General features: G+C 44.3%; 7 protein-coding genes and 1 non-coding gene across 10 annotated transcripts in view; 5 read left to right on the top strand and 3 right to left on the bottom strand.

The window, feature by feature from the left end:
* The first annotated feature begins 13744 nt into the window (after window positions 1-13744).
* On the top strand, window positions 13745-31390 carry LOC142587659 (uncharacterized). Its single transcript, XM_075698822.1, has 6 exons — window positions 13745-14153; window positions 22281-22348; window positions 24542-24664; window positions 25666-25710; window positions 27167-27217; window positions 31109-31390. The coding sequence occupies exons 1-6, from the start codon at window positions 14060-14062 to the stop codon at window positions 31148-31150; spliced, it is 423 nt and encodes a 140-aa protein (XP_075554937.1). The 5' UTR covers window positions 13745-14059; the 3' UTR covers window positions 31151-31390.
* Window positions 31391-43588: 12198 nt separating this feature from the next.
* Window positions 43589-54847, top strand: LOC142588741 (uncharacterized). Its single transcript, XM_075700559.1, has 6 exons — window positions 43589-43670; window positions 51772-51839; window positions 53403-53516; window positions 53619-53663; window positions 54414-54464; window positions 54704-54847. The coding sequence occupies exons 1-6, from the start codon at window positions 43589-43591 to the stop codon at window positions 54737-54739; spliced, it is 396 nt and encodes a 131-aa protein (XP_075556674.1). The 3' UTR covers window positions 54740-54847.
* Window positions 54848-60784: 5937 nt separating this feature from the next.
* Window positions 60785-65235, top strand: LOC142587658 (uncharacterized). Of its 2 annotated transcripts, XM_075698820.1 has the most exons (3): window positions 60785-60870; window positions 61207-61293; window positions 64509-65235. In XM_075698820.1, exons 1-3 carry the CDS (start codon window positions 60798-60800, stop codon window positions 64757-64759), a joined length of 411 nt encoding a protein of 136 aa, XP_075554935.1. In that variant the 5' UTR covers window positions 60785-60797; the 3' UTR covers window positions 64760-65235. The 2 variants fall into 2 exon arrangements, with proteins under 2 accessions (XP_075554935.1, XP_075554936.1); XM_075698821.1 differs by lacking the exon at window positions 61207-61293.
* Window positions 65236-66667: 1432 nt separating this feature from the next.
* On the bottom strand, window positions 66668-124065 carry LOC142587657 (uncharacterized). The gene is made up of 5 exons (XM_075698819.1): window positions 123634-124065; window positions 75668-75814; window positions 74536-74637; window positions 72386-72487; window positions 66668-66978 (listed from the first exon to the last, which is right to left on the bottom strand). Exons 1-5 carry the CDS (start codon window positions 123689-123691, stop codon window positions 66944-66946), a joined length of 444 nt encoding a protein of 147 aa, XP_075554934.1. The 5' UTR covers window positions 123692-124065; the 3' UTR covers window positions 66668-66943.
* On the top strand, window positions 88152-92161 carry LOC142588252 (uncharacterized). Its single transcript, XM_075699817.1, has 12 exons — window positions 88152-88642; window positions 88809-88956; window positions 89161-89358; window positions 89698-89823; window positions 89877-90310; window positions 90403-90567; window positions 90770-90953; window positions 91060-91302; window positions 91366-91537; window positions 91614-91759; window positions 91816-91993; window positions 92074-92161. Exons 1-12 carry the CDS (start codon window positions 88310-88312, stop codon window positions 92081-92083), a joined length of 2337 nt encoding a protein of 778 aa, XP_075555932.1. The 5' UTR covers window positions 88152-88309; the 3' UTR covers window positions 92084-92161.
* LOC142587656 (P2X purinoceptor 7-like) lies at window positions 92149-93724 on the bottom strand. The gene is made up of 3 exons (XM_075698818.1): window positions 93545-93724; window positions 92539-92757; window positions 92149-92305 (listed from the first exon to the last, which is right to left on the bottom strand). The coding sequence occupies exons 1-3, from the start codon at window positions 93574-93576 to the stop codon at window positions 92149-92151; spliced, it is 408 nt and encodes a 135-aa protein (XP_075554933.1). The 5' UTR covers window positions 93577-93724.
* Window positions 124066-131545: 7480 nt separating the features above from the next.
* On the top strand, window positions 131546-131728 carry LOC142589102 (U2 spliceosomal RNA). Its single transcript, XR_012829824.1, has one exon. It is a non-coding gene; the product is annotated as a U2 spliceosomal RNA (small nuclear RNA).
* A 10675-nt stretch (window positions 131729-142403) lies between these two features.
* Window positions 142404-144179, bottom strand: part of LOC142587654 (uncharacterized) — an 11977-nt gene continuing 10201 nt past the window's right edge. For both annotated transcript variants that reach the window (XM_075698817.1, XM_075698816.1), the window contains exon 3: window positions 142404-143163. In XM_075698817.1, the coding sequence (XP_075554932.1) occupies window positions 142430-143163 (734 nt within the window). In that variant the 3' untranslated portion in view covers window positions 142404-142429. The remainder of the gene's footprint in view (window positions 143164-144179) is intronic.

The following is a 144179-nucleotide window of genomic DNA, read 5'->3' as shown; positions in this document are numbered from 1 at the left end:
GGGAGCAATACAGCAGCATTTCCTCGTTTCGCTCCGTTTGTAAGGTGTATGAGGATTAAGGCGACTTGACGCGGTTTTAGTCCGCTTCAAAATCTTGTTCTCTTGTGAAAACGCCGCACATGGACTTTCAAAATGCTCCCCCCGCCGAAACAGGTAGGTCACGTGGCGCTTCCCATGAGGTTGTGCACCGCACCAGCAACCAGCCGCGTTCGTCGGATGAATGCCTCCTTTACTACATGCAGTGGCGGTTCCCTTAGTTTAGCATAAATTCCGTGAGGCGACGCTCGTTGCCTTTTCAACTTGCGGCGGCCACCGCGGCCGAATGCTTCAGCCGGCGTGCTCGTAGCGCCGATATGCGCTGGCGTCTGTTCGCGAGCGTTCTCGCGGGCTTCCGAGACGGGGACAGATGCCGAGGTCATAGAGTTTCTCACTATAACACCTAGAGGGTAATCTGGCGCCACCGTCTATGGGAGTTTCTTAAGGGGGCACCGTGCCGTCATGGGAATGACGGTATATGTGTCTGCGAGGCTCGTGTTGGCTGGTGTTGTAAAAGGCTTCGTCTAAAACGTGGCTATGGCTACGCAAATAACGCGCTCTCAAAGTAAAATCTTCATAAAATGCTTCCATTCACACATATTACATCTTTACTCACCCACAATGCATGGCCAAGCGAAGAAAAGCAATAACAGACGACCAACTGTTTCAAAGTGAGCGCGAACCTTGTCGTCTGTCCTCCAACTTTAGCGGCCCGCTGATACTTTTTACGTAACATGTAGTCGTACACGCAATAACAAGTTCTCATAGTTAAACAAAACATGTTTTTCCGTAATAATAAAGCTAAAACAGCTTTTCACGTGCTGTTTTAGTAGAAAATGAATCATTGTGACAGACGGAACGGTACTTGCCAAGCGCGTCTTCAAGGTTTGCTGTCTCTCCGAGAACGATGCCAATCCGAAGTCACAATATACCGGCATTCCCATGCATACCACAGCGCAGCAGCGCCAGATTTCCCTCTAGGTAATATAGTGAGAAACTCTATGGCCGAGGTATTGTCAGAGGCTGCAGCACGTGATCTAAGTTGCAGGCGTTCGCCATGAGAGGCGCTCGCTGTCTTTTCCCGGATACGAGTAAAGGGAGAGGGCACGGAGCCGAGTTTAACGGATAACGTGGCAGGCATCCAGTAAAGGAGGCAGTGGGCGGATTCAGCACTGCTCATGGCTCACGGTTTGTGTGCATCTGTGAAGTGGTGTTTCGAGACAGCTTTTCGTCGATTTCTTCCCCGTGTTTCCTTCCAGAAAGTGTTATGGGTCTGCTTGAAGCATACTGTATCTCAGCTTCATGTACTTTAGCTGTAACCACTTTGCTGACAAACATGAATGCAAGACCAACGTTTTCAAGTGCGGAAAAATGCTTAGGTGTACCTCGAAGCTGCTCATTCACTCGTCATGTTGACACATGTTTCTTATTGTGTTTTCATGTTGCGTGGCCGTCACTTGTATTCTTCAGTGCGTGAAATGTGACTTTTATGTCCTTGTGAGTACGTGCTGACGACGTCTGTTTGAAAGAACATTGGCAGCAGCAGCCACTGTTCGAGCGACGATGTGCGTGCTAGTCGCGCAGGAATAGCACACTCCAAGTTCCCTGCAGGGCTGTGTTGCCAGCGAGAAAGACCGGAGTGCTAGTAACTGTTTGTATGTGTCTGTCTACGGATATCCTCACCCAAGAAAAACGGTTTAGGATATAAATATGCGTACTGCAAATAAAGTTTCTTACTGAGCGATGTGAATCCAATTGTCATCACGCACTTCTGTTTTGATCACTTCGTTGTTTCCGATATTGCTTTAACATTATGCTCTATTCCAGACACTGATTTAGGAGCGTGCCTGATGGCTCCTAGTGTGATGATTGCTTGACGAATCAGCGATGTAGCTCCTGTTCACAATCGAAAGACATTGCTTGAGGGCTGAGCAAGTAGCGCGGTCTAAATAATGTATGACTACGCACTTTTAGGCGTTGCGTCGGCTGCTGCGAGCCATGCGCACACTTAAAAAAATTCTTGCTGCGCTACCGCTATTTCGCACAGAGCTAATTTTGCCATGAAGCACACGCACTTACCTTTTTTCTTGAGCACTGTAACACACAACTTTTTGGCCGCTAACGACGGCAGTGCGCGATGTTCCCCACCTGCAGCAAAAAAGTTAAATTATGGGGTTCTACGTGCAAAAACCACGATCTGATTATGAGGCACACCGTAGTAGGAGACTGCGGTAATTTGGACCGTCTGTGGTTCTTTAAGTTGCACCTAAATCTAAGTACCGCACGGGCGCTTTTGCATTTCGCCCCTATCGAGATGCAGCCGCTGTGGCCGTGATTCGATCTCGCGACCTCGTGCTTAGCAGCATAACACCATATCCACTAAGCAACCACGGCTGCTGAAAGCTAATTTTAGTAATTACTAGCCATCAACGACAGCGAGTGCGTAACCACCACAACAATTCGCGCTGATGCGATAACCATGGGTGCCCCCCCCCCCCCATGATCGGCAACGCTGTTTCTTAATGTGCGCAAACATTACTGACTTTGAACTCGCCAAATCCCCTATGATAACACATCATGCGAAAACGGCTAAACCGAATAACGGTCGGAAACACTGCTCCTTTACCCATACGGAATGCCTGTACGTGCGGTTGCAAACGCTATTCTAAAACCATCTACTATTGTCTCTAGTAGAGAATACATGTATAGCACAGCTTGTCAACCGTTGTGTGCATATCTGTCGCTGCGTTGGAACCACAACGATGCTTCATGGCGCCTCTTGACAAAGCTGTTTCACCGCTAGTTAATGTAAAGTGTAATGCTTCCGGCGTTCAGACAGAAGCACCAAACTGACAACGTAGTCACGTGACGCTCGCCTTCTAAGCAAGATTTTCGGCACGCATACCCCAGTGCATGTGAAGAAGAGCTAAGACTCACAACCGCTGCCAGATCTGGCCTCACAGCCATGACGTCCCAAACTTTCTCGTCCAAATGACTTGACAAATATGCCACCTGAGAAAATATTTCTTTGGTATTTCGCGTGCAGAGTAGCTAAATTAAGTCAAGCGTCACAGTGTTAATACCGCACTCTGGGGTTTAAAAGTATTGCTGTGATAAAGGTACGGCGAAGTTCGCTAGCGATTCTTTCTGAATCGGGCGTCCACTTCAGGCCGTCTTGGCTCTACGGTTGTGAACTTCTTTGTGTGTTTGGGTGACTGCGGTACTTCACAGTTACATGATACTGTCATTATGCGACATACACACATGATCTAGCATTTAATGCTACAATTCTATGTCATGTGGACCCACTTGCAGTATCTGTGTTTCCCAAGTACCCACAACAAAAAGAAAGTCAGGCTGACCTGAAAGCTAACGAACCTTTTGTCACGCTCGTGAACGTTTAGTCTAAGCGTGTAATGTCTGGTTCCTTTGAAAATCGGCATAGAAATCGTTGGCCTTTTACGAGTGCATGCATTTTATCGGTCATAAAAATTTTCTTTTCTTATAAAGAGCATTTACATCGTGTTTCTTATCTCGCCAAGGTGCACATTCAAAATACGTTAGGACAATAATTTTCACAGTGCGAATGTCAGAAGTGCCTCGTATAAATGAGAGTGTACACGCAATGGTCCGTTACGTTACGTGATATGTTGTACTTCAGACCTCCCCTCCCAAGATGAGGTTCGTAAATGCAAACGAATCTGTCCAGTAAACAAAATCTGTACATGACTGTTCCTATTCCGGCAAAACAGCTCGCATTCTAGAGAATAGCGTAGAGCTGTTTATGGCAAACTCGAAAGCCAAATAACGAAAGTTTCATGCAAAATGCGCTCCTACAAAGTGGGTAAAAAGCAAGCCCACTCAATATAAAAAAAAGCCAATTATAGGAACATTCTCTGACGCACAAGCCACGTCAACGAAAGACCACACTCGGCTATCGACCAGGATCGTCAACTGTTTTTCTTGTTACTACGTAGTAAAGCATCCGAAGGGTACCGTTTCACAAGATTTTGTGAAACCAACTATATCCTACAAGCTCGTACTGCTATATTTTTTTTTAAGTAGAACACCCGAGCTACTAAGACACCTTGGAATATATGTACGCGAACATGTCATTTAATAAAAATTGTTGCAGCTATCGCGGTCAGTTTCACTTTCACATCAGTAAAAGAAACTACAAATACAAGAAAGTGCTCGACATTTTACCATTTCATCATATGCTTCTTCAAATTTAAAAACTTTGTTTAAGAAAAATGTTGATAGATATGCTTTGTAAAATGCGTGTACTTGCACAGTAGAAAAATTAATTCAATTGTCGCAAATATCCAATTTACTGGCACAGAAAAGTTGCGTCGCTATGGTTTTGAGTGTTAGGAGCTGGTTTTGGTTGTCTACTTTCTTCACCATAAAACATTTGTAGAACAAACCTGTCGGAGAACCTATGGGATAGGGAATAAGAAAAAAAATACACACACACATCGACATTTCCTCCGTTCGGAACTAGTTCGTCTCAATGCACTTTGTCGCGAAGATAGCGAATTTTAATTCCTTTGTGAAACAAAATAGTTTGCAAGAACGAGAAGTAAGGGGGGTAGCCGAGGGGCCTGATTTTTGTTAATCATATCATGATGAAGCCAACAAAGACACCAAGGAAAACATAATGGAAATTACATGTACGTATTAATTCAATTAAAGGAATGATACATTAATGGTAATGAAAGTGGATGAAAAAAGAAGTTGGCGCAGGTGGGGAACGATCCCACGTCTTCGAATTAGGCGTGCGATGCTCTAACATTTGCTCCACCACATTTTTATGTTTCAACCGATCAACACAATAACGTTTAAGCACCTCCCTGCCTGACGGGACTGCAACGTTGCTGTAGGGGTGAATTTCCAATTTAAATCTAAAAAAAATTTCCTTTTAGTTTTTTTAAACTGATATTCAGGCAACTGGTTAGGAGGGAATTGCGTTAAATGCCTAACTTAACCATGGGGTAACCCATAGTTGTAGATAGCAATATATCTTCGAACGGCTGCTGTTCGATCACTGCCAATCATCAGCCTTCACCAATAAAGTAAATAGTTCAGAGTTTCCAGACCAGCGCTGGGCCGTCCAGCAAGCCGAAAATGCCGCTCGAGTCCAAGGACCCCGAGCCGCCACCTGAGGCCACCACAACAAAAACTGCAGGACCATTCCTTAATGAAGTTTCTCCTTCCTCTTACGAACAGCTTTTTTGTTTCGTTTTTTCTCGCAACATTTCTGATGCAAAAAAAAAAGATTATTAAAATAATATCATTCGTAGAAAGAAACTGTACATGCAGTCTTCTTAATACACCAAGCAAAAATGCTGTCTCAGGTAATTTTCAGCACAGTTGAAACTGCGAAACAATTCACGCTACACTATCGAAAGCGCTTGTGTGCACCACGTTTCAGCATGGGAGTCCATTTCAATGCTTAGTCCCACGTCTCGAAGAACGCCAAAGGCTGTTGTCTCCAGCCGCTCTGCTCCGCCTACAGCGTGTGATAGTAATTTTCTCAGCAACGTTTGCCCTTAAACAGCAATGGAGGCGACTGCTGCAGGCTTTTCCTTTCCCTCCGGCTATCTTTCTCACGGCTGCTGTCTGTTATAAGGAACGAGTATCAATTCACAGAAAAGAAAAATAACATGTAGATGGCGGCTAGCGAAGAAGACAAGGTAGATTGAAAGCAAAGCCAACAGGAAATACCGCACAATCAGGTATCTCTGAGTACGTCATCTTTCCTGTAAGCTTGGCGCGATGTGAGCACTAAAAACGACAAAGTGTTGTCGGCGCATCCTGATGCAAGAAAGGGCACGAATACTTTCTCGTTCTGACGAATGCATCAAATCCGCTGTATTATTGAAGGGGAAAACGAATAAGGAAACCCAGCGCATTCGCCCAACCTCTCCTTCAGCCCACAGGAGAAGTGGATACAGAAACATGAAGTAGATCTACGGGAAACATTTAGTTAACGCGTTGACCTCACACGGCAATATAGCCTTTAATTCGCTAGTCCTGTAGTAATATCACTGGCTAGGTAACTAAACGTTGTAAAACTGGATCAAGATAGTGTCATATAGTATCTTATTTTCTACCACAGCTTTCTAGGCGCCATGTCTGCATTCGAAGCTTGCCAACTTAGACACGCACTTGCAACTTCAATGCAGGCAACTAAAGAGCTCTGGGAATTTCTGAGGGATAACAAGCTACACGAACGGCTCTAGCAGGGCCACTTTCTAATATACATAGCACTCACCACTTCTGTTATAACTACCCGCCGTGGTTGCTAAATGGCTATGGTGTTAGGCTGCTGAGCACGAGGTCGCGGGATTGAATCCCGGCCACGGCGGCCGCATTTCGAAGGGGGCTAAATGCGAAAGCGCGCGTGTACTTAGGTTTAGGTTCACGTTAAAGAACCCGAGGTGGTCGAAATTTTCGGCGTCCTCGACTACGGCGTGCCTCATAATCAGGAAGTGGTTTTGGCACGGAAAATACCATAATTAATTTTTTGAAAGTTTCTCTTATCATCATCACCTATCCCGGTACATTCTTTCCCCTTCCCCCTTCCCCAGTTCAGTGTAGCAGACTATAGCGCACTGTTGCTCAAGTCGACCTCTCTTTCTTTCTTGTCGATAGGTTCTATCTATCTATAGACACGCTTTTAGAAACAAGTTCACTTCAGGTACTAACTACATCTAAGAAGTAGAACAGGGTTAAAAAGGCGCCTTTTGAAGATGGGACACAGCAAAAATGTACAGAGGACTGAATGCACTGTCCTCTGTACATATTTCTGTGCCCCGTCCTCAAGACGCGCCGTTATAACCATGTTCCATTAAGCCAGCAACCAACAAGCCCGTCTAACTCTCTTAACAGCTAATACGCGCTTGTCACAAAGTTAACTGAGATTCAAGTAATGACACTTAGTAACGTTGCCTGTAGTTGCATTTACTACCCGAAGGAAGTGATGCATACGACTAGCACACGTAGTCAGTTTAAGAACCATGTATAATAATGGCACCGGTAAAGGGACAGCCCAAGTAAGTTTGTGGGGCTCGTGTTACACTTCAGTTGCCAAGAAACAATCATGTCGCGTCTGGGAATTTCTTTATAAACACGTCAGCCAAGTGAGTAGAACAACATTAGACAAAGCAGCGACCTCAATTACCAACAGTTTAGTGATATTGATAACACATTTAATAATCGCAAGTAAGGTGACGTGTTTAAATAAGCCGCGTGTAATATACGCTGCACTGTGTGGAAAGTAACAAACGAAAAAGCGGAACCACGCACAACAGAGCACGACGATAGGTTACTACACGCGAATGTTTTTGAAAAGAAGCGGATGTGAATATACAAGGTGTCCCAGCTAACTTTAGACAGAGCTTTAAAATATGCCGATGCACTCGCAGACGGCGCGACCAAATGCATGTTGCTCACTATTGTATACAGTAAGCCACACTATTTTTTTTTTGTATTGTGCCTAATTGCATACTTAGTGAAGGTGCATTAACCAACTTCTGAAGCAACGAAGTTAGGCATGAAATTCCAATTAGAAAGTTCTAAAGCGCCTTGCAAAATGTTCGATTAAACAGTTTCCAACGTTTGATCTATTAGGCATTAGTGTTTTCCCACTTACTCCAGATGCCGGCGCAATACAAAAAAAAAAATAACACGCGACATGTCCGTCCGCTTTCGCGCCCTGATTTCAGCGCTGCCAAACGCTCCGCGTACAAACGAACTTAGCATTCTGCCGGACGTGCTTCCCCTGCGCCTGCTTATTGCTACCATGAACCGCTGACAGGGAAGCTCATCAGGTGCTGTAAATCGCACAGCCAACGCCTGCGTCACATCGCATGTGGCCTTTTAGGTGTCAGCACACACTGATAGATGCTCTGTTCGTTTGTAAGAGAAATGTTTGGGAGAGCTCTCGTCGTGACGCGCATGCGCGCAAGCCACGTGGTATATATATATATATATATATATATATATATATATATATATATATATATATATATATTATATCTTATGCATCTGAAGTAAACGGAAAAACATTAATACCTAATAAATAGAAAGATAAAAACTGTTCAATGGAAGATTTTGCAAAGTGCTCTACAACTTACTTATTGGATTGTTTCTGCCTAAGTTCGTTACTTCAAAAGTTGGTTAAATAATCTTGACTAATCATGCAATTCACCAGAACACAAAAATAGTCTGACTTAAATCATGCAATAGTCAGAAACATACATGTAGATGCGGGGTGTTAGAGTACATCGGCATATTTTTAAACTCGGGATAATATTAGCTGGGACGCCCTCTAGAACAGTCGCCAGACTTCTGAGGAATGAAAAGTAAGTTTTCAACTATGTCTTGCGCTGTGTTTTCCTAGTTTATTTTTTCGTTGAGCAGCTTGACTATATGTTAACTGAGGCACGTGGTATAAGTGTGCGCGAAAAATCGCCCCAAGTGCCTTGTGCACCGCAAATCAGAAATGCAATCAGAAATGCAAACTCAAGGTCACTCACAAAATATAATGATTGCTTAGGGTTGATTCGGAATCAGGGTCACTAAAATTCGAGTTACCCAGGCTCAAGCTTGGACTCAGATTCACCAAAACTCCACTCAGCCGGGCTCACTCGGATTCAGACTCACAAGATATTTACTCGCTCCTGGCCCTTACTCGGACTCAGACTCGCCAAATTTCTACGAAGCCGCGCTCACTTTTACTCAGGCTTAGAAAAGAGAAAGCCTAGCGCATCTATACTCAGACTAACCAAGGTCAGACTCCGGAAATTCCCCTTAGACTAGGAGACTCACGCTATATTTTCACAAAATTATGGAAAGATTTATACTGACATAATCATGGACGGGGACTCTAATTCATCTGATGGAATCGCCCACTTACTCAATATACTCGTGGTCGCACGTTCGTGAATAATATGAATGACCAGCCCACTAAAAGACCCGCGGATTCAGAGCAATACGAGACCTGAATTCAAACTCAAACTCTCGTTCATCTTTACGCAATCACTTCCACACTGCCCTGCTCACACTCACACGTGTTGGTTCGCTCTGCGAATCACATCGACTAACATCATTCGGTGCGCATTGATATTGAAACCAGGGTCATTATCACCATCACAATAATCAATCAATGAAACAAACACTCCAAGGTATTAATTAAAATGCCCAGGAACAACGTCGGGGGTCTTGGTGCTGGCGTACTCGGACAAACTATGGACAGGAAGAATGACGCAAACTGACACACACACATACACACGAGCACAGCAATAAAAAAAGAATAATAATTTCGCGAATGCAGATTTTTACAGAGCACAAAATGTGTCCACGAGAAGAATACAAAGCAATACTGGAGAAACAGAAAAAAACGATTACAGAATGTCAGAGGATGCGACAAAGATGAGGGTTTTTGTTCACTTATTGAAATTCATCTGCAGCTCCTTTCAGGAATATAATTAACTTAGGCATGAAGATATCCAGACACTCTGAATGGGCGTCATATATGGCCTGCACTCTAGATAGAGGTTCATAAAAATCTGAAGGCTGAAATGCGCACTCTTTTGTTATAACTTTCTGTGGATGTAAAAGCGTCCATTAGAAAGCAAGCGTGAGCAGGGAATTTTTCTATGTACTCATTTGTGAAGAAAAAAAAACTTCCGATTCGATGCGTATACAGCTCAAGGTAGGTAACGCGAGTGTCTGTGTTAGCTCTATGAAAATGGGAGGCTTTGACAAAGTTGGTGTTTGAATACAGATGTGCACTTTTTTTCACATTTTCGAAAGTTAACAACTTGTCCTACAAGTGCCGCCCCAAGCCACGAAGGCGTGCTCAAGAAGTGAAAGACATAGGCTCTCATGTATAGTTACAAATGGCCCAGGTTGTTTAATATCTCTCGTCACTCCACATACTGAGCGAGCGTTCTAAGTGCATGCTGCCGCGTCTGTTGAGCGTGGGGCGAGAAACTCAGAGAGCTATCGAAGTAGAGTCCAAGGTCATTCATTCCCTGAGCTCTTGGCAGGAGGACATCATTAGCGATATAGGGAAATAAAGTTCTATTATTCTTCCGCGTGAAGCTTGCAACTTTTGGCTTTTATGTGGCGTTTATGTCCAGCTTGTTTCTAGCGCACCATGGCGCAAAATTTGCAGTGTCCTTCTGAAGATCGGCGCGATCATTAATACGTTTTGATGCTTTGTAATGTTTCGCGTCATCAGCATGTAACAAAAGTAAAGAGTTTTGAATGACTGGCGACCCTTGAGGAACTGCACTTGTAACCGCATAAAGTTCTGACGATTAACCATTTAAGCTGATGCAGCAGTACCGGTCGCGTAGGTAGCTTCTTATTAGCGCTGTGACAGTAGTGCGGATCAACTTATGAAGGACTATTTTGTGGCATACGACATCAAACGCCTTACTACTACTACTACTACTACTACTACTACTACCACTACAAATAATAATAATGATAATAATAATAATAATAATAATAATAATAATAATAATAATAATAATAATAATAATAATAATAATAATAATAATAATGACCATCATGATTACCAACAGGGATCTTAAAATACCTCTGACCTGCGCTCACTAAATCTTTCTAATTTCTTTCCATTAGCTAGCCATCCGTCATTCTTGACTGTGCTTCCCTACTCTTAGGTGTCATTCTGTAAACTTAGTTTAAATGATGAATCTGTGTCCCCTATTGTTTGGCTGAACGAGTAACCGCACCTCGGAGTTACCTTTTGTCACTTTCACAGTGAGTCACCAATTGCGCATTTACCGCAGGCTGCATTCTAAACAACATTTTCTCTTGTTTATTACATTTTCAAAAGTGGCGCACAAGGCTAACAAAATTTAATGTTTGGGGCTTGATAAGCACGCGTTATACTTTGGCTCGAAGGCCAAATTCCTCGGCATTTTAGGTTGTGCTAGCACATTGTTTTGTTTTACTTGTGGCGACACACTCCGCGCATACTTCTGCGCACCCTCCGTCTTCTTATCATCTGGCCCGGCATAACACAGCTGCACGCTGGGTCGATAAAACATAGCGCCACCGCCACGTCACCCGAGGTATGCGTCACCGATGGTGGCTATAAAAACAGGCTGCCTGGCTGAGAAAGACCGCCTTCTACCTTCCGCTACTGTGACGAACGTAGCGTTGGTATGCCCGTCCGTTGCCATCGTTAGTCGAATAAAGAAGCGTTACGTTTTTATGTTGGGATGCGTCCTTCGGCAGACACGACATCCCACATACTCATTGGAAAGTGCTCAACAAAGCAGATACCTCAATCGTCACTCGCCATCAAGTTGGCCGCCATTCATGACGCTAGGTTTATCAGAACTCATTGCATTTTACTTCAGGGTTGATCAAAATAAAGCTAGAGTAAAAAATAATCGTGGAGGCAGTCGAGTATAGTTTTTCTGGGAGTGTACCGATCGCGCCTTTGGAAGTTTTGTTTGATATTTTTTTTAGTGAACCGTGCGTAGGCGCTCACCTCCAGAGAACTACGGGGTGATAGTTATTTCTATTCGGCTTAAAAAATATTACGATATTATCAACCTTCGCCTTGTAAATTTAAGCGTACCTGGGAGTCCTCAGACCTTCAATACTCCAAATGACCGCATTTTTTACGGGACCTAGTTTCCATCGATGAAACGCCCTGTAGACTAGGCCACTCTTGGCTATCGATCAAGATAGTTCTCGGAAGAGAGTTTCTGAAAAACCTTGGCCGACTCAGCTCTCTTACGCAACGCGTTGAAAGAGCCATGTCTCTCAAGTTCCGACGGCACTGTTAATGACGCACGACCTCCATTCGACACAGTTCGTCGTTAGCCATGTTTACTGTTCTATAAAAAAGTTCCGCTATTGAAACGCAATACTATCTTTTGTTTCCAAATTAATATATTTGTAGCTTATCGTAAACGTGTGAGAGATTTAACGGCAGGAGTGAAGAAGACGTGACAGGACGGACGTCACGTCTTCTTCACTCATGCCGATAAACCGCTCGTAGTTTTACGATATGTTCCACCAAGTCACCCTGCAGATAACTATCATGTTGAGAGCGAGAGAGAGTCTTTTTATTAGAAAAACAGAGAATTTTGCCGGAGCGTATGCGACCGCTGGATTGCTACTCTGTATAGGGATGGGGAATGGGATTCAAAGATTCCAGAGGAGAGTGGCAGAAAAAGAAAATAAAAATAAATATGAAATGCGCAAGTGGACCTGACACCAATATTTACAGGCGACATGGCAGGTAAATTTAGGCTTGTATTTGTAGCTATATTCACTAGTCGCACCATGTTATGCTTTTCATTGCTCGGCGTAAGCGAACCTAAAGTAAGTTATCAAACTCCTAGAAGCAGTAAGCGTCATTCGGACTGTCGTTTCTTCTTTGCTACTTACAAAAAGACGATTGAGAAACCTGCTGCCGCTTACCGAGCAGCCTGTTTTGACATAAGCAACCCATGCCAGTGTTGCGATAACCTTTGGGCTTTGATCGTTTAACAACCATGACAGTCTTTGCGTATTTATGGGATTTTGTAACTATATCTGCTGGTGAACGTCACAAGCAAGTGTCTGTTTACCACTGCCTGAATATTTTGTAAAGAAGATGTCTGTCACCGTTAGCATCACCAGTCATGCTACAAGTTCTTGGTGCAAACATGAGATGATGATCACACGGAGACAAACCATTGTATAGTATGGACAAAGCTTCATGCCGCTCCAACAGTTACCCCAGGCTAAAGGCTCCAAGCTCTTCTTTCACGTTTCGCCCAATAAGCACCAATGCATACTTGCAAGTGCGTGCTTGTCACTACATGTGATTCAGTGGTTTCACGCGACGGTCAGAATTGTATTTCTGACGCATGGTCATTTCTTGGGATCCTTGCAACATAAGGAGGCCTGCATGTTGTTATGATGTCTTTAAATATTTTTTTTCATCGTCTACCATGCTGTAAAGACTGCGAATTGATTCCTCGCCCGCCAGATCGTGTCTCGCATCACAATTTCCTTTCCAGAGTACATCGGCCAGAGACATCGTGACCAACCAACCTCCTCACGTGCTTTCAATAAAGGAATGGAAGGAGAAAGTCGCAAGCGAGTTGAACGCCTTTCATGATGCTGAAAAAAGGAAATGGAAATTTCACCGCACGCGCGTAGCCCTCAGAGGCTTTCTAAATGCTAGCTCTCCAAATGGCACACACGCAAAAGCTGCCGCTATCTGTTTGTCCAGCCCATTACAATATCTCTCGATTTAAATTGGGAAGATTGCCACCAAAAAGAACATGTTGCCGCATTCATTCTGAAACCATGGCAGAACCATTACATGTAGCTTCCTTCGAGAGCCTAAACTTTATACAATTGGTTGCAAGGGTTGTTGCACGAAGTTACTCCTCCTGCCGTTTACCTGCTCTGACGCTTCTATGCCAAGCCGCACGCTTTTCACGCGCAGTTCAGCGACGACTCAATCGCAGCGGCCTGCTTGTTTCTGCGATATTTATTTTTATTCTGCACTCATCGGTACCCGCTGTCCAACGCTGCTCGTGCGTCTCAGGGATCTGCGTCGTCAGCAGCTCGAAAGCCGGCGTCCTTGAGTGGCCCTTGAGGAACCCCGGCGATTCTCTCTAGCGGACGGAGAGAGGGTTGCCGGAGCGCTCGGAGAGAGCGTTCGTTTTTTCGCGTCTCTTTTGCCCAGCATTAAACCTCAGCCGCGCTGATCCTATCCTTCCAGGGTTACCGTACGCCGCATTATCCTGTGCTTAGAGTCGATGTGTGGGGGAGAGTGGCTTTGAACATTCATGTTCCCTTTCCCGGCTTCTTGTGCATTCTAGACGTCACCGCCGCTCCAGCCAGGTCACAAGTGAGACGGCGACAAACGAAAGCAGAGCCGCTTCGAATTTCACGCCGCTAGCCGGCTGGTAGACTTGCTCGCCTCAGTGCTGTGCTGTAGGGGCCTAGCATATTCGTTCCAGTAAACATGTCGCGGTGGTGCGCTCTGCTTGTGGTTCTCCTCGGATTCTTTACCATCGTACTATACACTGAAGCCCAAGAGATTCTGTGCCCTGAACACAGTAAGTACACGACTTGGAGATGTCTTTCGCCGATGACGCGTCTCACCCTTGATCTTTCCGAACGCATTTCTGTGCGGCCCTTATATAAAACCCGTTTTCACGATAGATGAAGGTCTCAATGAATTTACTGCACATATTTAAAACATTTTCTCAAATGCTGTCCAACAGCCTTTTGTTGAGACTGCGTTCTTTAAACGCCAAAGCGTGGAAATATTTAATGGCGTAACTTTACTTCCGTTCGAGTATGATGGCTTCACCGCCTGACTCCTTATTGACACGACGTTGTGACGCTTGCTGTACATCAAGGCACCCAAGGATGGCTTATTAGTAGGAACTTCTATGTACACTATGCGCGGATATGCGTGGATTTTCTTAGTGCTGCACTTTCGCTAAACACACAAAATATGATTGTAATCAAAGCGAGCGAGCATTCTTGCCCATACTTTAGTAGTATGGCACAATGGCACCCGCAAGTTTCCTGCATTGTCCATATCATTCTTTCTTTTCTTGTCTGTTTGTTTTCGGTTTCATCGTCCCAACAATGTTGCCTTTTGGGTTAAAGTGTCGAGGTAGGACAAACATCATCATCATCGGGTGTCAGTTATTTAACCTTTAGCGCCCCTTTCGGCTAATGACATAAGGCGGGGGGGGGGGGGTTCAAATGAGATTCCTTCAAATCATGGGCTGCAATACTTTGGCTGACATTTCTGCGGCAAAGGGAAGCGTTGTATAGACATATAACACAACTACACGTTTTATAAGACACTGTAGAACGTCATTTGGATGATGTTTAGTAATAGTTTCCCAAATGAACTGTCACTAGCTAGATGCGCTTCGCATGGTTACGTTCCTTGACAATTTGAGATGGGAGTTTGTTCCATTCGACAATCGCTAATGCTCTAAATCATTGGTTTAAGCTGTCATGTGATCTGTACAAACGCTGTAAACTATAAGGATTAAAGAAAGAGGTGGTATGTGCGGGTGAAACAGTTGAGCAGTTTTCCATATTTATGACTGGTGTCGTAGGCAACTTATGAAAGAGGCAAAATCTGCCAAACCTACGGCAGGGAAGTAATGTGTTGAATCCCAGACACATTTATCTAGTGTAACATACTGCTTAGGACTGCAGGAAATGTGATAATATGCACTTCACGATTTCAGACTGCTCTGGGCGTTTAAGTTAGGCCTAGGATAGCGGAAATCGCAGAAATGCATTCAAGCGTTGTTTGTTTAAAGGTTTCATAGGCTAGAACTTAGGAGGATAGGGGGCACAATTAACGCGACATTTTTCTTGCAAATCAAAGCCAATGATCCATCTTGGGTCTTTGTGAGTTGTACATATACAATACCTTAACACGTGAGTAAATAGTGCGTATAAGCAGCTTTTCAACAACCTATATCAAACCTTTATGTAGGATCTTACAGTCCTGATGTTTACCTGTATTACAAAATATGTTTTACGTTTTTGAGTTCTATAAATAACAGCCCAAAGGCGTAGTAATGTAAGTAGTAGTACTTTCTATGTTTTAAATTCTGCTTTATATGTTCTTGTTCAGTTCTTGTTTAGTTTAGAGGAGCGTATGCTGTGACTGTTTGTCGAATATGCACCAAATTAAAGTCACAAGATATGCACCAATACACATAGGAGGACATCACAGGGAACGTTGAAGCACATAGGCTTGCTGCGGACGCACACAAATTGGAAGTTATTGCGGTGGCGACCTTAACAAAGACAGATGAAAAAACTACGTCTAAGATTCTACGCTAATATGTCCGGCAAATCCCTAGCTTTGACCCAAACTCTTGTGACATCTGTCTCTACACTGTTGCCCCCGAACTTGTTCTATCCCTTGCAAACCAACAAGGGCCGTGCCACTGGCTCTTCAATACACTGGCCCTAGGGCTGTTCGTGATGAGGGTGTTACTTGCGATACATAATCGAATGTTCCCGATACGCCGAAGCGTTACATTGCATAAGAATTACATCGAACCTGCTTCGTATATTGAATTTAAGTGTCCTAACATGTGTACCTAAGTGAAGAAAGAGAGCAGGCTGGGCCATCTTTTACAAGGAGAGCTAGGCTGTAGTGATGAAATTTTAATTCGTGCAATTCTTGTTTTTTTTTACATTGCAGTGATGTCATTCGGGCACTCTTGCCCCAATTTCTTTCTCTACAAATTTAACAGAGAGGTTTTATATAACTATATTGCTAACTCTATGCTATGAAGGCAATCTGATTGTTCTTGACTTGAAGAGAGCAGAATGTAGAGACTGCCCTTGGTACTGCATGCATTGGGCACTGTCGAAGGCTCGCTGAGGCCCACGGGGAGGACAGAAGCGAAATCACATGCTAGCATTTCAAGAGACTAAGAAATCATTAGCCCGAAATAACGATAGGTATTTACGTACTTCGCATGTTGCAGTGCCACCTTCATGTTTTGTTTGCTGTGGCAGCAATGGGGAGATCATTCCTGCCTTGAGGTGATGCAGCAAATATTATTTTACTCGTAATCATGTGTAATATAATTTTGGGTGCATATCTACAGGAACAGCGTGCACTTGCATATTCCAAGGTAAATAAAAGCGTTTGTTATAGTTTTCCAGAAATTTTCACGGCCATAGCTGAGATATAAATGTATGGGAAAGAAGAACATTAAACACTCTATAGTGCCACGTTGCACGGGCTTTCTTTTGGTAAGTTCAGTGAATGCTGTGTTCACGTAGACGTCTCCTGGTCTATTAGCTTTCGTGCCATCCATATTGTGAATGACATGCACAAGCATAATTGGAAAGAACCAGGCTTTTGAATCATATGCACCACTTTCGATGCTTTCTACGCCAAAGCTAACTTATTAATTTTTTTCTTGCCTAGTGTTTCTGTTTTAGTAAAAGAACTACCATTGCGCTTGCACAGTTGTTTTTGGGTATTGAGTTTTTTTTTCTATTCCGCGTCATTCATGGTTCTACGGGAAGCACAGCGTATAACTCTCATTCTGCACTACAATTTGGAATAAAATATTGCAGCCGAAACTTTCAATTTTGCATATCCGCAATAACCGCCAGATAGGGCACACCTACTACATAAAGCAAAAGAATAGGCGGAGTTACGCTGGTTTGAATACTGATAAGGTTCTTCCTTACAATTGGGAGACTCTGTGAGGAGGTCAAGCGCTTCCTTTCAGCTGCCTGACAGGGCAGTTGTGAAAAAGTTGCACTAAATCTTCCTAATGCGCGGCACCTAATACATATTTATGTCCGAGGAATATATGAGACACCAGTGCGCAATAGCCGATCTTCAAACTGATTTAATTATCAAGTTCCGCAATTATCTGATGTATGACCGCTTGCCATATCTGTTCACCTGCGACAGATAAGTAGGTTGGATATCTTCGCGAACTCAGCACGAAATTCATACAGATGTGGCACTCGGGACAAAATGCGCTTTTATTTAACTGGATTATGGGAAACGGCGCGTATAAGGAAACAGCTCAATCGTTATATTTTCGCGCTAGATATTTAAATACACTAAATATTATTATTTATTGACACAGTTGCACGGCTGTTGACAATGTGAAATTTGCAGCTACTGAGGAGGTGATCTGATATCGATTTCTGAAACCCGCCAAAAGTCTCTGCCCTAGACGATGCAGCAAGAGCAAGTTCGCCACTTTTCCGCCTGAGAAACTGGTACTGGGCGTTGGAGAAGTGAGGGAAACCACATGCACAAGAAACGTCAGCTGTTGACGTCTTCTGACGTCTCCGAGTCCGCGCCACGCAAAGAAAACTCTTTTTTTTTAATTTTGAGTTGTTCATTGCGGCACGTGGCAGACGGGGACGTGGCTTCCATCAACACGTTGCGGATTCGCCAAAACTTACCTTGTCAAAATGATTGCTCGGCTCCGCTTGCTTTGAGCACTGCTTGGTGACGGTCGTCATGTTAAGGCGTTCTGTTTCTTATTTTATTTTTTCCTCCTTTTCTGGAGGATGACGTTCATAGTCCTTTCATTTATGTACATATTTCCTTCCTTCGCACGTGCCAGCTGCTTTTATTGGCACGATAATCCAGTATTTGTGACCGTTGAAGGCATGGAGTTTCGTGACATATGCTCGAGAGAAGTCTGGCGCTGCAATTCGTGAGCCAGCGCGGGAACGATGGCAAGAACATGAATTTGTCTGGTCTTCATGCTTGTGGATTCGGACATTCTTGTGGACTGGTTTATAACGCTTTGTATGCCTTCATTGTAAATTTCACAGTAATGTATAATTTTCTAAGTGCACAAGATGCTGCGAACACTCACAATCGCTACTACTTGCAACGGTTCGGCTTGTCGAGATGGTCAAATCATTTATCGCGTCTCAAGGCACTGGCTTGTCCGCGATGAACGCATAACTGCGCTATATGTCGCTTGCCGATGCAGGCGTCCTTGGCGTAATGGTTTCAATATGGGGCTTCTCTGCTAGAGGCCCCGTATTTGAATCTTGCAGTCAGACAACTTTAATACTTCATATTATATTATTTATTACGTGTACATTGTTGAAACTGACCAGTTGACAAAGCCCCAAAGCGTACTGTAATCGTGCTAAATAAGTACTATGTTTACCGTGCCTAAAATTCACCAGAAAACTTGAACACTTATCCTGTTTACAAAGGTCCGCCATTCCCAATAATCCGATATGTGAAAAATAGACCTTTTTGATCTTAAGAACTCTACTTGTTGTCAACAATTCCAATACCGTCAAAAAAATCACTCGCTCACGATAGGAATGTTTTGTAGTCTTCTCAAAAACACTCGGCAAACGCCTTTTCACTAACTCACCACCACACGTCGGCTTTGCAAATTCAGGATTGCATAGTTTCCTTTTATGCTCCAGAGCTTTCTTCCAGGCGTAGGTTTTGCTGAACGTTCACTGACGTCATTAATACCTTACTCATTCGAAGGTGGTCAAGGCCAAAACTATCGTGCGTCTAAAGTACCGGGAAAAAAAGCTCGCGGCGATGAATTTCTCATGTACCCGTCACGTTAGCACTTAGACCACGAAGCACGTCGCAGAACCTCAAACAAACGTACGTGAAAGAAATATTATTGTATATACTATGTTATCACCTTAGAGCCATTCATTCTGATGCCATTAGTGTATCGACATTGCTGGCTCTTAATTTTGTAGTCGTAATGCATACCAACAGTACACTTTACGTAGGAATATACGTAAAAAAATACGATCCAGTTTCAGGCTATAAAAAGTTGGTATGAAGCTCAATCACCGAGTTGCCAGTTTTGTTTGGACTGTACAGATGGCTCGTTCCCAACTTCTCATGCGTGTTCAGGCCGGAACTGTGGAACTCATTTCAGCAGGATGTGGATGAGTCAAGCCATGTCGATTGCTAAGCTGGCAATTTCCATTCAAAGCAAACCAGCCTCAATAGCCCGGGCCAGCTCATGAACAAACAATGTTCATTGTCTCATCGTGCCTCGCCAACGTCACCTGCTTGTTTATCATGGCAAAACAGTTCACAAAATTCGAAGGTGTTGGTAATTTTTACGTATCTTTCGTGAAATTTTTCCGGCATTTCTAAAAGTCCAAAAAATGTTAGCGTATTACGCTAACATTTTTGATCATCCGCTACTCTATCTTCCTTAACACAATCTCTCTTCATTTATGTAGATATAAAAACGTACCTTTAGCTACATAGTTTTTCTTGGCAATCACTGATACGTACTTGATGAAGTATGTTGCATTTAAAGCAAAAGTGAAACTGAAGCGTCTGGTAGAAACGTATTTCTGATTAAGGCTGTCAAATTGTGTGACAGACATTTTTGAAAATTCAGATATTGGGATTACCGAAACTACCAGGTTTACAACTTGGTTGCTGTGCAAAGAAAGGCGATATGGACTGCATCTATTATTACATCTGATACCATCAAAATCAATATATGATATAGCCCTGTGAAATATAACTAATTTTTAATAGGACTCTCGGCCTCTTGTTAACTTTGCAACAAATTAAGGTACGCCATAAATTATTACAATACGCATGTCTGCTTTAGGTGTTCTAGAGATTCAGTTCACAGAACTGTGATATCTGCTTTTGGTGCAGAGGTCCACATTTGACGACTCCGTTCTTAAATTTTTTTTCGAGTTTATTCGTTTTTGGTGTTCATCAAGTACTTCAACCAGTAAATCGACATTCCGCTTCCTACACTCACTATAACTTCTCTGTCTCTATAAACAGCAATAAATTCCCATAAATTTCATAACTCAGAAAAGAATTTCTGGATTTTGCATGTAATACAATAGGCGGCATTGGAGTTGGCCCCGAGCCAAAGCTTCTTGTGTGAAAGAGGAACGTTGGGCAGACCATGGTATAAGTACAAATGGTAATCCTTGGTCAATCACCGCAGCGGATGGCCAGCAATGGAAAACCAATACAGTATAGTTCAGCGATATACATTGTGGCGGAATAATATTGGGCAATTTCCCGACATAGGACATAGGCAGGTGACCCAAGAAAGGGTAAGTAGAGATCGCTAGGAGTCTTTGAACCGGCAGTAGACATAAAATATGCTGCTCTCACTGCTGCTGCTGCTGATGATGAAAGTATGAAGACTTCGTACCAGTCTCACGTCTGTTGAAATGACAAATCAAATTTCTCTACATGTTTACAGGCGCCCTCGTGGTGTTCCTGAATATTTATTTGGAATACTGCCAGTCTCTGGTTGAGACCTGAGCAAGTGGGCAATACCTTTGTCACGTTTTGACAGCTTTAGTATGATTGCTCACAGCAGCTCTGCACAGACAATAATTACCAAAGCAATTATACACTAAAAAATGTGAAAAACAAGAAATTAGTAAAAACAAGTTTCAAAAGGCACATAGAGACTCAAGTGGAAAACACGATCACAATTTAATGTCTACTGTTTAGAGCCGACAGACTGACCACATCACTTGTGTTTAAAACACGTCATCTAGTTGGGAAAAAAAATTGGAATTGAGTTAGCTTTAGTAATGGATGCGTCCAGGCGGTTCCTTTCTGGTGTCACTAGCGGGAAAAAGGAGTGTTTAAGGTGTCACTGTGATATGAATACTCAGTACACTGTGCACGCGTGCTGGTTCTTTAATGCACGTTTGTGCGTGCTTAAGTATGTGCTTACGTGTATAAAACGGGGAAAATCATGTGACAGGTTGAAAAATAATAATTCATATTATAACTGTGTTGTAAGTTCTCCAACGCACGGGAGTGAATTCCTGCAGCCGTGTAATCAAATAATTTATTTTAAATATCTAGCCTTTCAGCACTTCAGATGTCGCTGTGCCGCGGATATCGTCGAATTGGTCGCGTAATTGGATAGTTCATCAGCGAAAACGAAAGAAAGTCGACCTGAACAATTTCAAAATGTCCCACCTGATCGTAGTGTATGTTTCGATTAATTGGTTGAACATCAGGAACGGTAGAGCAGCGTGAAAGACATGGACGAAAGGCACACATAGACACATTGGAGCAGCACCTCTTCTAGTCTTACTTCTGTCTTTTATAACGTGACTGATTGCGCTAGTTGGCATTCAGCATGTGCTGTCTTCGTATTCCGTGCTGCTTTCCGATTCCTAACGCTGCTAGTTTTCTTGGCCTCCTTTCAATGGCGAAGACACCAGAAGCCGTCGTCAGAAAGAAGGCCGTACGGGAAAGGAGGTAGTTTTGCACGTGGTCTGGTGTATTACAGAGGGTAACTTCTCTAGACAGGCATTGAAAAACTTGCACATGCATGACCCCTTTAAAGATATTTTGGACACAATCGTACCATGCCAACTATGACAAGACATATTTCACAGTTCTGACTCCGTTGTCATGATTTATAATAGTTGCCCTTTGTTCATAACCTAGTTAATTATATATATATATATATATATATATATATATATATATATATATATATATATATATATATATATATATATATATATATATATATATATACACATACAGTAGAGACTTATGTTACGTTAGTCGAGGCACAAATATTTCTTTTTCTGAGATAAACAAGGATGATAATGATAAAAAAAAACTTCTTTGTTCAAAGCTTCAGCTATCATATCCCGAACTTTCAACGTCCCGTCTCCGTTATTTACAGAGCACCTGGAAGGCGAGGTACAAAAATGCAAGCAACTACTTCCCAACCTCTCAGGAAAAAAAGAAAAGGTAAGGCTTAGAGTTAGTCACTCTCGTTCGTCGGCGCAAAATCTTCAATGAAAGGATTTACCTGGAGCATCTGAGGAAAACGAGCACTACACCTTGGCACACAACGTCGTTCCGCGTACACGTCTGCGGATGCGTGACGGCAAATTGGATTTCGTACAAATAATCCTAGAGCCTACGCGACCACATCAGTAGCGTTGATGATAGCCATCAACGAGAGCATGGAGTCCGAAGTGCGTCACTTCTCATGTACATACCACTGGCTGCTGCCAGTGGTATGTACAGTTTGCCTGGCACGGCCATGGTTACAACCTTACAGAGCTAACAATAAAATGAAGAGCGAGCTATATGGCAATGGCGCACTTATCACACACTGTGCCATTTATAAACACTGGTCCTGTAAACAATCAGAGCTCTTAAGCTAACAGAATATTGTGCAGTGAAAGCTTCGCGAGTACGGTGCACTCATTTGCCCGTGAAATATTGCGGTATTTTATTAACTGCAACCTAAGGTTCTCGATATTTTAAAGCGTTGCGGGAACAAGAAAGACGAGTGCATACCACATGCAAACAAGCTCCATGGCATATTCCAAGGATATGAACATTCTCTTCGAACGTTCCTGGCTATATACGGTAAATAAAACCAATTTATCACGGAGGAACAAAACTCACGGTATAAATTATGTGTTGTCTACGTTGTTCCATCAGCTCAAACGTGTGGTTATTTGTTCTAAACTAAAGCTGAACTAAGTCAGTTTCGACAAAAGGCAGAAATTTCTGAAAACCTTTAAATGAAAATAAAAACACGATAACCTATAAAGTTATCGCCAGCGTTTTCTTTTTACTTCTAATTTTCAGCAGTGACTTTTCTCATTGATACTTATTTTGAACAACAAGGACCAACTTATTCTTTCATGGAATGCATTTAGTGCGGCTATTATTATTCATACTTTGTTAATCCGGCCTAGTTAAACCGCGCTGTATACTTATTTTTTGTACTGCTTTCTTTACATGTCAGATTAACGCTTGATCTACTGGCCCCCTTACCTAATGCCTCTCCTGCGGCCTCTATGTTATTTTAAGTAAATAAAGAAATCATTACATAACTAATTAAATACGTAAATAAATGCAAGTTTCCCAGTGTTTACAATACAATACAATACATTAAATTCGCTTTCTTTAAACATAGTGAATTCCGTGGTCTCCCTTATAACAGAGTGCTTATTAGGGGAACAGACAATGATGGAACATCATTATACGCAAAATACATATAACAGTAAGCTTGTTACACTGCTTAGAAATCAAGGCAGTACTTTGGAAATGTCAAGCGCTTTGCATGTACTGCCACGATAACACATTGATATTGTTTGTATTTGCAGAACAATTAGGCAAACAAATAAAACGCATGGTAAATGTATGGCGTATGAGAATGCCCCGATAACCAGTTGCCATTGTTTACAAAAAAAAGAGGGGAAATAGTCAGGCAGTAAAAAAGCATGCTGAAGTGTCCGCTGCTGGGTACTGGGAGGTGGGTCCAGTCACGCTACATGTATGTAGCTTTTTTTCCAACTTTCCCAACCACATTTCGTGTGCAATTTTCTTTGTTACTTCTTGTTTGGTAAGTAAATCAATCTCACTTTCAATCCTAAATTCATAGAGTTTCCAATACTTCAGTAACACAATAACGTTATTTACAAAATATCACGTTGAGCTCAATAATGAAATCTTACATTTGCAAAGTTATAATTTGGCTATGGGGGACACCGTACTAAGAGAGTATACATTCATTTTTACGTTGAACTTCTTAACATGCTTCTGATCGTTAGTACCCTAGTTTGGTTCCTGCATTACGCCAGCGGGACCACGCAGCTCAGAATCAAACGTTGCACTTCGTGCCCTACACCAGGCGGTCATGAGCCCTTCATTCGCCAAGGTGGGAAGAATCAGTTCCCGATTTTATTCACTAGGCAGAGCTTGGTCGCCATTTCCTTGTTTTTTTCTTCTTTTTTTGTGTGTGTATCCGAAAAGAAAGTACTGTCGGGCACATTTGCAGCCAATCACCCAACTACAATGTGTAAGTCTACGCTTATTCTTTTTGTAGGAGCAATGCATTCAATACATACAAACTCTCAAGTGCATCTTCGCCGCTTTACGGTTCAACAGTAAACGGTATACTTAACCACGCATTTTCTACAGGTGGCGGCGCTGGGCATTCGCTACGGCCTCCGCTGTGCACGCGAGGTCGACCCCGACATCTCGCTGCCTGACATCCGAGAGCGTCGATGCAAAAAGGATGACCCTCAGGACTTTCCGAGAAAGGTTGGCGCCGTCAATTACTGCTCTCCACTCCGTCCTTGCAATCCGTCATTGTGGATATTTGTTTCCGGCACTTGCAGTAGTGCGTTTCTTTTGATAGCGTTTGTCCTCGGGTGTGGGCTTCCTGTTGTAAGCGGCACTTCTGCTTGGAGGCATCCAGGCGTATCAATACTGAGTGCAGTTTCACTGGTCGTCTATCAGTGAAACGGACATGTGTATCAAAGCCCTCATGCTGGCGCATGCCAGATGAGAGTTTGTAAGCAGGCCGACGAAGGCGAGATCACGAGACCAAAATTACTTGCCATGTCATGGCAGTGACAGGTGGCTGCAATGGCATGGAATAATCCGCCTACTGACGAGTTGTCATTTAACATGCGCAAGCATTTGGGTTTCATGTCGATATGCCAGATCCTTTTTAGCTTACAGTAAGCGCTCGTTTAATCTTTGTTGATTGGCGCTTTTCCTAGCAATGAATATAACTTCTAGGTTTACTAATGTCGGAACAATGCTGACATTCAGGTGGCATGATCACCGGAATTTTTCGCAAGGCCTGATCCTCCTGCAGCACACCGTATACTTCTTGCCCCCCCCCCCACCCTCCGAGTACCATACTTGTGGAACGTGCCTACGAAGTGCCAGTAATGGATAAATATTGAAAGTAGTTAAGAAGATATTAGCGAAATATAGCGACGCCAATGACGGTATGGGAAGCGTCCACTCCTGGGTGGGATCGCGGCACTCCTGTGGAAAACCAAATTAACAGTTTGCCGCCACATAGATATTAAATGACATATGTCACGGTCTGACGACAACACTGCTCGTAGTCATTCCATTAGTAGCTTTCTTTCTGCTTGCATTTGATCTAGATAAGTGTTTTAGGCCAGTTACGTTATTGAAGCGCTAACAATAATAGGACAGACGTTAAACACTTGCTCCACAATGAAATTCTTCCTTTCGATGTGGACTATTAGCTCATTGACGTTGCTTCGTAATTTCTTTTCCAGTTCTACCAGTGCTGGAACAGGCTGCTCGACACCGACGAGCTATTGGTAAGCATACCGCGCTCTTCCTAAATACAAATTAGCTCTAACGGTGTGTTGAAGCAGACACATTGAGGCTGCATTCCGTTCATATCAATATTCTAGGTAAGAAACCCTGTGACAATACGTGTGAAGCGGTATGTGCACGAACTTTAGTAACTTATACAACATTATTAACAAAAGAAAGACTTACCAGAACATAGAGACTTGATGTTATGTATGACAAGGAATGTCGCTGAAGACAAGATTTTGGCAATGCCACTTGTCTTCGTCATGAATCACGAAGACAAACGTAAGCTTCAGCGGTATTCTCTCCTCTGCGTCTGTTAATTACTTGATTAATAGTTACCCCAAACCAGTTTTCTACAGTGCCAGGGTATGGTCCCTCTTTGTTTGTGATAAAGTTATATGGCTGGCCGCTTTGCGTTGTCACGCTTTCTCTCGCTGAACATTCAGGTATTCCGGTATACCTGTTTTCTATGGTCGATTCGTAAAGCTGTTCGGTTATGCCTTCAGCTTCGAATGGTGCGGATGGTTTAAGTAATAACAAGTTTCCTGTTTAGTTATACCAACGCTTGCATTCATGTATTGTTGTAGGAAAACAATGAGAGCGCTGTTCTTTATTTCTTAAGAAAATAAGTGACATTCCAAACGTTCTTCATAACGGTGAACTTTCAATCCAAGCAGCCTGTTGAACAATGCTATGGATCGTACCTCCTCTGTAACATTTAAACGTGAGCGGCTTGGAACTCAAGGGCACGAGGGAGAAAGGCAAACACGGCGCTGATTTTCAAAAATGTTTATTGGCGACGAAGACATCCAGTATATGAATATGTGAACAAACAACATAAAAAAATCTTTAAAGTATCTTACCGAATACATGGAAAAAAATTCTCTTTGTAAAGGCCATGTGCTTGCTACCTACTAGGCGCCACAATAGCGTTCAACTTGACTAAAAAGAAGAATCTCGAATAAAAATAGCGCAAGTAAACGCAACGTTTCTGTCTTCTCATGTCCTCGCCTCGGTCACTGCGTTCACTTGAAGCCAAGATATAATACATTGCAAATGTTTCCAACTTTCTTAGCCTAGTTCTTGTTCCTAAGTGAAGTGGCGCAACCAACTCCTTATGATCGGCGATAAATGAGACGGTGAAAATACTGTAAATATTACTTTTTAGGAAAGTAAAGTAAAACTAACTAATTAATTGTGGAAAAAATTGAAGTGTTCCAGAAATGAAGGATAAAATATTTAATATTGCAGCAAAAAGTATGTGAGTAATTGCACTAGAAAATCAAAGAAGCTTTATCGTCCATTAACGGAGCGTAACAGAACTTCTACAGTAAAAGCTTTGCTTTCTTAAAGCCTCAAGATACATTTAGAAAAAAAAAACGCTCAGCGATACCTACCTAACATTATACGTGACTATTACATCTGAAACCTAATGCTTCTTCTGCTTTCTTTCAGACAAGAATTGGCTTTAGCGGCGAAGAACTTGACAGTTTCAGAGCTGCTGCGGTAAGTGAACAATCTCGACTGTACTCTCAAGCCCTGCATTTAAATAAAAGATAGGCACATTTAAATTAGTTCTAATCATACGCTAGAGCAAACAAAGTGGACATCTGGATTGATCCGCATATCTACAATAAAGGTTAGAGGTCATGATGTTTTATATATTTCAAATGTTCGCGGTGCTTGTGCAAACAGGCACTGGCGGAGTCTATGCCGAATGAGGAAGGTATTTGAGGAGACGTCTTGGAATCACCATTAAGCTTGATGTTGTCGGTCAATAGTAGGCGCCCTACTTTACCTACATCAACTCCTCTATCGTCTATCTAGCACATTATTCCAGGCTGTGAGCTTTCAGTGCAACGCGGGAAGTGAAGTCATACGTGCCCGTATTTTACTTACACGAAAGTCGGTGCGACCTAGAGATCGCCACTTTCTTCAATCTCTCTAAATACTTTGTTTTCGACTTTAAAAAAAGGGTTCTAATCAATATAACCAGGGAAAAAGACAAATAATAGCTGCCAATGGTCAGATGCCATTCACATGGTTGAGTTTCTCCAGCAGGTGGAGGTCGTGGTGAGTGAGAACGTTGGAAAATCGATTACAGGAATCGCGAAGTGGCTCCGAGTGGCTTAGTTAATATTCAGGCTTTCTATGCACAATTTCATCAGGCGGCACGCTTATGTTACGGATTTTTCTTGCTCTCAAAGTGCCTGCGCGACTCAAGGATGTCTCGTTGTGTACTACTGCCGTCCCCTCACCCTTAATGTACTTTCTTGTTTATGAATACCTAAGCGCTTACGCTGCTATGTATGGCAGCTGTCAAGGAGAGGGAGACTGAGAAGCATCGACAAAATTACAAAAACTCGAGAAGGGCGGCCCTCCAGGAACCACTGCCCAACACCAACATGCAGTATCTGTGGTGGGCAAGCAGCTATAACTGAAGCTCAATTGAGTCGTCAATTGAGGCTAAACGTGGCGTTATTGATTGGCTTATCAAAAAGCAGGAGAAGAACATTGCAAAATGTTTTGAACGAACATATCGAATCTTACCTGAAATATTGTTGCTACTGCTGAAATCGTCATTAGGTGCTGAAATACCTCGCAAGTTCAGTATATGTTGAGAGCGTGTCTCCTATGCCACATCATTTTATAAACCGTACACTAAACATATTTCTTTTTATAATTTGGCCCTGGGCTAGTATCAGTCTTCCAGCTATTCCGGCAATTCAATACATAAGGTGGACATAAGGTGGACAAAACGTGGGATTCAGATCGTATTATTCAGGTACGTAATTAACGATACCAAACAAACTGCTAATAAGCCAATGTACGAATTCAGAAACGAAGCCAGAAGACAACACTATAATATCTTCTGAGCCAAGCTTACGAGAGCGAAAGTTCTGGAAAATATTTTTCCGAAATCTTCTAAAAATAGCATCGTTGATGCACTGCCGAAGTGCGCGAGTAAGAATTTGGAGAAGCAATCATTTTCAAAGGCAATATATTGCGACCGAATTTTGGTGATGGATCTCAAGAAACTCCTGCTTGTCTGAAGATTTCTATCAATTTTCTATGAACAGATGACATCCTGACCTTAATTTTACAGCTGTGAACTGCGCTTGAAGTCCACAAAAAACACAAAAGGTTACTCAGTGTGTGATTGTTATCCAGCTACCTGAGCATTGCACATAACTGCGCTTGTACTTCGTCCGCCTGTTCGCGTTATCGACATAACATTCCAAATTTCGGGTAGCCAAGGTTTCGACAAAACTTCGTCTGGTCAGACATTGAAATGAAAAAAGGTATGCAGTCACTGACCAAGTCAAACGGAAAGAAAGACGTCCTCATCCTTCTTGACTCATCCTTCATCTAATCGACAAGCAGGACCATGAACCGAGCAGCAGGAAGCATGCATATCATCTACAATCAGTCGTTACGTCACAAAATTAGCCTTTGATATGCCACTACTCGTCTTGTCAGCCTCACTGTGAACAAGGAACCCGTATGGGTTCCAAAACGTCTTTCTTTCCGTTTGACTTGGTCAGTGACTGCATACCCTCTTTCGCTCCAAATTTCGGTGTATGTGACAGAGGATTTTGTAATAAATCTTGCTTGGCATAAGAATTACACAGTACACATGCAATTCGGGAGTAAAGAACTTGAAGCGGGAATTTCTATAGTGCTAAACGCAAAATTAAGTACCAAGTGAAGAAGCATTCAAGCACATCTGTTCTCATGCGCATAAACTTATATACACTCTCCTCGTAAACCCATAAGTCGTTATTATAAGGAGCCTACAAAGGACCGTACACAAAATACAATTATACAAAATGGGCACAAACTTAGGGAAGTGTACGTTACCAGAATGTAGGAAAAGGAGACAACATTTACTGCATCATACTATAATTAATTTTTCACGTCTGTGTCCAATAAGTACAGAACAATATCCATATATTTGGCTTGAAGAATAAAATTGTCGTTAATTATAATGAGGGTACATTTTGGTACATTTGCTTTCCTTTTCTTCGGTGGTAAAAATCAGGTGTTATTTCTAAGCTGGAAAGTGGGGTGAAATTAGAAATTTTGTTATCGGGCAGTAAATTTTCATAGAGACAAGTTGTTTTTGTTCCTTGGCAGTCCAGTGTACGCGATTCTTGTAGCGTTTATCAACAATTAGCACAAGCAATTACCGTCCTTTGGACAGACTGCTTTATTTAACCGAGCGAAATCACTCACAAGGCGTGTAATGACAGGAGGGAGATGCTCGCAAATGACCTCATCAACTAACCTTTGCCTACCGCACTTTTAACAGAAGAATGTGCAAATAAGCGAACACAGAGATGTGCTTCGAAGGAGGTGTGATGTGTTTCCTCATGTTACAAGCCCGTGTTGAGATTACATTATTGTGTGCATAGGGAGCATTTCTGTGTCGATCTCATGCATTCCATGCTTCTTTTTTTCGTGCCTGTTGTCGTCCTTGTTACTGGTTTTCGGTATATGGGCCTCGCAACAAAATGATTGTAGTACCAAAGACGAAGCAGCAATACTTCTTTTAAGGCAACCAAGTCGGGTAACCTTCTTAACGTTAGCCCTACCGTTCGTAGTACAGAGCAGTGCAAGCGATGCGTTAATTTGCTTCCAAGTGCATAATTGTAGCCGTTTACGTGTATGCCAGGTGAGGTGAATGCGATGCATTGCAATATTGTCGTATCCACATCAAACGTCACTGCTACGCAATAACCAAGCTTTAGTTCGCTCAAGGCCAGCGAGCCCTATATATATAACTTTATATTCGTTTCTTTTACTTGAGTGTTGAGAAAAAATACTGCAAAAGCCATATTTTATATTATTAACGATAATATGATATATCTTGACCACTTGCTCCCGAAAGCTGTACTAAGTTCTGCAGTTTTGAAACACTCCAATTTGTTTACTTTTCTTTGTGAAAGGGCAAAGTTCGGGGAGAAATCTGGGTTATGGTGATTTTAATAGGTTTTTGAGGGGAGCAAGCATAGGTTGCTATCGGGTTATACCCCAAAACGAAGGAGCCATGAAATATACTACGAAACCACCAATATGCACTTTATTCCTCTGTCAAGAGGAGCAGCCATGCTAATAACAACCAAATGACCCTGTGCTGCATCGCAGACGCACATTATATAAGGGAAGTTCGGTAGAAAATACGCAGAGAGCACCGCCCTTAATGACGTGTACTGATGCGAACGTCATATTCCTGCTGTCAGTAGCAAGAGGCCGTTAAATTATTGTCGCATGCGACACATATGTGTCTGCGCATTAGGACTACTCGTTTGTGGGCACGCCAACCCAAAGTTGTGACCCCATCAAGGTACTTTTATATGCTCATGCACGTGTTTCACCTGTGCATTTTTATTGCAGAAGTGCGTCAATAACGTCATCGAGAGGACCTTGACTGAATAAATATCATTATTTCTGGCTCACCATCAAGGAAGATCACTTACGTCATCGAAGTTACGGAGCTGGAACCTTATGCAAGAGGTTTTCAACACGCCAAGAAAGTTGTACCGCAAAACAGGAGTACGCTGGAGCGCACCAAGGGACATGTTTTCGTGGTTTGGCCTATTAAAGGCTGAATGTGTTTTTAATGCTATAAAGCGGCGAAAAAAAAAGAAGAAACACCTGTCACAGTTTGCAGGTTTATGCACGTCTCACGATTTCATTAATGATCTGCAACACATTATGCACTGATTTAAACTTGACGTTTTTGCTTGCTTGGTTATGTATCAGAAACACACCGAGAAAGCTTAACCACAACCAGTAATACGCTTATTCAAGCTTTTTCTTGTGCTATCTTTAACGAAAGAAACCAATTACTTAAATAAAAAGCATAATTCCCAAGAAATAAGGTTTACATCGCAACTCAACCTACACCGGTATTCTAGCACAGCCGGCACCCTCTCTGAACAGAGTTCCATAGTCACGTCATCGGGATGACAGGCGGGACCCCGCTGCATCTCTGCCTTTGGTGGGAGTTCAAAAAACGTTTCGTTCCATTCAGCTTCATGCCAATCAATCTCTCCAAATTATGGCTGTTCGCATTGTTGCGTGTAAGTGTATCGATGTCACTTACACGCAACTGTAGGATTGAGAGTGACCTGCCGGCATCTAGCAGCCGTTATTCTTTATTAATATTGCTCAAAGTGCATAGGTATCTTCCGCCATACAGGTTTAAAGAACACTTCTGGCCATTGCGCCCCGTGGTTTGTCCCTGATTAGGCAATCGACATGTTGCAAATAAAGAATAACTTTTTTGAGCATGTAATCCACGTGGATCTCTAAGCAAAAGAAGACAGGGAAACAAACAAACTTACAACTCGCATCTTCGAATATATGCGAAGCGAAATATTTGCGAAGCGGGCAATCATAAGATGCGATTTTACCAATGTTCTTCTTGCGCCATTGACGTAAGAGAAACTGGCCCCCACGCGCATAGGCGTTTCCGTCTCATGCTACACGTTGTGACACATGCGGCGATCATCTCAAAGAGCAAGTTGGCGTTGGCGCGATAGAAATACACGTGCCTTGCTTGGCATGAACGGTTCGAGCATTAGGCGACCGTGCTGGGGACCGAGGTTCGACGCCATCTTCGAGCACACGATTCCATTTCTTGTTCTTCAGCATGAGCTATTAAGCAGAACAGAACTGGAATCCAGCAGCCAGGGTAAGGAATGTCCGGGAGGGCACGCCAATAAAGCTCCGCTTTAAAACATGCTGGTACATTGTCACGTGGTAGTGACGGTGAAGAAAGCAAAATGTTGAATGGCGAAACTAGCGTTTTGTGCGCACAAAACTTGTGCCCACAAGAGAAAGTTACGCTCAACGGACAGCAATGCAGCGAACGCGATCGGCGGTCGTCGAAATCTGATCAGTGGGTCAAGCGCGTCGGCTTTTATACATTAGTCGTCGAACGTTCCAGAGCAATCGCTGGGACCCGCGTGTCTTCCACAAGGTTCTTTTACTATTCGCGTCGCGCAGACATGCAATCAGTTTACACAAGGTTCGGTGACAGACAGCGGATGGAATCATAGATAACATTCCAGAAACTTAAAATATACGCCTTTTATCGGTATGGTCTCAATTTTGATATATGAGCTTTCTGAAACGGTTCCAGACTATGGGGTCGTAATGAAAACTTGGGCGGAATATTGTTTTGTATTTAAGCAGTTTAATTTCTCTAGAATCGACACGAAAAGCGCGTTGAAAGTAGAAAAAAGGTATGGGGTTTTACGGCCCAATACCACTTTCTGATTATGAGTCACGCCGTAGTGGAGGGCTCCAGAAATTTCGACCACCTGGGGTTCTTTAACGTGCACCTAAATCTAAGCACACAGGTGTTTTCGCATTTCGCCTCTATCGAAATGCAGCCGCCGAACGTTGAAAGTAGCCAGGAATTTTAGTAATTCAATGCATATAATTTGAATATGCTTGCTCAAAGAAAATGATGCTGAAGAAATGTCCAAGGCACTTATATTTTGGTACCTTTAGTACCATATCGTCATTAAAATGGTACAAAAAGTGGAGTTAGGCCGTTAGTGAAGTATATAGAGCCGATTTTTTAATTTAATACTCACTTTCTAAGTGTGAAACCATGACCGAGTCTTTGATTCCATCTGTAAGAACAGCATAATCTTCAGGAAAGTAAATTTCATGGTGTATAACGTAATAATTCACACAGAGACGTATATTTGCCGTTATATTCTGTAGTAAGTCATGAGGTTGAACATAAAGAGATGATAGTCGAGAACAATGCCATACGATGAACCAGACGAAATATGAAAAGATGAGTTATAAGCTCTAAAGTTCACATATTCCGAGTGGTCAGAAAGAAAGCTATCGAAGTATATGATTATTTAACGTGAGGCTCAGCTTCAGTTGTTAAGGGTGAACCATAGTGTGGAATGCTTTAGACAAATGTATGGAAAATTGCGTTTTCGTCTATACCAAGATTGGTTGCTTCAGCAATGCCGTGAGCGAATTCAACGAGCTGAGGTACTGAGACAAGGACGAAAATCACGCTAACAATTCCCTAAACGTTAGATTCCAGGTAGACCATTATAAGGCGTAGTAGTTTGCACCTGTGAGAGGTCACAGAGATGATTTGGTAGTTAAATTGCTACTGCGTTTTACCGGAGTTGTAGAAAGGTAAAATTCTGGCACATCAACTCGAAAAAGAAATATACTGACTTTATAATGACTTCACCTGCATAACTGTGAGATGATAACTTCTTCAAAAGGAGCACAGAACAAGGTGAGCATTGCAAATGCCATCACGACCACTGGACTTCTTATTATCGACAAGCGACACAGAAATATCACTAATTGCAAATACTACAGAATGAAGGACTTCAAGACGTTCTCAATTATCAGAGAGAAATTTATAAAAAATAGGCGCTCGATGTGGATGCAACTATATCATAATAAGTAGTAGATGCTTCAATAATTACAACAGTGTTATTATCAGTATCACATGGGAAGATGTATTGCGTGAACTTTTTTATAACATTAGGAGAACTGGCAAGGCGCACTCATGAATAACCAATTTCTGTTTTCTGCTGTGGCGGTCTTCAAGGTAAGAGAGAATAAAGGGCAATATTTGGAATGCATAATGACATAGGGGATGGATTAATAAATTCAACAGAATTATAGAAACCAGCCTGACGGACAGTGTAATAAAGTTTAACCGAATATATAAATGAAAGGTAGTATGAGCCTATGCTCCAACATTCATTCACGATAATGAAGAAGTTTATTAGTTTGATTAGGATGATAGCCGTCTGTTGAAAAGGGCGGGTGGGTTCACCCTGGGAATAAAACAGAAACAGCGTCAGACAAGACAAGCGAGTATAGATGGCTGGACAGATAGCTGATTCCTGTGCTCTTTACTCGCTCATGCAGTGTCGCCATGTTTCTGTTTCGTTCCTAGGATGATCAATTTGGAATGAGAAAGGATTTTAAATAATGGGAACGGAGAGGGCAATATTTATACACTTTATAGCATTAATTAAAGGCTTGCACTTATTAAAATGAAGAGGTTGGCAAACCTCTCCTCCAATGCTTAGGTATGCAGGTGAAGAAAGCCGCAAATTCTTTATGCTGAGGTTATGGGCGACCTGAATGCAAAATTGGGGGAAAAGATGCTCCTTAACAGACAATTTGCAGCCAGGGCAACGACTTTGGGAAAAGCAAAAAAAAAAGAAGGTGCGCTGGTGGAGTTACCATAAGGATTCCATTGCAAATAACCTATAAGTTATTCCTGAAGCGCACTATCAGGAAGTGGATCTTCAAAAGCTCTAAATAGAAAATAAGAAATCAAAATCATGTTGTACTTCGCGCCTACACCATCATTGTGTCGAATGTAGAATGGTTATGTTGGGTAAAGGGCAGTGATCACACGTCAGTAAAGTCAATCATTTTTATCACATTGAAGAGAGAAAGAGCGAGATTAACGAAGACGAGCAGTCCAATTTATGAAGCAGCCAGTAGAAAAGCAGATGAGTTCAAGGTAGTTCTATTTAGCTTTAAAGAATGGCAGAAAGAAGCACAACGCGCTGACCGTACCGTATGATTACAGGAATTGGAAATACATTGTTTAGAATAGCTACCGGCTGAAGTCGACCCTTAGGTCTGCCTTCATGCAGTGTTTGCCGTGGGGCCAATGAGTACCTGAAGACTGCGTAGTGCTTCACAGTGCCACTTTTGTATGTTTTATTGGCGAATAACAAATGATATTTTCGTTGTTCACAGTTTGCCCCATAGGTCGCGTGAAACTACAACGCTCCTGACCTTCTCGTTCTCTAAACTTTTTTTGATGTTCCCATATACGCATGTGTAATGTGCTTGCTCATCCAAGAATTCTAGGTTAGAAAAGGCTACTTAAGCTAGGTATCTATGCTAAAATACACCGAACATTAAAAAACATGTGAGTGCTTTTTGCAGGCCTCATCTTTTTTTATTTGTATGTAACTATAACCATCCCATATCTTCTTTTTGCATTCTACCGGTGCTAACTCATGGGTCGAAGCATGGAGCTTAACGAAAGAAGCTGGATAACATGTTAAGAACCGTGCAAAGAGCGATGCGATGAAATGTGTTAGACGTAACGTTGTCAGACAGGGGTATAGTGGCGTGGATCTGAGAGATAACGTTGATAGTCGATGTTCTAGTTGACATGAGGACAAAAAAGAGAGCTCGCGTGAGCGCATTTAGCCCACATAATCGTTTTCACCTGTACATAATCATCATCAACCGACGTCGTCTTTTTGCGGGTGATATCTCAGGCGTCGCCCAATAAAAAGCTTTGGTGCGATTCCGTCGTTTTTATGTGTTAATTTGAACATGTGCTTATCACTTTGCCCCACCTTAATTTAGGCGGTTCTAACTAGAGTAGGACGCGTGCTAGGCTACAGGAGGTGTGTCCCACTACTGACACCTAATGCAAACTACAATATTATTGCCCACAATATATCCTTTCTCTTTACCACTGTGTACCCGTTAGCGTTAGGCCCATTCGCTTGCGTGGAAATAAACACATAAAGAGACGCTTCTCTTTGCCGAAGGGAAACTGGCCCATCAACGTAAATACTTAGCACGTGCTGGTGGGTGAGTTGGTTATACACGATTACAAACAAGGCGCCAAATAAAACAACGGACGAAGGAAGGAGACATGGGGCAACCACGTGCGCCTACGTGGTTGTCCTGGGTCGCCTTCCTCCGTCCGTTGTTTTATTTGGCGCCTTCGTTGTATTAACGTAAATACGCCTGAGCTGCTCTTAGTGAAGTTGCAACATAACTTACGGTTCAATTTCGCATTTGAGATATAATCACCATGCGTTTTGAACACGCTGAAGCAATGGCGGTTGAATTATTCATTTGAAGAACGCAGCGTACTTGCGATGCTTTCCGTTTGCCTGTTTGGACGCAGAAAATCTGCAAGCAAGAATCAATATAGGCAGGAAAAAGAGTGTCAGTTGATTCCTCGAACTGTAGAATGTGGCAGGCTTCCAGCAATAACTGTATAACGGAAGCACATACTTGGTGCATTTGGCACGCGGGCAGATTAGTGACAGCACCCCCCTAAACTGCTAAGGATTCCTTTACTCACAAAAGACATTATATGCCAAAACTGACGTGATAGCTTCCACACAGGGCAAATGAGTTATTTTATGGCATTTATCACACTGTTACTGTGACCATCTTGAGGTGTTGCACATGCACATCAATCCCACAGCTGCCTTTCTTTTCTTCTAATGCTGAGATGGATAGCTGGCATTCAGTTTTAAGTAGGAAATTTTTAGTACGAGCTTATTTTTTAACGCTTGAATATGCACAGTTTTCTCGGCGCACAGCCCGCACGAAGCGCACAGAGCGGTATAATCCGAAACACCCCGCCGTAACCTCGATGTTGTAAGCGTCGAGCACCCACCGTGGTTGCTGAGTAGCTATGGTGTTAGGCTGCTGAGCACGAGGTCGCGGGATCGTATCCCGGCCACGGCGGCCACATTTCGATGGGGACCAAATGCGAAAACGCCCATGTACTTAGATTTAGGTGCACGTTAATGAACCCCAGGTGGTCGAAATTTCCGGAGCCCTCCACTACGGCGTGACTCATAATCAGAAAGTGGTTTGGGCACGTAAAACCCCATAATTAAATTTTTTTACCATGGATTGTTTAGCATACAATTTAATAACGTCTAGAGCATGACAAGAAGGGGCAAGTCGAATGCCGTTTGCCCTACTTTTATTTGTCTCGTGTGTGATTTTTTTCCGATAAATTGTCGTTCCCTGATGTGAGGATTTGCTTTGCCGCGAACGCAATCGTTAGATCTGTGGCATTCGAGAATGATAGTACTCATTTCGCAAAAGGAATATTATTTCCTTTTACCTCCGCACGTACGCGTACGCAGATTGTAAAAGTGCGGTGAAGTACGAAACGAGAGGCATCAAAACACGGTAAGTGGCGTGTGCGCGTGAATGCAGCGCGTACAATCTTGCAATCGACGAACGACTCTTGTCGCATTTATGTGTTTTGTGTTTTTATAATTCTCCGCGGTGATACCTAAGTGGCTATGACATTGCGCTGCGTAGAATAATGTCGCAGGCCCTTTTTCGACCTCAGCAGCCGCATTCCAAATGAAACGGAATGCAAAGGGGCTCGTGTACTAATGAAAATTAAATAAAATACGCCGTCTTACGTGCCAAAACCAGGATATCATTATGAGACACGCCGTAGTGGGGGACTATAGAAATTTGGACCACCTGGGTTTCTTTAATGTGCACTTCTATCTAAGTACACGGGTGTTTTCGCATTTCGCGGCCATCGAAATGCAGCTGCCGTGGCAGGGATTCGATCACGGCCATTGTTAAAGGAACGCTATATCTTCCCGCTCAATTGGTTTAGAGTGATACATCTTTCTTGGAAAACTTAATTTTGTTTATTTTTGTGGTATTCCCTTCACTATTAAAACAGACAATGAAGATGGAAATTTAATTTTACAAATTTCACGTCGAAACTCGAGAGCTGGTAGGTGAATCTGACGTAATATAGATTACAACGTATTTGATTAAATTTGGGTCGTCTTGGAGCATCAAACGGTCTTGGAACTTCCTAAGTACAGCCTTTCGCTCTTTGTAGTCCATATTGACCGATAAGAAGTTTACTAGGACCTATCAGGTGTCGTGAAAATCAGTGACGTCACAGAATTATGGTGTGGAGACCTTATTGTATACTCGCCACTTGTCTTTTGTGACGGTGACTTTTCTGGCTTACCTTCCCCTCTATCACGGTAAGCGGGGCGTTTTGAGGGTTCTGAAGGCCTAGCCTGACTACAGCTGAAATACACAGCTGAAATATTATTTCACATCTGTGCCCCTTGAAATGTAGCCAAGGTGGTCTAAAACGTATCGGAGAGAGCATACAAATTTACTGAATTATTCAGTGGATGAGTGGGGATTGCCGCCTTTCTATTTTCGCTAGTGTTTCGCGTGCTGTACATACCTTTAGTCTCAATTCATATTGTCACTGCTTCCAGTTTTCATGCTGCACCTCCATGGGGTGCCTTCTAGGAGAACAGTCAGTGCATCGAAAGCAAATGGGGTAGGCACCATTTCATATGACCTACAAATGACCGAATTGAAAGAGAAAGTATCAACGGTTGCATAAATCGAATGACACAAGTTGACGACGATGGGAGCAGCGACCACAAGCTTGTTAGCCATAAATATTTGCGCTCAGACGTGGCAGCCAGCATACATCGAAGCTTTCAATTTGATTAGCTTGTAACCAGGCGCATTTGAAACCAGGCGGTTTCAAGGACAAGGCTCATGTACACAGACACCGTACATAAATTTGCGGCACTGGTAAGTGTGAGGTGACGGCACTTTTCAGGATGGTTCACAGCTGATCGACCATTGCTCTCTAGAAAGCTGACGCCAATATCGACAAATGTACTGCGACGCAAACTCAACTGCATGAGTGCTTTTGGCACGCAGGAGGTTTTGGAATTCGTACGCACGAATGCCCTATAACTGACTGTCTGTCGGTTGTAACGGTGGCACGGAAACATCATTACCCCTTAGCTTCCCAGTAAGAAGCACTTGACTTTAAATTCTGAAATTATTCTGGCTCACACAAAAAGAAAAAATAAGCCAGCAGATCCCGCGGCGTGTGGCAATCGATCTTATGCGAAACAGCGTGCGGGAAGCATACCAAGTTAATGCAACGGCAATAAGAACACAAAGACATAGGCCGCTGTTTCATGACCTACATGACACATATATCATGATATTCATGGCATGATCGATCATTTATGTTAGTCATACACTCTTTTCATACTATGCAAATTTTAGTACATACGAAGTTAACGAAACGACCATGATAGCATCAAGCCATAGGCGGCTACCTAGCTACCTAGGTAGATAGATAGATAGATAGATAGATAGATAGATAGATAGATAGATAGATAGATAGATAGATAGATAGATAGATAGATAGATAGATAGATAGATAGATAGATAGATAGATAGATAGATAGATAGATAGATAGATAGATAGATAGATACTGTTAAAGTGGCAAATATTCGCAAAGAAATGCTTCGTATTAAAAAGTTGTTACACGCGGCTGAAACTCGCGACGTGAGCCGGAGCTTGAGGTACAGCAGCTCAAGAGCGCTGTATTAAACATTCAGCACAAACCACATGAAGGGAAAATGCGCTTGCGTGTAATTCCAAGGCTAATAGAAGAGTACCAGTAAAATTACCTTTGCATTTAGATATTCACCAATGATTTGTAGATTGTCGTAAGGGGTACGCCTACGCGAACAAAAAACAATGAGCAGTTGAATTGAATTGAATTGAGATTATTTCCATTTTGAATGGGTGAAAGTCCGAACAAAATAGTGAAAGGGAATTCACTTGACAGAGGTTAGGACCGCCTTTACAAGGCATACAACAGGATAAGTCAGTGATGCTCCTAACATTTTATACAAATGTGAGCACAACAACCGTTAAAAACAAAACAGCATACATTCCAATATCAAGATTTCGGGCACGGACAACTCTTTGACATATGCTCTGTAGAAAAAAGAGAAAAATAGAGAAAATACGGAGAATTCCAGGGTTGTATGCATGAAATAAAATGCCCATAATGAAATGCCTATTAGTTTCAGACAAGCACATCCACGTACAACAGATGATATCATGAATACGTCATGAAGATCGAGAGCAGTGTGTTTTTGCTGCCAGTTGTGATATCGATAGCTCGTTCATGAAAAAAATTTAGGAGTAAAGGTATGCTGTGTTGAAGAATTTGTTCTCGATATTTTGTTCAACAAAACGGGACTTTTCAATACCCTTTGATGCGTGTGTTGCATGTAGGTGTCCTAGTATTCAAGGGCAATAACGACCTTATGATGTCTTTCCTAGTATTCAAGCTATGTTTACAACGTATGGCTAAGTTATGTGAATGTAGATTACGAACAGGTACTACAATAAACCGCCTGAAAAATTGTTTTGTATGTGCATTGAAGGGCACTCCAGCTATATGTCTAAGGGATTTTTTTGAAGTATACACAATTCTTGTAGATTGGATGACGTAGTCTTGCGCCATGCAAGAAAGCATAAAAAAACGTAATCTAGCCAAAATGCTGACAGTCTTCGAAAGTTTGGTAATAATGTGTTTAATATGCGTGTCCCAGGTCGTATGCTTGTGGAAGGATACACCGAGTGTTTTGAAAGAGTTACAACCTCTAAAGGTTTTTGGTCAAGCATAAGATTTTCTGTGAGAACTACAGGCGGCTCTTTAAGAGTAAAAAGGATTGCTTTACTTTTCCTTGTATCGATTTTTAATGAATCTATTTTACTCCATGTCGGCAGGCCATGCAGGAAATCATTGATGTTTAACTGAAGTTTTTTTAATGTTGGACCCGCAAAATAGAAGAGTCATGTCATTGTCAGTCATGCATGTCAGTCATGCGTAGATTATGTAAGTTGGTGTTTGGCTAATGCTAGTGACATCATTAAGATATAAATTGAACAAGAGCGGTCCAAGAATGATTTCTTATGGAACACCAGCACTGATCTATTTCAGAGGGGACAGCTTGTCATTGATAGAAACGCACTGTTTCCGGTATTTAAAATATGATGTTGAAAGTTTTAAAGGTGCTCCTCTTATTCCGCAATGTTTAAGGTTTACTAGCAATGTGCCATGATTCAAACTGCCGAATGCTTTTGAAAGATCTACATATATTCCAATAACGAACAGTTTTTCCTCAGACGCTTGTACAATATTTTCTGTTTGTGTCAACAGAGCATGCTCGGTCGATCGACCTTAGCAAAAACCAAACTTAAATTCACTCATAAAATTTAATTTATCTACGAAAGAAGAAATCCTAGAATGTAACAGTTTCTCCAGACCTTTAGAGAACAGCGGTAGAAGAGTAATTCGTCGGTAATTGGCGAGGTTGTCTTTATCTCCTATTTTACTATTAAAATAACTCCTGAAATTTGATTTTCTTGTGAAAAAGTTCCGGTTGAGAGGGCTAGATTGTAGATATGAATGATTACCGGTGCAAATAAATCGGCCATGTATTTTACAGGTTTTATTTGTAAATTATCTATGTCCAGAGCTGCGTTGTTTCCAAGTGAACAAAGTGTTGCGAAAGTTTCAGATTCGCTGGTAGGGATTAGAAAAAGGCTATTAGCGTTTTTTTTCGTTGCATCAGAATTATGGGAGCTTTTCCCAAGGTTTAGGAAAATGTGATTAAAATCTTGTGCCAGTTTAGTACCCAGAAAGATTGATCATTTACTTTTATTTCAGTGATATTTTGATTTGCATTGGAACAATTAAAATGTCATAAATTTTTTTCCACATAGCTTGAGGCTTATAACTGTTTTCTAGAGCAAAAATATTGTGCAGGTATGCGCATTTCGCATTACGCCGGAACGTATTGGTTGTATTTCTTTGTTTTTAAAACAGTTCCCAGTCTTCAGGGCAGCGTGTGATTAAAATTTTGTTGAAAAGCTTATTCTTCTTTTTGACTAGTTTGAGGCAGTAATTAGTTATCCGAGTTCTACGCGATCATGCTGACTTCCTAATAAGGATAAGCGTAAATGATTCGACGCACGCTTTCTTCAACACGCCCAGGAAATTATCATAGGCTTCATCGCATGTTGATGGGGTAACGTACAGCGCGGTTAGGTTCCTGTGTGACATTTTTTTTTTCGATGACATTGCACTCGATCTATCCAGACACGTCATGCGCATATGATCGACGACTACCTAGGAAACATTTGTGAGCTTATTTCTTAAATTGTCGAGTGAATATTGATTAATGTTCTGTAGTTTTTGATCTACGCAGGAAAGTTTGTTAGCTCGGTAGGGGGTATTAACAAACAAAAATATTGGCAAGTGATCACTAACATGTGGGGCAAGAGCGCCTCCCACAGTATCGCTAGGGTCCAGGTTTGTTACGAATAAATCAATCAAAGTACTACTATTAGCGGTAATATGCGTAGGACTATCAGTAATACCATAGAATGCATTCGAATCTAACATTGAGCAAAGCTATTGGGATAGGGACACATTCAGCGTATAAATATTGTATTCACCACCTAAAATAAGGGCTAGCTTACCTTCAAATACGTAATTAAGGAACGTTTTAAGATTATTAATGAATTTCGACAGGCTTCCGCTAGGAGGACGGTGCATTGTATCAATGGCATAATTTTTTAAATTTGACGACAAGACTTTCGGTATCATAGGATACAAAAAAAAATTGATCAAATATATTACATTCGAAGCTTTCTTTACGTCTATTAACAATTGACATGAATCAGCATGATTTTTATTAAAGAGGAAACATTACGTAGTGTAAACAGTAAACAGATGTCAAGCGTACGCTGTCACCATACTCCTCACCATTATTTATGGTAATATAAGAAAACACGTTGAGCAGCTGTAAAATTTACTCGTAAGGCTTATATAATAGAACTGTTCTCATCAATTTTATTTTTATTTTTTTACCTTCTGCGAAGCATGAGAGAACATAGTCATGCAGGAGAACATGCCGAGAGCGTAGTCTCAACGGCCCACGTGACAACACACCCCCTGTGTGGACTCGCATAGAGCGAGGGATGCATCGAATTGCGGTCCACACGCCCCCCTCTTCAACGAACGGCGCAGATGCGAAGACTCCGCTTCCATCGCTGTCTCAACGTACCGACAGTGGGCGGAGAGCAACGGTGGGGACACGAAGGACGCCGGTGCCAGACGTCTTTTTGCACTGCACCGTGAAGTTTCCGTTCTTGGAACGTATTGCACCCGCCTTTTAATCGCAACAGCAATGAAGTTTCCATCCGTGCAGATAATTCTGAGCTACTTGGCACTAGCGGCTACCGCCCAGATACAACTGTGCCCTCATCAGGGTAAGTTTGGCCTCTGCTTGGAATTTGTTCACTTTGTATGACAAGACTTCAACGTTGTTTTATTAGCCGGCGTACAGCAAACTATTCAGTGGGAACGCCTTTCTGTTTCATTTCATGTCTTACTTTGTGCATTCGAAGCAATAATAAAGCCACTGGTCTTGAATTTTCTTGTTTCCGTTGCAGCACGCCATGCCTCATGTTACTTTAGTACTGCTTTATATTTTACGTTTTATTTTACTTTGTATTTTCATTTCTTTCGCTCAGTGCGCGTAATAGGACAGAGTAGTTTTTTATCTCGTATTGCCTCATCATCAATTCCCTTTAGTCGCAGAGCGCGCCTTTAATGTTTCTGTCTGTTACTAAAGGGTCCTCCAGAGTTGTATGTCTAACGATCCTAATTGTAACAAATAAGCCACAACTGATGGCTGTGGCCATTGTGGCACTAGGCGCACTTCAAGTATTCTGTATGAATTAGGCATGTTTTGAGAACGCTGTATCAAGGAAAGACATGTCGGTGAAAGCTTGCTATAGCACATTTTTATCTCTGATGCTTCCAATTGCCTCTGTCGTGCGTAAACCGCCGTCCTTATACAGGCGTATGCGACTTGAACGATATAAGTGGAAGGTCATTTGGCTATTTAGCGAAATACCTGTGGGAACCGTGTTCGTTTTGGCTCGTGAGTTGATTGCTTTTGCTCTCAAACGCAACAAAGCTTGTCATTTTCAAACCCTTTACATTGTACAATATACTTACTAGTCACCACCACATGAAGCCTTGAGATAATGAAGCCAGGAAAAACAAAACAGAAATTATTTGTTGCTTAAATGAACGAGTAGAAATGGTAAGATAAAAAGAAAGGGATATTGGGCGGCTAGCACCGACGGGAATGGCTCCCGCCGCCGGCAAGTTGTATTTTTGTTCACTTTAATTTAACTTTACCTAAGTGTTTCTACACTTCAAATTTTCAAATGAAACAGCATATAACTTCTCCTTTGCTTTCCTTGGTTTCATAATGTGTTGGCTTCACATGGTTTCAAGTAACTGATATTGGAGCACTCGGCTCCTTTTCTCCTCATTAATTAAAAACACACTATCGACGGCTTTGACACCAAAGTATTATACGATTCATCTTGCCTATACAACAAGTCTCCTGTTAGTTAGCTTCGTATTAGTTTGGGAAGTGTTGTAAAGGGACACTGTATGGAAACGCTTATTTCGTAGATTTTTCTTTTTATTTTGTTCAACATTCATTTTCCCTTTGCCTTCCCTATATAAAGAGTGCTTGTTAAGTATGCAAGTCTAGAGGCTCGCCGCCCCCCCGCTTCTTTCGTTTTGGCAGTTTGGTAATATTTTCTTAAACATGAAGCTGGTAATGTCGCGCTTACAGACGGATTTTCTGTTAGTTTGGAGAATTTCGCACGCTGTGAAAGAAAATCATTGTCGAAATAACTTTTTGTGCAATTATATTGCGTGAATACAACCACCTTCTTGCTATCGTCGTTATAGCTATGCCTCAAGTATTATATTGTTGTTTTTATTTCTGGCAGCGTAACCCTACTGAATACCAGAGTTTGTAGCTTTTATGCGGCGCTACTTGAGGTGCAGTGCGTGCTACAGCGATCAAGGATTACAACTCACCAAATCCCACAACCTTTAACAGCTGTCACAACATCGATAAAGACGCTGCAAATGGAAATTCTTACGGCTAATCGTCCAATTTGAAGAGAAAGAAGAACGCCTGCTGAAGAAAGATTACTAAAAACATGGTGCAATGGCACAGAATAAACAGTACAACAAATACGAAAAACAACAGCACATCTGCCACTGTAGGTCAGCTGCTATTACCGCTGCAGGGGCATCTGCGTCAGCAGGCGTTTGTTGTGTTGCGACACCACGTACCCGAGCACATGAGGGTTGGACTCTCCTGCGTTTAGCCGTGCGTGGCTTAGCCGTGTCCGGAGAAAAGGGGATCCTGGGGGTTGAGCCAATGCCGGGTGTTTGGACCTTTACGGCTCCTCGGCGGCGGCAACACAACCCTTTGGCCTCGGCTGCACGTAGACGGCACCCCCGGACTGACCCACCCGGGGGAAATCGGTAGATGCCGTTTCCTGTCTCTCTTTCCCTCGACCCTTCGTCTTTCTCTCACTTTCCAGCTTTCCTGTCTTCTTCTCACTTCTGAATTTCTAATCCTTCTGGCAGCTAGGGTTAACCTTGTATGAAATAGCCAAACTTGGTTATATCATAATTGGTGATAGTGGTTGTGTATACCACTACCGCCAAATATGATGGCAGGCCTCGTTTATTTAGAAGGCCTGTCACGTCCCCTTGTTGGGCTCCACGGTGGGTGGGTGACACCACTGCCGAAATTACTCCAATTTTATGGCTTCTTCTTTCCCCAGGCTTCCTGATCGCCCTCCCACAAGTAGAGGGCGCACCGAAGAATGTTTCAACTTCATTAATAAGCCCACTGAAATTTTTCCACGTTTCCACGTGATTCACAGCGAAATCCCCGACAAGACCGTAAGAACTTTATCACCTTTCGTTGTCGCGAAATGCCTAACTGAGACCCTAGGTGCAGGATACAAAGTCACGAAAATGGCCCGTGGTGACATTCTCCTTGAAGTCCGTGATAAAGCGCAGCATGAAAATCTGCAAAAACTGATGTCGCTTGGCGATACCCAAATCTCTGTAAGTCCTCATCGTTCATTGAATAGTACACGAGGGGTAGTATCAGATCAGGACCTACTGGAACTGACTGAGACAGTGCTCCTAGAAGGTTGGAAAGAGCAACATGTTACGAATGTAGAGCGAATTAAGATCCGACGTGACGACAAGAAAATTACGACAAAACACCTCATACTTACTTTTTGTACGAGCACACTCCCGAACATGTCGAAACCGGCTACATGAAAATAAATGTAAGGCCGTACATCCCAAACGCCCGACGCTGTTTTAAGTGCCAAAGATTCCGTCACGGCTCTCAGAGCTGCAGGAGCCGTACCACCTGTGCAAAGTGCGCATCACATGAGCACCCTGCAGATAACTGCAATGATCCACCCCACTGTGCAAATTGTGACGGTGAACACCCGGCATACTCTCGCTCTTGTCCCTTATGAAAGAAAGAAAAAGAAATTATCGCGCTCAAAGTAAAAGAAAATATTTCCTTCAAAGAAGCTAGAAAACGCCTCTCATTTGTGGGGCCTTCTTTCTCCGACGTGGCACGGCAGCGGGCAGTGCCACAACCGTTCTCGGCGGCCATTAGGACCACGCAAAGTGGACCGACGGTAGCGCCACTCGCCCCCACTGCGGGATCAGCTAGTGCTGTGCCGCAACCCAGCAAGAGCCAGCAGTCCACCGGACCTGCAGGCTCCACGACTTCTAGGGCCTCTGTTCGCACAGAGAAGCCCGAAACACCCGCTAACGTACACCGCGAGCGGGCATCCAGCGCCTCTATGGAGGCGATGGATACATCAAGTGTATCGGCGTGTCAGACGCCGAAGGATCGGCGAAGCTCTCAGGAGCTGCCCAAAAAAGGCAAATCCCGCAGCACAGGGCCTGGCAAGGTTCCTGTGCGATAACATAGTTTTCCTCTCTTGAACACACATCACCATACACTTTCACTATGGATGCAGAAATATTATATTGGAATGTCAGAGGTCTTCTTCACAATCTAGATGATGTCAAGGAACTCCTACATAAACATAATCCAAAGGTGCTGTGTGTTCAAGAGACTCATCTGAAAAGCACACAAACAAACTTTCTTCGTAACTACGCCATCTTCAGAAAACACCGTGGCGAGGCTAACGCGTCGTGCAGTGGCGTAGCAATCGTCGTAGACAAGTCTATAGCTTGTCATCATGTAGCCCTACAGATACCCCTCGAAGCAGTATCAGTTCGAAGAGTTCTTTTTAATAAGTTGGTTACTGTTTGCTCCATTTACATACCCCCAACCTATGAGCTTCACAAAACTGATTTCTACAATCTCATAAATCACCTTCCGGAACCCTACATACTCGTGGGTGATTTTAATGCCCACAAAACCCTGTGGGGTGATTCCTGTTGTGACGCGAGAGGTCGGCTGATAGAACATTTTCTTTAGACATCCAGTGCATGCCTATTTAATAAGAAGGAGCCGACTTATTACAGTGTGCATCACAACACATACTCATCTATATATTTAGCAATTGGTACTGCTTGTCTTCTGTCTGACCTGAAATATAATCTCATCAAGAATCCTTTTGGAAGGGATAACTTCCCAGTCACTTTAAACTTAACAACCCAATATGATTCTCCACCGCATGTCCCTCGATGGAAATTAGCCTCAGCCGATTGGAAAAGTTTTCAAGAATGTACTTATTTACCGCCGCACTTTTTAGAATATTATAATATAGATGATGCCGTATCATATTTTACTCATTTTATTATCGACGCAGCGACAAAGTTCATACCACAAACAAATGGTCTTTCATCCAAAAGACGTGTCCCGTGGTGGGACGAAGATCGCAAAGAAGCGCGAAAGCGGCAAAATAGGGCATGGGGCAGGCTTCTTCGATCACCAAATGCGGAGAATCTCAATGAATTCAAGCGTACAAAGTCGCAAGAGAGGCGCACACGACGACAGGCAAAAAGAGAAAGCTGGGTTAGATTTCTATCAGATATCACTTCTCACACACAAGAGAAAAAGTGTGGGATTGTGTAAGAAGGCTAAAGGGACACCAAATTCATCCATTACCCCTGGTAAATGATAAAGGATGTAGCCTGGAAAAGCAGACCGATGCTCTCGGAGAGCATTTCGGACGAGTATCCAGCGCCACCCATTATTCGAAGTTATTCCTAAAACACAAGCAAATAGCAGAAAGTAAGGCACTTCATCGTAAATGTTCACAGAACGAGACATATAACTGCCCTTTCAGTATTGCAAAGCCCTAATCACATGCAAGAGCTCTGCACCAGGACCTGATAGAATTATGTGCGACATGATTAAGAACGCACGCACTGATACACAACTGAGTTTACTTGCACTTTTCAACGCTATTTGGGCTGCTGGATATCTTCCACTTGCATGGAGAGAAGCAATTGTGATTCCCATTCTGAAGCAAGTAAAGATCCTTCGGCGGCGTCAACTTACCGCCCGATAGCCCTCACAAGTTGCATTTCTAAGCTGTTTGAGAAAATGATTGATCGGCGACTCATACATTTCCTGGAATTAAACCAAACGCTTCATCCCTTTCAGTGTGGCTTCAGAGAAGGGCGGTCTGCACCCGATCACCTTGTGCGCATTGAGGGAAACATTCGCGATGCCTTTCTGCACAAACAATATTTCCTATCCGTATTCAACGACATGGAGAAGGCGTACGACACAACGTGGCGCTACGGAATCTTGAGAGACTTGTCGGGAATGGGCATCCGTGGCAATATGCTCACCCTAATAGAAAGCTATTTGTCCAACCGTACATTCCGCGTGAAAGTCCGGAATATACTTTCACGTCCATTTATACAGGAAACTGGTGTACCCCAAGGAGGTGTGCTCAGCTGCACCCTCTTTATAGCTAAGATGAACACACTCTGCGCTTCATTACCACCAGCTATATTTTATTCCGTCTACGTAGATGACATACAAATAGGTTTTAAATCCTGTAACCTTGCAGTATGCGAAAGACAAGTACAGCAGGGATTGAACCAGATATCTAAGTGGGCAGACAAAAATGGGTTAAAATGAACCCCCACAAAAGTTTTTGTGTTCTTTTTACAAGAAAGAGCAGCCTGGTTCCAGACCCGAGCGTGGAACTATATGGACAGCAAATACCTGTCAAGAAAGAACACACATTTCTAGGCGTAATACTTGAGTGTAAGCTTACTTTCATCTCGCACATAAAATACCTGAAAACCAAATGTCTAAAAACAATGAACTTCCTGAAAATGCTATCTTACACAACAAGTGGTAGCGGCAGAAAATGTCTAATGAACATTTACAGGAGCCTCGTTCAATCACGGCTAGACTACGGTGCCATAGTATACAACTCTGCCGCCCCGAGCGCAACTAAAAATGCTGGATCCCGTCCACCACCTCGGTATCGGTCTGGCGACAGGCGCATTCCGAACTAGCCCGATCGAAAGCTTATACGTAGAATCCAATGAGTGGTCACTCCGTATGCAGAGATCATATATCAGCTTCACATATTTTCTTAAAATGCACGGTAATCTTGATCATCCGTGTTCTAAAACCATTAGTGATCTGACGTACATGGCCCTTTACCACAATCGACCCTCAGTGAGAAGGTCTTTTTCACTGCGCGTAAGGGAGCTTATCGTTGAAATGGATGTCCCACTCTTCGAACACCGCTGCATGCCTCCAGCGAAGTATCTACCTCCGTGGGAGTGGCAGGTGATTGAATGTGATATATCTTTTGTGAAGCTTACAAAACATGCACCAGAACTCGAACTTCGGATGCATTTCCATGAACTACAATCGAAGTATTCTTGTCCTGAATTTTACACCGAAGCATCAAAATCGCATGTCGGTGTGTCTTACGCGGTTGTTGGCTCCTCTTTTTCTGAATCAGGTGTATTGAACCCCCATACCAGTACATTTACCGCAGAAGCCTATGCAGTACTGTCTGCGGTCAAACACATAAAGAAATCAGGACTAGAAAAAGCAATTATATTTACGGACTCGTTAAGTGTCGTAAAAGCGCTCATGTCCTTAAGAAAACACAAAAATCGTGTTCTTATTCAGCTTTACTCGTATTTGTGCAATATTTGTTCAGCTCGTAGACATGTAACAATATGCTGGGTTCCTGGCCATAGATGCATCGAAGGTAATGTGCTGGCCGACCAAATGGCGACATCAATTACTTCTCAAGCTATAAATTATACCACAATCATACCTACCACAGATCTCAAGCCTTTTTTGCGAACTAAACTCCGAAGACACTGGCAACGCTCGTAGGACAGCGAAACTAATAATAAGCTCCATCTGATTAAACCAAAGTTAGGTTTCTGGCCCTCCGTTACTAAATAACGAACAGTAGACGTCCTATTCTGCCGACTTAGAATAGGACACACATATGGCACTCACAATTTTTTATTGACTGGCAATGACTCTCCAACCTGTGGTTGATGTGGTGAGCGGCTCACCGTCCTCCATGTCCTTGTGGAGTGTCGGGAAGCCGAAAAAGAAAGAAGGGAGCATTTTCCTCTAGCGTACCGCTGTTGTCTTCCTCTCCATCCTGCTGTGTTTATTGGTAAAAAACCCCTTTTTACCACCCAAGCTGTCCTAGGTTTCTTAAAAGAGGTGGTCTTGCCCGTTAATAGCCCAAAGGTTTCGTAGCGCATCCTGTCTACAGAGGATGCTGCTGTGATAGTTATTTTATATAGCACATGCCTCCAGGCCCTCGTGTCTCAAGGGCTCTAAAGAGGCCATGGTGCTCTAGTGAATTTTAGAAACTTGTGCATTTTTTTATTCGTACCATTATTTTGCAATGCATATAAATGCTCATAGTACTCATCATTTGTCATAGCCATAATTTTATTACACGTACATTTTACGCACTTTACAGGGACTATATTCTAGGCCCCTTTACAGCCACGTCACATCAACTTCATAGAACCCATCACTCCACTAAGAAATCAATAACACTTGCATGGCGCTCTTTGGCCATACTTGGCCCTTGCGCCAAGAAAAACCACACATTCATTCATTCATTCATTCATTCAGCTGCTATTACGTTCTGCTAATAACAATGTGGTCGAAAGAATCAGTACTCCGCGAATGGAAAAAAAAATCCTCGTTGACTTAGATTTAGGTGCAGATTATAAACATTTTCGGGTGGTCGAAAATAATACGGAACCATCCACTGCTGCAACTTTCACAGCCCCAGTGTTGCATTGGACACTAAACCTCAGGGAGCAATCGAAGGACAACATTTCAAGTTGCGCCAATATATCATGATTTAGTAGAACGTCTCCCTTGTTTCTAATTGGCGCAAAGTAATTTACTGTCTGGGACATTCATCTTGCAATTATTTGTATTGCTAGTTTATTATTTATTATGATCCGTTTATATCACAGCAACGTCTTTCCATTTTTCTTTTTTTGCAGCAAGCCTCTCAGAGGAACTTCGGAACTGTCACGGCAGAGAACTCAGCGGCAACGACGCGTTCAACACGGTAAATATATTATAATAAATACCACTCGCTCAAAAAACCATCCGTAGTGTTATTTTCTTTTTCTTCATTATTGTGCCAACAAGTTGTATGCATCTACATTGGTTTCGGATATAAAACGTATTCAGGTTTCCTAAAACCTCTGCTTCTTCCGAGGAATACTCATAGCGGAACGCGTCGCACCTCAGCGTTCTTTTGCAAGGAAAGGCAGTCATTTTTACACCCACCGCACCTGAAAAGTGGCTATGTTCTTGTGCTTCGAGCGCGAGTTCCCGGGTTCGATTGCCAGCCACGGCAGCCACGTTTGGACGGGCGTGTAATAAAAAAGAACACTCGTCCACCGCACATTAGGTATACGCTCAAGTAACCAATCTTGCGAAATAATCAGGAGCCAAATCATGATTCTTGTCGTAGCATTCGGGACGCTTAAACCTCCACGAATAATCAGAAAATTCTACCTCCGTCGCGCGACTCGTATGGTGCGAGCCAGCTGGATAGATCCCATTAGTATAGGAATTTCTGTCACAAGCATTTTTTCACTAATATAATAGACAAAGTCACCCGGGCACCATATATCCAATTGCTCATCAAATTGTATCAGCGGGGAATCAAATGTAGCTGGGCAATTCGAAAGTAGCCGCGATAATTTTCCGCGGGAAGTTCAGGTCGCGTCATGAAGACCTCATTTATTAATTAGGCCATCATTTTACGTAGAAACTGATGTTTCAAAAACTACAACTCTTACCATAATTTCAGATACACTGACCGGCAGCGCAAGCTCACTTTGAATATTGCGCTATTTGGCCATATATACTTCGCTCTTGCGTCATAAAATATGAAACATTCATTCACTTTGAATAGGAGTAAACATCGTTCCTACTGCTAACTGCGCTTGATATGAGGATTCTCCAGAATGTTCTGACTTCATTGAATGCGAAGTTATATTTTTGACCTGTGTGTATGTGCATGCGCGGGAAGATAAATAAAATATGGTGCTAGTGGGAAGAAAGAGGCATGTAGAAATACGTTTGGAAGCATGGCCATTCTTATTTTCTTTTCACGCAGCGCCACGATTAACAGGATCACTTTTACAAGATTCGGGCTCTATCCAGCTCACCGAGGTGGCTCTGCACATGCGCTCATATTTCCCTGCTTTTACTGTAGCGGTACCCGTTTTTCTCTCGCGTTTTTTTTATTTCGTATGCAATTTTAACTGTCTGTTCTACAATTCTATTCTGAACAGTAGCCTTCAACCAGTGACTCAGCAGTGACCATCATGGCCACCTCGAATGCGGCGGTGACATAGTCTCCTAGCCAGCTTGATATAATAACCTACACAATGTATATTTTTTCTAGCATTCTCGTGTATATGTTCTCGAACTTCTTCCTTTCTTTCTTCCCCAACCTTTCTTTAACTGCTTTGTACTGCTACATCTTCATGTGCCCCATGGAGTTCTTTCTACTAGGTGTACCTATTTGCAAGTGCGATGCAAGATCACTTGCCAAATAGCCCAGAGGCTATTGACGGTTGTTTTTCTAATATTGTACGATGTTTACTTTATGCAGCTGTCGGAGTTCAGCAAGAGATACGAGGAGTATTGCGCTCACAAGATGGCGCCGGATACTTCGGCCGCTGAGCTGTTCGCACGACGATGTGCGGACAAGAACTTTAACAGCTTGGTGAGCGCAAGGGCTGCCTGTTCCATATTACTTATTAGGCGAATTTCATCACAAAACATTTATTCAGTGTAACTGTTTCTAAGCTTATGCTTTCTCTTGCAGTTTTACCGGTGCTGGGCGGACATGCTGAGTGCAGACTATTCATTGGTAAGCGTCTCGCGTCAGCCTCGTTCATGTAAGCCATATGAGTACCGTGTACTACTTGGAATCATTTTCTTGCACTTCTTTAATAATAGTTCAGACGGATAATTCCACTGTAACAAATATATACTGTCATTACACTATCCTGTGCCTTCACATCACCAAGTGTCACTAAACGAAAGACGCTAAAATGTATTTCAGTGTTACTTGTTTACAAACCGCACGCTCTTTTGACTTCGAAACGGAAGACCAGATGAGACGTACATCAACGTGGTTAGAAGCATATTCCATAGCACGTATTTTTCGAAGCGGCTTTACAATTGCCTCGGTGCAAGTAAATTGGATGTCGCGAGGTGCTCGCCCCAGGAAACGAGCCACTTTCCCTGCAGCGGATTTTGTCACCCATTTATTAAATCTGGACCTTAACGCCACAGTGCTTTAACGGCTTATTTTACATCAAAGTCAGGTAACGTTTCCTTCGTGAGGGCACAAGACACCCTTCCCCCTCCGGCACGTATTCCTCTCGATCCCTCTTTCTACATTTAATGCTGCGCGGCAAATTTCCCGCTCTGCGTGAAACGCGAAGCTGCCCTTTTCTCACGTTATCAGCGTTTATTTAGGCGCTCCAAAGAAGACTCTTGGACTAAACGAGAACTCATCTAATAACCTGCTGCTTAAAGTTAGGACTAAAGCGACTATGCAGGGGGTAGAATCCCACAAGAACGCAAGTAATTGACACTTTTCTTCATTTCACAGAATTCGGCGGGAATCGACAGCAATGACTTAGCTGCTTTCAAGAAGTCATTAGTAAGTTTAAGCATTTTCTCCTATCTTGATATACGCGTAAGTGTTCCCATGGAGCATGAAACTCATATTCCTCTCCAGGAACATACTGAACCTTGTGTGCTAAGCATCCAGCGTTTCGGAGAAGTGTTGTAGACTTCGTGCACTAACGTTTTATAGAAAACTAGACACGTCAGAGTAAAAACAGAACTAATGGGCAGTTCATTATTGCAATACATTTTGATATTTATATGGTTTTTCAGGATTGCCAATTTCACGTCTTGGGTATAGAAGTCTAGTCAGTACATCTCACCCACACCGAAAGAAGGGAAAAGGCCAGTCACCATTTATAAGTAGTCAATTTTTTTGCCCTTGTCGGTGGAACTTTCAATAAAGGTCCTGTTGTACGTGTTTGTCAAGTTTTCACAGACCAAGGTGTCTGTCAAGGCGCCACAAAATAAGAAACTTGCTCTTTGGCAGCATCAAAAGGCTGTGCTCAAATGGCGCGTCCAGAGGAAGTTTTGACATTAAACCTCATCGGAAGAGTGTCTTTGCCGATTGAAGCACTCGGAATTTACGCTCAAATATTGTGGAGAAACAGGAATACGATAGAAAAACACAAGTTTTAATGTCACGCTCTAATTGTATCGTTAGGATGGCATGTGTAACGTGCCGCCCTGTCCGTATATATATATAAACAAAATATTTTGAAAATAAAGTCATTCAAGAACTTGCCACTGGGAGGACGACAACGCCAGGCGGTTTTAAACGAGAAGAGGTGCATAGAAAACAAAAATATGGAGTGAAGAGGAGAAAATATACTAAGAAGACATAAGACAACATTGTACAAACAGCCTGAGGTTTTTTAAATTCTGTTAATGATTAGACGCTGCCCATTGTAAATCGAGCAGGGTGGCCTTAGCTAATCCGAAGCATCGATGTACTTACATAGTGCATTATTGCAAAGCTTCCGGTAACGCTTCACGACACAATTCCCCAGACGTTATCTGGATAGGCATGTGCCTGTAGGGGTAGAGCCAATGGAAAGTAACTTTTTCAGCTAAAAGAGACAAACAATTGACGTAACTTTGTTAAAGTACATAACAAGCGTAGAGAGCAGGCTAATCAGATCGCACTATAATCGTTCAGTTGTGTAAACCTAATTGTATAGAGCTCATAGTACATTTCTGTCAACAATGCTTTATAGTTTTATAGATTTTGTACACTGGTAACCGACAGAGATAACACGTGAGGATGCCGGTCGAGTGTTTAAATCCTTGAGCTAGCGTTACAATGACAAACGTAGAATTTTACAGTTAGCAGTCTCAGAAGAAGAAACCAGAAATAGAAGAAAGAGATGTGTGCAAGCCATTCCCTCTAGAAAACGTAATTGCATGCAGAAAACAATAAGAGGAGAGAAATCACATAACCTTAAACGCAAAACAGAGCGATAACCCTATAGAGAACGCGATGTCTTGTGGTAACAAGGAACTTACGGCAATTTTTTTCGCGAGCGCGACGATTGACGTGTCACATCTTGAACGACGTGGATCATTCGTTTGTGTCGTATGGTGCTATAGACACTCAGACAAGGCCTTTTTTCCGCTCTCACCACTTTGCATGCGCACTCACTCAAAGACAAAGCATTCACTGAGAAGTGTTAGCCAGCGCGGTAGCTCACCGTGGTGTATCTTGGCTCCGCTTCGAATAGTGGCGAGAAAAACAAATATCGCCGCTACATTTATCTCGCGCGTTGGCTTCTCCGGTTGCAGAAATGCCAATGAGTCATGCACCATTGATCACAGGCCTAACAAAAAAGAAACAGCCGCCCCTACATCCTTCGTGCCTGGCGTGCTTCATTGTACTCGAATTACCTCTTAGCCGCTTCAAGTTGCGTTCTCGGTAAGAACGTGTGCTCGTAGTGCCGCATGCAGCCTTTGCAAACTACGTCCTAGGCACTAGTATTTCCGTACAGTATTGCGGAAGTTAGAGCCACGAATGTCGACTATACAGCCAAGCTCATGCCTGTATACCTAATACACGAGCGTCTGCACGCTTCTTTATATTGCGTTGGCCGCACCTAGGGTCTCTCTTGGAGCCTTGACTCCGTCTCGTATGCACTATATTTTTTTAATTGAACGAACGATGATAACGATGTAAAGCATTCAGCGACAAAGGCAGTCGTCATGGGCTGATGTCCAAATATGGCGCGGCGGCCCAGAGAGCGTTGGCTGCGTTGAACGGAACTGTCTGAAAGAGAGTCCGAGAAAATGGCGAAATAGCCTCCGGTCGGAAAAACAGGCAAGCGCTTCCCTACGGCTCTCAGACGGAGACTGCTCAGAATTCAGAGAACGTTTCGTCAAATAGCAGTTTTATGCCATAGCTTCTGGCAAAGTGTCCGCGCAAGTTGCGTCTGCATTCGGTAGAGTGCTGCCAACTAGCGTTCGAAACTACCGTCCGTGGCCTCTGCTCCTCCGTCGCAGGCTGGCGTGTTGAAGCTGCGTCGCATTAGGTGTAGGCGACGACGGGTAGGCACCCCCCTGGGCGTTTTCGGCTGCGTCACGATCATAAAGCACGCTAGTCGTCCTGGTACCTTGAAGGCACAGCAGTCATTCATTCGCAGCTTCGACTGCCGTGAACATGTGCACTTTGCCAAGGAGCAAGTGAAAGTTGCCCGATTTCCTGGAGACATATTCTTTTAGTCAGCCAAAGGTGCTTCTGCTATCCAGAAGAGGATCGGAAGTCACCGAAGGTAAGTGCGCAGTGTTTTCTTGTTTCCTTATGTTATCAATTTACTGCGATTTCTTTTATTTTATCGATGCCTAAATATAGCGCCTGAAGTGTTCCTTATACCAACACTGATAACATTGCTGCCCCACAAAAATATGTGTACTTGTATTTTTCACGAGCATTGTTTGTGATTCATCATGCGGGTCCATACAAGTGAAATTATTTATTTCAACTAAGCGCTAGAAGAAAAGTTTTGGGTTTTAGGAAAAGAGCACAGGCTTCCAGAGCTTGGGTAGAATAATACCTCGTCACTGACACTAGCCAGTACATAAGTCCTTCTGTCAGAAACATCAGAAACCCAAGTTTTAAGAAACAGCACTCATACGAATCTTAGTGAGGCCCGTATTTTCCCAAGCACTTGAAGTTTTCAAGCTATGCCAGATATATAGTTGGCCCTGTGAGAAAATCTTTCGCTCTTGGTCATTGTTGCTGTCTGACTCATGTTTGTTATAAAACGCAGTCAGATCACCGCTGCTTTTCATAAGGGAGCATTCTAATGCTGTTCCTAAGGCAATCTGAGGAGGACAATGAGCGGTTTCGGAATTTCAGTGCTGGTCCGTATATATATATATATATATATATATATATATATATATATATACCCGTGTTGATATCTCTACTTAGCAATCATGGAATTTCCCTTGATATTAAGTTGTGCTCCGGGAATAAGCAGTTCGCGATGTAAGTTTGATTGTAAAATATACTGGAGAAATTTCTTTTCTGGAACTAATTGTGAATTGGCACTTTTTGCAACACATCCATCAAGATGTTGAGCTATAGAGGGTAGGTAAAAAATACGTACCCCATTTTCTAAAAATAGGGGAAATGCGATAAATATGTATTGTAACATAACTGCTTATCAAGCCTGAAGAACGCAGCTTGATAAAGAGGCTCGGTTAACACTTGCCCGGCGGAGAGACGTTCAAATCCACGTTACTAATGGGCGTCTGCTAGCGCACATGCCACGCCCTTTATATGACAGGGCGTGGTAGTTGAGTTGTTCGGCAGTTCGCCTTCAATTTTCTGAGAATGCCGCAGTGGACTGCGTACAGAATCAAATACCGAGCGTTTTTTGCCCCTCGAGAACTTGTGAACTCATAGTGTCGATGGGCTTCAACACACGGTTAAAATATCAGTTAATAGCATGTTAATACTACTTGTGTGTGTGTGTGTGTGTGTTAGCGTGTGTGTGGGCATGTGTGTGTGCGTGTGTGGGCGTATGTGCGTGCGTGCGCGCGCGCGCGTGTGTGTGTGTGTGTGTGTGTGTGTACGTGTGTGTGTGTGTGTGTGTGCGTACGTCTGTGCGTGCGTGCGTGTGTGTGCGTGTGTGTGTGTGTGCGCGTGTGCGTGTGTGTGTGAAACAACTGACGGGGGCCTGCCAGTTGCACTTCACTCCAGCATGCTCTACCTCCAAGAGTTTCGGCGTGGTGCCCCGCGCATTTACCGTTAGAGACGCTGAATTTTTTACAACACAATGTTCCCTTTTAAGGGCTGCTTTAGTGAACAATAAGTTGAACACTGTTAACGCCGACCACCCAGGACCGTCGAAGTAGCCTGGGCCTAGCAGTCTGGCGCTTGACCAGCAGGGAGGGGACGAGGCAGAGATGGCAGACGATTGACGTAATCAGTAACAAGAATATTTAATTACATCGTTACGGAGGGGTCAGCCGTACAAGCTTCATGAGGGAGAGTGACACAATTGCTGTAGCTTGTGCTGAAGGCTGAAATAAAGCCCCTGGCACTTCTAAAAAGTAGCGCCAGATATTAGAATAAAGCTTCAAGGCCATTCCGCCTCGCGAAGGTGGATGATCAACGGAGCTGTAATCATCGTAGTAAAATTGTGCTTTGCAAACGACCTATCGGTCGTTTGCAAAGCACAATCGGTGATAAACACGACAAATCAAGCCAAACGTATCGCCCACGAAGCCTCGGCCGAACTGCGCATCCGGACCACTGTAAGTGTCAGCCTTCCGTGCGGGGTACCTCCGTCATGGCACCGCATTACCCGCTTCGCACCCTGGGGGGCTTTCCACAAGAGCTCGCCGCTTACGCGCAGCCTGCTCGGCACGCTCCTCGCTGGTTCGTACCGCCCGCCACTCTCGCTCACGCTCACGTCGGTGGTCCCGAAGTTAGGCCTCGTTAGCAGTTTGTTCATCGGCAGTAGGCACAATATGCAGCCTCTCCATACTAGCCCACGCAACATACTAACTGCCTCTAGGGTTCCTTGTGCAGACGAGAAAATGCAGCAGATAACTTGTTAGCGACCACCTGTCACACCAAAAGATCGCTGCGCACTACGGTCATTAGCGCGCCCTCGGCGCAGCCAAACCGAGCAGCTGGCTAAGTCAGGAGCTGGAGTAGCTGTGACACGGGTGAATGAAGTCAAATCTATGCATACGCTCCCTTTGGGATAGGCAAACGATGCGCGCAAGGTGCTCGTCGTCTGCTATGTTCCCTTGTACTGAACTGAGAGGCGCGTTCAAGTTATCGTCCAATTCCGTAGCACAGCATTTCCCTACTTCTAGAAGATACAGGGGTTTTAGACTCAAGGCCCACAGAAAGCCCTGACTTAGGAGAAGCAGAGAGCGAACGCTTTCCAAGCTTGCGGCCGCCGCTCAGTGCGTGGCAGTCAGTTCAATGAATCTTCCGACCGTCACTGGCGCACCAGACGGAGAGGCATTGACGCGCATACACGCACACACGATACCGCCGCCCTTTTTGGTGCCTAGGAGAAGGATCGAATACGCACACGAAGCTCAACCACAGGACACATATAATACTGGCTTAACCAACCACCTCGCGTGCTAAAAGGAGACATCACTGGCGATCACACGCAGAGAAGGAGATTCTTGAATATGGGAAGGAAAGGTTGGGGTAAAGTGCAGCGCAGTAACTGTCTCTCAGCAGAGGACACCTCAACCGCGCTGCACAGGGGGTAGGGAATGAAAGTAGGGGGAGAGAAAGAGCACCAGAAACAGCAGCACACGCAGCCGTCAGGGCGTCGGGGGCGTCGGGGCCGCCTTGGGGAAGGAGAGAGTAATGCGCGCGCAAATACGAATCTTTTTTCATCGTTGTGGCTCCCTTGGTGTTTTTCAACTGTTACGGCCGACTCAGAGTATTTGAAACATCGGAGCTTTCGGCGTAGCTTCGGGCCGTGACACATATTGTTCATCCCGCAGGCCAGTCGTAACAACACATATTTTGGCTAGCAGCGCATCTACAATATAAGACAAAGCACTCTGCGCTCTCATTTCAAGAACCACATGGAACCTATTCATGTAATTATACAGTAGTCCCATATTTATATCAATATTATTGGGTAAATTACAAGCTGTGGAGTCAAACATACCACGCGCCTATTCTTCTATAGCAGTTTGGTGTGCGTAATCCACACAACAATCCTTTTCCACATTTTCGGATTCCTTGTGGATGTTTTTTTTTCCGGAAGGAACTGCGATATATATAATTGCGTAATTACGTTACACTCTGACTGTATAAATGACGTACTCTTTCTCTTGTCTCTTGCTTCTGTTTGTACCTGCCCTTACAGAGCGCCGCTTTTTGAACATGGCCCTAAGAGTTGTGGCCTGTTTGATCTTGGTGGTTCTTGTCACCAAGTGCGCACAGAGTGCTCCTCCAAGTAAGTGAGGCATTTTTTTCTCAATCTCTTGAAGTTTATGTTATCACCAGCAGCTCCTACTAAATGTTCTCAAATCATTCGGCTGGTGTTTTTGTGAACAAGGACAAATCCGTCCACGCAGCTTATTTATCCAACACTAACTTACTTTGCAAGACATTACACCAAATTTTTATTTAATGCCCTACTAAAGGTCAGTTAAAAGAAAAAGACCTCAGAAATATTGTTTTCCTTTGAGAACCTAACGCATCACCTGCAAGAATTCTATGTCTTTATATTGGATGATATATGTTCCAAGTTATATTTGTTGCCGTGCTAACTAAGTGTTTTCTTTAACAGTGGACGGTGCTGCACATAGCCAGCCTTCAAAGCACGTGCTACACCCTAATACCTATTCGGTGTTGCGTCCTTCGCCATCTTCTGACAGTACGTGTTGTCCTGAAAAGATGATGTCCTAGCTTCCGTCTTTACGCCGTAATTCACTCACCATATTTAATGTGACATTCATGCAGAGAAATAGGGGTAGTGCACAGCGTTCGGCAATTGCCAATGATCCAGTACTTAAGAGGAAGCTTTAGCTCGGGCCCAACTCCGACGCGGCCTATTCAAATACATGTAAAACGCAAAAACGTTTTTATGAGATAACCCCTGGACCGATTTTAATGAAATTTGTCGCATTTGAAAGAGAATGTTAAATTCTAGTGACTGTTGGAAGCGGAATTTCGATTTAGGGCTTGAATTTTCTTAAAACGATTTTCAAATATTTGACCATTTGAAAAAAATAGAAGCACGAAGTTTATAAATTCATAGCTCTGCATCAAGAACAGATATCGCGGTTCTGTAAACGGCATCCATTAGATCATTCAAAGCGGACAAATTCAGTATGTCATTTCACATCTTATGTGAATTTGTTACGTTGGTTACAACGGTTTTGCAAAAGTTGTATTTCTCTATGATTAAATTTTTTTATATTTATGTGTAACATATCAATTTTGTCCGCTTTAGATGTGTTATTAGATACAATTCACAGAATTGTATTATCATTTTTAGTGGTTAAGTTACAGAGTTGTAAACTAGATAGTTTCGTTTTTTGAAAATTTTCTATTTTTGCCAATTTTTAATAAAAATTGACAATCTAACTCAAAAATTCGAAACCAACAGTCACTAGATTTTAAGTTTGTCTTTTAAATGCAACAAACCTCGTCAAATTTGGTGCAGTGGTTGCCGAGAAAAACGAATTCTCCTTTTACATGTATTTAGATAGGAGCACTCGAGCTAAAGCTTCCTCTTAAGTGCTTCACTGAAGCAGTGCATGGTCTGCGGAATGTGCTGTCACGTCCGATTTGGCAGTAGACCCATAACAAATTTTTATATATATATATATATATATATATATATATAACCTCCTCGGTTACGAAGAGACGATCTGGCTGGCCTTGTTCTTGTGCTCTTCTTCTTCATTACAATATATATATATATATATATATATATATATATATATATATATATATATATATATATATATATATATATATATATATATATATGCCTTGCTTTCTATATATATGAAGTAACGAAATGACAGAGATATTGGCAGATTGAGAGGTGGGGGCGTATGTGCCGAACATGCCATCTTGCAGTACGGAGCGTTCAGCGAGCACTTCCTTCCCGCCCTTCCAACGCTTGACATACCTAACCTTTTCTACAGCTCCCCGAGTGCCTTCCTACTCCTAGCAGGCTAGTCCGTGAGGGTAAACGGTATAGGCCCCTGGGGAGAGGGAGGTTAACAAGAGGGCATGTGCGGTTGTTTACCCTGTTCTGAGGAAGGATAAGGAGTATGAAATAATCTATAAACGAAGAGAATGTGTAAACAAGGTATCAATTAGGCAGCAGAGAACTTGAGTCAAGAATAACGATGGTGGGCATCGTTGCACGTAAACCTAAATATATAGATATACACCCAAATGACCATGGCTCGTAAGAAGAACCCGATAGTCCACACTTACAGAATAAACTAAGTTTCATTATAAACTGTGACTGAATTCAAATACCTATGAATATACGTTACATCAACTTTGAATTGCAGTAGTCATTTTAAACACATTGTCTCAGTAGCTTCAAGAAAACTTTGGCACCTGAATAATCGCCTGCAACACTGCACATTTGAAACCAAGTTGGCCGCTTATACATCACTAATAGGATCCCAACTGGAATATGGTGACGTCTTTTAGGACCCGCGTGCCAAATCAGACATTAACGCGCTTGAAAGTGTTAAGAAAAGAGCGATAAGATTCATCTTGAACTCGTACGGCAGGCACATGTTTGTTAGCAATCTCATGAAAAGAAACGGCATTCAAACACTGGAAACGCCACAAAATATTATCGGCTACAAATATTCTACAATAAAATCAACAGAAACACTAAATTAGACTTCAACACTTACATGCAGTTTAACAGAGCCAGACCAACCAGATGGAAACATGATAAAACAATTGTAATGCCTCAGACAAGCATTATGCAGATCATTTTTCCTTCTTTCCCCGATCCATAGCAGAGTGCAACGCTTTGCCACCAACGATTGTAAACGTGCCATAAATCTATTCATTCCTTACTGTTTTTAAAGATTACATGATATAGCGTAGTGCTAGCATTCCCTTAATTTTCGTGACCTGTAGCATAAATCATTGAGATCCTTGTTCAAAATCTATTCGCAGTTTTGCTCAGTGATTGTGAGTATTATATTCTTGCCTTCTTTATGTTTGTTCGTGGGTGAATGCCTTTGATTATATTTTATAAATTATATCTGCTGTCCTCATTGGTAAATTGTCAAGTGTTGCATAACTTCTGTCAACGTTGTTTCCTCTGTGTCTTGGAGAGTATTCATTTTATAACTTTATGCTATCGCCAGGAGTGTATGTTTGCTTTTGTTCTACTTTCAACTTGTACCCACTCCTGCCCTTGGCCGCTTATGGGCAGTTGGCAGTATTCAATAAATAAAAAAACCGGTCTCCGACTAAAAACATTAAAAGAAAAGAAACCAAGATGTTTCGGCTTCCATATGGGGGCCTTGTTCAAAACCCGTACTCTGAAGCAGTTCAAACCAGATTGTGAACAAGGCCCCCGTATGGGCGCCGAAACGTCTTGGTTTCTTTTGTTTTATTATTTTTGGTTGGTGTCCGTTTTACCCTTGACTATGAGCAATCCCACCAGACGACCTTCCGTCGAACTCATGATTTTAGTAGAAAGCTATGTGAGCCCTGTACATTGAGTCTATCAAAGAGTCGCAGTGTCACACACATCGTAAGTGTCAGGTACAGACACACAGTGTCTGAGAATGCACAGTGTTAAGTCACATTCACTGTTAGGTGAACAGTTAGGTCACAATTTGATGCACAATATCGGGTCCTCTAGTAATACAGCAGTGCCTTTTCAACGAATCAAGCATCTTGCGCGGCAAAGCATTCAACTGAGATGGGCAACGACAATACCCCCTGTGAATGAGACACCCCAACGTCAAACAGTGGTGTAGATGGGAAGGCAAATGTGCCTTGTCGTTTTTTGTGTTGTGTTGGCGTTTCATACTGGTGTGATATTACCCTGCAAATGCAATATCAGCCCACCGGCAACCATCCCTTACGCAGAATCCTGTAATCCTGGCGAGCATGATGACTACGACGAGGAAAAAGAAGTAACTACTTGTCAGGGCTTCAGCCAAGAAAGCGACTGCAAGATGGTCCTGGAAGCCGATGGTTGTCGACGTTGCCACTGTCCACGCGCTTGTCCATCCATCTATTGTGGTCTACGTTGCCGGCGCGTGTTGAGGTCTGGGGCCTGCCCCTACTGCGACTGCCGCAGAGGCAAACAGGTGTACGTGCTGGGAAAGAAGCCCTAGTGCGCCATTGCCCAAAGTATTGTCTGTCTGCTTTGATATAACGTATCACGTTTACCCTGGGCATTGTATTACTCAGTGCATATGCTTGGACCACGCAAGTTGTCATTCTTATAATTTCTCGGATGCACTTCTGTACACGGCGAGAATAAGGTTCTTTTTTTATTAGATTTTGATCAAGTACTATTGAACTTAAATTTTCCTGCGCAGAAGAAAATGCGTAATAATGAGATGGAACACTAGTTCATATCTGATATGTTCATGTCGCAAACAAGTTTACCGCAAATTGGGCTCTAATTGTCTAATGTCTTAAAAACGTGCTGTATTTTTCACGTACGCCACAGTGAGCTGAAACAGCAAGTGCGATCAGAAAAGTCGTGCTTGAATACTGTGCAATAATTCAGACTACCTTCTGCGCATCGAAATATTTGGCACGAGAATTCTGCAGCGCCAATAAAGTTTGTTTCACGCTGTCTTCATATCGTCTGTAGTAACCATCGTCTTGTTCAATCGTAACAAAAACTCGCAAAAAAGAGAACAGTACAATTATCGCAATCAGCGGGTCGATCTTATCCGATAAGTTCGGGGATGTTAGCCATGGTATACATCATTTATCACCCTCGAAAGTACAAAACATTTCACTATGGGATCTATCGGGTGCAACACAGAACACACAAGTGAATGAGGCGGACAACAGCGCTACGGCAGCTAAATATATATTAATATCCCAACTGAAATAATTATATGAAGACAGTTCTCATACATGCTCCCTAAAATTGGACAATGAATCGCTGTACCATTCTCACCTGCCTTTTGTTTCTGTATATTACGACACGAAACCCACCGCTATAGCCTAGTATTTACGTCGATACATCTTTACATCGCTGAGCTTGAAATCGAGAGTTCGATGCCAGTCTTGGCACCCAAAATACGATGGACACAAAATGTAAGAACGCTCGTGTGCTAAGAATTAAATGCGCCTTCAAAAGCGCCAGGTGTCCCAAGATCATTACGGAAACTCGAACCACGGCGTGCCTCATAATCAGATGCTGGTTTTGGCACGTAAAATACCATTCTTTTCCCATCACACTGCCATGAACCTGCGCCAACTAAGCGAAATTCCAGTTCTTCTTTTCAATATGAATGCACAATAGGCGGCCTAAAAGTGACTGTCTCGTTGGTAGTTAGAGGCACACCCATGCCTTTAAACACGTAATGAAACCGACAAGAAGGGCGTAAAAGTCAAATATCAGCCATCCTCCTGTGTCTGCAACTTATGAACATAAAATTGCGACGAGCTGTATGTGCAGCTATTTCGATACTAGTGCGTAAATTTAAGTTATACTCAGCGATTAATATTTGTACAGGCCTATGTTTATTTTGAAACGTAATTACCGGCGGCACTTAAAATGTGCTTAGAGAACTTGCCTCTTTTGTCGCCTCAGGAGACTCAGTGCTTAGTCTAAAATTCAATGTAATCGCAACTGTCATTGTAATGTTAGCAACTTTTCTGGAAGTACCTGAGCCGAAACCGAATATGACCGACTTAAAACAAGCAGACACTGGAAACACAAATGCCGGAGAAAAGGACTTTCCAGTTCACACGCATTGGTTTGCATTGGCGGACTCACCTGTTCGAGGGCATGGAAAAGGAACGAGCCCGCAGGAAGCACTTTCATTTCATAACCGTGCTGGCAATAACTGCCGTGTTTGGTGGAAAGGTACAACTGAAAGGAATATTTATTATAAACTGTTTATGACGAAAACAAACAGCAGGTTGCAGAGGGCTCACTCATAAAGGAGGGTTATCAAACTATGTAGCTTGAACACCCCCCCCCTCTCCCCGGCGAAACACAGTAACATTATACGCGGCCCAACGATTACGACAGGTAGAAAAGAGCAGGGCTCAACGTGTAATAGAGTGGTGCGTGTTAATGCGCACACGTTTTTATTCGGCGAGTAGGTTATTTACTTCGTATTAGTCAAACATAATTTAATAATATTCATTATATAGTGTGATTTAAATAAAGAGGATCGAGCGAAGCATTCTCGGAAAGTGGCGAGTTTTTGTATAATATCCAATATGACATATGTGGTAGAATTCGGAGCAAATGCAGGGTCCGCGCAATCTGTTCACTGTCCACACGCTTGTCGTGCCGGTCGTGCAGGCGTCTTCTTCCACTGATTCTAGCCCCCACTGCGTGGGCCTTGCTTCATGTAACCTGCGTGAGAACATAAAACATGAGCGCTAAAAACATCTGAGACAAGCTTTCTTTTTTTTGTATGTGTTCGAGACCGAACTGTGCAGGAAGTGTCAAAGGTGGGAAAGTTCCTGAAATTATACAAGCTACCCTTCCTACCTGGTCTACGGAATCGTTCAAGCAACGTTTTATTGGGCGCCACAGTGAAGACTGCAGACGTCGAGCTAAACTCGGTATTATGTGGTACGAGGCACAAAGTTTCCATTTTATGACATGTTATAGCAACAAATGGAGCTGTTGATGTCAATACTTTCTGAACTAAAGTGTACCTGGCCGACGATATGGTCAGGTGTCCGACCGACAATCAGAATGAATACGAGTGCAGCCTACTCCTGCCCATTCCATCCTTTATTTATTTATTTATCGCCAGTGCTCTCAGGGTTCAAAGGCGTTCCACACTGGAAGGGTAAAAAGCCAAATCCATATAAATTCAATTTATCAAAAACCAAGGTAAAGAAAAAGTCATTTTTTTTTTACAATCAGAGATAAGAGTGTCCGAAGCAGCAGTCTGACATAGATGAAATGTATGAAGGAGAAGGGAAAAAAGGTGTTTTTCAAAACGGTGTCATAATTAATAACCAATTTCATGAACGGGACAAAGCTGAAACATGACGCACTGCAAGGTCGGACAGTTTTAAAGCGGTCTTCATCGACGTTACAAAGGCATGACGCAAATAAGTAGCAAGAATGAAACAAGTGTCTAGAGTTTGATTGCTTTAAACCTGTTTGCAAAAGTTAGTTTCGAGCGTCGGGCGCCGTTACGGCGCATAAGACTTGCGGCATACAGCGTCACCGCGGGCATCACCGCAAGCCAGGTTTTGGCGCTTCTAAATAGCCGAGAGATGGCGGTTCGCTGGCAGAGGAGATGGCTTTGTTAGAAGTGAACGTAGGATGGTTTAAAAGGGCGACAAATGAAGGGGGGTGAATTCGGGTGGGAGCACGGCAACGGAAGCATATTGGCAAGTGCGTATTCTCGTTACAACTGTCAACACGTCACTGTCGTTGCTACATGATGCGCGACAACCGCAGATTTCTTCCGAGTATTTTCAAATTGGCCGCCTTCTTAATAAAGAAGCGCGGCACCGCCCTGCTTATAAAAACTCCAATCCCTCCTCGTTGCCCGGGTGTCTGCATGCGTGAATTTTGTGGAAATGGGCATGCGTGACATAATTGCGAAAGTACAGGGCAGAACCGCACGGGTTCCATATGTGCTCTTCAGTTTCTGTTCAGCAATATAGCGCTTTTTCGCAAATGTAAATCAATTCGGTAGCATTAATAAGGGATCTCTTCATCGCATCAATGCTCAGTACCTGATCCGCTGGCCGCAAAACGCTGCTGGGTGAATTTACGACCCCACGGAGCGACTCATTGTTGAAGAGTTTTCTTATACCCTGATATACGGACCAGGTATGCTGAGCATTAGTGCAATGAACAGATGCCTTAGTAATGCTGAAATATTGATTTGCATTTACGAAAACGCGCTGTATTGCGAAACAGAAATTGAAGAGCAAATGTGAAACCCCTTCGGGTTCAGCCTTGTGGTTTTGCAATTATGTTACGCATGCCTATTTCTAAAACTATATACACGCATGCAGACAGTCGCGCAGTGAGGACTGATTGGAATTTTCCTAGCCTGGTATACGGTATATGAGCCGCCCAATTTCGCTAGGCCGGCACCGAGGACCTGTGTTGACAGCAATAGCTTAATGATATTGTCAGCAAGCAGTATGTTGGATGTTGAATTATCACCTTAGGGTTTTAACTCTGCATAACGAAGGCTGTCTTCATTTGAGATGCACGACCCCTGATTTCTCAATTAGCACCGATGGGCAGGGACAAGAAAGAGAGCAAAAATTCTCTTTCTTAGCCGCGATCACTACATACCATAGTTTTTTCCATGATGCTAAGGATCTGCTTTTCCAAAAAGTGTGTATTTTACATGAATCGGCCTCTAAGCATAATATGTATTCCCCAAAGGCCATTGCTGTAGGCCGATGCAGCAGTTGTCGTTTTATGATAACAAGAGATTACTGGCGTTTTGTCTGGATGACAAGGATGACGAGGAAAAGAGAGGCAAAGCGAGCACGTCGATTTTTTTTTGTTTGCGTACTTCACGGTCAGTGAAGAATGAGCGCGCGCTTGCGACCCTACATCTGTTTTTATAACAAAACGCCTGGCTGGGTCAAGTTCACGCTTCAATCGCTGCCACCCACGAAATTTTTAGTGCACTCCTGCTTGCGACAGAGTTTCCTGCTGTGGTGACTAAAACAGCAGTGCGTATGAAAGAAGAGGGGGGGGGGGGTTCGCATAGGATGTGGAGGAACCCTGGGCCAATTCCTTGCAATCTTCACACCGCAATTGAAGAACAGGGCAGTCGTACTGGCAGTCGTGGGTCGTATTAGATTGGATTGGAAAAACTTCAATAAAAGTTCTGCAGGACGCACGTCAGTGCGCAGTGGGCGTCTCCCACGCAAGGACCGACAGGGAGTGCCTGACGGCCGCTGGTCGAGCCTGCTGGACGGCCCATTGCTGGTCTTGTAGGAGTGGGCTTCATATGGTCTTCTCCCACTTGTCGGAGGTAGAATCGGGCGGGGCGTTTCTGCACTCCCAGAGCACGTGTGCGAGTGTCGCCGTGACCCCGCACGAGGGGCAAGCATCGTCTGGGTACATGTCCGGGTAGATGATGTGCAAGGTGGAGGGGTTTGGATAGGTATCTGTCTGGGTCGTATCTACCCTGTCTTTTTGTGCATTGATCGTTCTTGTTCTATGCTAGCATATTGTTAAAAAACAAACTACATCTTATTCTACTTGTATTGGAATAGAAAATGCACCCACACCTAATTCCTGAATAGTCACATCGCCGTGTGGCCTTGTGCCCTTCCTTGAGCCCTGCTAGACAACTTTGAAATTGTCTAAAGCAACAGGTTGCAATTTGGCTAACAATGAGGACTACTTTGGTCCATCACGAAAAAAAAATTAAATGTTTTTTTCGCACTCTTCCATACTAGCTTTCAGTTCCGGTAAAAAAGCAGACACTTATGCGGAACATTAGGTTCAGCCAGATTGATTATTCAACTGTTTTTAAGTACCATTTGCCTGCCTTACGGTAGCCGACGACGTCTTTGTTTTTGAGAGGTAGAATTTAAACATGCGTGCAAGACGAGCTCAGGTTGACCGCAGATTGCCCGTTCTCACCTCTGAGTGCGTTCGCCTCTATCACAGCCTGCGTATGCCGAAGCGTGTATCGTACATATAATCACACCCAGTTTTCAACTCCGTAAGCTGCGCAGTCAGTGTGAACTGCTACATACGCCAGCACATTCGCCCAATATGGGTCAGGTAGGTCACTTTTCTGGCACGGCAATTCTCTGCTTCTCGCCACTTGTCAAGGGGGACAATCGTCCACGCAGTGCCGAGAAAGGCCTCTTGTCTTTTGATGTTAAAAAGCCGTGTCACACGCTTCTCGTTCGCTCAACGCCACTGTTGGGGTGCTGGGAGGAACTGTTTTATATAAAGGCGCTTGCGTCTCCAACGGAACACGGAGGTTGCCTCGTCGTTATGCAAGCCAAGAAGCGTGTGTATACATGGAAGTGACCGATTAGGGGGTCACGCACTCCGTTACGCATGAGCTCGCACGTCGCGTCTGGCTTCCGGGCGCAATTTTGGAAAGTTGTCTGGCCAGGTGCTCCGGCCCATCAGCACGGACATTTGCGAAACCTCGCCTTCGGCGTGGGCCTCATGCACCCCTCGCGTATATGCCTGCCTTCTACCACGACGCGGCTGCTTGTCGGGGATGCCACGAAGTGCGGACGTGGAAAGTGCGCCCGAGGAATGCTACTCTTGCTTCAGCCCTGCGGGTCATGCAATTAGATTTTTCTCGCTACCTGTATACTTCAGAGCTTCTTTTAGCGGTGACTGCCCGATCAGTAAACGGCCTTGAGGTGAATATACAGTAAGTGCCTTCTTTTTTCGTCTTTGAGTTTTCTAGAAAAAAATAATTGGGCAGCTTCGCCCTGAGGGCTAGCATATAAAGCAATAACATGGCTTAGCGCTGCGCTGAAACTTCCTAGATGGTCTTCTAAAAATGCGCGCGCAGGCATCTTCACGGGATGGACCACGAAAAGTAACCGATGATAGTCATCTAAAGAAAGGAAAGACACTTCACTCTGCAACCCGTGAGGGAGCGTGGCGAAGTGCCGTCAGGGTAGAGGGAGTGGGAAGCGAAAGATGATAGAGAAAGAGGGAGGATGTAACTGCCGCTGCGTGACCCTTCCCCCCCCCCCCCCCGCCATAGTTCAGTTGAGCTCTAGAGCTCTAAATCGTGAATTGCGTTCCTGTTGTGGCGGCCGCATTTCGATAGAGGCTAAATGCAAAAAAAAGGAAAGAAACGCCGGTCTCTTCCTATTTAATCGCAGCATAAAGAACTGCGGGTGGTCAAAAATGATTCCGCTGTGTGGTTGCACGGCACGCACTTCAATGGTGGACGAGACGGGACAGAAAGTGACGTTGTCAGCGTTTTTTGCTCGAACTGCAGTGTCCACACCGATCTGACCACTGTAAGCACAAACTCGGTGGTATGCCCACAGCTTCACGGCGGGAACCGATAGTGCAAAGTTTTAGCAGAGCATCGCTTACGTTCTGCCCCGCTCATATTTCATGCGCACCCGTGGCTGCATGAACTGCGTTTGATTCTGCTCATTCATCATACGCGCCACCCAGAGACGCCAGTGATGCACTCTGAAAAAAGAAAGACTAAGAAACCAAGCAGATGCACCTATAACGCTTCGCTAAAACGCAGCGCAACGTGGGCAGCGTTCGGTACGTTCCGTGGACAGTATGAGCGTTGTGCCGTACACGTCTGAGCGACCCCGCTAATGTCACGTTGATGTTGAAATTTGTCAGGATACCCCGGTATCTGCGGAGCGGACCGGAAGCAATCCGTTAAAACTGTCTGCTCTTTGTTCACACAACGCCCATACCAGCAGCTTAAGGCAGAAAGCTGCCCTGGCGGTGCTGCAGAGTCGCTTTGTCACTTATGTGTAGAAACTTTCATCGGCTCTGTGGCCGCAGCGTGTTCAGGACTTCGAAAACTTTCTCTCCAGCATTTTGAAGGTAAAGGTAGCCAAGAAAAAGAAAATCAATGAAAGTAGCATATATATATATATATATATATATATATATATATATATATATATATATATATATATATATATATATATATATATATATATACAGCCAAACTGGCGCCACCTTGAGGGTTATATAAATTTATAACTACAGTGGCAATGAAGTCTGTGCATTTTGTGAACGTTCGTACATACATACGTCATAATACATACTTTCAAACATCCTCTACCGCGAAACGTACCGCACTTGCAGTAGGGACACTTTCCTCTCCTCTGCCTGACGAGGCATCCGTACTCCTCCGGGCAGTTCCCGATCGGCGGACATGACAGGCTGCCCGCCAACGCTGCATACAGTGACAACGAGCAGTAAAACAGGGCACGCGGTATGCCGCTCATTGATTAGGCAGCACTAAAATGAATATAGCTAATGAGTTATACATGTGAACCACAGCAACTCTCACAAATTGAGAAACAAGTTTCCCCATGACACCTTAGTGTGGAGCTTGTGACGAGTGGTATTCGCAGAAGTTATAAATTAGTAATCTGTAAGTTAAAGAAAAACCCTGTCTCATGTCCGTGAATCTAATAGAGAGTGCATAATTTAATTGGTACCTTCTTAAGCTGCACACTTGATCACTGTGAATCAGTTTTGTTCTCGAAATGTCACCACTTCCGCAGAGGTGGAAGGGTCAATATATAGGTTATTTTATTAGCATGAGTTGTGGTTTTTCTAGTGTAAAAATAATAAATTGACGCTTCGCTTAATCAGAACATGTTCGCTATACTGCACTTTTTGTCAAGTAGCTACAGTGAGTTTTTTCTCGACATGTTTTAATTACAGCATGCTGCCCCCGTTAGTTTCACAGTGAATGTTGACGTTCTTGTTCTACGAGCAAAGTGATCTCTGCTTACACAAGCAGTGTGAACACACACATAAACATTGTGCTTTCTTAGCATGGCACTTTATGCAGTAGTTGCGTGACGTTCACATGCAAAAGCGCATTTTTTGTCTTCACAAACATTGACATACATTCTCGCATTATAATAGGTGACGCATTTATCCCCAACGAACAGTCAATAGAACATTTAAACTGAATCTGCATGGGAAAATATGCCACTTTCAAATCAAGTGAAATTTGCGTTTACTATCTCACCAACTTCTTGTAACAGTTTAGGGAGTGTAATTTATAAGAACATCTAGGTGGGATAGTCGGTAAATATTCTCGCACAGATGTTTTTGTGCGAAAGAAAAGGGAACAACAAAAGAAATCTAAATAGACAGGACTCGCGCTCGTCTTGTTAATGTGCCCTTTTATGGTTCCTTCTTTTTTTTCGCGCAGAAAAGCATGTAAGCAAGTAGGAGCTGTAAAGCCGGCATCAATATTGGGGGGCACCATTCGCACAAATTGGGGCACGTAGAATCCTTCAGTAAAGTGGAAAGTTGGGCTAGTTGGTGAGTGATCATCATACCTTGCTGGTGAAGCAGCGCACCGACACGGACACAGTGAAGACAAACAGGAGACAGGAAACAGGAAACAGGAAACAGGAGCAGCGAGTGTCGTCTTTTCCTGTTTGTCTTCACTGTGTCCGTGTCGGTGCACTGCTTCACCAGCAAGGTACGATGATAGAACTCCTTCGTAATGCGTCGGCTGTCACGCACTCGTCATCTAGCCATCGTTACTGCCAGATGCCGTCGAGTCACTTCTCAATGCTGTCACTGAAGAACATTCACTAGAGCCAAATTTTTCGCCACTGTACATAGCTTCTTAACGGTGGCTAGCAGTTAGGAAATTCGAAAATCAGTCGATAGAATCTATTCGTTATTTACGCTATCGGAGAACATGACGCAAACAAAGGGATTTTGAGGTGATATTGAACCATTGTCTATTGGGCCTCACGCGTAGCCTTCCAAGCATAACGCCATGGCGAGGCCAATCCCTCGTGTCTTTGATGTCTTGCTTGCAAATAGGTGGCGCTGTAGACAAGATGCGTATGTAGCCGCACCCAAACTACATAGTTATTCAACTTGCACGGGATCCTGCAATAGTTGTCTAGATGCTCTCCATGTGGCTTTGGTGCAATCAGAAATATTTCGCTGATAAACTGTTTTTTTTTCAGTGTTATTTTAGATGACGTCAGGGGTTCTGAAATTTAGAAGTATCCGGAGATCATATGCACTATTCTCAGTGTTTATGAGCTCGGGATGAGCAATTGTGTGCACTAAATGAAGCAATCATTGCAGTGATTGGTAGTTTTTTTTTTTAAATTCTGATGACACTTTGACGACACTTTGACACTGTAACCAGAGCGACAGACGTCTGGGTTGTATTATACCTAGGCATTACGTTAAACAAACAATAAACCAGGCGACCAAAATATCACGTCTACTCACCGCATTTGCAATAGGGACACTTCCCGGTCCTCTGCAGAACGTAGCAGCCATGTTCAGTGGGGCAGCGTAACCGAGGACACTCGAGGAGTTCGTCTACAATTACTGCGGACAAAATTGGCGGCAAAATAGTGCAGAACAAAGGTGGATTATTATTTACACTTAACGCACCTTCCTTCAAACGTAGTTGTCGTACTTCGCATAAAGTAGGCCAGCTTTTACATTTAAAAAGTACTCTGTTTGGAGTTATTGTAGCACCATTACAAACACAAATTGCACAGGACCGGACATCACGCTCTACCAGCCCCCGGGCTGTCTGAGGTGCACATCCCTCTTACGTTTCTATTTGCTTTAATTGTGATAGAATGTCTTCGTCCACTACCAAGGAATTTTACCAAGAACAAGTTATTTGGAATGTTACTCGGGAATAGGTTTTTAGATCAGACGGCAATGAAAGAACTGCACCTGGGGCATGTCAACAGGCAGTATGGAACTACGTTTCGTTATCTGCCGTTTATCTCATTACTCAATAAATTAATTTTGATCCTTCTATTTCATTCAAAAACCGCCTCTTAGAATTTCTGTAGATTGTAGCTTCTTCAAATGCGCCAAATTGGGCTTTTTAGTGCTCGTCAATCTTAAGAAAACATCACAAGAAATGCAATAACACTATCGCTGATATAGTTTTCAAATGCACGGAAGTTGCGGAAACAGCTGCGGTGCTGCTGCAATGCAGCATGAAATACTACTGCTGTGCTCTCATCCAAAAAAAAACTGCGTCGTATAATTACTTAAATCTTTTCCCGCATATACTTTGCAATGAAGTTTAAAGCATGCTATTCAAGCACAACGACATTTCTAAGCCTTAAAGAAAGCTTAATCTTCTTGGTGTGCGTACAGGTAAAATAAAATCGGCAGTCACATTACTAAGTAATGTAGTGCGAAAAGAGCCGCAATACAGAAAGCATACGTTAGGTCTTAATCAAGGTTCGAATTTTCGAAGTGGGCCATCGCTATCGACTACTTTGGCCACTAAATTTGACATTTCAGGGGCCAGGGGTGGCATTTTTCGAACTTTTCTGTCCTTCCTTTTTACCACGTTTCAATGGTGACAGAAATATACGCAGGTACTCACAAGGCTTCCTATGTCGTTCATCACTGTCCATCGTCGCGCTGTTGATGTCCGCACAGTCGCAGTGAGCACAACCTGTGTAACGTTCTCGTACGACACGGCATCCAAACTCCGTCGGGCACTCAAAGCTCGGACACATTATCTTGGGCTCTGCGAGGAAGGAGGGCGTAGCATTAAAGGATGACGCACATTCCTCCCTCCGTACGCTATGTAAGTGTAAGCAATCTGAGAACATGAAATGTGACACACTCATATATGCAGTCGTTGCCATGAAAGCGACTACACAGGCACAAAATAAACAAATTCATTTTTGTATACAAACCGACATGAATATCTTTTCCTTCATCGTGTCATATTTCATGGCGCATAGAAAACTTATGCCAACTTTTGATATTTCGGTAAATAGAAACCAAGAAAAGGACGTCCGATCGGGTACGCGGCATGTGCGAAACGGGATGACGGATTGAAAGAAAAACAAAAAAACAGGAACGGCAAAGCCAAAATAAAAAAGCGTTCACGTGGTGGACACAGGGATATTATAAGCGCCTTCTCAGGTATGTTCTTTTAATAAAGAAATGGCCAGAGCGCTCGTAGTTTTTTTTAATATAATGATTCTCGCTAAGCAACCAGGTTCTTCGCTTTTGTGGAGTGTAGAATGTCAATTGGTGAAGCCTGCTCAGAAGAGGGTGACGTTTGGTCTCTAAACGGGTAAAGTGGTATGAGCAGCGATGGTCCGCTGACAGTTGCCTCTTTGATCACACCCTTGGATCATGCACGCGTTTAGTTTAGAAACTATTCGGGAAAACAAGGAATCACCTACATATCTCACCAGCACAATATAATGCAAGTTCCCCATATTCCCATGTACATTGTTTTTCTTTTTCTACTACAGCGTGACATTAGTCTATAAAACGGCGACTATTTCTCGTCGCTTTTATTAAGCTTTTCTTTTTCGTTAGCAATAACACGCTGGGAATAGTGGATGAAAAGCTTGCAACGCGTATTTTTCTTACAGAAGAATCGAATATGGACGCACAATCTTCCTACATATGTCCTTTCGAGGGATATTATAAATCAAGCGTGTCAGTTAACCTACCTACTTTTACTGGTTAGCCAGCTGCTAAGTTAAGGGCCAACGCCCCACAGTAACACGGTAAATTAGAAACGGCAAACACGGACGATGCACCACGCTTGCGCTATTGCTCCACTTAGCTCATCGTTACAACCAATCCAAGTTACATTGTCTGAGCTGCTAGCTAAACGAGAATATAATGGCCCGCTCAATGGGCGCTGAGCTACACTGATCCTGCATAAACAGTGCTTCATTAAGTGTTAAAAATTCGCCGTTTTTATTTGCGCGGAATGGGCTCTGTCAAAGGTCTCAGTTATTATCTTCTCACTTTTGCTATTTGCACCAATGGCGTTTCCATCTAGCCATTCCATAAACGAACAAACGCTGGTAAGGAAAGCCTGACAAAGAGCTCACCACTCAAGGTTGCTATATTGCCGGCGTACAATATCCGAGACCGGTGACCCGTGAAGAACAGTGTGTGGGTGGCCGCCTTCCCTTTTTCTTGCTCCGATACAAAATCATTGATCATTGCGTGCAGTTCTGGCGACACACTTACACCGCATCGGAACACATGTTCTCGTGCTGCGGTCAGGTTGCCGCAAGCCTTTTGTGCTGGCAGAAGGCCTGTGACATGCAGGGAGAGAGTTGGCCTTGTTTCCTTGGCGTGGCGTGCCGGGGAAACGATGGCACGCTTCTGTCAGCCGCAAACGCTAAACTATTTGCACATTTTATGACTTGCAGTAAGCTACATTTATGGTAGACTCCTTGGGTACTCATTCTTGTACAATCCACTATGCGCAGCGGGTCTGAACTATCTATGCACCAAGATTTAAAAATGTGCATATGCCACGTAGCTGGACATAAGCTATAGCTACCGTTGATGACCGTCGCTTGGTAACAATCAGAATACGTTTTGCATTCCGCCTAATTTTTTTACTAGTCTTAATTATTCAATTATTCAACTTTTGACATATTATAATCAGATGAAAAGTGTCAATGAGAAAATTGGAGAGCACTATGAAAAACCCCCGATACAGCTTTCTGTCGCTCAGTGTGCACTACATGAAAGTGTTTTGCCGAGCCTGAAAAAAACCGGCAAATACACGCAAAAATGCTGCGCGCTGGGGTCTTGAGGCACATTTCGTGTATTCGAGGGCTTCTACCCTCGACAAACATCATGCATTGCCTTGACCTTCGCGACACAAAAACTGAAATGCACAGTCGAGGAGGCCGTGTCTGTATCATCCACAGTTTCTGCTACCTCGCTAAATCAAAAAAAAAAGAAAAAAGAAAACCTTAGCGTCCTTTACCAACCGTCATTTTGTTGGATCTGCTTTCTGTTTCGATGGGTTAGAGGCAAAGAACGCGAGAAATGCAAAATGAAAATTTCTATCAAAGTAATCATCTCAACAATACCGCTTGTGCCTTCTCGTATATAAGATGCAGCAACGATGTTCGTAGCGGCCGATCAAACTCGTTCCAGCGTACTTGGTGCCACAACGGAGGCGTGGACCGAGCGGGCAATATATCGTGTTCTTTCCTCACCGCCACAGAACCGGAAACAATGACACGAGGCACGCCTGGCAAGACCTGATCGCTAATGGTGACCGCTCGGCGGTTGCGTGGCTGTCGGTAGACCGGGGTCGGCGAACGCGCTAGCTCTGCTGCTGCCAGTGCGCGCAGAACCTTCGTTTTCGAAGACCTATTGTGTCCGCGGCGACCGCCAGTGTCTGAAGGTGACGTAAGGACACTGCGAAGTGACGGGGGGAAAAGCAACGCTGTTACACATCTGCCGCTTGTCTTGCTGCGCTTTTTCTCACCTTCTACAATTTGTTCTTTTTTGTTGTTCAGCAATGAATCCGCGACCCAAAGAGTGAAAAGTTAGCTCCTGCGTTGCGAGTTCTGTGGCAAACAAACTTTACCATTCAAGTCCCAAAAAGCAGCGGCCGAGTTATTAAAGCTTTCTCATTGCTAATTGTTCTTGGCAATCGGTCCATCGCCTACGGTAAGAATATGCCTATAACGTCTAGATTCTCTGAAATGTACTCTTACAAAAGGGTCTCACGTAAGATAATTTTGCGAAGATGTGCCCAGTAAACCTGTCTTTGCGTAGGACCGATGCGCTCGAGATATTAGCGTTGCTTCATTCGGGTCCAGAACATTATTTGTAAGAGGGGTTTTTGACTTGTAATGGCTGCTCAATGTCAATCCCTAAAGGTCAGATGTGTAAAACTACATGGGACAACAAAAGAATAGAAGGATTTTGTGCCGAATAGCATAAATATTGGTTCATTTTGAATTCGCGTTACCATTTGTAACTGCTTCGCGTTAAGCCGCGCCTTCGCTGTCGAGGAGATTGGCCAATGAGTGCGATGCACTATAAGATATAAGGAAATGATGGTATAATATTTCTTACATATTTCTCGCAAATTCCTTTTATATGGTAATGTATTTGCTTACGCCATTTTAGCCGTATAAATGCTAAATAACGAAGAGAGATAATATGGTGTGTCATCAGGACGCAATTTTTCTTAACAACGATTGCTTTATTTCATTTCCGTTAATTGGCGCGTCGTTTTTAGACATTGAAATATTGTAACCAATAATACTATTCCGTTCCGCTTCCAGCCTGTAACCAATAATTTCGCGTGTCAACTGTAGCACCTTGCAGCAAGAAACGCGAACCATACCAGTGCCCATTTGGAGGAAATCGCAGTGAGTACTCCCAAGCGTCGCTCATATCACTGACATCGGAGATTAATGATCACCGGCGCCGTTTTGTTTTTATCGCGCTGATCATTATGGTTAATGACAAACAGAAGAAAGGCTGCCTATCTGAAAATGTCCATACATAGTGGCAGTCTTATTATTATGACCCCCAAAGGGGCACCTCGACAATACTATTGTCGTAATTAAAGCCGAAAGCTTCATATTTGCCGCCAGTATGTTTTGAGTGCTATATTTTATCCCGGGGAACAAGAATCTTTAAGAAATGTACTGCCTTCCGTGATATGAAGCGGCATGTCGCAGAAAATGAGAAACCTATTTCGAGGTCTATTTAACGCGTCCTAATATTACACCTCAGATTATAATTTATGTTACAAAAAAGTTAGGCAGGCAGACGCACACACGCGAAGACGGAAATGGACAACAAAAACGCCTGTGCTATAATCTGAATGGCCGCACAGTAGCGAAAGAAGAGGGACGCAATAAACTTATCTATGCATGCTCAAGGATGACACCACCACCCGCGAAACATATCTGCGCAAGCTCAAGAGAAGCAGCGCCACCAATCAGTCAGGGACACGGGTGGGTCTACGTGCGAAATAACTGTTTAGGCATGACATTACATCTTTACGTGAGCGGACTCAGGTTGGCCAGCACACGCACTTCTGTTGTGATTGGTACACCAAGCCTCGACCACAAGACACGCGTATTCGTTCCTAGGTTTGAACGGAACCAAAGAGTCATCAAATTTTGGAGCATATTTACCATCGCCACAGCGCAACGAAAGACTAGGTTGTGTTCCTCCTGCTAAAGGCCCTTTATGTTCGATTAATCTCTGACTGGATGGAGCTGCCTGCTTGCCCTGCAGAAACTTAACGCAGCTAAAAAGAACACTATGTATACACTACGCGCATGCGACATCCTGCTAAATTCGTGTGTTTTAAGTAATTCCTGCCAGGCTTTCTTTTGCGGTTCACATGTTCTTTCTTTCTCTACACCAGTGACGCCTAACTTTCCCAAACCACTAGGCAGCCGTAAACAAAATATCAACTTTACAGCTACTCCCTACTTCCTAAACTCGGTACAGGATTCAGTGGACGTAAAAACTACTCACGACTCTCATGTTATTATTAATGCTTCCCCCTTAAGGTGCTCCTGTCTGCACGCTTAACCTTTCCTAAAGGGAATCCCTTCAAAGCATCTAAATTTTCTGTCGTTCTCAGGTAAGTTCTATGTCTTTCGAGCATTCGTTCGAGTGCTCTTTGAGTCCCCCGACAGAACGTAGATAGTCGGACTTAATATGATTTTAGCTTTATCAAGCTCTCACCGCCATGCGCACACCAAAGTACGTAGCACACTTTGAAATCATCCGCGGGCAACACCACGGCCATTAAAATGCAAATCCAAGCGGAGGTCATGACATCTATGACCGCTAATTATACTGTCGAGAAGAGCTCTCACGAAGAGTACAATGGCCCCCAAGTTGGATAGCCCGTGGGCTGTACTTTAGGAGAGATTAATGTCCGGGTCCGGTATTAATTGCGGCCCTTGAACGCGGAAGTGCTCTACGGGTCTACGAGAAGGCTGCTGCTTGAAAATGGACTGGGAAGAAAAAGAACACAAGAAGATAAATAAAAACAAGCGACGCTACATCTGTCAAGCTGCGCAAAATTGGAAGTCTAGAATTAGTCCCCAATGCCCCCCCCCCATCCCCTTCCCCACTACCAGACACGTGCTATATTCTTTATTTTTTTTCACGTCTACGATAAAGCGCTCGATTCTTTGCTTACGGTAAGACTAGCTGCCATTACTGCTTGTTTTATCCCTACATTATGAATGACCGATGCAATACGGAAGAGAATAATTTGCGCAGAGCCATCATTTTCAATGTGCTTGACGCAACATGCGGAAGTTATGCAACTTTCGACACTATACGCAATACTTGTAGGCAGCTTTTCTCTTAGTATGTGTTCCTTTAGGAGCAGAAAGCAAACCCTGGCCTCTCGTTTCATTGTCTAAATGAACAAATTACCTCGAGCATCCAACGAAAATACATGTACTCCCGTATCCAAAAAAGGTGCTGAGAATATTGCAATATAGCTAAGAAAATAAAAAAGAAAGAACCTCTACTTTTGTTCCAACTTTGTATTAATAATATCGGTCAAGTACTCTTGAACACTTTATTGGTATTCCATCGAAAAATACCGTCATTCGCACTTTCAGAATTTATGCCGATGTGCAAGTTGGCGGGTTTATGAAATTTCTTGGACCTGTAGTGTAAACAGTACATGTAAACCTTGCTTGCTCTTCGCTATCTGACCGTACAAAGGAGTAAAACAGAATAATTTTATTCTTATAAAGGATAACTCTTCATCGGTTTCTGTCAGCCTTAGCCGCCAACCCCTAGCGTCCTCTTCCTTATTTCGGCATCTAGCTTCCGCCCTCCTTTCGGCGTGATACTCACACAATTTCTCCATCTTTATATATATTAGCGTACTGTGAATGCAGTACACCGTGTACCAGCCTACTGTGCTGAAGGCTTTTATTACTATGTGCGAATCGCAATCACACGCACAAAACAAATTACAGCTTCTCGAAACACCTGTGTTGCATTTCCGCAGACTTGGCTAAAGAACAAGGGAAGTGGTGTGAAGGTTTATTTTCCGACTTGGGTGGCCAAAGCGGTTCAGTGAGAGGGCCGTACTGCTGGATAGGTACCGCTGCGATATTTTTTGGCCCGGAAGATCTAGGGTTGGACTACGAGCCTAAACAATATGAGCCAAGCGCGAGTGCATTGTTTGATCACGCCACAGTGAGCTGCTTTCAGAACGGCATAAAACACTTCTGACAAATGAGGAGCGACGGAATAGCGCAGTGTTCTAAAGGGAAGATTTAGCACATCAACAGATTTAATGTCGGCTCATAGACAGCTCTAAATATGACAGACCTAGGATATTCTAAAAGGGAATAACGACTGATATTTAACAATTTATATGAAATAGTTGATTTCATTTCCAGTAATTTGGCGGTTGGTTGTGTGCCAATTTGTGCATTTGTTCTTGGCCAATCCTCCACTATAGGTACGTCTCGCGGTGACACAAGGGCTTTAGATTTATTAAAAGTGCTAGGATACATGTCTTGTGTCATCAACATTGTTCCCTCGGTAATCATCATACATCGTTTTTCTCGTCGTCGCAATGCTGCGTAAGGTAAAAGCGGTGATCTCTGCTGTGCAGAAACATGAACACTGGATGATAATACACGTCGCATCGGGTGAAAATAACACAATTGCTCGCACCGGCATTAAATGAGCCACATTTAATGAACCAGAACATTGCAGCTCAACTTACCGTACCTTAAAAATAGGCCTGGGATTTTCACGGTTTTTACCGCCGTTATCAAAATTCCGCTCAAGCAAATACTCATGATCTGTTTGACTTCGTCAGACTGACAAGATCTGTTACTATAGAAACTGTAACTCCATAAACAAGACACTAAATGTCAGAACATAAGGTGGACGTTCTCTGAACAATTGGCAGCAGTCCTCTAAAAACAGAGCATAATGCATTTAAAGTCATTAGAGTTATAGAATATATTAGCAGTGGATATAGATTAAAAATAAACTTTCTTTGGCTCTTCCTTCGACTTTTCCGCTGCTGATGTTGCTGTCTTGCACACAGCGTCGGGAGGTGGTTCTGAACGCGTATTTACATGGAAAAGCGTGCCAGAGAAGAAATGCAACAATATAAATTCATTTGGACCTTTCCATCGCGTCACATGTACCCAATGTCATGTGGCATTGCCCAGTGGTTACCACATTAGCCTCTTGACAGCTGTAATTATCCGTGGTACCCTCAAAAGCATCGCAGAAACTGAAGCGTTTACCTTTCTACTAACGTGCAAGTCCACAGTGGAGGCAGATAGAATGACAGAGAGGGGGAGGGAGAGGTGGTAGAGAATGGATAGAGGTGTTGGTCGAACCGACGCAGTCGCGCTACGAGTGAATAACAGCACTGCAACTGTCTGCTTGCTGTTCCCATACAGAGCAGGGCAGTGGATGGAGGTAGAGGAAAAACGTGACATGAGAAGCCAAGAAAACGCTACTAGTATTGACACGACAGCGGTTGGAGGCAAAGTGAAGGTACGTTACGGTAGGTTTCTGCTATTTCTGAAAAATAATTACCATGCAACTTTGTCAGGCGTACATTTCGTGCAAGGCGTGCAGAGGCAAACCCGCACTAAAGCACCGTAGGCTCTAGGTGTCCATATACAGAAGCGGTCGCACGTCAAATCAACACTTCGGTGCCCACCGCGGTAGCTCTGCGTCTATGACATTTGCTCGAGGTTGCGGATTCAATCCCGGTGGCGGCTTCCGCATTTCCGCGTGTGCGAAATACAATAACGCCCGTCCACTTAGGTTTAGCAGCCCGTTAAATACCACCAGGGTGCCAAAATTATTCCGGAGTCCGCCACTACGACGTGTCTCATAACCCGATTGTGATTTCGCCCCGTAAGGACCCCTATTTAAGTTAAACTTTACCACTTCTGACATGATGCGATGTGCCATGCGAGGTAATGACAATGCTCAAACCTCTCAGGGACTATGAACAATGGTGACAACAATTCTTCAAGCAGACACGACTCTCTGCGTCTTCTGTGGACTACACGTAGACAAGCAGCGGTGGTGCGCGCAAGGTAACGTTTAAAATCAACTCCGCACTATTGTATTGGACTATACGTTGAAGAAATTGAACATTCGGCGGCAACATCACCGCTGATTGTCGCCAGTCAAAGCAAGCAGCACAGAGAGCTTCGCTTACATCGATTCCAGCAGTGCATGAGATCTCCATAATTTTTTTTTTATTATTCCTTTCCTGGTCTTCCTTGTATGCCCATTCTGAGCCTACCAAAGTGGAAGTATTTCAGACAATTTCAGCTTGTAAAGGTCAGTTTTCTCTTACTCAAATTTAGGCCCAGCTTGTCAAAAGTAGTTTTTCCCAATGTGCCTCGTTCTACCTCTCAATAATTGTCGGCAAAGCTTTATGAGAGAATAAGAAAGAATCGCTCTCCCTCCGGGTTTCCGTAAATATCAAGTTACGTCTCACGTACTACTGAAAACTGAAGCATCTTTCTGCACACGCTTCCCCCATATGAGTTCGCGTTTTTATCCACGATATTAGTTACGAAGTATAATACACGTCTTCCCCCACATGTGTATTAACACTAGTAATATTAAAAACAAGGCTCTAAGGTTGCAGTGCTGAGATTTGCGCTGGTCGATATGTCATTAAGAAGTTCTTTTGGTGTAGCGCTGCCAAGTACGTGGACGCAGATGGAGAACGAGGCAGACACGCAACGTCAACTTTCAACAACGATTTAAATTCCGGGAAAGAGTACCACTTATTCTTTGCGTTGCGAGTAGTACAGACTGTTAAGTTTGCATATTTCAACAATTAGCGCTCATTTTGTTACTACTGCAAGTGGACACGTGTCTGGGACGTAATGTGCGGAATGCTTAAATGTCCTTCGCTCCCAGTAACAAAATCCTTGTTAAAAGTTATCGCTGCCTCTCTTTTGTTCGCCCTGAGCGTCCATGTACTAGTTCCGCTAAACCGAAAGGTCTAACGTTGTAGATTGCCTGCGCCTCGGTCGCCGGACAAGCATAGCCGGGAAACAAAGATAAGTTTCCTTCGGTTACGACAGTAGTGCGGCCCATTCGAATGGCCGTGAGAACGAGTGCAAAACAAACGGTCTTCATTCCACTTTCCATGCTCTTTTTTTTTTTTCGAACAGGAAGCGTGTCTTAGCAGCAAAAGCAGATGCAAGCGAGATTTGTCCGGGCGTATTTTCTGTCGTACGCTAATTTGTAAGCCGACAAGTTTACAAAACTTAAGCCGCACGGTGATACGAGATAGTGGCTCACAGATTAGCACACGGACTTCTGCCGTTGAGAAGTGATTCGCAGAACGTGATGTTGCCAACAGGAGGCGCGCTCACACGCCGAGTGATAACAATGCCGGAAATTCCTCAGAAAGGGGACAAGACTATTGTGTTGGATCATCTACGGAGACACTACGTTCCACTTGCTTTATCTGTATTCCGCAGACTGTAACAAGAGCAAATGGGACCGATAGGTTTAATTTTACACTTTGTATAGACGCATGAGGCCAACAGAGATGGTCGTGGCTTACTTGTGTGTGCCGTAACGTCGAAATAAAATAAAATCATTGGCCTTTTTCCCACTTCGACGTACTAAAGTATGTATATAGCGTGCCTGCACGCGTGCGTGCGTGCGTGTTTGTGTTTTGCTTGCGTTTAAAGCTCTTGAACACAAGGCAGAAAACTTGACTTCCATATGTTGCATCTCCGGGTTAGCTACAGAATTAACACTAGTGTTTCGGATGCTTCTAGCTGTTATACAGATTTCTATTAATACCCATTTATAAAGCTCCTGTCGGAGGAAACAAAACATTCCAATAGGTTCAATGCGTTATATTGTATCGCACCTAGTCGGTCATGCATTCACGCTCTTTATGTTATACTACCCAGCTTCAAGTGTCGGACCTCCATTGTGGCTGAGCTCATTTCCCAAGCGAAACAATTCAACAAAACACATTTGACAAACTAAGACAGAGGTGCTGCTGCTAACCAGTGCAACGCTCTCGCTGCAGAACCACTAACGTGAGAAACATGTTGTGCTCGACTTCGAAACAGTGGATTGCGACACAGCGCGACCCGGTGGCGGGCGAACGCGAACTTGCGCTCGGGATATTTAAATTGCAGGAACAATGCGCTAAACGATTATGCTTCACACAAAACTGCGTCCCCCCTGGCTTGGCGCGAACACGCAATTGCGACACTTTGGCGTGCGAATTCACTTGCTCGGTGATAACTGTGTCAAGCGTCAGAAAGGTCAAAACACTAGGAGTGCGTGTATGTCATGTGGTGAGAACGGCTAGAAAATTGTTAAGCTGCCGCATTTACGTAGCGGTACCGAATCATTATTTCATGTGCACGCATTCTCCGGAAATTCTCCAGGTGGGAACGTTCCCATGACAGGAAACGGTATCACCCAACCTAAGACAATCTAAGTGCTTTTCTGGGAATTGTGCGCAAATGAATACGCTTTTTTTTCGAAAGCGGTGCTGAACAAGAGACCAGCGCCTATTTGGGGGGGTCGCTTTACCGTCTAGTCTAACCAGGTGGTTATCAGGTGTCAGCGCGTGACCAAAGAATTGAACAATTGCAAGCGAAGAACCACAACATAATCAGATTAGTTCTACAGAAATCCATATCGTCGAAGCAGTTCGAGGAACTCACATTGGTTTCTTTAGTATATGCAGGTAATTTCCTGGCATGCGTTCATTGTAGAGACATTTGTTGTGGAGACACTCGACTGTTATTTGCGCTGAATTACATCTAGTGGTGTAAGAGCCTAAGGACTGAAGAAAAAGGTTTACTCATGTGACGTGGAAGGGTTTGTATTTATTTGACATGCTTAAAGCATTTCTTGTTCGTTTCATAATGAAATAAACGTCCTGGTAATTAGTTTTGCTGACTATCACCTTTCTTATACGTTAGCGATTTGTTTGGCTTTGAGAAAGGAGATTCGGTGCACTGATTACCGCGTAGAGTGTAGCCACAAATAGAGGTGTAGTTGGGGCCATCGAAGTAGACATTCTGCGTCTATTTGATCTCAAGAGGCATACATCTTAGCACGAAGGGCCGCCCTGCGGCAGTTAAGGCCATTTTCCGAACAGTAACGTTGGTATAGAATAGATTTCTCATCTGAGGATCATGTCCACGTTCTCACATATTAATAAAAGTTGGAAGACGACTCAATTTAAAGGTGAAGTCGATAAAACACAAACCTTTCCTGAGCGTGTTCATGGGTGAGATAAGGGCGCTGTCACTGAGGCGACTAGGGGAAGTGTCGAATTCCAAAAGTTTTGACAGCACTAGCTCCAAGATTGCCCGACAGCTTTACACTGCACTATCTCCGGGATGGGCCTACATTGTTAGAGTGCACTATATAAGAGATTTGATAACTTTTTGATATAGGATGACGTGTTAATTATTGATGCTGTATTAGCTGCGTTTTATATGCCGAAATTGTGATACATGTAAGAGGCATGCCGCTGCGGGGAAGAAGTGTGAGTGACGTAATGGTTAAAGTATCGGGCTTTTGTGCTAAAGGCTCTCTTCGAATCCCGCCACTGGACCATTTTCTTTATTTATTTAGTTATTTATTTATTCATTGATTAATTCTTTCATTTAGTCTTCACTGTTTTGGCATAAGGGTGAGAGTGACAGAGAGAAAAAATCTGGTTGGCATGGTAAGCTTAAAAATGTGAGGCTTTTAGTCCAGAGCTTTAATGGCGATGGCGATGTCGCTGGGCCGCCAGACCAGCGCCTGCTGAACCTCCAGGTTTCCGTTTCTTAAAGGCATACGGACACAAAAGTTGGTGGCTGATTTTATGCGTGAGAACAAAAGTTGAACTCTTGAAAATGACGATTACAACAAGCTGCTTTGAAAAAAAAGAACGAGAAACATCTTTCTTTTGCAATTTTCTGTTGCGCCTTGCCTCCAAGCGGCCGCCGGCAGAAGCTCAAAGTTGACGTCATGACACCCTCGCGCGCGCGCGCGCGCGGCCAAGGCCAGCCAAAGCCGTCGCAGTCTTTCCGGAGTGTCGGTCTCTTGCCGCGTTTGTTTACCGCTATCGGCGATCTTCGCACGTGGTCCGTCTGAAACGTTATCCCCGTCGGTGCTCCACACAGGTAGTGCGTTACACGTGTGTTCCCACGGTCGTCGATTGGTATCGACGCATTCGTCGGGGTGGAAGGAAATGCCCAGACACTGCTGCGCCCAAGGCTGTTATAACAGCATCGTCGGTCGTGACTCGCCGTCACACACGTTTCCCAGAGACGAGAAGGTGCGTAAACTTTGGATACGTGCCTGTCAGCCATCACGCCCAGCCTGGAAACCTCTAAAAAATGACTTCGTTTGCGCGGACCACTTCGTCGACGATGATTATGCGACAAGCCCGGCTGTGCTAAAAAGCCTCGGCATGCCGCTCAAAAGGCAACGCCTAAAGCCTGACGCTGTGCCCTCGGTCTTCTCACGAAAACGCAAGGCAGGAAGGATCAGCGGCGCGTTTGAAAAGAGGAGACGAAAAGAGGTTGGTACCGTTTTCGTTCATTTGCAGCCTTCTTGTGTAGTTGCTCACGACGATGGCATAAATAACTATGCGTGCATGACTGAACACACAATTTCGTCACCTGTACATTCTACCTACGTGTTTTGTGCCCCGTTTTCATGTGCACTCTCGTATTCCTATATTGCAGATCATTGATCAAATATTGCAAGAACAACCTACCACAGAAAAAGCCTGCCACACAGATGCAGTTCACATCCAAGGACCACAGTGTGATGCTTGCGAAATGCATACACCTCCAATTGATCATGTTCCGTTTGAAGAAGTCACCCAAGCAGGTATATTTCATAATTCACGAATAACAAACGTATTTCATATTTGTCAATGGAGCGTTTTATCTTAAAAAGAGCGATTTTTTTTGCGTGGGTCTAGAGGGAAGAAAACAAAAATGCATGTAAAAATCTTCAGGTCATGTTGATAAAATTTTATGCTTTGGTGTGTGTTCATTAAATAGTTTTGTCAGCTGTTTCCATCTCTTTCAGTTTCCTGTGAACGCAGTGCAGAGGCATGTGTAAATAGCAGGCAGAACAGTGAGTGTGAAGCACATCAGCAGAAATGCTCTGCAGCACTTCTCCAGCAATTTGCAGCACAACCTCACACCGCCAATGAAAGACAAATTACAGCAAAACCACTTCAGGCTGATGCAGCTGTTCAGACATCATTGATCTGTAGAGACTGGGGTAGGTGTATCAGAGGAACCATTGTGCATCATTTTGTGACTGCTCTTTCGTAACTAGCCTCGCTATGCATAGCATATATACGTAACAGCTACCAGCATAAAATCTTTGCACTGTCATTACTAATCAACGCATCTAAAGTTCTTTTGGCACATTGAGCCAAATGGTGCAGGTATGTCGTTTTCCACCGCACTAGGAACAACCTGGACACAGACGAGTGCACCTCCGCGTCTGTTTTTTCTGTATCCGTGTTGCTCCTGGCGTTTTGTTGAAAATAGCATATCGGAGCAGTTCTACTGTTGCTGCTAAATTATATTTTCGCTTTGCTATTTTTTTTTCTAGCAACACAGGTTAACATCCACGCGGACCGACGTAGTATTTCAACTAGCTCCTTTATGCCACCACGTTCTTCGACACCATTGCCAGAATGGACGGATGCATCTGAAGACGAAATGGATGAAACTGAAAACTGAAATCAATATGATCCTTCCTATGCACTCTCTGATGTCAGTTTGGATAAGTATGTATTGGACCATCATATAATATTGTGCAGTGCTCAAACAGATATTTTTCTTTTTTCAGAGACATTACTGATAACACACCGGTGCCTCTTTATGAAGAGAGGAAGTTCATTGTTTTCGAGTCGAGTCTGGATGAACTGCTCTCGGTCTGCCCTCTGTGTTCACATCCATGCAGAGCCATTGACAAAACTGTGAAAGGCACATTATTGCAGGTGACACGCATATGTATAAACCATCATGTCTCTACGTGGGCAACACAGCCAATAATTAATTGGAAGGCAGCTGGTAGCTTGCTGCTTTCTGCGGCAGTATTTTTTTCAGGCTGCAAAGCTTCGAAGTTTTTTAGGGCACTAAGGAGTGTGGGTGTTGCCTGCGGCAGTGACAAAACACACTTCAGAGTCCAAAATGCATTCGTCATTCCTGGAGTCACTAAGGTGCATAGGCTCATCAAATTGGTCAGGCCATGTAACCAACCTTACAGTGTATGCATATAGATTCATGAGCCGTACACGTTCACTACTTCAAGGTCTGGACACACCACCAAAATGTGCTTTTTGATGAAGCCATTGGCCGTCCACTCCAGGTTGCTGGGGATGGTAGGGCAGATTCCCCTGGGCATTCTGCCAAGTATGGCACATACTCTATTCTGGATATAGAGAAGAACAAGGTCTTGCACATCGAAACTCTCCAGGTAGTTATTATTGTTGCATGAGAGAGTGCTATAGGAAAATCTGCAAGCTTGCTTAGGAGGTAATGGGTAGGCTAGTTGGTCGTACACAACCTTTGAAAAACAACAGCGCTGTCAATAAGACAGCACTGTTGTTTCCCAAGGAACCTGCAAGCATTCATGACTACATGCGCATGTGCTTGGTTTAATGATGCTTATGTTGCAGTCAAATGAAACCAAGGGAAGCAACCATATGGAGCTTGAAGGACTCAAGAGGACACTGCAAATATGCGAGGCTAATGGCCTCGAGATTTCAACTCTTGTGACTGACCGTCATTCTCAGATAAAGGCATTTACATCAAAGGAGACCTGCATAGAGCACAGCTTTGATTGCTGGCACGTTGCCAAGAGTGGGTTCTGCATTATTAAATTTTTCAGAAGCACAAGTACCAGTAAGATATCTGGGCTCTCAAATTTTTATTCATGATGCATCTGGTTATCCCTATTTTTGTACAGTGCTCAAAAAGAAGCTGACAGCAGCAGCGAAGCTGAAGAAGTTTCGGGAGCTGACTCTATGGATTCCTGCTGTCATCAACCACCTGTATCGGTGCGCTCTTTCAAGCCGGGCGCAACCTGAGCTAATTCTTGCTAAGTGGTGCTCCCTTGTCCGTCATGTCGTTGACATTCACGTACATGATGAGAGCCTTTATCCGAGGTGCGAGCATGAGCCATTGCCTAAGAAGAAGTGGCTGGAAGAAGGTATGTGGCTTTCAAATTTTGTTATTTCCGTATTTTTGCATTATTTCCAATGAATTGCTTTAGGATCACCAGCGCCCCAAAAACTGAAAGCCATCGTCCTAAACAAGGCTTTGCTCAAAGACATTCCTGGACTATCCACAAGCGCACAAACATTTGCTGTTGAATGCTTTCACAGCACCAAAACTCAGTTCGCACCGAAAAATACCCATTTTGGGTATTCCAGCATGGTAGCAAGGTAAAACATACTTTGTGCCTAAGCTGTTTAGGTGGACTGTTGTGATGTAAACGGATATGGTCCTGTTTTCTTTGAGAACACGCCTTGCCGCACTTCACTATAATGAAGATAGTGCAAGGCAGCAAGCAACCACTGACAATGGGACAAAGAGGTGGCTGGTCAAATACCCGAAGGCAAAAAAGGCTGCTGTTGTCGCACCAGTGAAAGAATCTTGCACATACGGTACTCGGTTTGCGTGTTTTTGCACACACATTACCATTTACTATGCTTTGTTCCAGGCTATGTGAAAGACTTGCTGAAGTGTGCTGTGGACCTGTGCCAGAATTCGAGCTCCTACAGGGAGGCATTGGCGCGTACAAGTGTGAACGTGCTCCCTCCACTTTCAAGAAACTTTGAACGGGCTGACAAAGAAGCTCTCGTGGCAGCACATACAAGGCGCTTTAATATTTTACCAACGTAAGGCTACTTTCCTTTCATGTTGCATGTGGAACTGAAGCTTCTTCTGTAACCACATATTTCCCTGTCTCGTGTTACAGACTGCAGTAGTTCACTGAACAAGACACGTCATTCTGAGAAGAAAACTCTTGGTGTTTATTCAGGAGAAACTGCCATCATGCGTCCAGGTAGCCAGTGTAATGCCCTCCTGGCGTAGGGAACTCTTTCCGGATTCTGTGGACAGCACAGCTTGGCAAAACGACCCGGTTACCTTGACGAAGTCGCCTGTACACCAACCAAACAAACTGTCGGTAGGCAGTGTATCGGTATTGCCTGCAAAAAAAGAAACACACACACAACAATATAGATTAAAAAATTCACTTCGTGTTTTTCTATTACATGCCATGCACTGTTCGTTTGAATTCATCTAACAAATAAAACGAGCCTTCGATTCATTTCCTCTCTCTCGTTCATGCTATGCACCAATAGCACTAAATATATGCAGCGGTAACAGGGCTTCAGGATTTTTTTTTCTCGCCTGATTACTGATTTCTTATTGTACTTACTCATTCAAAGTGCGTTGTCTAAGGTGGTATGGGCTGTAATGCTTCAACTTGAGGTATTCCAGGTCGAGTATGTGCCTATTGAGGCAATACAATTGAAAAAGCTGGTGCTTCGTGATGCATTCGTAAGTTTCAGCGGCGTTTGCTACCTTTTGCTGCTCTGTACAACAGACCCTCTCTTTTTCTGTCGGCATGTCACCGCAGCGGTGACCGCAGGAGCAGCTGTTGAAACAAGGAAAATTACCCTTTCAATTGCTGTGCAAGAACAGATATTCTCGGGTTGTGACAAAAATTGTTCATCCTGTGGATGCATGTTATTGTCACAAAACAAAATAGTCATGTTATGTACACTTTCGCTGTGTCTAATATCGAATGAAAGCATATGAGCGCCGATTTAATTTATAAAATATACACGAAAAGCGAGTGAATGAATGCCAGACAATAGCATCCGTGTGTAGTAATTTAAAATGCACTGCACATTTATCTACATTGCTTTTTCACCCGTTCCTTTTCAACTTAGGCAAAATATGACGGGTTTTCATAGGTCTCTGCATGATCAGGCCTCGGATTTCATGACTTGATTGTTCGTGCAGCATTTCCCTAGTGAATGTTACAGCCAAAGTTTTTCCTTTCTCTATGGCCACAGAATCAGTGTAGCTAAGTGATATGGTTGGCGGGTTCCCAGCGCAGCCGCTCATCTCAACGAGTTCAACCAGTAAATGTCTTCTAATGGCGTGAATGTGACAGTAGCCGTAAACGCAGGGCTATGAAACAGCTGGAAAATTCCACACATGTTGTGCCTCGTCACGCAAAAACGAACTGCGTAGCGGTCGAAAGCCGACCGCGTAGGTAAGCACAAAGCGACGAGCTACGATGCTCTACGATTCAGCCATAATAGCTGCCACTCTGCCTCGGCCTAGATCACGAAACTAGGCGTTTTACATCCTACATAACATTACTTTCCAAACTGCTGCCGCTGCACGTTAATTTTACTAGAAAAAAGGCTTACCATGTTGCTGGCCCGGGCTGCCTGACCGGCATGTCTACGGCCACCTGCTCCTCTTCGTCGCTTGACGCGGAAGGCTCGTAACCGTAAGAGATTGTATTTTTTGCCAAGCTGGAATGGTCCTCGTCTTCAGAGATATACTCATCGCTGGTAGAGGCGCCAGAAAACGTATCTATGCTCGCGATGACGGCGGCGGCGCGCCTCGAATGACCGCGGCAGGCCGGCTGGCTATCCGACGAGGGTGTCGTGACGTCACGCCTTCCGACTCGCGTGGGCCGGGCGGCGTTGCGAGCGCTCACAAGAACGCCAAAAATAAATCCATCCGCTGAAAAATGAGCTAAGTGGCCACTTGTTCTCGCTGTACTCGCACACTGAGGACTCATTTTCAGCATTTTCGTAAAATTTTCAGATTTTGTGTCCGTATCCCTTTAACCCAGCCTCCCGGCTATCCAAGATTAGGATGACGTTGGTGTAAGGTTTCTGTCCAGGCGGCGGGTGCTTGTGCTCCAGCGTTACATGAAATAATGTCAGGGTGCTCCCCCCCGCCCGGACCGCGGAGGGGCAGAGGACGTGGCGTGGAAGACATGTAAGATGGGCGTACCACTGAGTGCGATAGCAACATGCTTGAATACTACACAAATGTGTAAGGCTTGTAGCTGTAGTGGCAGCATGAGTTCCAGTAAACATAGGCTTATAAGCAACTTCGCGTGGTGGGGCCTATGTCGACACATGAACAGCGAGAGAGTAGGTGTGGCCTGTGGCGACACTTTGCAAGAGAGAACTCGATGAACACAATAAGCATCGGTTAGAACTCTAGGGTCTTGACGGCGTTGTTGCGTTGCCTCGGCATCACGTTCCCGTGCGGCGGCGTGCTTCCGGCGGGCACGATGTGTGCCTCCGCTTCGGGCGCTCGAACAGCAGGGTTTCGTCAACGTTGTCGCTTAGCCTAGGTTTGCTGCTCACGCAGGGCTACGTCCGGGCGCTTCCGGCGTTGAGCTGCAACGTGCGTCGCGCACGCAGCAGTGAATTTTTTTTTCGGAATCTGGACCTGTTGAGTGGTCTTGGTGCATTAGCGGGGCCTCATTACTTCAGTGCGATTAGTCCTTCGCCGGAGCTCCTCGGTTGCCATTCTGACAACATGCAGGCGCATGCTGGTGCGATGCAGCCAAAGGCCAGCAACGGCAGGTACTGTTGCTACAACGACTACCACGTGTGGTAACATGATGAATCAAGCCGGTAGGGTATGCGCGCTCCGTATAGGCTATGTTAGGATTCCTTTTTGCAAGCGCAGACCTCTGTAGACTGAAATCTTAGTACACATCTTCTTTTGTTTATCAATCTTTGCTACGGGAACACGAACACGTCAAGACATTTCCGGCAATCTAGTGGTCAGTATCTGAGGCAAAAGGAAATCATACAGTTATAGTGAGTCACGCTCTTCGGAAAACGTATATTACTAAAGAAATCAGTGTATTTGTGTGTAATTAACAACGACGATGGAAAATCGCACTGACTGCTCATAGAATGCGCCAAAAGTCGTAGCGCGCAGGCTTGCGCGTGGCAACTCGTTAACAATGATTCGCCTGCTGAGGCATGTGGTTGTGGACTAACATGGTTAGAGCATCGGCCTGCTAGGCGTCATCTGTTCCAATCCTGCCACGGGACGGCTTTGTTCATGCGTATTTCTGATTGAAACTTGATAATATACTCGTATATAAATATCCGGAAGATCACGATGCCCAGTGGTCACTAGGACACATACCCAGCAGCTGATAACAGCGCACATTTATTAGGTGGCCATATCTGCAGGCGTGGCCCTCGAAAGAAGTTAGAAACATAGCAGATGCGAAAAAGCGGCGGTAACTCGCTAAAAAGACGTTGTGTTTAATTCTCGTCATTCGCACTAGTTCGCTCTTTCTTTTCGCCGTCGAGGCCTGCATAAATATCTTAGCTTTCAAACAGCTTATACTTAAGATTTGTACGTCTTTGTACTTCACGGGCACTTAGGCTCTCTAATGGGTGTTACAATTTATGCCTTCAGAACTGCTTAACTACGTTTAAGTGGCAAAAATGGGGATTGTAACGTTGAATCAGACTGTGTAAAAGGCGTCCGAGGACAGGGCAAGAAAAAAAATTTTTGCGAGGTCGTCCACGGGTCCGTTTTGTTCCCGTTCTCGTTAAGCTAGTCAGTACACATATTATCTATGTGTCGCGCGGTTGCTTTCATTGGTTAATTCCGAGTAGGACTACCCAAATTACTGTGCGTGCATGTTTTCGAGCTGCTTCGCAAGCGTTATATGAAGACAGGTTACGTTCACTTAAAACGCGGACAACAGCATGAGGAAATGTACAGTAGGTGGATAACTATGACAATGCGATTTGCGTGATTATTCTCAGGGCTGCCTAAATGTGGAAATGCGGGAATCGCTATTATCCGCCGTGGTAACTTCGTGATACTAGTAGAAGCTCCACCACGTCATCACTATCACAAGTGATGACATTGTTTATTGTTGCTTCTTTAGTGTTCTGTACATTTGCTCTAACATTGACACAAGGATTAAAGCCCTCCCTTATGTAATGCCTCCGGGCCTCTGAAATAAACGAAATTATTGAGATAGTGACAAGCTAATGACCTCAAGCACGACGTGTCCCGTCGCACGTGAGAAAATGAAGACAAAAACTAAAAGCCGGTAGCCGACTCGAAGACGAAACAAACGAGCCACATGTGCGTGCACATATTTGCTCGTGCAATCTCATACAGCAATGTGTGTTATAAGCGCAGACCATTTCGAACGAGATGTTCTTCGCGCTCGATAAAAAGAAAGAAAGAAAATCATTCGAGGCTCCGTGTAAGGCAGGTGCTGAAAGATTGAGCGTGGCTGGAGGCTTAGCGTCGCACCGTGGTCCCCCGAGAGAGCGCGCACTCCAACGCACGCGTTGGGCGCCACCAGAGGGCATCGCCGCGGGTCATCGGAGCATATTCAGGTTTCGAGCGCATGCCGCCTCCGCCGCAGCCGAAGCGCGCGTGCTGGCTGCTACGCCGAAGCCTCGAAGGCCGCGTGAGGACCGCGAGTGCCGGCGAGCGAGAGAAATCGGGGAAAGGGAAGCTGGGCGCACGTCGCCCGATCAGTCATGGCGTGCTCGCCGGCCATACGTGAGTCGGCGTTTTGCGCGCCAACTCGCGCATGGCCGTAAAAGCGTCAACAAAAAGCATGGCACTTACGCGCCAAACTCAGTCACGCTCTGTTGGCGCGTAATCACCGACAAAGCGACTGCGCGTCTTTGGCGGACCGTAGAGATGGGTTATATGAAAAGCATTTGGCGCTGCGAATAAATCTCCATAGATTGCGTTGTGACATTGATTCCGCGCTCGCTGAGTTGGTCTGTTGTAATTAAACGAGAAAAGAAGGTTAGAGTGGCACACAAAGAAACGAACACGATGGTGCAAAGTGTGAAATAAACATTTGTGGAAGTAGAACATGCATTACCTCCGGCACGGCTCTATGCACATGAGCCAAAAATGTGTCGTTACAATCTAACTTAAAGTCAATAAACAACGGTCAGATTTATTCGCACAGAGCGTTAACACCATTTCACGTCAAAGTAAATGAAAGAAATCGTTAACAAATTTTCTCTGGTCACGCAAAGTATACACTCCTGCAAAATAGATCAAATGATAATTAGGTAAAATTGTACGTACGGTAAACACTCTTGCAGTAATTTATTAGCTGGACTGTCCCCATCATACAGCTTATCAGAAACTCTAATGTGGACCTAGAATTGGTTGAGAGTTGGGGACGGGCATCTGAAATGCAGCGTTACACTTAAGATATTTCCTGAGCACACATAACTTTATTACATCTCAGCTAGAATATTGCAAATACGACATTTACATATATTTATTGATCAAAAATACTTAACACGTACATGTTCTTTTTTCCATTTCAGAAAGCTATCATCAGCATTTTTCTTGCTGCTCTTGTAAGCTAAGCCGCGCAGAATATTTGCAAGAACGGCAGTGGCCACCTGGTAATGGCAGTTCTGTATTTTTTTTTGTTTTTGCTTTAAGTGTGCCGCACAGTAACAAACACCATGCATACCATCGCAAAAGCGACACGCACGTTACTTAAATGCACATCAGGACACCAATGCACACCAGCTAATCGCGAATATCAGCCTCAGACCACGTCACTTCACGTCTCTGCGACCGTTCAACTCGTCCCGGTATGCGGTCGCGTCCGGATTAGAGATCGCCCCGTGCATAATACCGGCCGCGGGGATAATAATCCGAACGCACGCGTGCGTTCGAAGCGAAACACTTTTGCGCGTTGCAATTAAGCGCGCTGCTTTTCTTTCGCGATAGCGCTGGTACTCGGCGAACGTCCGTCGTTACCCCTGTAATCACGTGACCTTGCGCCGGTTTTCTTCCCCACACCGCATAGGCAAACACGCGAGCCCACCGGCATAAAACGATGTAGTACACGGCGAGGAACAACAAGGCCGGAGCGGACTAACAAGCAGGCTGCAAAAGCACTGTAACTTCACTACACTGCACTAGTTGCGTGCAAAGCGTAGTGAGCGCTGACCGCAGCGTTGTTGTTATAGTATTGAAAGAGGAAATCAATGTTTAGGTCGTCCTAGGAAAGACATTGCCTGTTTTTCTTGCCTGTCACCGGCGTACGTCGTTTATCTTTGAGGCCCTGCTAATGTCGCATTTAGTGCCCCTACAAGCGTAATCAGGTGTGCGTGAAAGATTCAATGAGCGAGCCGAGAACTAAATGGGGCCGCTTCGCTGCGGGCTGCACGGCGGACGCCGCGTTCACTCTGTTTGTCCGGGCAATTTTGCACGCAACTAGTAGGCCAAGTGCAACAACATTATTTTGTGTACATTATCCCCGCGTAGACACGCAGATGCTGTAGCAGATCGGGGGCGAGTGTGCAAGTGCATTTAGAACGCCTATCCGCAGTTCTGTTTCTACAGCCACAGTCGATTGTCCCCGCTCGTGCCGGAGCAATCCTTGAAGGGGGCGAAGCCCTAGTTGAAAATTACGTAAGAGGGGAACGTTAGTGCAGCTGTGGACTGAAAGGAATCGGACTGGCCACGCTCTACTTTCGCAGGTTTATTACGCATGAAGCTTACAAATGCAGAACATGTATTAGACAGTACGTCTCATTTACACCTGCAGTTACTTTCAGAGGTGAAGTGCAGCTGAATGCAAAACCAATAAAAGGTTTTCTGTAAAAGAATTAACAAAAATATGTTAGCTCTCACCGTGAAAGTTATACTAAGACATTCCTGCCATTTTTTGCGAATACTGCAATCGTTACTAAAGAGAAAATAAACCGTGTTTACCTTGAGCGCGCGATTCTTACCAAAATACCTGAAGTGACTTCTTGAGCAACGAATTTAGTCACCGGGCCTTACTGCGCTACGTGCTTAGCCTGCCTGGGGCTGTTTATATAGCCCCGCATATTCGGGAACAGTCTTTATGATTTTTTTTGCTTCTCGATGTGTGGAATGGTACACGGAAAATTGAAATACGCGCACTGAATTAATGCTGGACGAAACGCTACCGCGCCTTACATTTATCTCACAAAATATCCATGTTAATAAAATGCACTTAAGGAATGCGCATTGCGCATGAGAACTTTATTGTCGGACGGAATGCTGATTTGCTGTCTCAACAAGCATGCCGGCACAAACTTTCTCAAGAGAAAGAGAGGGGGGTATTCGTTATGATACAAAAGCGGAGAGGTCGGCCTGAATTGATGTTCTGACCTGCTACTCGGCGTCGAGGGAAGGGGAAAGGCATATGTATATTGGTGCATGATAACATAATTAAGCATGGTAGAACCAATTAAGGAAAGTACACATCATAAACCGTCACTGTTTCAAATTCCAACACTGCATTACTCGCCTAACATTGCGATAGTTCGCCCTCTACTGACAATTCCAGCAAAGAAAACCCTTTGTATCTTTCCAATAGCTCATTCCATGGCACTGAGAAGAGAGAGAGAAGGGAAGAAGGAAAGGCAGGGAGGTTAACCAGACTGAGTCCAGTTTGCTACCCTACACTGAATTCTCACGTCACCTGCGGCCTAATGGAGACATGCTTTTTTTTTTCTTTTGTTTACTAAATCTAGTTTCCTCCATTGTAGAAACAGTCTGTGCTTATGACAGAGCATACGGCTAAATAGAGGCTATAAATGCGCATTTGTAATTATTTATTGAGGCCACAACTTATAAACATCAATGGGAAACTACGACCGCAGCAAAGCAGAGCTGAAAAAAAGAAATAGCGTTTCCAACGTAACAGTTACCCAATTGATCTTCCCGTATGCAATGCCTCCCCCGCTTCCCCTGCCAAGTGATTGTTCCGAGCCAGCGAAAAAAAAAAAATCTACGTTGCTCGTGAGAGCCACACGCGTTTCTCCACGAGATAGAACAACGGCATCCGGAGTCGACGTCGCGCCTCTACCGCAAAACTCTGCACTCGAATTGATGGAGCGGATGTATATACGTACACGCGCAGAGCGAGCGAGTTTAAATGAGATGCGCAAAAGAGGCACACGCGCGGGCAAGTCGAAAGGTTAGTCGAGCACGACGGCAGCGCGGACGAAGGGAGAACGAGAATTAACGAGACCTACACTCGCTCTGCGTGACTAATAAAGTGAAAGTGGAGCGGCGTGAGCTGGCGCGGCGAGTCTCCGCAGGCGGAATGGAGGGGAAGTCATGGAAACACGAACCGCTCAAAGCGACAGCCGCGCTGAAAGGAAAACGAAATAAAGAAAAGAAAGTGGGTAGTGGGAGCGATGCACTGGAACGATTACGAGAAGAAGAACTTCCATGGAGTATAGATACTGGGTTAACGACACGACCTTGTGGTTAAGGGTGTCGATCGCAGAGCGCGGGTGTTCTTGTAGCGATCAGCAATAACGTTGTTCGACAAACTGTGGGCGTTAGTTCTGCGGTCGCAGTAGAGGCGGTGCAGTTAATCGTGAGCAAAGTAAAGAAATAACTACTACTGTGCGACTTCGTTGGTACGGTACTGTGGTTTGGAAGTAATACGACAAGGAGGCTTCTTTTTGTGGCGAGGAAGCAGAAGCTACAGCTAAACCAGTGCAATTATTACAAATTAGATATGCAATAAAGTTCTGCCGGCACGCGGTGTAATCAAAACGCACGTGAATAACAATATAGAAATTTTCAGATATATTTCTTTTATCTAGCTTGTAGAAAAGAAAGATACTTGATACTACAGAACAGTACTGTCTGGCATTTAAATGTCGTAATTGTAGGAGTGACCATTGGAATATAATTAAATAACTATACTGGTGTAATTGAGCGAGAACCTCATATTTTCACACCTTATGTAGTCTCATTTGGCGAACAACTGATTTATACAGACTAATGAGTACAAATGTTTATCCCACGTCCGAGCACCGGCGCAGTAGCCACGACTCTACGCCACGTCCACCTTACTGGACTTGACGTACAGACCATCTCCTCTCTCTTTCTCTCTCTCTCTCTCTCGGGCATTGGACCCACAAAGTCTCTTCTACAAACGCGGCGATGGCAACTTGATCGATTAAGTACTTCGCGAGAGATTCGAGGAAAACCGGGCTGCTGAGCCTACGGCTTGCAACACCGTCATGAGGCGAAGCTTCAAGAACCAAAACGACGACGAGGAAAGGAAACGCTCGCACAAACATTCGTCCAAAGGCCGGGCAAAGATTGAGGGCAGCGGCTGGGAAAACAACAAAGGGCCGATCGTCTGCGCATTCTTTGTTTTTCCAGCTCCGACTGCGATCTTCCGTCTTCGTTTATCGAACGCTCGCCGAATGCTCGCGCAAGCTTGCATAACTTCCCCGATTCTTTCTTTTCGTCACCTACATACAGGCGCCGAATCCTCCTCAAGGTTTCTCGTTCCCTTTTACTCGCTGCCTTTCTGGTTATCGCTTCCGATCAGGGCGGTTTACACAGGCCGTTACGTCGCGTCACGTGGTGACCATGTCAAGGTACATTCGCGCGGCACGCCTTTGCCACCGAGACTTGGCTCGTTAATCAAGCGCGAAACCTTGAAAGCGCCGCTCGTTGGAAGCGTGCCTTCGGGCTGCATATTTGCAACAGGACCATGCCGGACACTTGAGTGCTTGTCGTACGCGCTCGTGCCACAATCGGTTATCGATGAGTGTACCTCTACACAGGAAACGCATCAGGCGTATCGTATTTCCTTTCTCGTATATTTTAAGTTTGGCTACAAGCCAGAACGTTTAAGAACCGCTTCACCCAATAGCCATGTATGGCTTGAATCACACTTGTTTGGAGTGGTAATTTGGGCGACTTGGCTGCCGCGATTTGCAAATATATGCCCTGGCCGACGCCGCGGTTAGACCGTGTATGGTTATGTCCCCGTATAGCTTGATTCGCTGTAGGACAAACACATGTGGAACATATCCAATAACTGCCGCTAAGAAGCAGCTGCGGACGTTGGTGCCGTCCGAAAGCCGGCCACTTCAGACGAGAGGTTTGGAGTGTACGCTTTATATCTGGCCCAGTGAAATGCAATCTCGAGCAGCTGTTTCAAATGCAGTTACTGAAAGTGCGAACACGGGACAGCCATTTTTGTTAATAGTCAAAAAAATTCCAAGAATTGAATTTTAAATTTTGTTCCAAACTTAACATCTGGTGTATTCGTCACGTTTTAGTACGTTGATGCTATTTTTGTTGTTGGGGGCAGGTTAAAGATCCCCTGGTGGTCAAAATGGATCCGTAGTCCCCAACTACGGTGTGCCTCATAACCAAATGATGCTTTTCGCATTAAACCCCCCAAATTCAATTGATTTTATTCATTTTTCGTTGTATTTTTCAATACTTGTTGATATGATATCGTACACTTCACATCTTGGAGTGTTCATAGTGATATTCACTTTGTAGCAAAGAATTACACTTTACGCAGACATCAACGGTTGTCTACCTAATTTGTGCAAATGATGTTGTAGGAGATGGAAAGTGTAATTTGGATGTTAAATTTAGGTACTTTTCTGAAACTAAGATAATTTGAATGCCGTGATGGTTATGGAGACTGTGGTACTTCAGAAACTAACATAGACATGTGGCATGAAGTGACGTACAAAGGTGACCGAAATTTAAAAATGTATTTTCGTTCCTCTAAAATATTTTATATAGGTCCTGCTATTCGCGATAGGTAGCTCGGCACCGCAGTGATAGTGCAGCCAGTATTTAACAACCTGACTTTGCTTACACTCGTGAAAACAATCATTACGAATCTTACAGAAATAAATGTCGGTAGTTGCACGTTACGGGAGTAATTTTCAAATATCAGCAAAATCAAACGTTCAACACTTTGAGTTAGACAACACGTCGAAGCCACGCTACTGCTCGGATTTCCGTGTACTGATCGCTACTCTTCACCCACACTTTCTTGGCCCGGATAATTTTAACCGAGACGTGGCCGACTAAAGTTAGTAGCGTGCACTGACTATTATACTTTCATAATGTTTAGAACGATAACTACAGTAATGTTGAAATGCCCAGTTAAGAAAGAAAAACGGCAAGGTCTACGTGAATTTCTTCAGCGACCACTTTCCGCGCTATTTTTCAAGCAAAGCCCCGATACGACGCACATACACAACTATCGAGATCGAGACAGAACAGGGCCGGCGCGAAGACAATAGGAGAAAGATGAACGGATCTACGCGGGTTTTTCATGTGTCGGAAGAGAAGTGCACGAGACCAGGACGGGAGGAAATGCTCGGCCACAGGAGAAGAATGCGATTTCTCGTTTTCTCAATCGTTTTCTCTGGGCATACCTGTCGAAAGATTCAGTGGTGGCGTTCTTTCTTCCGCTGAAGTTTGCCAGATCGGTACTTACGATACTCGTTGGGCAATCCCTTCTTTTCGTCCTGAAGCTGACCCACATAGCATTCACAACACGCAGTCGACAACGCTACATCCACGAGAAAGCTGGACCATTTGGGAAAAGGAAGAAAAGAAGACTGCGCCCGTTTTTTTCTGGACAGGCATGCCTCCACGAGATTCAAATCGAAGCCTCTTGAGAAATTTATTTTTGTGCGTTATCTTTTGCTCAGGGACACGCGCACACTTGTCTTTCTGTTACAGCTGTCTCTCCTTTCTGATTATATTGTAATATTTATTATGTAGCGATTGATAAAACAAGGGCAACCTCATGTACGCGAACAATGTAGCCAAAAAGATGAGAAGCAACAGCGGGATAAAGTGTAGAATAAAAAAAAGGGAATACTTATAGATTATTGTGGCAACCTGAGAATTCTGTTTTGACGGGCCCAGTACAAAGCTTGAACGTGGCAAACGCTGCTTACGGCGTCCATGGCAACACACTGGTCATCATAAAAACGCATGAAGGGTAATGAAGTCGGATCAAAAAAAAAGTTAGTGCGTCAATTTTATGATAGCACAAGGGAGGCATTCTGTAAGAGACCATCCAGTGGACATGACCACTTCGTCTGCTGCTGAAGTGCTGATTGGCCTGTGGCACCTCGCGGCTGCGGACGCGCAGCCCAGCCGGCCCAATCAGAACTTCAATACCAGACGAAATGAGCATGTCCACTAGATGGACTCTTACAGAATGCCTCGCCTTCCTGAAGTTTCTTTCGCAGCAACGCCGCACACATTGTCACCGCCTCGCGTGGTAGTCGTTGTGTTCTCCTTCGCTCAAACATTACCTACCGCGGGGCGCTTCAGACGCGTTACGCATTTGAGCCCGAGGTAGCGGGTTCGCTTCCACTTCCAGCTATAGCATTTTGATGGAAGCGTAGTGCAAGGAATGCTCGCCTACCACACATAGGGTAAACAATAAAGAGCCCCAGCTGACTGAAAGTTAGCTCTTTGGAGTGCCTCATAAAAAATCGCGGTGTTGGCACGTAGATCACCAGAAACCTTTCTTTTTAATTTCACTATTTTGCACGTCCTGCGAAACGAGTGGAAAAATTTCCACTTCATTTCAAGAGTCAGGGGCCGAATCCGTATCAGAATTTTCCGGTCCGCGTACGTCAACATGGGGCCGCCTCTTCCACGCGTGCGTCCCACTTGCACGAGGACTCACGCTGGAGCCATTAGCCTCGCGGGTCGCCCCCACCTTGCATGCCGCTACTGTCCTCTGCCACGTCATGTCTGCATGTGGGCCCTCGGCTTACGTGACACGACTACGCAAGCTGCCCCAGTTGAAACCCCGGCGCTTCCCGCGCTACTACCTTATTCTGCGGTGGTGTATGTTTGCTTCCGGAACGCTATAGCTGACGAAACTTTTCGGCAGAGTTCGCACTTTGCCTTGAAGAGACGATGTCATTGTCCAGACGGAGCCACCACAATGTCATAAAAGGTCACTTATGAATGAAAGACGCTGAGTCTGATGAATGGAGCGTGGGGTACTGAGTCGGGGGGGGGGGGGGGGTGTGACAGGTGTCTGTTTTTCGTGTCATTGTGCATTGCCGCATGTGCAATGATTGCGTAATGGCACGACGCCATGATCGTGGCTTGTGCCGGTGCGAGAAGGGTGATGGTGCACGTATTGCGCAGAACGGACGACGCCATTTTATGATTTGACGCAATGCACGATGTTGCATTCCCTTTGTCATAGAATGATAAGCGCGAACAAGTGTAGGCACGAGGACACGCTGCGTCGCTCAGCGTCAGAATGTGTTGAGTGAGTTTACAAAAACACGAAAAGACGGGTGATATTGTACGAAAAAAGAAATAGCGCTTGATTGAAAAGACAGAGAAAGCTAAGGAAAGGAAAAGGAACGCCAAACTTTAAATCCGAGGTGACGAAATTTGATAGGGAAAGAAAACACTACGACTATCTGAATGGTTCCTACTTTTCTAATGTTTATTCAGAAGATCGATGCCGAGAGGGGGACTTGTTGGTATAACACTTTGTAAGCTGTGCAGCAAACTGACGTGGCAAAACAGTAAAGATGAGAGCGCCGTGCTATGGTGATCCATTTTGTTTTTCTTTCGCACGCTACCCATCGACTGCTTTCTCGTTGCTTCTCTGATTCAAGAGAGTACACTGCTGTTGCTCACATGATGCGACAGGTGAACGAGATAATTTTTGAGTGGCCGAAGGGACAGATTGAAGCCACAGGAACATAAACATAACAAAGTAACGCAAGTCACATGCAGTGGCAATCTATGCTTCCCTAATAATTTTACGAGTAGAGAGAGAAGGGAAGAAGGACAGGCAGGGACGTTAGCCGGACTGAGTCTAGTTTGCTACCCTACACGTGGGGAGGGGAATGGGGAGTGAAAGAAAGAGAGAGAGAGAATACATGAGTCTATAACGCACTTTCACAAGCGCTAAGTTAGGTGTAGGATGTCTATAGTCTGGCCCTCAAGTCATTTAGCCGCGGGAACAGTTCCGCACGGTGTTACCGATCGGGCGACGACATCGGCAAGCTGTAGGCACGACGATGACCACCGGACAGCACGACGATGACTTAGCAATGACGGCGGTGGCACGATGACGATGACACGCTGGTCATTGTGATGACGCTGTCGTAATGGCCAACTTGTTGGACTCCCAGCAAAGAACGCGATACCTTGTTCTATGACAGCCGAGGTTCATCCCTGAAGGTAGCCAAGGTAGTGTCACTCCGCAGGTTATACTCGTGCACCGTCAGCGGGCCAGACGAGCAGTCAGGACAAAACCACGCAGAAGGGTCCCGCAAATGAAGATTTTCACAGAAAGATCGGCTAAAAATTGGTAAAGCGCCAGCTGTACGCCGCTTGTACTAGTGGATAGGATGGGCGGAGAGGGCACCAAATTTTGGCTCCTCTCTATACATCGGTCTGCTAAGCAGCATATAATTATCCACCTTTTCTATTACTTAAATGATATTGCGCGAAACTAAAGACGACACGGACGTGAGAGAAGACGACACACCAAGCGCAATGACATTTGCGACACACCAAGAGCAATATCATTTAAGTAATGGAATACCAACTTGCCCGGAATGCTGCTCTCACGTTTTCTATTATTAAGCCTTTGTTTTGCTTCGGGAGCTCTCTTTGTTCCACATGTAAAACCACACTAAAGGCTGACGCCAAAGAAGGGGCATGAATAAAATATTTTATTTCAAGGCCAGGAAGTACTTTTTTTCTTACTTATACGTCTCGAGATGTTCTTGTGGTATGTGAGTAAGTGGAATGACATTTAAGGCCTGAAACTGAAATATTTAAATTAATCCAAGCGGAAAAAGTGCCTAACTGTAAGATTCTCTTCATCATCAAATCCACTTCTCTCATCACAACCATTACGGTTTTGGTCTTGCTCTTGAGCTGTATAAATATGTGAAAGACGGGTTCGCGCAGACTGATGGCAATAAATAATTCGCCAGTCCCCTCGTGATTCTCTATTGCGGCTCGTCAATGGCGACTCCTCTATAACGATCCGCGATCCCACAACTCCGTCGTTGCTGAAGAAGCATTCCATTAGGCCATTACAACAGACTGGGAGGCGCATGCATTGCGAGACGTGATAGAAGGTGGATTCTTCGATGTGCTGCTTTGTGTGTCTTTGAGCGTAGTGCGCTGAAGGACGCGCAGAATATGACAAAAGAGCAAAAGTAAAAGAGACACATAAAAGCGCACGATACAGTAAATGTATTTAGGAAACGTTTCGCAGTCAGCAATAGGTTCCTTTTTCTATACCCCGGCAAAATGCCGTGGCTCGGTACCGTATGTTCTGCGAGAAAACGATTCCTTCTCCGATTGCACACATTACCCAACATTTGCGCCTGAGTCTGGCTGCCAAAGCATGGCGCAATGCACTGCAGTACCACGCCGGACTTACCAACCGGGCAGCATTCCGCTACGACGGTACAGGGTTGCCTACGCACACTTACGCTCTCGAAAATGTTTGCCGACTCGTCGCAGTGCCGTATACCTCTTCCGACCGTCACCTCTGACCCATTGGCGCCAGCGAGGGCAAAAGTTCCTCGTAATAGCTGCTTACCATACTCATCTAGTTGCTCGAAATGAGACTCTCATTTCCTTTTCGTGTGCCCCCCTCCCGCCCCCCAGAGGACAGTTCTCGTGCCTCGTGAATATATTGGCGCCAAAATAGACGGAGGTATACGTCTAAGGAGAACGAGGTCGCACTGCTGGCATCGAGTAATATGTAGCGATCATTACACCCAGAATCGTTTAGTTAATCGCCACAACTCGTTCTTGATCATTGAGAGTGTGGCCCGTAGCATAAACACGGCTTTGCATTAGAATCGTTAATGATTGCGCCTATCATGCTCACAATACTCTGCTCAACGAACACTGCTCATAAGCGATTCCTGGCTAGTGAGACTCTTTCTTGCTGTTGTCCTTGTTCTGTCCTCGAATATATTCTAGTTTCGATGTTTCTTTGTGTAGTGTTGTTCCCGTTGCTCTTCTACGTGTTTGCGAGTGCTGTGCTCGTAATATGGAACTGAAGATATACCTCATTTGATTGTCTTCACAAATTTAGGTGTTGTGGGAACTCCCAAGAGTTCCCGAAAGGTTAGAAATGGTGTCACTATTTTTTTCCCGCTCGCGGCTTTAATTGTGGTCTTCGTTTTGAGCACAGATATTGTATCAGATATCAGAGGATATCAGTAGCCGGCGGCCCTTACAGGCACTGACATACCATAAAATATAGTTTTTAGCCAAAACAAAAGCAACAAAGAAGCATCGTACAATCGTACACAAAAGCTGCTCTCTTGTATGTTTAAGAGCAGTAATTCTTTTTCAAGGTATATAAGTGCTATTTGAGAGAAAGGTGAAAATTCTCTGCATTCGTGCGCATGTATCATTGGGTTTCGTTTTATGTAATGTTTAACGTAAGCAAATGTGCTGTTAAAATGATAATGATCTCTAGGTGCATGAAAGCGTTCACAGTTTGTGCGCTGCCACGAAGAGATAGCTTAATTGAGGCGAATATTACCGAGAACATCACGGTTGAAACCATCATCTCAGTTAAACATACAGCCATTGCCAACAGCGTACGTACCACGGTATCAGAGAAAACGTTCAATTTATGATTAGTTCGCCGCCGTAGACAGTAAATCGAAATAACAACACGTTCGCAAAACCCAGCACCAGTTGAAAGTACAGGTACCGGCCTACCTGGCCAGACCACGGAGATGTGCAGCTTTCCCCCCCCCCCCTTTCTGATCCCGTAATCCGTAAACTTTTTCTTTAGGCTGTACGTAATGCCCCCAAAGCTGCATTACTTTTCCTTCACTTTGATTAGCATTGCGAAATGGTAAATAAAGTATGGGAGTACCCTCATTGCTGCATTGTACATTATATGTACATGTCCTGCTCCTGCGTGCATTTCTTTTTTTTTTTTTCAGAATTGAACTACAGACGTATCGTATTGTTAGAATTTCAGTGCCGAAGGGTCAACAACCGTTTCAGGGGTTTCGAGTTTATTCGTAGCTTGGTTTCTATGATTAACAATATTTGGAGCACGTCAGGTTCAAGCATCTATTTCATGCATGTTTGTACTATACCTCAGCTGTGCATTTTGAAGAAAGAAATTAAGAAACGCAAGCCCACTTTCTTTTTCCCAAGAGCAGGCTTTCCTTTCGAGGAACCCCTGTGGGGTTCTTTCGTAGCAATTGCTACGATTGGGGGATGTCTGATTTTTCATTTATTGATTACTTCTCTCCCCCTTGCGGGTTTCCGCAGAACGATTACTTCAAAACTCTTGCGTTTGCTTCAAGTTGTTGATAAGTTCCACTTCACCCTGCCGCCTTGAAGCCGCCTGGTTAGCTCAGATGGTAGAGCCGCTGCCCCTGAAAGGCGGTAGTCCAGGGTTTGAGTCCCGGACCAGGGCGAATTTTTCTTCAACTGCGAGGCTCTTCTTTCGAGGAACCCGTATGAGTTTTCGTTGTAGCAATTGCTACGATTGGGTCATTATCTTCTTTTCCATTTATTAGCTCCACAGGGGTTACGAAAACTCCCGTTTAGAAAGCGTTCTCTCTCTCTTTCTCAAGAGGCTGATTCAAGAGCAGTATCTCCCAACAACAGCAGCACTCTATGCAACAGACGAAGCGAAGGTGACAGGTCACCACACTTACACCTCTATACACAACTCCACGCGTGACTAAAAGACGGAATATATCCTTCAGGAATAAAGGCGGGCAGCATGTGGGCAGCTCACGCACGCTTAGTGCACGACCGCCATATTTTTTTTCCCTCGCTGGGAACTTTCCTGCCGCCACGCACGCGCTCGTGCGATCTCGTTGCCTCACAGTGAGAGTGGATAAAAAAAAAAAAAGAACCGCGCCGCCGCACTTCTCATAAGCTGTACCTTGGCGCCACTGCGAAAGCTTCGAAAGCCCGCTTGACCTTTCGCTTGTTCCGGTGACGCCCGCAATGGGGTCAGGTATTCCCCGCTGACCGTCTTCGAATGCGGCGCATTCTTTCGGGGGGAAATCGGGTGCGATAGGCGGCCCTATTGAGCCGCTAGGGCGACCGATCCCGTCGAGCTCTTCGTAGAGAGGAGTGAGCGATATCGGCTGCAGAAATGAAACGCCACGCAACGCGCGTATATACCTATATAAAAGGCATAGGCCTAACACCGTGCGACCGCAACGTTCTGTGCGTGGACGAAGCCATACAATATTTCAGAGGAGAGATGGACGAAAGAAGAAAAAAAAACGGATTTACCCGAGGCACGTGTGGTTTGCGACCTCACACAAAAGGAAGATGGACAGAAGGATATAGAAAGGAAACGGCGCATTATAACGGTGCTTACTTCACATAAACGCGCAAAGAAATGAAGAAGTAGGTGCTAGATAAGCCTGCAGGAAATTCGCCTATCTATATTCAGAGAGAATGCCAGCTCAATTTTTATTAAATGCCCCAACCTCGTAATTTCTTTCAACACTTTGTAAGGCAGGTGCAAGGAAGCCTTTGTCTTTATTGTTTTAGCAAAATGTGTTATCGGGTGGAGCTGCCGAAAAATTCGCAAGGAAACAGATGCTATTCGCGTGCATGAAATTATTGTAGGGTTTAGTTTCCCGAGTAGCCGCTTTCAACTCCGAAAGGAGCTTATTGGATTAATCTCGTTCGGTAGAGTTTGTTGCTCTTCGCGTTTCTTTTGTTCATGCTTCTGTTCTTCACAATTGTATGAATAATCTAGTTCCCAATTGCGCGCTCTCACTTGTGCCCTGTCTTCTAGTTGTTCCTGCCTCAATTGCGCTATCGACACAGTGACCTTGAACCAGATCGTTCAAGTTATATCGAGGTGGAACTGCGCAATCTGAGCACCTAATGGAAGTTCCGAGGCGAACAATTCCAAAGCTCTTAACTATTCTTGAAATCCTCGGAAGTCTGACCTTTACATCAACACAGGGTTGAAAATAACGAAAAATTCTCTGCAAATTCCACGCTGATTCCAATGGAAGTGGGGAAAAAAAGATATCGAAATAGGGCTCCCGTCCGACAAAAGTAATGACTATCCGTGCACTTTAAGATGGACATGAAAATCAATTTGTTCGGAGCCAGTATACACGAGGTCAGTGTTGGGAATAAATGAGGTAGGCGGCAGTAGTCACGGCATCACAACGCGCAGCTGCCGAGTAGCGCGCAGCTGCAAACCGGCGGGGCTTCTTGACCCAGGAACCTCGCTCAAGAGCCTCTCACTTTTTTCCTCTAGACGGTTCCTGCACACTTTTTTTTTCTACAAGAATTCCAACTTTGCAGCGCCGCGTTTGCAGTCGCTAAAGCTGTGAGCGGCAAGAAAATGGAAGCTCCAGTCGTCGGCCTTGCCTTGTCAGCATCTGAATAAAGCGATAGAGTGCCCTCGCTCTATACGATAGAGTGTCCTGCGTGCGCCTCAGCGTTCGTACAAAAATTTCCTCTGCCATAAAAGCTTCGTGTTCCGCCTTCATAAGCGTCCCCTCACTGGCTGTTTCCTTTTTGTGGGCTACAGTTTTGAATGAAGTGTCGTTCTCTGCCTTTCTTGTGCTTGTTTTTTCTCTCTCTCTCTGACTGCTTCACTTCGGGTACATTGAAAAAAGTTTAGCTGTCATAAACGCTTGCTCTGTCGTGCATGCGACAGCTCAGCCTCTGATACTTACATATCTGCAGTACACATTCTAATAATAATAATATTTGGGGTTTTACGTGCCAAAACCACTTTCTGATTATGAGGCACGCCGTAGTGGAGGACTCCGGAAATTTTGACCACCTGGAGTTCTTTAACGTGCACCTAAATCTAAGCACACGGGTGTTTTCGCATTTCACCCCCATCGAAATGCGGCCGTCGTGGCCGGGATTCAATCCCGCGACCTCGTGCTCAGCAGCCCAACACCATAGCCACTGAGCAACCACGGCGGGTAGTCCACATTCTGTGGCATAATTGTCGTTGCTCCTACATCTTTTTGCATATTCTACTGTTCAATTCATTTGTTTCCACTTTCGCGGTGTACTCGTCGTTGTGCCAGAAACACAGAGATCAAATGTAAGCGTCGTGTCTGTATCATCAGTTGCCGGTATACTTCTATATACAGATAGAATTATGAAACCATACGGTGCCGCTTGCTGCCTTTCTGCATTGGTGGCCACGAGTAAATAGGCTTTCATCATGGGGTAAACTGCTGGCTTTCACTGACGGCTCGAGTAGTGAAGAAGGGTATGCCATGCCTTTGTCATCCCCACGTTGTGATCACCCCATAGTTTCAGGCCTTCCGAATAAACATATGCATAAATTGCTGAAATGTATGTGGCATTTCAAACATTACAAAATTATTGTAAAAGCACGGTAGGTAGGCAATATTTGCAATGAGCTGAACAGAAAGAAGTCTACTTGATTCGGAGAAACATTTATTTCAAAACAAGAAGGATAAAATGCTGACATCTATAAAAAATTCTGTTACGAGCGAATTTAATGCATGTGCGGCTTCTTAGGACGGTATCTTATGACCTTTGTCTGTCACTTATTTTGTATTTCCGTGATTTCTCGCGCAAACAGGTCGTTATTTCCAATTCCGGAACGATATAAACAACTTTCGGTCTTGCATCTGCAGCGGCCGTCACGTGACCCTCTCGTCTGTTTCCAGACAATCCCACACTTACTTTTGAGAATTATGACTATGCATTCACCTAAACTTTTAACAGGATCTACTGCGCGACTTTAATTTATTATTTTTCTATTAATTCATTTGTCTATTAGGGTACAGAAGGAAGTAAATTATGGGAACCTTTCGTGCCACTATATATAGGCTGGCTAGAAAAACAAGAAATAAAATATAGGGTTATACATCAGGATGGATTTATACTTCCATGCTACCAATGCTACTTTGTTATCAGGCATCTGTTCCCACACGAACCAAATGCACCATCAATGAGCAACATATGTGAGGTAACTACATCTATGTAAAGTGCAGTCAAGCCTTGTATCGAAACAAAGCTAAGTTTCTACAACATATTGAAGGAGACCATTGAAATTCAATCAAGGAAAAAAGAACGCACAAAAAAGCGCAAGAGCGACATGTTAACAACCACCCTAACACTAAATATGACTTTGTCGTGCGTAACTCATGAAGAGAAAAGTTTACTCGCAACTGCAAAGGAATATTTTGGGCATCCACCAATTGCATATTGCGCCTGAGTGTACTCTTTACCAACACGCTCATGAAAATTACACACGACTGACGCGTAATTCGAATGTTAATTAAGACATTTAAATTACCCTGCGCCCCCAGCTTTTTCCTGCTGGTATAAGCGCTGCTTTCCCACACGATTCTCCGTCGGGGCATGTACGCTACGGTCGAGCACGTTGCCAGACAAAAAATGCGTGTTTCGTCACGCCCGGGAACCGCGACAATCTCACGCGCTTTGACGCGCTAACTACCGGCGCAGGTCGAGTGATAAGCGGGGCTATTCCCGATTTGCACGAGCGGAGGCGAATGGCCGCTGCAGACGTGGAGGCACGCGTGCGCGTAGGGGCAGTCATTACTTTTCGGAACCGGACGTTTCCTCGTTTTTCTCGCTTCCGGAATGGACCGCTTCTGCTTTCCGCGGTTGGAAACGCGTGAACTCTGCGATCCGTGGCTATGACCCGGATGTGAACGACCGTCTGCACCACGGGCGCGCAAGCATTACGAGTTCATCGAAAGTGATCGGAGCCTTTAGCTGGCATTTATACTGTCGTGAAGTGCGACGGACATGACGTAGCAGGGCTCGTTCTGTCATTGAAAGCAGGATGCAGTAACGTAGACTCCTGCTAAAATTAGGAAAGGGCAATCTGATGCTGTAGCCGTTCAACAACAATGAGAATAATGCGTAGTAAATTATTTTTCTATTCTTGTATGTGGAAGGACATTGTCAAGAAAGGAAACTGCAGCTTCTTTCGGGTTCAAATCTGACGAATGCTAGTTGCACAGCTTACATCATTCTGCGTAATAATTTTCACTGCATGAATAAGGGCATTGACAGTTCTTAGTATCTGTGTCGCTGGGCTTGGATACCCGCCATGGTAGTGTAGTGCCTTTGCCATTTCGCTATTACGCCCGAGCGCTGTGGATCAAATCCCGGTCACCACGGCCGCATTTCAATTGGCGCGAAATTGAAGAATGCCCGATTACCATGCATTCGATGCACAGTAAAAAATCCCAGGTATAGTCTAACTCATTCGGGAGACCCCACTACGGCTTGTCTCACAATCTTGTCATAATTTTGCCACCTACAAACCACAGAAATTAATTAATTTTACGATTGCATTGGCTTGGTTAGTGACACTCCACATGAGGGGGACTCTTAGATATGGTCATTTTCTTTTTTTGGTGTTTGAGAACCTATAAGATCATGCAATAGTGTGGGCATGTAAGGCTAATTATTGTCAGACAGCGAATTGCCGATGACTACATTAGGATAGAGCAAGGTTGCTTCAAGCCAGAAGGAGGAGCTATAGGCAAATATATGTGCTACTCAACCTTCTCCTAGTGACTGAAGCGCTCTACCAATTGCGCGCGTAGCCTAGTGTGATATTTTTATCTACTATTTAATTACGAATTTTCATCTTTAAAATTGGCCCTTGGCCCTGTAGAGTACAGTCATTCGAAAATTGCCATTCCAATTCTGCAGTCAGCCCTCCACGATTGGTCAAGAAACGTTTGGGCCACCCGCACTTCGCCTGCCTGTCACGCGACGTCACAAAAACCGCGATAGCTCTTAACCTGATGTAACATCTACCCACTGATTATGCATCAATAGACCGATTAGAAGAAAAATAATTATATTTGATCCGGCGCCTTTTAGCCATTAGCCGACGGCTATTGGTCAAAAGTTTACGGGGTGCGTTCACTTCGCCCGTGTGTCACGCGACTCCACGAAACCGCAAAAAATCAGTGCGTGAAATTGCAGTGTGTGCGGTAAAGATGCACTAGTATGACGAGCAAAACTGAATTTGATCCTGAATAGTAGGAAACTGCCCAGTTCCGAAATGAATACAATATGGATGCCCGTCGATCGCTCAGGTACTGACCATTCGCACCTGTCAGAGTGCTTGGATTTATTGGCGTGTAATAAACATTTTTGCGTGGCAGTATAACGTTATCGAGAACTTTAGACAAGTATGCGACATCGCTCTGATAACACTGTTGAGGATCCGTTTTAGCAGCATTCTTAACATTTTATTGCACGCCACCGCGATTCTCAACCAGCCACAGCCAGCTAAGTAAGGGGAAGCGGACCAATCGTATACTCCGGCACCTCCCTCCTCATCAGGTTATCTATTTTCAATGTGCTGCTTCGGCGGCATCGAAACCCTCTGCCAGCATGCCGCTCGCGACTTTTCAGCAATCAGATAAGAAAAACTGCTCAGTGTAGGTAAATTTATTAGTTTCGAAAGCAAACAAAAGTAACCTCCTATAAACGAGTTGAGCGTTTGATTGGGCTGTTCAGACACCGCTGCGGGTCACCGCCCCATGCTTGCGTCGGCGGTTACGTAAATTTGACGTCAGGAGATTCTAATAAAAACAGATTAGTGTATTTTTACGTTATAGGGCCCCTCTTTAATGAAGGATGTGACACATTCGATGCCCCGTACCCGTGATGATGAAGGCTGGGCTTCTTACAGACGGAGTTCTCTGACGGCACGTCGCAGTCATAAAGAGGTAGACGAATCCGGGTATTCAATTGAACGAACGACCAATCAGATCGCATACAAGTAGTATTGGGCAGCGTCAAAGCGTTGGACGTTTTTAATTTATTAAAGTTTAGTGCAACCACTTGCATGCCCTAAACATTTTGCTTTCCATGGAACAAGAAAGCCTAAACTTTCGGTTTCACACTTTGCTTTGCACCTTTAGTTTACGCTTTCAGCTTCAGAAATTGCAGACATACTTGAAGAACCGTCACAAAAAGGACTGGGTGAAGGAAACGGCAAGGTCGAGACTAACTGGTTCGTGTGGACAACTCCACCGTGAAACAGAAAGAAAATACAGGGCAAGCCTTCAACTTGGCACGTGACAGCGCAGCTTCATGAACGATTTCATGAAATCCGCGCATGCACTGTGCTTTCTGTCATCATTGCATTGATTGATTCGTTTTCTGTCACTTCTTGCTTAGAAAAGTCAGAATAAGGTTAACTCTCTTTTCAGTTTGATCAGGCCGGCGGAAATTTGGGATAGAAAATGTTTGTGTGTCTTTTATCTTTCACACATTCACATAGACATTCCATAATCAGCCTGCCGGATCTCAGGCTAGGCTACCCTTGCGTTGCGACCTAATTCCTACAGCAGCACGCAACTCCATCAGTCTACTACTTTCCGCGTCAGAAATGAGCGGCTGAAAACGTACGCTCCTGCAGCAGTACATGGCACATACGACTTCAAGTTCTAGAGCCGTGACGCAAATAAGAAATATCATAAGAAATGTAGCGTTCCAAAAATTTTGGCTTTATGGAACTGTCCTCTGGGTAGCATAGCAGCGTTGAAAGGTGCATAACAAGACTCCGCGGAGTGTCAGAAGAAGAGCGAACCCACGCGCGTGGTGTTGACGATCCGACGGCTTCCACAGCGACGTGTCCGCAGTTTAGGATTCTCACTTGCACTGTCATTCTTGCGCTATACTCAACAGCGCTAGCAGCATCTGCTAGCAGTCGGAGAGACTCGGTACAGCACCCAGTGCAACTTCGGGGACACAAGAAACCAGCAAGCAAAGATGAGGACTTCGCAGCACGTGTTCACCATCACCGTTTAGCTCCGCATACCGCGCGGGACCCATCTGCAAATGGGGCAACGGCCAAAAATATGGTCGGGCCGGCTCCACCGTTCGACATCTACGCGGCGTTCCTTAAGGTGCCAGCTGCGCTCGGACACCTGCGCCGAGTCTGCCTAAATGCGTCCTATCACCTTTCCTGCATGACCCGTCTCAGACCAGGCAGACTCTCTCTTTCCCGTCATTATCGGCACGCTGTTCGTGCGAGGGTAGTTGCGAGTGTATGCTTGCCACCTCCGCTATCTCCCGAAGCTTCTTCCCACGTGCCGAACCCATCACGCACGGAAGTTACGTTCGCTGTATTCTCGTGCGCGGATCCCCGATTAAAGAAAGGCCCCGGGCTGAAAGCACTTGTTGACGCATCCACTTGCCTTGTCGGACGTGCGCGCAAATGGTAATAACGTTTGCGCTGCCCCAAATTGACTCCTGTTGCCGCTCGACTTATCGCGCATGCCTTACAATGATGAGCACATTTTTTTTTTCAGCGTTCTTTTTCCTCTTCTAACAAACTGACATCCTCAAGCTGAAAAAAGGAATGCCGGCTTTTAATTCAGAGGACTCCCATGAGTAATGTCGAATGCGCTTGCGCTGAAGGCGGGTGTATGTGCGCGTAGCTTAGTACGAGCTGACAGTTGCGTCCTGACGAAAAGAAAGAACGCTGTACAACAAAACGAGTTACTTCTTGGATGTTCATATTATGGTTTAGAGCACCCAATATTTTAGTAGAAAGGCTAGCTTTCGTTCGCCTAGCCTTTGACACCAAGTCACTATAAATATACAATTGACCCAATTCAACAGAGAGCTTATATTTGACCAGTGCTGACCCTGTTTAGCGCCCGAAGAACACGTGTACGGTATACGGCAAAAGAAAAAAAAAAACTAACTATATTAGTCCAACGTATAAATATTTTTGGTGCACAATCAAATTCTGGACTATAAAACCCAAATTTCATACAACCGGCTGCGAGAGACGCCGCAGCAGGTGGTTTTGTATTAAGTTAAACCGCCTCGTGTCCTTTAAGGGCCACTGAACCTGTATAAAGGAGCAATTTTACCATTATGCACAAACTGTAATGCAAATGCATAGGCAGGAAATCAAGACAGTGACCATGTGAGCAGCAACAGAACGCCATAGTCATTGGGTCACTGCGGAGGTTCGCTTCACGATTTGTTTGCGGACATAGCAAGAAGTGGCCTCCGGTCAAAGCAAATAATTGGAGGTCCGCTGAATGTTTTAAGTCAGCGTCTTCGACGCATGAGTATACCAGCAGCGCCTTCCGAGGCCTGGCTCACTCTAATATAGTTCCACGCTGAATTATTTTGCAGAGAATGGCACCTAATTTCTACAATGGCACCTATTTTCTCTCTCTTCCCAGAAATTTTCCTCACTATGATCATCGGATTTTTTCATAAAGCCACGATAACCTGGCAGCGATCGCCAAGGTGGAGCTCGCGATACGTTGCGTGAAATGTACCGCATTGTACTGTGCGACACAAAAAGCTAGGGGCCTTTTAATTTCCGTGATACCGCTCTGCGTCGCCCAGGATATCCGTGATTTCCATTTCACTAAAGTAGTATGGGACATATTTTACATTTGTTAAAAGAATTATGTGGTTTTACGTGCCAGAACCACTTTCTGACTTTGAGGCACGCCATATCGGAGGACTCCGGAAATTTAGACCACCTGGGATTCGTTAACCTGCGCCCAAATCTAAGCACGCGAGCGTTTTCGCATTTCGCCCCAATCGAAATGCGGCCGCCGTTGCCGGGATTCATTCCCGCGACCTCGTGTTCAGCGGCCCAACACCATAGCCTCCGAGCAAAACTACGGCGGGTATTTTGCATTTGTGTACAATGTACTTACTGCATGTTATTTCTCGCAGGATGTACCTTGCAAGCACATGCGTCGGCACTAGGGCGAGTTATTAAGGCCATCTTGTTTTCGAGGTCGGTCGCGCACACATGGTGATATATATATATATATATATATATATATATATATATATATATATATATATATATATATATGGTTACCTATTTAACAGAAAGAGCTAACGTAACAATGAATACCAGTCACTGCATATCCTTGTTGTCGCGGGACAGACGGCTACTACATCGCTAATCGAAAGCTGGTGTGTCCCGAACGACCGTTTGTCTGCTTCGCACTCTCGCGAAGAGAGCATTTTTTCGAGAGGATATGTCGTTCAAACGCTGAAAAAAAAAGAAGACAGGTCATTGTTCTCGTTTGTTGTCGTTGAGCAGGAGTTTCACTTCAGTGAATGTAGAATGCGTGTCATTTTTCACCGTAAAAACAGAAGCGGGACGGGTCTCCGAATTCATATTCTTTGAGCACGTTACTTTTGACCTCATATCCTACGAACCATCTCGGCACGTCTGGTCGAGGATTAGGGTGAAGGGAGGTTTGTGGGAGATGGCTACGTCCCACACCGGCTACTATATAAGCTGATGGAGCATTAGTTTGATAATGAGAATTTTACGAATTACTACGGAACTCCAGTATCTCGAGGCAGCAATTTCTGCGACTAGAATGGTCCTTTTTTTCCTCCGTATATAACAATCGAGGACTACCGCTAAACAAAACTTTATTTTCGTATGAAAGCTTGTCTTTAAATCTCTGAAGAAAAAAAAGACGGTGGAGTGACGTCTGACGCACACGTAGCGGAATGAGGCTCGTTTCAATATACAGCAATGTATCTTTGGACAAGTTGATTTTCGTACACGCTCAAAGTGTTGCGTCTAAATGGTGCCCTCCAAGAAAGAAAATCGAGGAGAGAATAAAGTCACCCATCTGCAAAACCACAGCAAAATAAAAAAGTTGACAGGCTTGTTATGCCCACGTTTGCTGTTGGCTGGCACGAAACGAGCGGCTGCGGCGCCGGACGATCGAAGAGACTTCATATGCACTGCACGTCGCATTCACTCTATGGTGTCGACGCTTTTGAAAGCGCATCATAGACCGGTTTTGCCACGTTCAGAGCGCAAGCGCAAGGGTGCGGTCGTTTCAGCATTGACCCTAGTCCTGGATGGTTTTTCGCTGCATTTGAGCTCAAGGCAACGTTGTGGGTAATGGCTACGGACGGCGTCATTGCGCATTTTCCCAGTGAATTTCGTGGTAAGTGGGGGGGGGGGGGGGGAGGGAGCAGATGCCTTTGCTGAATTCCTGACCTGTCGTACCTTTTCTTTCTCACATAGCTGCATTTTGATATCGAAGGTTTAGTGTGTTTCTCTTGGTGCAAACACAACGTGCTTTCTGCCGCAGCTGGTATTCAGCTCTCGACGAAATGCTTTTATTAGGAGCATTCTTTGCGGCAGTGTAGTGAAACTCGTCTTGAAAGCTGTCTATTAGTATAGCGCGTTATTCATAGTCTTCTCACCTGGATACACCGCCCATTTAATATCTATCTTGTTATAATCGTGGCCTTTCTCTTTAATACATAATATTTAGGCGATGTTGGCGCCTTGAGGTGGTGGCGGCTGCTCCTATGTATATATAACAGATATGTCCGAAAAATGAAGTAGCATGCACGCGTGGAACAAATAATACAAAGGTAAAACGAATGAAAAAGTCAGAGAGTGACTTGATATTTACTTAAGATGCATAGCTTTCTTGAACCTTTTCTTTACCGCTGCATGTCGACAAACGTAAACCTTTTCTTAAGGCTGTTCCCAATTTCACTACTGAAATATATTTGATTGAGATAACCTTGGTACGTTAGGCTAATTTCCATTTGTTTTGTCTAAAACAGTCACGTTTCTTTATGTTCACTGTGCAGTAGGACAACGTCTAATTCTACTTGCCCAACGTGAGTGCAGCATGTCATTTGAGATGATCTTGAAACTGGGTTTCTTACAGAATTTTAAATCCAGATGATTTTTTTTGTAAATCAGTAGTTAGGTGTAAGGTGAGGAGAGTTGCTCTAATAAAGGCTGTATTCTTATTAATCCCGATGACTCGTGTTGAAAGTCCTGCATGGGTATTAACCAACTGCGAGGCATAAATTTTTCCTGCAACTGATTTCACGAGCGAAATGACGCAGTGCCAGATACCAGATTTGAGCAACTTCATTTTCCCTGTACATTTGCCATGTTGTTATGTAGGACACTTAGGGCTGTAAATCTTGTCAGCTATACTATGTAAACAATGTGGTGTTGTCACTGAGTCGTCGCTGTTGGCACTAACGCCGACGATGCTTCAATTTTTCGAACTATACATAACCTAACGTGTTATTTTTTCTTGAGTTTCCCGTTATTGTTGTGCAACTACACTTTAAATTCTGTTTTATTATAGCCAAATACTGTCCGCTCGCTCTGTAATTCTATTCGTTATATTTTACTGAGTGAAAATTTCTTCTGCGCTGACCTCTCGCGTTCAAAAGCATTCGGTTTGTCTTTTGTATAATTTTTAGCCCCACATTACTGCATCTTAGCGCATTTTTTACACTGCATTTTTGTATATGTATTCACATATGTATTCTAATTGTTGTTTAATATTTGAGTGTGCTCTCCCCCCTTACACAATGCCTCTAGGGGCCTGTAAGGTATCTTTAAATAAATAAATAAATAAATAAATAAATTTATCACGATTGACCAGTCACTGCTTCAAATAAAGGTTTCATTCTCTCTCTCTCACCTTAACCTCAGCGTATCCTCTATTGTGGCTATGTGCCACGTTTGAGGGTTATCAGCATCATTATTGCCATGTGCGCCTCCTATGTTCCGCCGGCATTGTTTTCACGAGATTGATAACGGAAGATTTAACGCAAGCACAAAGCCTTAACCTCAAGAGCACTTTTGATGTGATGCACAGAATGTATATTCTCTACCGTTACAGCACGGCTCGTTCTGGCCTCCGAAATACTTGCACAGCCGCCGCTAATCTCATAGTCTGTGTGGAGAATAATGCCTTGCAATAGTTCACCACCACTGTTCTTGCGATTATCTTTCTTTTTTTTGTTTCAAAACTCTGCTGCTTGCGTTCGTATTGTGTATGCAGCACCAGAAACACCACAGGGCTGCATGTCTTTATTGGAGGGCTTGCACGTGCTTGCCCGATTTTTGAATGTCTTTGCACTCACCTTCAATTTCTGTAGTGCTTCGTTTTCTGAAAGTTGTGCTCCGATGAGCCAAAAAGGAAAGCTAGAAGTTGCGCGGTAGATGAGTGCTTAGTGCGTTCGGCTCCCAAATGCACATGGCTGCACTGGTATGGCGTTCCAATCCCAGTGGAGGGGGGCAGTGGAGAACATTACGCTGCGGTAATGGCGATGCTGGGGATGACCATCTGGCTTGACGACAACAGAAATTTATGATTCTGGCTCGTCTAAGACGACGGTGGTCGTCGTCAGCGGAACTGAATGAACGGACGGATCTGATGGACAGACAAGCAAACCGAACCCAACTTTGAGCACTTAACTGCTGTAGCCGTAAAAACTTCGAGAGAGATGGTCAGTGTGGCTCGGGGTTGTTAACGGCGCTCTGCTATAAAAGTGCGTTATACGGAAGTACAAAAAAGAAATAGGCGCTCCTGTATTGCTGTGCTTCTGGAATGCGCGAAACTTAAAGAACGAGTTCCACCAACACCGAGAGAATATCCGCCTTGATTGCAGCTGCCAGTGGGGCCTGACTGCCCCGTCGGTGGCGGATGTCCATCGGCGGCTGGCATCTGTACTGAATCTCCGACAATCGACTACGAGACGCTTATTATTCCGGTACTTAAGCTATTTAAACTAGCGAACTTCATCCTTTGGGGAACGAACAACAACTCAACACTGTTGCAGTGTCTGGGTCCCACTTGGCAGCACACGTTATTTATTCTGTCTTTTTCATTACACTCTGACTTTGCGTACCCTGAGGAAAATTGTTGGGATAAAAACCTTTGCGTCGATTGCAAGCACACATAGTATCAGAACAAATGTGTAATGTTAGAATTGTTGCTGTAAGGCACCTCACGAAATAGTGCATTTGCTGGAACAATCACAAATTTTATGCTTGGCCGTGCATATATTTTTGTGACGTACGACGAAATGGCGTCAAAGATGAAAAAGCAGGTGCGTGTTTGCCTGTTTTCATAGGCACTGCAGAAATAACGTAATCACATTGCGGCGATTACGCCGAAGTGCTGACTTGCTCCCTAAGAATAGTACATGTATGGTTAAAGAGTGTTGTTTTTGTGGAAGGGCCTTCTGGCCGCAATTCGGGTCCTTACAATTGCATGGCATTATGGAAGGAATTAAAATACGTGAAAAAAACTTAGTCGACGTGAAATGAAGTGGAACTTTAGCGGGAGTTAAGAATCAACCTGCCCTTATCCTCATCGACCAACCACTTCCCCGACCCTGAAAAAAATCTTTAGAGAAATAAAAATTATCGTGAACAGTCAAATTTCGCAACCGTCATTATACATTATCTAGGTAAGCTGCGGTAGTCGTAATTCCTTTCGTACAAGGTTGCTCACGAAAGAGTCAGTGACACTGCCACACCTCCACCAACGTGTTCAGGTAACGTCGTTGTGAGTGTTCGAGAGCCAATAAGTGAAAAATTCAGTTTGATCACGCTTGTAAAGCATTGGCCGTATGAAGGAAGTATCAATTCGTTAGAAAAAGATGGAAAAAAGCAATGACATGCAATGAGGACGCACCACTGATGATGACGATGATGATGCGTGACACATGGAAAGTGGTCCCATGATCAACCATATTTGTTAATTTGTAATCCTCTAGATGAAGGATATACAGCTAAAAAAACTACCTCTATACGAACCTGTAAAAAAATCATATACATCGTAGGCAGAAAGTCACTACTCACCTTCCAGCATGAGGAGGAGCCACAATCCCATTCGTGCACGTAGTAACGTATAAACCATGCCTTCGTATTTTCCAGTCAATGTGCGAGTACGAAGAGAAAGCAGGAAAAATAACGCGCACTAAAACTCCGACGTCTGTGTCGAGAATTCGCAGGACCACGCCGCCGGTGATGCACTCTGGACGACTTCGCTCGATGTCGTCATGACCGCGGACGCAGACCATCCGCGGGGCGAGCAGAGTTGCTTTTTCGTCGCGCTAGCTGCATCTCTCACCCGCGTTTTCTTCTCAACCACCCACAATTGCGCTATGCGGCGACCGAGGCGCCCTAATGGCGCGATATCAACGCGATATTCTTAGTGACGAAAAGCCTCGCAGTCCGAGCGACCGTCGTTACGACGGCGACGTGCACTTCTCCGCGGGTCACCGGTCGTGCACCGTGTACAGTTGCCGGCTTCTGCTCCTTTTTTTTTCTCTCTCTCTCCCTCTCGCGCTCGCCACAGCGCTGCCGGTACTGAGAGGGGCGACGGTGTTGACCCGTCATTGGCCGCCGTCGCCGGCGGTGAAAGTCGCCCGAGGGGAGAGAAAGCGGAGCGGCGCTCGTTTCCCTCTCGCCTCCATTTTGGGTTTCCATCCGGACCACGCACGTGGGAGCGAGCAGTCCGAACGCTGCTCCCGGAGGGAGCCTTGGAAGAAGCTGGCTTTGCGTTCCACTCTCAACCTTTCTCTCTTCTTGGGTCTGTGCTGTAAATGAACATGCCCCAAGCGCGTTTCTGATGGTCCAAATAAAGAAACTCCTGCACTGAAATGAGGCCTGTAAATCTTAATACCTCTTCGTGCAATGTTATCTTTGTTACTCGTCGTTCTCTCTGTGTTCATCAAACCTTATTCTTCTTGAACTCACGATTTGTTTTAGGAAAAGAAAAGACATATACTAGCGCAAGCTCTTCGCCGGCACACGTAAAGTACAACGTCAGCTGATAGCGAACGTCCCATGACTCTAATCGGTCTGCAATTATAATATTTTGGTCCTATCTGAACCTAAGCGGAGACCCGTTGTGCGCAAGGAAGTTTATACGAAGAGTTACAATGTTTGAGAATTCACCAGCTGCCGATCCCACGCGCTCTTTTATCTATCCCTTTAACACTGCTCTTGAAATACTGAGAAAGTTTCAACTTAGAAGCTGTCTTTTTGTTCCCGTGGAAACTCGTAGCAAGGTCGTTCGTCAATTAACCACCGGTGACGGCGCGGGCAGGACTTGATTGAATCCGCGCTGCTGTGATTCCTAGGTTCCTTCTAAGTTGGGCACCTAATTGCGTACTTCTTGATCTAGAGATTACGCCTTACTGTCTGCAAACCCGCTACTTAATTCCCCTTCCCGTGCGAATTTCTCGAACGTTGGTGCTGCAAAAGTGGAAGAGCAGTCAGAGGAGCACCAGCAGGCGTCGCAAAGCGAGAATGTGTTCTCACAAGAGCACTATCAAGAGACACTGAACCCGTTTAGAGTAATAAATTATTGAATAAATAATTCATTTTCCCACATTCGGGGCTGAAAGTGGGATTGTTAGTGAGGAAAAATACAAGTGCAGCTACCCTTTCTCCAAACTACACATCGAAAACTATGTCGCGATAGCTTTACCTAGGCGTGACGTCATATGACTTAAGGTATCCAATCGTATGTGTCCCGATTTCACGCCCAGAGAATGTTTTCGCGAATTGCCAGTTTCTGTCGTGCGTTCCCTTAAAAAAATTTCACTTCATTTCACCTTCACTCAAATTTCACCTTCACTCAAGTAGGCGATGTCAAGATGCGTCACGTGCTGGTAGTCTGGCGCGGGAACATTTACGCGGCGTGGCAACCTTTATTCTCGCTTCTTTCCTGGCTTAGTAAGCCTTCTCTCATGGTAACAGCATCTGCTTTGGCTTCTTTTCCGGCGAGCAATTTACTATCCTATAGCTTAACATTGTCATCCTTGTTTAGAGTCGTACTAACAATGAAGGTTCAAGGAAAGGATAAAGTCCATCGTATGTTTAGGGGTAGTACGCGCCAAAATCAGGATACGATCACGAGGCAGGCAGTAGTAGGGTACTCAGGGTTAATTTGGACCGCCTTGCGTACTTTAACGTGCACCTAAAGTTCAGTAAACGAGCATTTTTTGATGTCGTCTCCATCGAAATGCGTCACCGAAGCCGGGATGAAGCCGGCTACCTCGAACTGAGTAGAGCGAAGTCATAGGCCCATATCTGGCGAGGCGGTTGCAAGCAAATAATCGGACAGCGATATTACGCGGAGTGTTAACGTTGTATAAGTGAGACACACGACTTACTAACTTCGTGGCTGAAAGAGTGATGCCGAAGTCAGGAGCAACTTTAACATATGTTGCCAGAGAAAAGCATGCGAAAATTTCAGTCGCATCTACAGGATTACTTTCTTTAAAAGCAGGACACTTTATGAAACATAGACGAGCACTCAATCCCACAAACACAAGCACTGCATTGAACGCGTCTCAACTAGGCTGCCGCCCACCAATACCTCCTGAACAACAATAGAAGAAATACATATATATACTTCTATAAATAGTAAGTATGTTTCCTATGCCTCCCTCGTTGTTGCTTTTCCATAAGTGCTTTCTGGGAGGAAGCGACATTTGAAATTCAGATATCTAACGGTTGGTTTCTACGCGTGCTCCATTCGAGGTTGAGAAACTAGCTTACCGCATCTGCCGGTGCTATCGCCGTCCAAAAAAAAAAAAAAGAAATGAGACACCAGCAATATCTTCTTTTTGCTTTTTTGCCGTACATGTCTATTGTCTCCGCAAAGCGCGCCCCCAATTTTCTTCTCTGCTCTTCTTTCTTCCGCACGGCGACGTTTAGCCGAGCCGTGCCTTCCTTGTTTACATATTTGTTCACTTCTCTTATTTCTCTTTGCTGGTGCATGCCTCAGGTCAAAGGCGAGGCTGCCCGCCGTTACTCATGCATACATAACTCCCCCACGTTGCGAACGCAAGATTGTGACTGTGTTGCTAGCGCTTCACATAGCCCCCCGATAGAAGCACAACTGCTGCCTTGTTTTGTACGAGAGTTTACACTTCTGTGTTCTGCCCTTGAGCACTAATGCATTTTATTCTTTCTTGCCAGGGATCAACTTTTGATGAACTAATTTGTGATGGTGTGCATTCCTTGCCATGCTGTCTGCGTTATTTCCTGGTCTTTCTGTCTCTCTCTCTCTCACTCTCTTTGTCCTTGTGTGCACGTGTCCTTGTGTGCGCGTGTGCGTGCACGCGTGTGTATGTGTGTGTGGTGACGTATGCCCTCAAAAAGCATTTCGCCTTCCTTTTCGCCGCAATTTCGCGAACGAGCGAGCAGTACCTCAGTCAGAGGACACTTCAACGTGTTAACGAAAACACGTACGGTATATTCTTAAGTGACCTCTGCCATAGCCAAATCAATTCCTTATTTATTCCTTTGTACATATGGGGAGAGATTGACGTACTCATGTAGTGGGTAGTCAATTAAACACTGACCGATACGGGAAAGGCAATGACCGCTTCACAGCTGCGGAAACATGAAAGGTGTCGTATGCTGATTGTCGCTTAGCGTGTTCTTTACGTGCAATCTCTGTATCAAATATTTATACAGACAGAAGTAAATCAAAACGGGTGTATATCTTCAGTTCAATTCCTTTCTGTCATCGTCCATTTTGATTACGTCAGCTTTCTTTTCTCCGACATTCCTTATTCGCTGACGTTTATCTTTCATGAATTGGGAAGCTGGCCCTCCAGTGGCCTATTTTACCAGGATGTCATTATTTCTTATACAACGAATATGTATCAGAAAGGCAGCGCGGAATGAAAACGAAGACGAGAAACGCTTATTTTAAACTCGATTGTCAGTAAGCGTGCTCATTGGCTTGTTGATACATGTCGTGCCAACAAGTCCGACGTGCAACCTTAGTCAACGCCTAAGGCCTTCAACATTTCAGCGAGCAACCTCCCCTTTCCCGCTCATTTTCTTTCGAATGAACGCGTAGGAATTATTCAATCACTTAGCTTTGCCATGCTTCTAGTACCATCTTTAATGGCAAAGTATGCAAGCTCGCGCTGGTCTGCGGCGTCGTCGGCAGAGTCCGGTTTTCGAGACAGTCCGCCGCTGAGCGCGGCGCGCAAACGCGTCTAAAAATTACTCGCGCGTTTGCGGAAGAACGCCGCCGCCAACTCCGAACTGGTGCGCCACGAACCGAGACGAGAGAAGGGAGTTACAGACAACAGCATGGACTGCCGCCGCACAAGAAAGTGCCAAAGCAGGCAGGCCTCGGCGCTATAAAGCGGCGTAACGCAAGCCCGAAGCGCCTGACAGAACACGACGCATCCCCCCACCGCGCGGCATGCGAAGCTTCGACGATGGTTCCTACGGAGTGCATCGCGCGTCCACTTTCAACGCCCAGCGCGGCGAGCACCGGCTGCGTTGAGGCGCGTACTCAATCGCTCGCCGTTCGCTTTCCGGTAGCCCGCCTGCTCGTGCGAAACCATATATATAGTCGTCCTTCCTGCTGTGTTGTGGCTCTTCCCTTTCTTTCTTGTTGCGCTTTCGAATATCGCATTGCTCATCGTATATCCAGTGCTCGTGGCGACCACTGTGCACCCTTTGCATCCTTCGTGAAACGGGAGTAAATGCATCGCGTTGGATACAACGCTGAGAAACGCGTCCAAATTGACACGCGCCAATAACTTATTGTTTCGAACACATTTAAAGTGTGATGACTCGCGCTGTTAATTAGGAGTCAGTGCCCAAACGGCACGTGCAGCTTCACCAAATGCATTTTAATTTAACAAAGAAACGAATACGAAGAGTGCGCTGAGCAATGCTTTTTGGATATGTGTTTGCTCACTCGCTTGCTTGCTTGCTTGTACATGGCAGCACGTGTTCACTTGGACCTATAAACCAGCCCATGTCACTGATCAGATTGTTTGTGCGTGATAACTGAACCCGGAATAGAATAAATTAACTGTTTTCGTCCGTGAACCTCGCCACATACCCTAACGCAGTTACGTTTATCTGGAACTTGGTGGCTAATTTTCAATCACTGCTTCGCACAGATTTGCTTATTGTGAAAGTACTATTTCGACTGCCTAACACAGCGTCGTCTTAGAATTTACTGTGGAAAAAAAATTCGAGCAACTCTCTGACCGGAGATGCGAGGCCAACAAGCAACTTCCAAAAAATTCTGCGAAATTTACGACCGGGAATTTTTCCTGCACAGAGTGCTGCTGCCGACATCTACAACACAATTTAAAACCGGTACAAGTACTATCAAATCAACTTTTACGTTTCTTCTGCCCAAAATACGGTCGAAAATACGGTAGTTTCTCCACTCGCACCGTCGAAGCGCCTCCCGCTGTTTTTTTGTGACTCGTATAGCTAGAGAGAAGTTGCCGCGACTGCTACGTCAACCACACGCGCGGTGCCTTTTGTGACAGGTGCTCGACGTGGCCCAATATTTGGGCGCGTGCCTGCACTGGTTGCGCCGCGGTTGCTTGTTTGAATGACGTGTCGGCAGGTACCCTTTGCAGTTGCAGTGGCGCCGGCTCTGACAGCGTAATCGTTGGGACACGCTAGGACCCGATGCTCTTCGCCTGGATGTGTAGCGATTGTTAGAAGGCATCGAATTTTGTCACGGGCTCCGTGAAAGCCGATAGTTACGAGTCTGGCTGAGATCAGAGTGCTTGCGCTGTTTATAGGTCTCCTACGTTTTTGTTCGAATTTTGCGCTAAGCAACACGAGGCTGCCCATGAGCGAGATTTAGCGCTTGATGCAAACGACGTTGTGGCACCACTGACATGACACAGTAATTCTCGAGACATTGAACCCGGTGGTGGCTATGCTAGAAGGATCAAACTTTTTATTTATTTTTTTTCCTTCTGCGTGATAGAACGCTAAAGGTAGTGTTCAAAGCGCACGCGACATTTTATCATCATTCCTTTCGGTGTCATTGTTGCCTTAGGAAATAAACCTATATAACCCATGCACAGTGGCGCCACCTTATCCAAATCTTACCCATCCGTCCCTTCCGTCCTTGTTTGCTGGCGCTAAATATGCTTTCAGTTTACCAACACGCCCAACAAATGGCATTGTTGCCTTCTACGAATACCTTTGAATTCCTAGTTGTTCACTCTCGACTAGACGGGGCTGTGACGTTTGTGTATTTCTTTGAAGTGTAGTTGCTGTGCAGCTTACTCTGCTTGTCTAAGAACGAGTGGCACCGTATCACATTACCCTGATATGAATCAGAATGTCCAGAATAAAAAGAGAAACCCACAATCTCGAACCCCATGCAAAGACTGATGCTCGCTCAGAACTTTCTCGCGAAATTAAGCAAGGAAACGCCTAATAAAAATTTATTTCCAGCACGTTACTTACTGACCCATTCTATAATTGCGAGAAAGCTATCCCACCGACGCATTGGTGCTTAATTTTCAGCTGCTCAGAGACAACTGCCAAAAACGTCGTGCAAAGAGCTGACAGAGAGAGCGAAGCAGTGTGCAGTGGCGATATGGAAACCCCTCGCACCGTATCGTATATGTCACGCAGAATAAAAATGACATTTCCTGAACTTAAAAAAACGTTATGCTGAAACTCCACTGGACATGTCTAAGTATGCGTAAACATTGTGCCACTTGCTCATCTCCAGCCAGCCAGGTGTCATATTCATTCGTATCAAACTTGATCCGACCAGTATAAACCCTTATCAAGCCTTATTGGTCGCTAGACTATAAATAGACTACATCAAGTCTTATCGGTTGTTATCATACTCGATACGACACTTATCAAGCCTTATCAGTCGTTGCCAACCTTATCGCCATCGATCCGATCCTTCTCAATTCTTATCTGCATTTATCATCCTTATCAAATTTGATCAGACCGTTATCAACCCTTAGCTGACCTCGTCAAACTTATCAGAAGTGATCCCACCATTATAAGCGTTTATCGCTCTGCAGCACCTTATCCCTCCGCGTCCAACCATTATCAACCATGATGAAACCAATCTAACCCCTGATCACTCCTTATCACCGTTATAAACTCACTGACTGCTTATCTGACTGTGTTGTGCGATGGGAAGCGCAAGAACCCTCAGAGATCGGTGGCATTTCGGTCGCTGAAGCAATCCCCCTACTGAAGGCGCATCCCTCGACCACCTAAAGAGATCGGGGATGCCGCGTGTTGGACATTAAATTTTCTGAAAATCGAAGTTGTACTAGTGTCTACAATGCTACAAGTCGGTCCTAAATGCTGTCTTAGAGATGGATGTTATTCAAACATCACCTACCCTTTCAACAAAGCATTCGCAGAAACTGTTCTCCTTCGACATTTGTTTTGTACTGCCGGTGCGACACATTCATATGGTTCAGGTATATTCAAGTTCTGCAAGCGTGGGTGTTTAGCCCAGATTCCACGTTGGATTTCGAGGAGGTCGGACGTGTGATGGCTGACTCCGTGCGGAGTACTTCACCGGCCGCTGCTGGCCGCGGGAACAAGCTTTCTTTTGCACCCTCGAATGATAGATTTTGATACCGATACTGCATTCGGACGAGAACCTGCACGAGTACGTTTTTAAACGCGTTTAAATGGCTCATGAAGCAAAAATCACGAGCCATTCCAATCTGTGAAGCTGCATGGCCCGCGAAGCTGTTGAGCACACGACACAGAGAAGGCACAAAATTTTGAACAAAGGTACGAACTCAGTTACCGTGTTTTTTATCAACATTCGTGTGGACGACAGCATCGCCGCCCCGAGGAACCGGAGGGGACTAGACGCGCGTGAGGTTTCGATGGGACGGCCACTACAGGAGAGCGGACGGAAATGAAACCAGATACGTAAAAGATTGGAACTCCAACATAGAGGGCGGTGCAGACGCAGACATGGCCGATGCTGGTCAAAGTGTAGTACTTGTTCTTATCAGGTGAATATCTGATATGGGTTCTATTGTTGCCCAAAATAATCAGCTTAATTTCTGCATGTTGGCGCCGTGCTTGAAGCCTGTTCTACCTCCACCGTGGGTCGGCCCGGTTTAACCCTACCTTAGGGATCGGCCTACAGTTTTTGGTTTACGGACGTCAACCCGCTGTAAGCTAGCCAGATACAGCTTCACTGTAAAATTGCGGCGTCCGGCTTTATCATCCGATGGTATGAAAAGCCAACCGACCAATTGATCACAACACGTTCCCGGCGCTGGACATAAGCGGCTTGCAGTGCGAAATTCCACGGTGAAAAGCTACGGCACCGGCAAGATGCCTTGGCCCGCACCGAAAAAACTCAAAATTCGGTTCAGGTAGATTAAAGTGGAATAGAGTGTATTAAATGGATTAAGGCGAATGAAAGTGGATTAAGCCAGATGAAGTGGATTAAGTTTGGTGCAAATTAGAGCAATGTGGATTAAGGTGGAGTTTTAATTGAAAGTGACAACTTAGGCAAGTCCACATGTTTTAGCCTTCAAATCACGTAAGGACACTCTAAGGCCTCGTGATTGTTTTGTGCACATCCTAAGTGTCGCGAGTTTCCCACGTGATTTTCCACTCCCCTACACGTCTGATAGGCAACCGTTCGTTTTATGAGGAGTCAGAAGGCCCGCGGGTGTCAGGTGACGAGTCTCGGCGCGCACCAGGGGGAAGCGGAGCGGATGCGGAGAACGGATTCGGAGAGCGTGGTCTTGTGCGCACTGAATTGGAATTCCGCCGACGGTCATAATAGCTCCACAGTGACAAACCATGAGCCCGGACTGCTGTACGCGTCGTTGTGACGCCGGGCTCCCGAGTCCCTTGATGGCTAGAGTCGTCGCCGAAATTTATGATGGCCTACCAATAGTCACCACGTGCTGCATGTACAGAACGGGGACCTACTGCCCTACGAGTACGGGCGGCAACCGTCGGGCTCTGTTGTTCACTGCTGAGAAACGCCCGCGTGGCGCCGAATGACGACCTCCAGTGCGCGCCCTACACATGCAGTAGGCATGCGAAGAGCGTATTCGGAGAAGGTTCTCTTGTAGATGCTAAGTTCACATGCCATTTAAGGTCACAATTCTCCCTCGCGGACAAACACTGAGTGGGGCTACGGTACGCGGAGTTGATGCTCCCGATTCCGAGACATTTGCGGAGTTGAGACGCCACCGAGTTGAGATGGCCTAGCAATAAATTGTGCCGGCCTGCAATCTTTTGCTCAGGCCTTCACTCACAACGTGCAAATAGGAGAGGGTAACTGAGTAGTGGGAAGAATGAAAACAGTTATTTTCCAATATGTTTACTTTTAAGACTAATACCCTTCCTTTGGATTGCAGCTTAACAAACTATTAACTCTCATTGGCAATTGCACCTGTCGGACGGGCTTACGGCCCTACCGCCATTTTTGGTCTGTTTGAGCTATAATAATCGGGAGAACACGCAGTCCTTCAGACTGGGCTGAAATCAGGATTGCTGATAGATCAGTGAGGCTCCGTAACATATAATGGTTTGCAGCAAGTACGGATGCGAGCACAAGAAGTAGAAACAGACAGGACAGGACAGTTGGACAGGACAACAGACAGGACAATGCGTTGTACTGTCTGTTTCTACTCCTTGCGCTCGCGTCCGTACTTGCCGAAAACCATTACACGTTCACCATGCACCAACTGGCCCAGCAAACTACTCTACTAAACTCCGTACGAGGTACGTTAAAACGAGTCTGGCCGCTAACAGACATTTGGACAGTCGAAGAGTGAGACTTTGTTTCTCAATTGTTCATGTTGTAACGCATGTGTTTTATCTGTCATGTACATAGAAAAGTTTTTCCTGTGAATATTTCTTGTCCATCTGATCTCCATCGCTTCCTTTCTGCATTCGATCAACAACTGCCGATCATCGTCAGAGAAACAGTTTTTAAGGTAGCGTCATTACTTTGGGCGATGACGTCGTCTTTTGTGTTTCGGAAACAGGGCACATTGAAATAGAGCGGCAGCAGGAAACGGTCGCTTTAGGACATGGGAGTGCTTCTTCAGAAACCGGCGATCTTCATCACCGCAGCGTTGTTCTTGTCTCCAGCTTGTGCAAATTGGATTTCGACCAGCCTGGTCTACGTATTCTGACATATAGTCGGCATTCGTCATTGCGGGACCCACGGACACATTGTGCTGAGTGAGCAGACCTTAGAATAGAAGCCAGCAGATCAAGACTGACCAGAGGACCCGGCAAATGCGAATGGGACAAGTGAATTCATCATTTGTTAAAACACAGAGCTGGTGTTACCGTACCCAAGACAACAAGCCAATCAACATAAACGAGCACCACTGGTCTGGTTGGTCGTTCATGGTTCTCCTAACTGCTGTTGAACCAAATATCCCCACAGATATTGTATTTTAGCGAGCCTTAAATATTACCTGAAATTTTACTCCCATTAAAAGCCGGAAGACGATTCAACATCTTTCTTGGCATCGATAAAATACAATCTCTTCCTGAGCGATTTGCGAGTGACAATAACGTGCAGCCATTGCGCACGTCAATTTATAGCGTCATTCTAGGGATGATGGGTGACTATGTTGTCAGCTGCAAGTGGAAGGGCTTCATCAAGAATGAGGCCAACTGCTGCCCCAACTCTACAACCCTGGAAAAAGACACCAATGTGTATCACCTGCTGTAGACTTGCCCAAGCACATGATATATCCCGGAGCGCTTGCTCAGATGATCTGCCCTACGCAATGACCGTCATGCTGACTTCAGCAAGTGGAGTCAAGATGGCTCTAATTACCGAGCCTTACTGGACTTCCTGCAAGATGCATGGTTATATTTCTATTAATAACATGTTTCTTCAATTTGTTGTCACTAAGCAGCTCTTCACAAAATAAACAAAAAGAAAAGGAACGTCGGGCTCTCTAATATTTTTACAGCACTATCTCCGGGATCAGCTTACATATTTAGGCTGCACATACCCACCGGAACTGCCAACATTTTTAGTGGGCACATACCCACGGGATTGGTTATAGAATGTACAACCTTCGGGATCTGCCTATATTTTTAGACTGCATTATCTCTATAATCGACCCACGAAAGAGGCATAGCAAAACACATTCCCAATACAGAAATTGATGGCAGGCTAATTTGTTAAAGAAAGACATAGTATTAGAGATAATGACGACTCGGGATCTAAATTCTCGCCCCCTTGCGTTCGCGCCGTGACCCAGCCGATCTAGGTTCCGCAGCAGGTTCTCACATTACTGTGTGCGCTGCGACGTGGTCTCGCAGTTCTCAAATCGTCGTGATGCCGCCATGGCCAAGCCTTAAAAAGGAAAAAAAAAAGATGTCTAAAGGAAATTGCTGTGTACCATTATGCGTGTCATCACGCTGGAAGGACAGCAATTCATAATTTTCCCGAAGTAGCCGACGACGCGTAACGGAGCGCACCATGGATAACAAAATTGCGTATTGGGACAAACGTGACTGACACTATGGCAGTTTGTTCAAAACATCTTAATCGGAACAAATTCTTTATTCCCAGCGAGCAGATCATTGCTTTCCTTTTATATACTATAAATAGGTTGCCGCCGCTTTAAATCGAGGTGTAGTTTGCTAAGACTGGTACTTTCATAAATTAGTCATGCACGTGTAAGCTTCAGTTCGTTTTCTTTGGTTTTCTGCCCCAGCAGTAGCGTTACTAATGCCTTAAGCAGCATGAGTATTCACGCTAATATACTTTTGTACGCACGCACTGGTAACAAGAGCGATAACTAGATCGGAGGGTATGAAGTTGATCGCTACGCTTCTTATCCCTCGAGGCGATATGTCGGTTTGGTAGCATGCATTATTTTAGCGGTCCAAGTAAAAGTGCTGCTTTCTCATTCAGTGCGCCAAGTTGTAAGTTTATGTGCTGACAAGAAATTTAAAACCAACTCCAAACAGCGCTCGTTCAAAATTTCGAGCAGGTGGTTGGACCACAGCGCCGCTGGTTTGCCAAACTGTGCACACAACCAAATTTCATTGCAACTAGTTCGATTCGCTTCCAAGATATGCATTTACACTAATAGATGTGACATTGCGCAAAAGAACACCCTCGCTAAATTTCAGAAGGCTATTGCAATAAACGGAACTTTGTCCGATTAGTTGTTATTTAATTCTCACGCTTCTAAGGGGTGTGAGAATTCCTACATGTGGCGGGTTTCTGCTGCGTCGCCAAGCCTGGACCCTATATCTCGAACACTGCATACTTTGAGCCCGAAAAAGAACCAGTTATTAGACGCAGACTGACTTATTACACGGATCCACAAGTGATAGATACGAAAGTGCACCCCGAATCACGAACGGAACTCTCACTTGCTTTTATCGGAAGACGCGCTGACCAGCTAATTTTGCAGTTTTTCGCCACGTCCTATCATTGCACAACATCCCTACTTACCTTCTGGTAGCACGACTGACATTCCTGCCTATATATTGCGGAATGCTATGTTATATACTGCGAGATGGTTCACAGTGTGCAGTTGGCTCTGTGATGTATTGCACATGTAGCAGTGAAGCAACACCGCAAACAAGTACTTGCACCTTTCGGATGCCCGCTACGCACAATCACTTCCCTTATTTACCCTACGGCTCAATTAGATGACACTTTATGTTTAAAAAAAGGCTGATACGTCTCGCTAGGCTGACCAGACGTTTGCACGCACCACCCAATGATTCTCGCTGTTTGGTCGCTGCAATCCTTGAAACGGATGAAGGTAAGGTAACTGGCCGCAGGGGCCTTTTCGACTTCAACGAAACACCTCGATCCTACGTACAAAAACGAGGAACTTGAGCACAGTAACAAGCGAAAAACCACCTTCAACCCAGATGTCGTGGCCATCTTCGATTATTTCGACAGCGCTACAAGCACAAGTACGGAAAGTAACCTGTATTGATCGGCGTGTTTGCTTGAAGTTAACAGTTAACTAACTCATTTGGGTATGCATATATACGTAAAAGTATGTAACGGACGTAATCAGTAACGTGAGAAAAGGTGCTGAACATACAAGTATACGGCACCTGTATGGTCAGTCTAAGAGAAGCTAAAGAATGTTTGAAAGCAACCTGTAGCGCGTGGAAGCAGTTAAAGCTTACCGACCATCGAAGACGCTGAAAATTACTGGTTTAAGAAACTACTGCCTATTATGGTATAACAATGTTTCTATCAGTTAAGTTATACTTCTTAGCTTTGAAAGACTGCGGTGAGCGTTGTGTGAAAGCGGTGAAGTAATGATGTTAAGTTATCTTGATTTAATATAAATGTGGAGAGTGACACTAGATTTAATACACCTGCCGAAAACTTGCTAACGCTAATACATGAGCCACTTCTGCTTTTGTGAAAAGCCTTCGGGTGACAAGGGAGTAGGAAAATAAATACACAAAATAATTTAAATAAATACGTTGACGTTCCGCTTAGTCTTTTCCTATGGCATGACAGATGCTAATTGTGAGAACAATGAATCAGGCACAGCACGGCGTTCACTGAACTCACATCGTTATTTTATTAAAGCTTGTTTAAGTATTATAAAGCAGCGGTCATCTTGAACAGCGTACTATTATTTCCGGACATGGCGCTCAGATACCGAGACGCGCACATTTCGCTTAAAATGTTCGAAATAAGGTGTTGCGCCCACCGCTACATTGTTCTAGCTCAAGTATCCCCAAAACAGCGCCATTTGCACGGTACGTTCAGGGCAACACTTGGCGCGGGTAATTCCAGTGCGTAAAAAGTAGATTCAAAGTTGCCGTCATATACGGAGTCAGGAACTGCTTTCGCGACGGCATAAGCACAGTCATGTGCCTCCGCCTGCCGGCAGCTACACAAAGTAGCTGTTGAGAGACGGTTGACGCGTGTTGCCCGTTCCTCTGGAACAGGCGAAAAACCTCCCGTCGCTGTAATGTTCTTCTATTTGACCACTTTCGCTGTGTAAGCGTCACATTATGTTTACCTGCTGGCCGAGGAGACGGAAACTGTCACGTTGAAAGCTATTGTTCTGAATTATTTAGGGTCATTCAAGGCTGGCCAGTGTCAAGTAACCACATTGAAAGAAATAATTCGCAAGATATGAAAAAAGAAACATGAAAAGACGAACACGTGATATAGCGTTTGGGTAGTACCGAGTGAACACAGTATAGTTGGAACACTGACTACAGCATCACTACCTGAACGGACATCGCAGATGCCAGAATACAGATATACAAAAGTAAATACACGCTTGCAAAGACTGCATGTCCTCTGGCGTCCTTCGCTGCAGTGTTCCAAGCGAACATCGGTAAGCGCACCGTCATTTGGCTTTCAGAACCGTAACGACCGTCTTGCAGGAAGAACGTGTCTGTTTAGGAGCTATTTTGCTGCCTATCAGTTTACGCAATAGCTCAATTGAAAAAGTGAATTCAGCAGCACTTAAGCCTTCGGCAGTGGAGCATTGCAAAGGTGCTCTTGGGAACGTGACAATCTAGACTAAAGCAGTTATAACATGCTTGTTTCTTCGAATGTTTCGACAGTGAAGAATTTGCTTGCCTGAATCTATTGCTTGATAAAATATACACCGTGATTCGAAACTCAGCTTTCAATGGGTCTTCTAAAATAGGCAATAACACGCCGCCTGCTGTTGTTGTGAAGCTCAAAAAAATTGCCAGTGTTAGAGTGCAGACGACGCTATACTTGCACAGAGCGAAACAAAGAAAGCATCATGGAGGTAGCGGCACGAAGGCTTAGGTAGGTTTAGGAAAACCCACGTTTGTGTGGATTTCGGCCGATGGCGCCAAAGCAGCCTTCACCTGGAGCTGTGAGTTCGGCAAGTGCTTTAGGCTGAAACTGCGCATTATGGGCAACTTGCGGGTGCCCATTGCTTTGAGCCTTACAAAACAGTAAACGCGTTTCTGTGGCCTTCCTCGTCCTTGTGTTTGTACTTGCGTTTGACATTGCATCTCTAGGCTGTCATTTCCTACTGTAAAAGGGCTTGTCATAATTAAATGCGATAAGTATACTTCCTCTATAATTATCCTTGCGTCAATCTGGTAAATACTTAAATTTTCCCTCAAGAAGCTCGGAACGGGCAGGTGTGTTTGATTTACGAGATATTACAGTAACAAAAAAATCAAAAAATACGTCCAAGTGATTGTATTTGTGTGCGGTGGAGCGAGTGACGAGAACTGGCAAGCCTTCGGTGTAGTTGTCCTTTTCACTTTAATATGCTTAGCAATTTGTGTCAAAGGGCTAATAACGCGGCTCAGGTTTTTTACAGAACAAGTGCAGCTGCATGAAAACCAACACCGAAACTATGTTCGTGCGAATTTCATCGCTGAGCACACTTGCGATTTGAATGGGGAAACGAATCCATCGGGTCTGGCACTTCCGTCGCTTCGCTATCTGCGTCGGTCACTTGATCATTCAGAAGCTCGTTTCGGACACACATTCAAGAAATATCTACATTTTCAGTAGGTATACAATGGCATAAAGAGGATGTTCTTTCGGTCATACCCTGGAAAAACACGGATAACGCTGGTATGTGATACTTCTTTTTCAGTGGGTGTCCTAGGCGGCCTGATCGTTTGGGCGCGCTTACTGCGTCCGGCGGACACCTTATGCATGTGCATTAGAGAACATGGAGACATGCTGGGTACATTGTACGGACATATGAAGGCCTTCGTCACAGCGTTTGCTATAATGAATACTACATTCATTGGGAGGCAGATGCAATGGCAGAACGACCACAGAGAAAGATTAGTAACATCACGGGCACATGTATGCGCGTACGGCACCATCGTTTTTGTAGGGCTTCCTCTAGGCACTAGTAGCACATAATAATCTAACTTAACTTTTCAAAATAAATTGCACTAGAAAATGGGGCAAGCGTAATTTACACAATAGCTACTCACATGATAGTTCCGGATAATAATTCGATAATTTGAGAAAGAAAATTCTGTCACGAGGAAAGTTAAAGACAAAGCGTTCAAGAGTACCACTGTTGATGTGCGGATCAACTGTTTGGGACGATCATGGTAGGATATCCAAACATGGATGTCGGACGCATGTCATACGTGTCTTTGAAAAGTTGCACGGGGGGCCGTGCAAAGCTATCGGCAAATCTGCTACAACACCAAGCCTCCGACTGCCATGACTCAACAACTTCAAGTACCTTTGACCTTCCTACCAAATTTCAAAGTAAATTTGGTAGGAAAATAGATGTAAAGTGTCATCCAAGGAGCGTAAAACCAGAATCATTCTTTTAAAAAGAACTTTAGCAGTAACTAAACAATGTGCGGTGTGCACAGGTGACCAGCCCCTCATGCACAGAGGTTCTGTTGATTTGCTAAACTATAGCGATCGCAAGCGACCTTCCTCACATACCTTGTCCTATATAAGAGAGGAGGAGTTAATCGCCTCGAAATACGTGAGTTGACTAGTATTGGAATGTATACCAGGGACATAGGCAGAGAAATCTGAAGTGTCAATTTCTAACTAGGCCATGCGTTTCTTCACAATACGTGTTTATTATTTCCTTTCCACAGTTTTCCCTATGACAGCCCAACTTCTACATTTTAAAGTCGCCAGAACATAAGCAGCTGCGTCGCAGTTCAGCAAGCTGTGTATGGTCGGTGCCTAACAGGTCTGAGGACGTCACCCAATTCAAATGCGCGACCCTGTGCAGTCTCACATATTTTCGCAGGTTTTCCGGACAGCGACCTCGTCGCGGGCCGTTCGCGCTAGGGCTACATCATGGGGTACGTGGAGGGTTTGGAAAAATTGCAGACCCCACTTCTAGTGGCACGGCGGGTTTCTCCCAAAGCTCGCGTACTTCCTGCCTATTGATTATATTGTTTTTGGCAATGCATCTCGCTGCACATTTCAGCTCGCAGACAACATCAAAAGTTGAAAAGGCTGGTCAGCGTGGCTAGGCTCCGTCCCCACACACGGCACGTCTCCCTGTCCTTTGGCACACAAAACAACGACAACTTGGGGCATTCTTCAATCCACTTTGCCTTGCCTTACAACCCTGGTCAAAATCATCGTTCTTTCGCCGCCGTTTATTCATCAAACGACTAGTGCACGGAAGAAAAAAAGAAAAAAAAGAAACGCAGACTCAAGCTTGACGAACCATGCCATCAGCCGATGTTGCCAAGCGTGGCACGTGTAAGCGCCAGGAGAAAGGCGTGACCAGCTCGGGATTTCCGGAAATTTTCACTTACGTGCGCCGCCCTTGCTGGCGGATGGCCCCATCCCGCTATGCAAATCGCGGTCACCTGGTGGCGGTGATGTAAAGCTTGAAGCAAATCTTACCCACTTTAGTAATAGGTGGCGCTCCTTTACGGAAGCCTTCATAGGCTTGTTTGCGCGCTCACGCAGTTGTGTGTGCGTGCGTGCGTGTGTGTGTGAAGGCTCGCTGTTTACTGCCGTTCTTTTATTTCTTTGTCTTGTATAATTATACATGTTGCTCGAACATGGCAACAGTATTGCGAAAATGCTTTCTTTTGCGCGATTGTTGACGCGGGAATTAGGCAATGTTTGAGCGCTATTCCCTCAGGTACAAACTGAAATAGTTTAATAAAACACTTCATGATTGTATGAGGAGGCGGAAAAATAACGGTTCGTGGTATGTAATGAACCATGCTTTGTCTTGTTCAGTACCACTAAAGAATGGTTCTCAGTGCAAATCAACAGCAAAAGCAGACGACGAATTGATAAGCCACTTATTTAAGGCTCCTCTAAGGGCATCCTCTTACACTCAGCAAATAATTTTTCTTGGAAATAAATTATCTGTACATATAGAGCATACGTGGGTGACACGACTAGATGCTTGTTTACTGCAGCATATTTTGCGCATTTCTAACGGTATGTAAGATTACATTTCGCCATTCTGAGTGTAATTGCTTTGTACGCATAAGAATTGCATATTCGCATGGCGTTTGTATTTGTCACTTTATCGCCTTGCTTTGCCTATTTGGCTTTACTCGGCCCACTGCGCAGACGATGCGCCCATCGATATTACATCACAGCGAAACAGGCTCCCGAAGTGTTTCAATTTCTTCTCTACCCAAAGAAGAAAACGAGGAAAGCTAAGAAAGAAACATATGGCAGGCCTAGTCGTATCATAGTCGTATGAAATGAAGTACTGTCCTAGTTATCGCATTGATTCTAAATGCATCTTAAGAACAGCGCGAAGGACCAAGAAAGGCTTAAAAAGCCCCAAGGACAGTGGCTCCGCCACTTCGTAGCTCCGTATCAGCGTGCATTTTTATAGCCGCGTCTGCAAGTGTTGGCTTTCATGATAAATATTGTGCAGCTACTCGCTGACAGGTGCTGCTTACTGAAAATTTGTTGGTTTCTTCAAACTTCATTTATTAATACTGTTTTAATAATATTGTTTTTATCTAATGAATTATTTCTATAAATGTACACATTTTATTACTTTTAAAGTATTTTAGGCTGACTACAGTAAGTGATAGGAAGCATGCAAACGACGAAAGCTTTTCCGCTCAGTTATGTTCAAGCATTTCCGGCTAGTGCATCAATTGTAAACAACGATATCTCGCAATCTTCTGCAGTTTATTAACGGCAAATGGATACCGCTCATTTTGATAGTCTTTCAGATAGGAGAGTGCTTGATGTTGCGCCTATTGACTAGCATTTCCTAAAGCTTTCCGTATCGTTATGTTCCACGAACAAGCAAAAATTTTACCTCAATAAGCGTAAAATAACCAAAAAATTACCTTTTCTTCACGATTCCATGTAGCGTACCTGCGTGCGGGTCAAGACATGACTAATAAAAAATAATTTATTAACTTATAGTTCGGTTCGTAGCGTTGACGTTTCTGTGTCTTTCGGTGCATCGTTCGTTGAAGCATCATCTTTAAAGCCAGCCTTGAGGAGGGATTCGATAACAGTCGAGATGGCCGGCTCCAAACCATCTGCAACACCGCCCTCCTTTCCTTTCCTGTCGGGACTAAAGATGCTATTCAGTACCTGAGAAAACATTTTCTCGAGACCTTTCCCACTTTGCTGGTTTCCCAAAAGCGAGCCCAACAGAGACAGGACGCTTGTCTGCGACCCGCTACCCTGAGTCGCAAGGAGAGACGGTAGCCCTTGAAGTATCAAGGGCGCAAGCTTAGACAGATCGAGAGATCCGGCCCCTGCGCTTCCGGAAGGTGAACCTTTGCCGTTCAACGCGTTCAATCCATCGAGCACTGTCTTGAGTCCTGCCATTGGATCGGCTTCAGCTGACTTCTTCGATGAACCATCGGCATTCCCCAGGTTCGAAAGTAGCGAGCTCAGGAGAGCGGCCATGACGTCTGGTTGATGAGTGCCTGCACTCTCTTTGGCATCAGGCTTTGCCGCGGTACCACTTTCCTCCCCTGGCACTGCATTGTCACTTTTCTGCTGAACTGCAGCTGCCAGAATGTCTTCTAAAGATGAGCGCGCAGGTGAGGCTGCTTGCTTTGAGGCGTAGTTCTGGTAAAGTTCGAAGGCCTTGCTCAGCACAGCCATCCAGTCAATTTCACCTCCTTTTGAACAGTATTCTGAAAGAAAAGTAATGTATTGAAGTTCAAGAATATATGCATCAATTCTAAGTAAAAATTAAAGACCATGGAGGTTGTGCCAGGAAATTTCGGGAAAAATACAGTGAAAATAAACACCGTCGTTTACCATGAACGTGGATAAATATGGATCAATATTGCGAGAAAGCTTCCTGCTTTGAAGGTATAGATATGCACGTGTTTTAAAAAGGAAATATACTTTTCCAAAGCTGGTGGTCACAATTGAAATGCACAAAAATATATTAGGAGCTTGATTATTCTTTTCATTAGATACGTTTATGGCATCAGATATGTATTGTGTTCTTAGCAGGGCCTGTTAGTACACATGAAACAAAACGTGTTTCTTTAAACGAGCGAAAAACATTCGATGGCTTGGGGAACGTGACTGCGACTTGGCGAATCCATTTTTCCCTTCTCCCACAGTAATTACAGACCGGATGCGTGTTTACAAAGGACGAATACCGACTGCTTATCATGCACGCACCTCTATACAAATCTATAATTATCCTTCAATGAAAAAAAGAATAGACAATTTTTTTTTAAAATTCCACAGCTATGAATGAAATCACGTTTCCAGGCATTTTAGATACATCTTCTTTTGCTAGTATTAAACAGGTACGAAAGGTGATGTACAGCGTAAATAGTATTTAGGATGTAATGCCGAACATCGACTTCCTTTGAGCACACTGGGGTGCACTTGTATTGTTGACACCCCAAACATCCGTGAGACCTGTCAGACAGTACCATAGGAATTTGTTTAGGTGCATGCGTTTCATATGAACTGTCTAAATTAGAATCAACGTATACACCTTTAAAAAAAAACAGTAATATTACCAATGCCGTTAAATAGTTAGATTTGGTTCATTATTCGTGAGTGAATAAACTTTTTGTCAAAGAACTGAAACAACGGATGAATTCTTTAAGTAGTTTGCTAACATTTCTAGACATGTAGACATGTAGGAAGTTCAAATCTGAAGTATAAAGCGCGCGGCCTCAGG

Source organism: Dermacentor variabilis, chromosome 7 (assembly GCF_050947875.1).
Source record: "Dermacentor variabilis isolate Ectoservices chromosome 7, ASM5094787v1, whole genome shotgun sequence".
In the NCBI taxonomy this organism is placed as follows: Eukaryota; Metazoa; Arthropoda; class Arachnida; order Ixodida; family Ixodidae; genus Dermacentor; species Dermacentor variabilis.
The sequence above is the reverse complement of the archived record's forward strand: the minus strand, read 5'-3'. Positions and strand labels throughout refer to the sequence as shown.

Excerpts from the sequence above, each read along its gene's own strand:
- LOC142587659 (XM_075698822.1), top strand. The coding sequence starts at position 14,060 with ATGTCGCGGTGGTGCGCTCTGCTTGTGGTTCTCCTCGGATTCTTTACC. Across the intron at positions 14,154-22,280 it reads GATTCTGTGCCCTGAACACA|AGCACCTGGAAGGCGAGGTA; the intron begins GTAAGTACACGA and ends CGTTATTTACAG. Across the intron at positions 27,218-31,108 it reads ACAGTTTCAGAGCTGCTGCG|AAGTGCGTCAATAACGTCAT; the intron begins GTAAGTGAACAA and ends TTTTTATTGCAG.
- LOC142588741 (XM_075700559.1), top strand. The coding sequence starts at position 43,589 with ATGAAGTTTCCATCCGTGCAGATAATTCTGAGCTACTTGGCACTAGCG. Across the intron at positions 53,517-53,618 it reads ACAAGAACTTTAACAGCTTG|TTTTACCGGTGCTGGGCGGA; the intron begins GTGAGCGCAAGG and ends TTTCTCTTGCAG. Across the intron at positions 54,465-54,703 it reads CTGCTTTCAAGAAGTCATTA|GATTGCCAATTTCACGTCTT; the intron begins GTAAGTTTAAGC and ends ATGGTTTTTCAG.
- LOC142587658 (XM_075698820.1), top strand. The coding sequence starts at position 60,798 with ATGGCCCTAAGAGTTGTGGCCTGTTTGATCTTGGTGGTTCTTGTCACC. Across the intron at positions 60,871-61,206 it reads CGCACAGAGTGCTCCTCCAA|TGGACGGTGCTGCACATAGC; the intron begins GTAAGTGAGGCA and ends TTTCTTTAACAG. Across the intron at positions 61,294-64,508 it reads TCCTTCGCCATCTTCTGACA|AATCCTGTAATCCTGGCGAG; the intron begins GTACGTGTTGTC and ends TCCCTTACGCAG.
- LOC142588252 (XM_075699817.1), top strand. The coding sequence starts at position 88,310 with ATGCCCAGACACTGCTGCGCCCAAGGCTGTTATAACAGCATCGTCGGT. Across the intron at positions 88,643-88,808 it reads AAAAGAGGAGACGAAAAGAG|ATCATTGATCAAATATTGCA; the intron begins GTTGGTACCGTT and ends CCTATATTGCAG. Across the intron at positions 89,359-89,697 it reads ATTGATCTGTAGAGACTGGG|CAACACAGGTTAACATCCAC; the intron begins GTAGGTGTATCA and ends TTTTTTTTCTAG.
- LOC142587656 (XM_075698818.1), bottom strand. The coding sequence starts at position 93,576 with ATGCCGGTCAGGCAGCCCGGGCCAGCAACATG. Across the intron at positions 92,758-93,544 it reads CAGCCCGGGCCAGCAACATG|CTGCTCCTGCGGTCACCGCT; the intron begins GTAAGCCTTTTT and ends TTGTTTCAACAG. Across the intron at positions 92,306-92,538 it reads AGACAACGCACTTTGAATGA|GCAATACCGATACACTGCCT; the intron begins GTAAGTACAATA and ends CTTTTTTTGCAG.
- LOC142587657 (XM_075698819.1), bottom strand. The coding sequence starts at position 123,691 with ATGGTTTATACGTTACTACGTGCACGAATGGGATTGTGGCTCCTCCTC. Across the intron at positions 72,488-74,535 it reads GTGTCCCTATTGCAAATGCG|CGTTGGCGGGCAGCCTGTCA; the intron begins GTGAGTAGACGT and ends CACTGTATGCAG. Across the intron at positions 66,979-72,385 it reads GTGTCCCTACTGCAAGTGCG|GTTACATGAAGCAAGGCCCA; the intron begins GTACGTTTCGCG and ends GTTCTCACGCAG.